General features: G+C 47.9%; 2 protein-coding genes across 3 annotated transcripts; one reads left to right on the top strand and one right to left on the bottom strand.

Annotated features, from left to right (window-relative positions):
* Positions 1-4,966: 4,966 nt before the first annotated feature.
* On the top strand, positions 4,967-28,883 carry MRPL19 (mitochondrial ribosomal protein L19). Its single transcript, XM_069728182.1, has 6 exons — positions 4,967-5,261; positions 9,343-9,451; positions 11,973-12,091; positions 14,054-14,188; positions 16,123-16,301; positions 28,590-28,883. The coding sequence occupies exons 1-6, from the start codon at positions 4,991-4,993 to the stop codon at positions 28,824-28,826; spliced, it is 1,050 nt and encodes a 349-aa protein (XP_069584283.1). The 5' UTR covers positions 4,967-4,990; the 3' UTR covers positions 28,827-28,883.
* An 11,616-nt stretch (positions 28,884-40,499) lies between these two features.
* On the bottom strand, positions 40,500-126,771 carry GCFC2 (GC-rich sequence DNA-binding factor 2). Of its 2 annotated transcripts, XM_069728181.1 has the most exons (18): positions 126,404-126,771; positions 123,505-123,609; positions 120,409-120,537; positions 119,602-119,811; positions 119,250-119,347; positions 110,112-110,230; positions 85,743-85,926; positions 85,529-85,652; positions 85,388-85,460; positions 83,830-83,942; positions 77,629-77,828; positions 76,963-77,113; positions 74,088-74,194; positions 65,822-65,898; positions 52,987-53,053; positions 50,786-50,932; positions 49,204-49,328; positions 40,500-42,460 (listed from the first exon to the last, which is right to left on the bottom strand). In XM_069728181.1, the coding sequence occupies exons 1-18, from the start codon at positions 126,678-126,680 to the stop codon at positions 42,352-42,354; spliced, it is 2,415 nt and encodes an 804-aa protein (XP_069584282.1). In that variant the 5' UTR covers positions 126,681-126,771; the 3' UTR covers positions 40,500-42,351. The 2 variants fall into 2 exon arrangements, 1 of the variants encoding a protein (XP_069584282.1); XR_011312530.1 differs by lacking the exons at positions 40,500-42,460; positions 49,204-49,328; positions 50,786-50,932; positions 52,987-53,053 and adding an exon at positions 64,730-64,823 and having other exon boundaries at positions 64,935-65,898.
* Between the last annotated feature and the right edge of the window lie 17,408 nt (positions 126,772-144,179).

Genomic DNA, 144,179 nt, shown 5'->3' with positions numbered 1-144,179 from the left:
GCTTCGCTGGGATGGTTATTGTAAGAAAACTCAGCCCATGGCAGTAAGTCAGACCAATCATTCTGATGAGAATTGGAGAAATGGCAGAGATAAGTTACCAAGGTCTGATTAGTACGTTCCACCTGGCCATTGGACTGTGGATGGTAGGCCGAAGAAAAATCAAGCGAAATGTTCATAGATCTGCAGAGGGATCTCCAGAAGCGGGCGGTGAATTGAACACCTCGGTCAGAAACAATATGTAAAGGAAGACCATGAAGACGAAAAATATGGTGAACAAAAATCTTTGCCAATTCGGGAGCAGAAGGTAAACCTGGGAGAGCGATGAAATGAGCCATCTTGGAGAAACGGTCCATGACCACGAAGATGACGGTGGAACCAGAAGAATGAGGCAGATCAGTGATGAAATCCATAGATAAATGTTGCCACGGAGAGGAAGGTACTGGCAAAGGATGTAGAAGCCCAGAAGGTAGTTGCCTGGGAATCTTATTCTTGGCACAGGAAGGACAAGAGGCGACAAAACTTTGGACATCCTTAGACAACGTTGGCCACCAGTAAAAACGAGAGATCAAACGAAAGGTTTTTTTGAAACCAACATGTCCAGCCAGTTTGGAGGCGTGACCCCAAAGTAAGACACGTCTCCTGTTCCCTTCAGCGACAAAGGTCTTACCCGGAGGCAACGAAGTAAGAGAGACTGGAGCAACTGTGATGACTCTGGCAAGATCAATGATGTGTGCAGGCTCGTCCTCCAAATCCACCACCTGGAATGACCTAGACAGAGCGTCGGCTTTGGAGTTTTTATTTCCTGGCAAAAAACGAAGTTCGAAGTCAAACCTGGCGAAAAACAAGGCCCACCTGGCCTGCCGAGGATTAAGTCTTTGCGCAGAACGAATATACACCAGATTCTTGTGATCGCTGTAGATTATAAAACGATGTAAAGCCCCTTCTAAGAGGTACCGCCACTCCTCTAATGCCAACTTGATTGCCAACAGTTCTTTATCACCGATGGAATCATTTTTTTCCGAGGAGGAGAAGATCTTTGAGAAAAAACCACAAGGCACAAGACGACCAGAAGAGGATTTCTGCGAGAGCACAGCTCCAGCTCCAATTGCAGAAGCATCTACTTCAAGGATGAAGGGTTTATTGGCCACTGGACGATGAAGAATAGGAGCTGAGGCAAAGGCTTGCTTGATGGACCGGAAAGCCTCTTCGGCCTCAGACGACCACAGATGAGGATTGGCACCCTTCCGAATCATGGAGGAGATTGGAGCTGAAAGAGAGGAAAAGTGAGGTATAAACTGCCGATAGTAGTTAGCAAATCCAAGAAATCGCTGAATTGCTTTCACTCCAAGAGGACGCGGCCAGTTGAGCACGGCAGAAACTTTTCCCGGATCCATACACAAACCAGCGTCGGAAATGATGAAACCCAAGAAGGGTAGAGATGACTGTTCGAAGACACATTTTTCCAGTTTTGCATACAGCCGATTCTCTCTCAAACGCTGAAGTACTTGCCGTACATCTCTTCTGTGAGTAGACAGATCTGGAGAGAACACAAGGATATCGTCCAAGTACACTACAACACAGGTGTAAAGTAGATCCCGAAAAACATCATTTACGAACTCCTGGAAGACTGCGGGTGCATTGCATAAACCGAAGGGCATAACCAAATATTCATAATGACCATCTCTGGTATTAAACGCAGTCTTCCACTCGTCACCAGAACGGATACGGATCAAATTATAAGCTCCTCTGAGATCCAATTTGGTAAAGATTCATACTCCACGCAGACGATCAAAGAGTTCTGGTATGAGAGGAAGTGGGTACTTGTTTTTGATCGTGATGGTGTTGAGACCCCGGTAGTCTATACATGGGCGAAGAGAACCGTCCTTCTTTTTAACGAAGAAGAACCCAGCTCCTGCAGGTGAGGAAGACTTTCGAATGAAGCCTCTGGCCAGATTCTCTTGAATATATTCGGACATGGCTTGCGTCTCGGTAGGAGACAATGGGTAAATACGACCCCTAGGTGGAGTAGAACCAGGAACAAGGTCTATCGGGCAGTCATAAGAACGGTGCGGCGGCAAAATCTCCGCTTCCTTCTTGTTAAAGACGTCCGAGAAAGCGCAATAGGCAGGAGGAATTCCCATGGATTCCGAAGCAGACCAAGAGGAGGACGCAGGCTTGACGGGAAGCAGGCACCTGTTCAGACAAGACTGTCCCCACCGTAGAACATCTCCAGTACGCCAGTCCAGCGTGGGTTCGTGATCTCTCAACCAAGGAAGACCCAAAAGGAAAGAATGAGACAAAGAAGGTAAAACATAAAAGGCCAGTTTCTCACGATGAAGTGCTCCAATCTGAAGTTCGACTTCCTCCGTAACCAAGTTGACGGTCTCCCGCAAAGGCTGACCATCGACAGAAGCTATTTGTCTAGGAGTCTCCAAGGGTCTAACAGGTATCCCAAGCCTGTTTACAACCTCGAGCTGAACAAAGTTCCCAGCCGCTCCTGAATCAACATAAGCCTCCAGAGAAAAGTGATGGGAACCTAAATGAAGAATAACAGACAAAACCAGAGGCGGAGAGGAATCATAACCACCTAGGAAGGCCTCTCTTACCTGTCCTAGGCGGATGCGTTTCCCGACTTCTGAGGACACGCGCGTAAGAGATGAGAGGCACTGCCGCAGTAAAAACAAAGACCTTGTGCGAGTCTCTCTTTGCGGCGTTGCTCAGAAGACTTAAGGCGATCGACCTGCATGGGTTCAGGAGAAGATGAAGAAGCCACCGGGGCTGCTTGAGAAAAGGAAGTCCCTCGAGCAACAGTGGTCTGGCGAAGTGGTCTCCTCTCTCTGGCAAGCTCACGAGTGCGCTCCTGAAAGCGCAGATCAATGCGTATGGCAAAGGAGATAAGATCATCCAAAGAGGTGGGAGTGTCCTGTACCGCCAACTCATCCTTAATCCGTGAAGACAAACCACGCCAAAACGCTCCAACCAAAGCCTCATTATTCCACCCAAGGTCTGAGGACAGAGTCCGGAAACGGATGGCGTACTGGGCTACTGAGAGAGTACCCTGGTAAAGGTTAAAGAGGGACTCAGTGGTAGAGACCAGACGACCAGGTTCATCAAAAACCTTACGGAAGGTATCCAGGAACGGATTGAGTTGGGAGACCAAAGGATCATCACGCTCCCAGAGGGGATTAACCCATGCCAAAGCCTCACCCTCCAAATGGGATACTATAAAAGCAACCTTAGCTCGGTCGGTAGGATAAAGTAGCGGAGACAATTCAAAATGCAACTGGCATTGATTAAGAAAGCCACGGCACGCTTTAGAATCCCCACCATACCGAGGAGGTCTAGCAAGTCGGGGAGAGGGTTGTGGCGCAGAGACAGGAGTGGAACCAGAGGCCACATTCTGGAGGGAGCGAAGCCGATCATTAATGGAGGCCATAAAATTCAAAATATGGGACCGAGTGTCCCGTTGTTGACCTAGCTCCTGCTGAAGGGCAACCAACTGCGGAGCAATACCAGGATCAGAAGGCTGTAAAGCCGCTAGGCGAGACTCCATATTCTTTAAAAATGACATGATCCTAGTCTGGTTTTCACGCAAAAAGAGTAACTCCTTTTGAGTGGCAGAGACTCCAGCGGGGTCCATGGCCTGATGTTACTGTGACGCTGTAAGAATCTGGCTGCACTCGGATGTCACCCGAGTGCAGTCCGATTAGAGCATGTATATTCAAACGGAGAGTGGACCCACTGGACCGTGATGACGAACCCCTCTCGGACGAGCTGACCAGGTGGACCGCCCCCTATACAGGGAGAGTTAGGGGCAGGCCCGTGAGGGACTATCGCCACGGAAGCTGGAGGGTCGACTGAGAACAGATGGGAACACAGCAGGCACAAAGGGAAAGAGGGAACAGAAAGGAAATACTGAGACAAGGGAGAAGATGGGAACGCTACAGAGGTAGGGAGACTGGCAGGACAATATGGAGAGACCGAGGCTGACGGGAGCAAGGAAAAGATATGGGAGCCGGGCAGGTACTGCAGAGGAAAAGGAACTGAAGGAACAAGGCAGGAACACAGGAAACAGGCAGGCACTGCAGAGGGCGGAGGAGACCCAAAGTCAGAGAGCTAGGAACGCTCAGAGACCACAGGTGGCCAGAAGCACTTGTAAACACAAATGAACATCAGGCACAGAGAAGCAGCAGGAAGCAGTTTACATAGCAGCATGGGAGCTACTTCCGGGTTACAGTCCTCCAGGATGACAGAGAGGACAGGAAAGAGCGCCAACAGAGGAATCAGATGTGCGCACGCGCAGAGCTTAATGTGACACGCGCGCGCACCCGGCGAGCTGCAGTGGGAAGAGCCGGCGGCAGCAACGGCATGACACACAGCCCCTCATCATCATCCTCTCTTCTCCGCGCAGCCCCTCATCCTCCCCCCTCTTCCGCACAACCCTTCATCATCCTCCCCTTCTCCGCACAGACCCTCATGATCATCCTCCCCTTCTCCACACAGACCCTCATCATCCTTCCCTTCTCTGCACAGACCCTCAGCATCATCCTCCCCTTCTCCGCACAGACCTTCACCATCATCCTCCCCTTCTCCGCACAGCCCCTCATCATCATCCTCCCCTTCTCTGCACAGCCCCTCATCATTATCCTCCCTTCTCCGCACAGCCCCTCATCATCATCCTCCCTTCTCCACACAGCCCCTCATCATCATCCTCCCCTTCTCTGCACAGCCCCTCATCATCATCCCCCCTTCTCCGCACAGCCCCTCATCATCATCCTCCCTTCTCCACACAGCCCCTCATCATCATCCCCCCTTCTCCGCACAGCCCCTCATCATCATGCATCATTATCACCCCTTTTGTGCACAGCCCCTCATCATCATCCTCCCTTCTCCGCACAGACCCTCATCATCATCCCCCACTTCTGTGCACAGCCCCTCATCATCATCTTCCCTATGCAGCGGCACTCAAGCAACATCAACCCTTTCCAAAATGCATCCACAGAGCCTCACACGGAGTCCTCATTCCCGTGTGGAGCAGGTCCTCTCCTCACAAGGCTCCATTGTTCAGCTCCTCCGTCCTCTCCTCTCCCGCAGCCTCCGCACGGCGCTGCTTCCTGCTATCGTGTCCTCACTAAAGCAGGCCCCGCCCCTTCCGGTGACGACATCAGCCCCTGAAAAAATCCTCTCCGTTCTAGACGCTGCCCATGGGACAAACATGGCGGCGTGCAGGAGGTCACTGCTGTTAGTGCGGTACCGGACAGGTGAGCCTGGGGGCGACATGTGCTGTGTGGTGTCTGCTCACAGGTGTGAACCGTGCACAGAGCTCTGCGTCATGTGATGTGTGAGAAGGGAGACTGCACAGATCTAACAATGCAGCCACAGAAGACATGTACGATCTATATCTGCACAGACGTGTGGATGTGATCACCGACCAACCGGCAACAACACAGCACTTTCTTTGTATTTTTCCGTCACTATGGCCGTGTGAGGGCTTGTTTTCTGAGGGACGAGTTGTTCTTTTGAACATGATTGGTTTTACCGTGTCATGTACTGGAAACCAGGGAAAACATGCGGTGAAATTGAAAAAAAAAAAAGTGCAATCCCACAATTGTTTTTGTTTTTGTTTACCATGTTCACCAAATGCTAAAACTGTCATTATGATTCTCCAGGTCATTACGATTTCACAGACACCAAACATGTCTATATTCTTTTTTTTATTTAAATGGTGAAAAAAAATTTGGAAAAAAAAAAAAGTTTAAAAAAAGTTGCCATTTTCTGAGACCCTTAGCGTCTCCATTTTTCGAGACCTGGGGCTGGAGGAGGGCTTTTCAGGGTGCCAAGCCGACATTTTTATTAACTCAATTTGGGGGTAAATATGATGCTTTTATCACTTGTAATTGTATTTTATCATCCCCCTACCTTTTTCGCACAGCCCCTCATTATCATCATCCCCCCTTCTTCGCACAGCTCCTCATTATCATCATCCCTCCTTCTTCGCACAGCTCCTCATTATCATCATCCCTCCTTCTTCGCACAGCCCCTCATCATCATCATCCCCCCTTCTTCGCACAGCCCCTCATTATCATCATCCCCCCTTCTTCGCACAGCTCCTCATTATCATCATCCCCCCTTCTTTGCACAGCCCCCCATCGTCATCATCCCCCTTCTTCGCACAGCCCCCCATCGTCATCATCCCCCCTTCTTCGCACAGCCCCTCATCATCATCCCCCCTTCTTCGCACAGCCCCTCATTATCATCATCCCCCCTTCTTCGCACAGCCCCTCATCATCATCCCCCCTTCTTCGCACAGCCCCTCATTATCATCATCCCCCCTTCTTCGCACAGCTCCTCATTATCATCATCCCCCCTTCTTCGCACAGCCCCTCATCATCATCCCCCCTTCTTCGCACAGCCCCTCATTATCATCATCCCCCTTCTTCGCACAGCCCCTCATTATCATCATCCCCCCTTCTTCGCACAGCCCCTCATCATCATCCCCCCTTCTTCGCACAGCCCCTCATTATCATCATCCCCCCTTTTTCGCACAGCTCCTCATTATCATCATCCCTTCTTTGCACAGCCCCCCATCGTCATCATCCCCCTTCTTCGCACAGCCCCTCATCATCATCCCTACTTCGCACAGCCCCTCATCATCATCCCACCCTTCTCAATTGCTATGAACACTGACCACAAAGCGGCGCTCACAGCTATCCGGCAATTACAACTACAGGGGATTTCTTCAGATCCCTGGTTGTCATGCTAACCCATCGGTGACCCATGGTCATGTGACACAAGTGCCGATGGCGTGGTTTGTGACGCACTTCCACCGCATGCAAGTTATATGCCGCTGTCAGAGGTTGACATCAACATGTAACATCTTAGCAGCTACAGGTGGATCATGATTCCACATGCGGCTGTTAGGGGCACATGACAGCTGATCAGATCAGATGTGCCGGAAAAGGTGCTGGCTCATCACAGGAGCCTGCACCAAACAGGGGGAGGCACCTTATGATGGACACTGCACATTATTGGGTGTTAGGGGGTTAAGAAGCCCTCCTACTCTGTACTCATTACCTGTACTGATGGCACCTGTTTGATCTTGTTACCTGTATAAAAGTCACCTGTCCTCACACTCCAACCTCTCCACCATGGCCAAGACCAAAGAGTTGTCTAAGGACACCAGGGACAAAATTGTAGACCTGCACAAGGCTGGGATGGGCTACAGGACAATAGGCAAGCAGCTTGGTGAGAAGGCAACAACTGTTGGCGCAATTATTAGAAAATGGAAGAAACACAAGATGACTGTCAATCTTCCTCGGTCTGGGGCTCCATGCAAGATCTCACCTCATGGGGTAAAGATGATTCTGAGAAAGGTCAGGAATCAGCCCAGAACTACACGGGAGGACCTGGTCAATGACCTGAAGAGAGCTGGGACCACAGTCTCAAACATTACCGTTAGTAACACACTACGCCGTCATGGATTAAAATCCGGCAGGGCACATTGGGTTCCCCTGCTGACGCCAGAACAGGCCCGTTTGAAGTTCGCCACTGACCATCTGGATTATCCAGAGAAGTCATGAGAGAAGATCCTTTTTTTTTTCAGACCAATTTTTGGTATCAACGCCACTGACCGTGTTTGGAGGAAAAAGAAGGATGAGTACAACCACGAGAACACCATCCCAACTGTGAAGCATGGTGGAAGAAATGTCATACTTTGGGTTTGCTTTTCCGCAAAGAGAACAGGACAACTGCATCATATTGAAAGGAGGATGGATGGGGTCATGTATCGCAAGATTTTGGCCAACAAATTCTTTCCCTCAGTAAGTGCGTTGAAGATGGGTCATGTATGGGTCTTCCAGCATGAGAATTACCCAAAACACACAGCCAGGGCAACCAAGGACAGGAGTGGCTCCGTAAGAAGTATTTCAAGGTTCTGAAGTGGCCTAGCCAGTCTCCAGACCTGAGCCCAAAAGAAAATCTTTACAGGGAGCTGAAACTCAGTGTTGCCCAGCGACAGCTCCAATGTCACGATTCAGGTTTGGATTTGTGGCAGCTCTGGTACCGTTATAATTTTAATGTAACTTTTTCCTTTCAGGTCAGCAAGGGTTAATGTCTGTTTTCCTGCTGGCGGCTGCTGTGTTTTCTGGTCAGCTGATGTGGGTGGGTGACCACTCCCACCATCCTTTACAAAGTGCTGAAAAGCTCTGCTTATACTCTAGTATATACGGTATTTCTCTTTTGTTCATTTTGTAAAATTATAAAAATAAATTATTACCGCTGCTGTTTTGAGCTCATTCTTACTTTGCATCATTTTTCCACAGCCGTCTAACACTTTTGCACAGTACTGGATGAGTGATGTGAGGTTTTGATTACCTGTAAATGTCTTTTCTGAACAGTATCGTACCGCTAATAGCTTCAAACCACATGGCCACTATGGGGCTAGTTATTAGTTCCTTTCAGGACTGAGCCCTCCACTTTCCAGCTTCTCAATTTCAATGGTATCTGCAGCCTTAGGATGGTGGAGGATGGAGCAGTGCGCTCCCTGTGCCCCCTTTCAGCCTGTGTGTCTGGTGCAATGATGTGCCTAGGATGGTGGAGGACTGAGCAGTGCGCTCCCTGTGCCCCCTTTCAGCCTGTGTGTCTGAAGCATTGATGTGCCTAGGACGGTGGATGGAGCAATGCACTCCCTGTGCCCCCTTTCAGCCTGTGTCTGGTGCAATGATGTGCTTAGGATGGTGGAGGACGGAGCAGTGCGCTCCCTGTGCCCCCTTTCAGTCTGTGTCTGGTGCAATGATGTGCTTAGGATGGTGGAGGACGGAGCAGTGCGCTCCCTGTGCCACCTTTCAGCCTGTGCGTCTGGTGCAGTGATGTGCCTATGATGGTGGAGGACAGAGCAGTGCGCTCCCTGTGCCACCTTTCAGCCTGTGCATCTGGTGCAATGATGTGCATAGGATGGTGGAGGACGGAGCAGTGCGCTCCCTGTGCCCCCTTTCAGCCTGTGCGTCTGGTGCAATGATGTGCCTAGGATGGTGGAGGACGGAGCAGTGCGCTCCCTGTGCCCCTTCAGCCTGTGGATCTGCTATAATGATGTGCATAGGATGGTGAAGGATGGAGCAATGCGCTCCCTGTGCCACCTTTCTGCCTGTACGTCTAGTGCAATGATGTGCCTAGGATGGTGAGGATGGAGCAGTGCGCTCCCTGTGCCACCTTTCAGCCTGCGCCTACTTTGCAAATATTTTTTTCGCTGAGTTAAGGAGGGGTCCCCGACTATGTGGCCCCCGGATTTCTGTATGTCTCTGTTACAGGATGATCCAAAATCAGTTCTTCCCTTCTCTCTTACAGGAACTTTGACCCCTGCCAGACTCCTTAGTGATGGAGAATCTACAACGTTCAAACCTCCGGTGAAGCCAATAATCATAGATAAGAAAGCGTCAGAAGAGTCGCAGAAGAGGTGAGGCTGCGCTTTATAATGTGATTTATAACTGGCAACTTAAGAAACTACGACCCCCATCATTTCCTGGTAATGGCAGATCAATCTGCTGTTGGGTCTCGGTGTTTTGGCTCCAGCGGTGACGTAATGTCTACATCCGTTCAATGGTTGTGCTCAGTGATTGACTGCAGCGGTGACGCGCACTATTGACGTGACATCACTGCTGTAGCCAAAACACCTAAACCAGAGTACCGGAAGGGAACCTACACTGGACCTGGGCAGGTCAACTACCGGCATTGTGTTATGTAGGTATATAAGATTGTTTGGGGTCTATTTTTCTTAACCCTTTCCCCACTGAGCAATGTTTTTGTTTTTACCCTTTTGTCTTTTCCTTTCATTTTTTTCAGAGAGCCACAACTTTATTATTATTATTATTATTATTATTATTATTATTATTATTATTCTGTCGACACAGTGGTATAAGAGGTTGATTTTATTAGCAGGATGAGTTGTAGTTTTGAGTGACCCAATTAATGGAAAAAAACAAACAAAAATAAGTCAGTTCTGCTACTTTTTTTTTTATTTTGGAGTTCAATTTACGACATAAATTATCTGAAGATATGATTTCATAAGGAAAATTCTGCTCATACCAAACTGGTAAAGTTTACTTGTTTATTTAACCAGTGCTAAAAAAAAAGACTAAAGGTACCTTCACACATAACGATATTGTTAACGATATCGTTGCTTTTTGTGACGTAGCAACGATATCGTTAATGAAATTGTTGTGTGACAGCGACCAACGATCAGGCCCCTGCTGGGAGATCGTTGGTCGCTGAATAAAGTCCAGAACTTTATTTCGTCGCTGGACTCCTGCTGACATCGCTGGATCGGCATGTGTGACACCGATCCAGCGATGTCTTCACTGGTAACCAGGGTAAACATCGGGTAACTAAGCGCAGGACCGCGCTTAGTAACCCGATGTTTACCCTGGTTACCATCCTAAAAGTAAAAAAAACAAACACTACATACTTACCTACAGCCGTCTGTCCCCGGCGCTCTGCTTCTCTGCACTCCTCCTGTACTGGCTGTGAGCGTCGGTCAGCCGGAAAGCAGAGCGGTGACGTCACTGCTCTGCTTTCCGGCCGCTGTGCTCACACAGACAGTACAGGAGGAGTGCAGAGCACAGCGCCGGGGACAGACAGCGGTAGGTAAGTATGTACTGTTTGTTTTTTTTACTTTTAGGATGGTAACCAGGGTAAACATCGGGTTACTAAGCGCGGCCCTGCGCTTAGTTACCCGATGTTTACCCTGGTTACCGGGATCGTTGGTCGCTGGAGAGCTGTCTGTGTGACAGCTCTCCAGCGACCAAACAGCGACGCTGCAGCGATCCGGATCGTTGTCGGTATCGCTGCAGCGTCGCTTAATGTGAAGGGGCCTTAAGAAAAGAGGTCACCATTTTACAAGACGTGGACATTTTTCATTTTTGAGTGAATGGAGCTGTGCGAAGGCTTGTTTTGTGTATGACGGGGTGACCTTTTTATTGACATGGTTATGGAGTACACACATTATTTATTTATTTTTATATTGTTCAAAACTTTTTTTTCACCCTTTTTTTTTTGTTTTTTTTTTAAGTCTCCTTAAGGAACTTGGACTTTTGACCCTCTGATCACTTTCACTAGATGCTGCTATTCTACAGTTTCCTATAAACGCCAGGTCAGGAGCACAGTCATGGCAGGCACAGGGGTCTTCAGCAATCCTCAGCTGCCATGCCATTGATAGCACAGCAGGAAGCTGACAGGCGCGGGGAGCGTTGTAACCCCTGCACTGCGCTCCAGGAAAGGCCAACGTCCAAGGTTGACAGTGTTACCAGCAGGGAGTGCAGCTCCGCTCGCTGCTGTTAGGGGCAGGTGCGGGCAGTGTAACACAGCCATCATCTGCTGGGTATAGTGTGGGTTCAGCTGCTGTTAGGGGCAGGTGCGGGCAGTGTAACACAGCCATCATCTGCTGGGTATAGTGTGGGTTCAGCTGCTGTTAGGGGCAGGTGCGGGCAGTGTAACACAGCCATCATCTGCTGGGTAATAGTGTGGGTTCAGCTGCTGTTAGGGGCAGGTGTGGGCAGTGTAACACAGCCATCATCTGCTGGGTATAGTGTGGGTTCAGCTTGTAAACCGACATCATGCATGGGGACCTGACATTGGACGAAATAAAGTCGTAATTGCCGGATCAGCCGAAAACATCGGGAAACCCCGACCTTCACCTGCAGTGATTGTAAAAAAAAAATTGCAGATGAAGGTAGAGGGGAAAAAAAAAATTGGCAAATTAAAAAGAACAGTAGGGTGCAAATGTAAACAGGCGAAAAACACTAAATATTAGAAAGGAAAAAAATTGTGTCCAATATGTACAGAGTAACGCTCATCACATCTGTGACGGAGGCCCCATCACAGCTCGGGGGATCCATTGGCGCCGTGGTTCTTACAATATGTGGAGGAAGCTGTGTCTTATCCTTATTTCTACATTTTAACTTTTTTTTTTTGTTACGCAGGTTTTTGAGCCCAGAATTTATACCCCCTCGAAGCAGGAAAAAACCCCTGAAGTACTATCTGGAAAGACAGGACATGATAGAGCGGAGAAAAGTCATCAACATTCCCGAGTTCTACGTAGGTGCGGGAAACTGTCGCTGCAGTTACATAATACACGTCAGGGGGCATTTATCTATAGTGCCAGGATTTAGATATTAGGATGGGTCATCAATATCAGGATTGAGGGGATCTGGCACTGTGCACCCCAACCAGCTGTTACCAGGTCCCTTTTGAAGCTAATGGGAATTGAGCTGTAGTACCCGAGAATGGCCACTGCACAGTGCATGGCGCTATGACCTCTCAGCTCTGTACACTGAGCTGCGATCAGCTGATCAATGGGGGCGCTGGGTTGGTGCCATAGGGAGGAGATGGGAGCGGTACAGTAGAGGGGACTGTGTGCAATTGGGCGTGCACATTATGGAGGAGCCAGGAGCTGTAGAGAAGAGGGGACTGTCTGCAATTGGGCGTGTGCGTTAGGAAGGAGGCAGGAGCGTTACAGAAGAGGGGACTGTCTGTACTTGGGCGTGTACATTATGGAGGACGCAGGAGCAGTACAGAAGAGGGGACTGTCTGCAATTGGGTGTGTGCGTTAGGAAGGAGGCAGGAGTGGTACAGTAGAGGGGACTGTCTGCAATTGGGCGTGTGCGTTAGGAAGGAGGCAAGAGCGTTACAGAAGAGGGGACTGTCTGTACTTGGGCGTGTACATTATGGAGGACGCAGGAGCAGTACAGAAGAGGGGACTGTCTGCAATTGGGTGTGTGCATTTTGAAAGAGGCAGGAGTGGTACAGTAGAGAGGACTGTCTGCAATTGGGCGTGTATTAGGAAGGAGGCAGGAGCAGTATAGGAAAGGGGACTGTTTGCAGTTGGGCGTGTATTAGGGAGGAGGCAGGAGCAGTATAGGAAAGGGGACTGTTTGCAGTTGGGCGTGTATTAGGGAGGAGGCAGGAGCAGTATAGGAAAGGGGACTGTTTGCAGTTGGGCGTGTATTAGGAAGGAGGCAGGAGCAGTATAGGAAAGGGGACTGTTTGCAGTTGGGCGTGTATTAGGGAGGAGGCAGGAGCAGTATAGGAAAGGGGACTGTTTGCAGTTGGGCGTGTATTAGGAAGGAGGCAGGAGCAGTATAGGAAAGGGGACTGTTTGCAGTTGGGCGTGTATTAGGGAGGAGGCAGGAGCAGTATAGGAAAGGGGACTGTTTGCAGTTGGGCGTGTATTAGGGAGGAGGCAGGAGCAGTATAGGAAAGGGGACCTTTTGCAGTTGGGCGTGTATTAGGGAGGAGGCAGGAGCAGTATAGGAAAGGGGACTGTTTGCAGTTGGGCGTGTATTAGGGAGGAGGCAGGAGTGGTACAGTAGAGGGGACTGTTTGCAATTGGGTGTTTATTAGGGACGAGGCAGCAGCAGTATAGGAGAGGGGACTGTCTGCACTTGGGCGTGTATTAGGGAGGAGGCAGGTGTGGTACAGTAGAGGGGACTGTCTGCAATTGGGTGTGTATTAGGGAGGAGGCAGGAGCAGTATAGGAGAGGGGACTGTCTGCACTTGGGCGTGTATTAGGAAAGAGGCAGGAGCAGTATAGGAAAGGGGACTGTCTGCAGTTGGGCGTGTATTAGGGAGGAGGCAGGAGCAGTACAGTAGAATGGACTGCCTGCAATTAGGCATGCATTAGGAAGGCGACTGGAGCAGTACAGTAGAGGGAACTGTCTGCACTTGGTTGTGTGCGTTAGGAGGAGACGGGAGCGGTACAGTAGAGGGAACTGTCTGCACTTGGTCATGTGCGTTAGGGAGGAGACGGGAGTGGTACAGTAGAGGGAACTGTCTGCACTTGGTTGTGTGCGTTAGGGAGGAGACGGGAGCGGTACAGTAGAGGGAACTGTCTGCAATTGGTCGTGTGCGTTAGGAGGAGACGGGAGCGGTACAGTAGCGGTGCAGTAGCGGTGCAGGGGATGAGAGTATAATGCACATTATCGCAGTGTGAATATGTGCTGATGGTGATGCTTTACAAGTTGACACTAACCCCTTCTTTGTCGGCTCCTCCCTCTGATCACAGGCAGCATTCTCGCCGTCAGTGTGGCTGATCCTCACGCAAGTGGAAAACTCAACAGATTTGTAGGCCTTTGTATAGACCGATCTGGACACGGCCTGGGGGCCACATTTCTTCTGCGAAACATTATTGATGGACAAGGTTGGTACAAATCCCCCTTTTTTTTAAATTATGGTTAGGTCTGTATTTTTACAGCTACTTTCCAATACTTACACAAATGTGCTCTGCTCAGGTTTACAGCTCGTCCACAGGAGTCACTTGTAGCAGTCCAGTCACAGAGCATGTCCACAACACTCCCATGGACGAAAATCAGATCACAGAGCATGTCCACAACACTCCCATGGACGTAAATCAGACCACAGAGCATGTCCACAACACTCCCATGGACGTAAATCAGATCACAGAGCATGTCCACAACACTCTCATGGATGTAAATCAGATCACAGAGCATGCCCACAACACTCTCATGGACGTAAATCAGATCACAGAGCATGTCCACAACACTCCCGTGGATGTAAATCAGATCACAGAGCATGTCCACAACACTCCCATGGTCGTAAATCGGATCACAGAGCATGTCCACAACACTCCCGTGGATGTAAATCAGATCACAGAGCATGTCCACAACACTCCCATGGTCGTAAATCGGATCACAGAGCATGTCCACAACACTCCCATGGTCGTAAATCGGATCACAGAGCATGTCCACAACACTCCCGTGGATGTAAATCATGTCACAGAGCATGTCCACAACATTCTCGTGGATGTAAATACGATCACAGAGCATGTCCACAACACTCTCGTGGATGTAAATCAGATCACAGAGCATGTCCACAACACTCGTGGATGTAAATACGATCACAGAGCATGTCCACAACACTCTTGTGGATGTAAATCAGATCACAGAGCATGTCCACAACACTCCCGTGGATGTAAATCAGATCACAGAGCATGTCCACAACACTCTCGTGGATGTAAATCATGTCACAGAGCATGTCCACAACACTCTCGTGGATGTAAATACGATCACAGAGCATGTCCACAACACTCCCGTGGATGTAAATCAGATCACAGAGCATGTCCACAACACTCCCGTGGATGTAAATCAGATCACAGAGCATGTCCACAGCACTCTTGTGGATGTAAATCAGATCACAGAGCATGTCCACAACACTCCCGTGGATGTAAATCAGATCACAGAGCATGCCCACAACACTCTCGTGGATGTAAATCAGATCACAGAGCATGTCCACAACACTCCCGTGGATGTAAATCAGATCACAGAGCATGCCCACAACACTCTCGTGGATGTAAATCAGATCACAGAGCATGCCCACAACACTCCCGTGGATGTAAATCAGATCACAGAGCATGTCCACAACACTCTCGTTGATGTAAATCATGTCACAGAGCATGTCCACAACACTCTCGTGGATGTAAATACGATCACAGAGCATGTCCACAACACTCTTGTGGATGTAAATCAGATCACAGAGCATGTCCACAACACTCCCGTGGATGTAAATCAGATCACAGAGCATGTCCACAGCACTCTTGTGGATGTAAATCAGATCACAGAGCATGTCCACAACACTCCCGTGGATGTAAATCAGATCACAGAGCATGCCCACAACACTCTCGTGGATGTAAATCAGATCACAGAGCATGCCCACAACACTCCCGTGGATGTAAATCAGATCACAGAACATGTCCACAACACTCCCGTGGATGTAAATCAGATCACAGAGCATGCCCACAACACTCCCGTGGATGTAAATCAGATCACAGAGCATGTCCACAGCACTCTTGTGGATGTAAATCAGATCACAGAGCATGCCCACAACACTCCCATGTAAGTCACTCGGGTCACGGAGCATCCCGAAGGAAAAGAACATAAAACAAAGCCTGTCTAGTCTAGACGTTCCTGTAGTGCATGTGTCTGCTGTATCTCTGTATGCCGCTATCGGAAGCTCGGGCAGGGTGGCCGCCCCATAGTTATGTAACAGACTGAAGTTTGTCTTTGCGTCCTATAGAGCTGCGTATCCCCTCATCCTCTCTGCCCCAATGTCTTGTAGGTGTTGAGATAAGGTACGAGATTTACAACCCCCTTATCCAGGAGATCCAGGTGTTAAAGCTGGAGAAGAGAGTGGATGATGCGCTGTTCTACCTGCGGGACGCCCTCCCGGAGTACAGCACTGTTGACGTCAATATGAAGCCCGTCGTTTGCCTGGAACGAGAGGTCCCTGTGAACCAGGTGAGGAGCATCGGGAGCAGGGGAATGGAGCACGTCTCCTCAGCCAGGGGCAATGTATGGGACGACCTTCTTGTCAGGTTCTTCAGGGAATATGTATATTATATATGGTCTTTAAAGGGCTATTTCCAACCTTTTAAAGGTATAGCCTATCCACAGAGTTGTTGGGGATAACAGCTTTATTTGGATTAACCCCTTCAAGTCGCAGCCCTTTTTCATTTTTGCGTTTTCGTTTTTCACTTCCCTCCTTCCCTGAGCCATAACTTTTTTATTTTTCCGTCAATATGGTCATGTGAGGGCTTATATTTTGCGGGACAAGTTGTACTTTTGAACGACACCATTGGTTTTACCATGTCTTTTACTAGAAAACGGGAAAAAAATTCCAAGTGCGGTGAAATTGCAAAAAAACTGCAATCCCACACTTGTTTTTTGTTTGGCTTTTTTGCTAGACTCACTAAATGCTAAAACTAACCTGCCATTATGATTCTCCAGGTCATTGCGAGTTCCTAGACCTCTAACATGTCTAGGTTATTTTTTACCTAAGTGGTGAAATAAAATTCCAAACTTTGCTTTAAAAAAAAAAAAAAAAAGTGCCATTTTCCGATACCCGTAGCGTCTCCATTTTTCGTGATCTGGGGTCGGGTGAGGGCTTATTTTTTGCGTGCCGAGCTGATGTTTTTAGTGATACCCTTTTGGTGCAGATACGTTCTTTTGATCACCCGTTATTGCATTTTAATGCAATGTCACGGCGACCAAAAAAACGTAATTCTGGCGTTTCGGATTTTTTTCTCGCTACGCCGTTTAGCGATCAGGTTAATGCTTTATTTTAATTGATCGGGTGATTCTGAACGCGGTTATACCAAATATGTGTATGTTTGATTTTTTTTTTTTATTGTTTTATTTAGGATGGGGCGAAAGGGGGGTGATTTAAACTTTTATATTTTTTTCATATTTTTAAAAACATTTTTTTTTTTTACTTGTGCCATGCTTCAATAGCCTCCATGGGAGGCTAAAAGCTGGCATAGCCTGATCAGCTCTGCTACATGGCAGCGATCATCAGATCGCTGCTATGTAGCTGAAATGCAGGTGTGCTGTGAGCGCCGACCACAGGGGGCGCTCACAGCAGGCCGGCATCAGTAACCATAGAGGTCTCAAGGACCTCTATGGTTACCTTCCTGATGCATCGCCGACCCCCGGTCATGTGACAGGGGTCGGCGATGACGTCATTTCCGGCCACCCGGCCGGAAGCACCGGTTAAATGCCGCTGTCTGTGTTTGACAGCGGCATTTAACAGGTTAATAGCGGCGGGTGAATAGCGATTTCACCCGCCGCTATTGCGCGCACATGTCAGCTGTACAAAACAGCTGACATGTCGCGACTTTGATGTGGGCTCACCGCCGGAGCCCACATCAAAGGGAGTGACACGGCATTCGCAGTAATAGTACGGCGCATGTCGTGAAAGGGTTAATTATTTATAATTAATGGATAACGGCTTTATTTGATAAAGAGAGATTTCTACATTACTGAGATAGGAGATGGCAGTTGGTGCTTGGAAGATTCTGTGCTTTACATAGAATCTTATAAGCACCAACTGTTATCTCCTATCTCAGTGATGGGACAATCTGTATTCTCTGAATACAGATTTTACCCATGAATTGAGAATGAATAATCAGTCCAGGATTTTAGAGAAGCAGATTTCTCTGATAAGATTTTAAAGAGTTTCTTATTGTCACTTGTACTATTGAGTTATGAAATAAAAATGGTTACTCTTTGTTACAGGGTTATTCCCAATATCACAATGCAGTGTAGCCTTCTATGTGCACATTTATTCAGTTGTGCCAATGTAACTCATCTTTAAACCTGCCTATATTTGTACGTATCGGCAGTGTGCCTGTGTTATGGTAACTAAGGAGCGATGTACTGCAATATTAGGCTCTGTATGGACGGGACAAGAGGAGCGCTACACTGGACGATGGCACTGTATATGTAAGATGTAAAGGAGAGATCTGGGGGGCGTGGCCTGAACGTCCATGTGAGCGGACGTGTGACAGAGCGCTCCCGCTGCTAACGCACAATTTATCCTTATAAGCCGCAGCTGAGCGGCGATTCAAGGCGCTTACCGGCTGCAGGAAAGTCCCGGGAGTGCGGCGGTGAATAGAGGCGGCCTCGAGGTCAACAAATATGACCAGGAGGAGGCAAAGAGATGCAGGAGCCGGCGAGGCTGGGATCAGCCAAGATGGCGCCGACGCCAGAGAGAAGGCGGAGAAGGACAACGCGGCATGCCAGAAGAGAATGTCGGCGGCGGCAAAGCTCCAGCAGTTTGCTAGAGTGGAGGCCACAGGGAACACAGGAAAAGCAGAGGAGGACGCCGGAGGGGACACAGACACAGAAGGAGAGGAGGAAAGCCCAGCAGAGGAGCAGGAGGTACAACAGGGGAGCAGGGATGGTGACATGGCGGTGGTAGTAGGGGGACCTGAAGATAAGGAGTCAGGAGCAGAGCCCACCCTTAGAGATGTCTTTGCACTGGTATCATCATGCAAACAATCCCTCACCCAGCAGCTACAGGAGGTCAAGGGGGATACAGCCCAGATAAATGCAGCCCTGCAAAAGATTGACAAACGTGTGGGGGCTGTGGAGGAAAGAGTGAGCACTGCAGAAGACCATATAGTGCAGCTGCAGAAAGCGGAGAGGAAGTTTACTCAGGCAATATCGGAGCTGGCTGCAAAAAATGAGGATCTGGAGAATAGGTCCAGAAGAAATAACATTCGTATAGTGGGTGTCCCTGAAAAAATTGAGGGGAGGAATCCCACGGAGTATATTGAAAGCTGGCTCCTTGAGACCTTTGGTGATGCAGCACTGACAAAAGTATTTGCGGTAGAAAGAGCCCACAGGGTCCCACCGAAACCACCTGTCCCTGGAGCAAATCCCCGTACCATGCTTGCCAAAATCCTAAACTACAGAGACAGAGACATTATCCTGAGGAAAGCTAGAGACATGACGGATCTGACAATTGGAGGTCAAAGAGTTGCTATTTACCCTGACTATTCCGCCCTGGTACAGAAACAACGGATGATGTTCACGGGTATCAAGAGACGGCTGAGAGAACTGGGAGTGCAATACTCCATGATGTTTCCGGCACGACTGAGAGTGGTAGCGCTGGATAAGATTCATTTTTTCCAGACGCCGGAGGACGCTACCCAGTGGATAGATCTTAATGCTAAAAAGCTTAAAGGGAAAGGAGATTGAAAATGTGGGGTGGGTTAGTCGGGAGGTATTTTAATTCTTTCAAAAAGGGGAAAAAGAGATGGATTGACAGTACACTGGTAATTGAAATGTGAAGGTTGGAGGGTGGAGCTGGGTATTATTCAGGGAATGTACTGGGTGTGCTGATGCGGCGGAGAAGTACGAGGGAGGAAGGGTGTGCAGCGTACTAAAAGTTTATTTAGTTTCTTGCAGTTGTAATTTAATACAGGTTGAATTATATTGTTCTTCTAAGAATTGCGCCGAATTCTGTTATAAACGGTAGCGGGAGGCGGAAGGAGAAGGTTACGTTAACAAGAGTGTTCGCAATGGGTGATGGTGCCCCACTCTTGATAAGAGGCAGAATGTATAGTATTGGGGGGTGTGGGGGAGGGGGGGTAGGGGTAAGGGTGGGGAGGGAAGTTAGACAGCTCAGAACCGGGAGTATTGACATAACTAAGGATGATGAGTCACATAATAGGGGACCGCTTTAAGATATTGAGCTGGAATGTGAGAGGCCTGGCGGATAAATCTAGGAGAGCTGCGAGCTTGCAGTATGCGAAGGATCAGCGGGCTTCTATGATATGCTTGCTAGAGACGCACTTGATACAGGAGAAAGTGGATGTACTGAATAGACGTTGGATACAGAAAGGGTATCATTCTACCTTTTCGACGTACTCAAGAGGTGTGTCAGTGTTGGTGCCGGTGGGAGTGCAGTATGAAGAGGTGAAAGTATGCGTGGATGCTGAGGGTCAGTATGTGGTGATACAATGTATATTGTATGGAGTGAGATTGTGTGTGGCGGCAATGTATATTCCACCTCCATATTCAAGTAAGAAGATCAGGGAGGTGTTGGAGAGGGTGCAACGATGGGAACCACTACCACTCTTAATTATTGGGGATTTGAACAATATCTGTGATGACTTTTGGGATAAAAATAAGAACACCCAGAACAGGTCGGAGGGGCACACTACAACATTTGGTACCTATGTGCGTGAAATAGGCATGATTGATCTATGGAGAGTTAGACATGTTGGGGAGAGAGGGTACTCGTGCTACTCGCCGGCTCATGCTACGCTATCCAGAATTGATATGGCGCTGGGTAACCGCCTGTTGGACACAATGGTGGGAGAGGTGCGTTATCTGCCGAGGGCCCTTTCGGATCACAGTCCAATTGAGGTGGAGGTTAGGTTGTTGGGGACACGGACCGCAAGTGGGAGAGAATGGAAGATCCATCCTAACTGGTTACAGAGTATTGATTTGGACGGTATAGGGAAGGAGGTGACGGAATTCTTTGCTTTAAATGATGGGAGTACAGATGCTCTAACTGTTTGGGATGCAATGAAAGCGTACCTGAGAGGGTTACTATTTAGAGACATTAGTAGGTGTAAGAGGAAGACGAGGGAAGCGGAGAGAGTGGCGTTGGAGGAGCTGAAAGCCGCAGAGGACGAGATGGTAGTGCTGGGGACTTCTGAGGCAGAGAAAAGGTTGAGAACAGCGCAAAATTGTATGGAAAAGATTCTGCTGGGAAAAGCTGAAAGGAAGCGGGAGTTTCAGAGGGTGGCTTATTTTCAGGAGGGAGAAACAGTGGGACACATGCTATCGGTGGTAGCCGCGGCTCAGCGTGGTACCTCGTATGTACATTCGTTGGTTTCAGATGGGGGGAGCAGGGTATCTGAAACACCTGAAATTATAAAGGTCTTTGCGGACTTTTACGCGGACTTATATTCCTCCAGGGTCAATGAGTCAGCCGGAGATACGGAGACTTTCCTTGAGAGTCTGGGTCTTCCGAAATTGAGTGAGGAGGATGGGGTGAGCCTCGATGCCCCTATCACCGAGGAGGAACTGAGTCGGGCGCTGAAGTCTATGGCTAATGGGAAGGCACCTGGGGTTGATGGGTTACCAGCCGAAATCTATAAAAGTTTGGAGGAAGTGCTGATTCCCAGATTAAAGTTAGTACTGGAGGAGGCTGGATGCCAAGGGTATCTCCCAGCATCTATGAGGGAGGCTATTATAGTGGTTATTCCGAAGGAGGATAAGGATCTGGGGAAGCCTGAGTCGTATCGACCAATCTCTCTGTTAACCATCGATGTCAAACTCTTGGCCAAGGTGTTAGCTACCCGTTTGTCCAGCGTCATTGCTAGCCTTGTACATCCGGATCAGTCTGGTTTTATGCCTGACAGGTCTACAGCGGTTAATCTGCGGAGGCTGCATATGAACCTACAGCTGAAGTCTGACAACTGTGGCCGAAGGGTTATTGCATCCTTGGATGCCCATAAGGCGTTTGACAGTGTGGAGTGGGGATATCTCTGGCGGGTGTTGAAGTGTATGGGTATTGGTCCGCAATTTGTGGCATGGACTCAACTGTTATATTCACTACCAACAGCTAGAATTAGAGTGAATGGGGAACTTTCTCAGCCTATAAAGTTGGCCAGAGGTACGAGGCAGGGTTGCCCACTGTCGCCCCTTCTGTTTGCCTTAGCTGTGGAGCCACTGGCCGCTAAGATCCGACAATCGGATGAGGTTCCTGGGTTCAGATATGGGAGTGTTGAGGAGAAGATCGCGTTATATGCAGATGACATTTTACTGTTCCTGGCGGACCCGGATGAAGCCTTGAATGGGGCTATCGAGATCATTGGGAAATTTGGAGCCTTGTCGGGATTGAGGATAAATTGGGATAAATCGGTCCTCTTCGAGGTGGATGGGGTGGAGGAGAGCAGAAGTGAGCCATTGGGAGAGGGGCGGCTTAAGGTGGCATCCCTTTTCAAATACCTGGGAATATGGATCTCGATGCCAGTTACAGAGTTTTTGTATAGGAATTTGACTCCTCTCATGGGCGCCCTTAAAGCAAAAGTGGATGCGTGGAATAAATTACACCTATCGGTGGTGGGTAGGGTTAATCTCATTAAAATGGTTCTGATGCCCAAATTACTTTACGTCCTACATAATGCGCCAGTTTGGATTCCACGTGGGAAATTCCGGCAGATTAATGCTCTTTTTAGAAGCCTGATATGGGGGAGGCGGTACCCACGTATCCGCCTGGAGACGCTTCAGCGACCCAAGGAAGATGGAGGATTGGCTTTACCCAATCCTGAGTTATATTTTCTTGCAGCCCAGAGCCAGCATTTGAAGGGCTGGGCGCGGGGAGCGTCTACCAGTGCGGTACAACACTTGATGGAGAGGGTGACAAACCGAAGACCGGTGGCGCAGTGTCTGGAGGATGGCTCCTTGGGAGTATTGGGGAAATTATACCCAACTATGTTTTTGATACATAAATTATGGACCAGACTGCGACATATTCGGGGGGTTACGGGGCTGACTAAATTTACACCGATATGGCTTAATAATAATTTGGTTGAGTTTGCGGCTCTTGGAGTGCTGGTGGAGTGGCAGGCCAAAGGAATCCACTTGGTGGCTCAGATAATTCAACAACAAGGATTAAAGTCCTTTTCGCAGCTGCAGGGAGAGTTTGGATTGAGACCGACTGGGGAGTATCAATATGCTCAGATGAAACATGCCTTTAAAGCGCAAAACAAGGGCGGTGGTATTGAGATCCAGGAGGACATAGTTCTGGAATACGTATGTGGGGAAGGGTCCACAAGGGGAGTCATTACCACCCTTTATAAGGACCTTCTACATGCATATTTACTAGACTTCCCTCTAAAAGCGAGAGCGAAATGGGAAAGAGATTTAGGCCCAATGGAGGATGAAACCTGGGAGTCGGTGTTGGAGTGGGTTCCACGAGTGTCACTGAGCGAGCCGTATAGACTATCGCAGCTGTACATCTTGCACAGAGTCTATAAATCACCGGAAGTGTTGCACAGAGCGGGGTTGCGTGCGGACTCTGAATGCCCGAGATGTAAGACTGAGAATGCAGGAATATACCACATGATGTGGACATGTCCAAGACTGGTTGCTTTCTGGTTGGTGGTAATGAGCCGTGTGGAAGGGGCGTATAAATGCAGAGTGCCGAGAGATCCGATAGTGTGTATACTGGGACATGTAGAGGAAATTAGAGTGGATAACACCTGGAAGATAGCAATAGCTAGGCTATTATATATGGCAAGGAAGGTAATAGCAAGGAACTGGATCAAGGATGAGCCGCCTACAAGGGGTGAATTCCTGAAATATGTTAAACATGGTCTCAATTTGGAAAGGGGGGTATACAAAAGACGTGGGAAAATAGAAACGTTTGATAAAATGTGGTCTCCGTGGCTCGAGCTGGGATAGTAGGTATGGGAAATGGGAGGATGAGGGCCTCTGAAAGGAAGAGAGTGCTAAAGAACAAGCGGACATAAGTGATTCAAATGGCTCAAAGAGCCATCAATACTGGTAACAAAGTATAACTGGGTATGAGCTGTCAGGGGAGGGGGAGGTTTGGGTTTTGTTGGGATTGTTGGGGGTTTGGAAAATGTAAAAATTTTGTAATATACTGGAAAATGCATAAATTGTATTGTTCATATTCGCTTTCAATAAAAATCTATTTAATAAAAAAAAAAAGGAGAGATCTACTGCAGGATAGGGCTCTGTATAGAGGGGCTGAGAGGAGTGGTGTAGTTTAGGATGGAGCTCTGTATAGAGGGGCTGAGAGGAGTGGTGTAGTTTAGATGGAGCTCTGTATAGAGGGGCTGAGAGGAGTGGTGTAGTTTAGGATGGAGCTCTGTATAGAGGGGCTGAGAGGAGTGGTGTAGTTTAGATGGAGCTCTGTATAGAGGGGCTGAGAGGAGTGGTGTAGTTTAGGATGGAGCTCTGTAATGAGGGGCTGAGAGGAGTGGTATAGTTTAGGATGAAGCTCTGTATAGAGGGGATAAGAGGAGTGGTATAGCTTAGGATGGAGCACTGTATAGAGGGGCTGAGAGGGGTGGTATAGTTTAGGATGAAGCTCTGTATAGAGGGGATAAGAGGACTGAGGGGCGATCTAATAACCATGTATAAGTATATAAGGGGACAATACAAATATCTCGCTGAGGATCTGTTTATACCAAGGAAGGTGACGGGCACAAGGGGGCATTCTTTGCGTCTGGAGGAGAGAAGGTTTTTCCACCAACATAGAAGAGGATTCTTTACTGTTAGGGCAGTGAGAATCTGGAATTGCTTGCCTGAGGAGGTGGTGATGGCGAACTCAGTCGAGGGGTTCAAGAGAGGCCTGGATGTCTTCCTGGAGCAGAACAATATTGTATCATACAATTATTAGGTTCTGTAGAAGGACGTAGATCTGGGGATTTATTATGATGGAATATAGGCTGAACTGGATGGACAAATGTCTTTTTTCGGCCTTACTAACTATGTTACTATGTTACTATGAGTGGTATAGTTTAGGATGAAGCTCTGTATAGAGGGGATAAGAGGAGTGGTATAGTTTAGGATGGAGCTCTGTATAGAGGGACTTAGAGGAGTGGTATAGTTTAGGATGAAGCTCTGTATAGAGGGGATAAGAGGAGTGGTATAGTTTAGGATGGAGCTCTGTATAGAGGGGCTGAGAGGGGTGGTATAGTTTAGGATGAAGCTCTGTATAGAGGGGATAAAAGGAGTGGTATAGTTTAGGATGGAGTTCTGTATAGAGGGGCTGAGAGGGGTGGTATAGTTTAGGATGAAGCTCTGTATAGAGGGGATAAGAGGAGTGGTATAGTTTAGGATGGAGCTCTGTATAGAGGGGATAAGAGGAGTGGTATAGTTTAGGATGAAGCTCTGTATAGAGGGGATAAGAGGAGTGGTATAGTTTAGGATGAAGCTCTGTATAGAGGGGATAAGAGGAGTGGTATAGTTTAGGATGGAGCTCTGTATAGAGGGGATAAGAGGAGTGGTATAGTTTAGGATGAAGCTCTGTATAGAGGGGATAAGAGGAGTGGTATAGTTTAGGATGGAGCTCTGTATAGAGGGGATAAAAGGAGTGGTATGGTTTAGGATGAAGCTCTATATAGAGGGGATAAGAGGAGTGGTATAGTTTAGGATGGAGCTCTGTATAGAGGGGATAAGAGGAGTGGTATAGTTTAGGCTGATGCTCTATATAGAGGGGATAAGAGGAGTGGTATAGTTTAGGATGAAGCTCTGTAATGAGGGGATAAGAGGAGTGGTATAGTTTAGGATGAAGCTCTGTATAGAGGGGATAAGAGGAGTGGTATAGTTTAGGATGAAGCTCTGTATACAGGGGATAAGAGGAGTGGTATAGTTTAGGATGAAGCTCTTTATAGAGGGGATAAGAGGAGTGGTATAGTTGAGGATGAAGCTCTGTATAGAGGGGATAAGAGGAGTGGTGTAGTTTAGGATGGAGCTCTGTATAGAGGGGATAAGAGGAGTGGTATAGTTTAGGATGGAGCTCTGTATAGAGGGGCTGAGATGAGTGGTATAGTTTAGGATGGAGCTCTGTATAGAGGGGATAAGAGGAGTGGTATAGTTTAGGATGGTGCTCTGTATAGAGGGGATAAGAGGAGTGGTATAGTTTAGGATGAAGCTCTGTATAGAGGGGATAAGAGGAGTGGTATAGTTTAGGATGGAGCTCTGTATAGAGGGGCTGAGAGGGGTGGTATAGTTTAGGATGAAGCTCTGTATAGAGGGGATAAGAGGAGTGGTATAGTTTAGGATGGAGTTCTGTATAGAGGGGCTGAGAGGGGTGGTATAGTTTAGGATGAAGCTCTGTATAGAGGGGATAAGAGGAGTGGTATAGTTTAGGATGGAGCTCTGTATAGAGGGGATAAGAGGAGTGGTATAGTTTAGGATGAAGCTCTGTATAGAGGGAATAAGAGGAGTGGTATAGTTTAGGATGAAGCTCTGTATAGAGGGGATAAGAGGAGTGGTATAGTTTAGGATGGAGCTCTGTATAGAGGGGATAAGAGGAGTGGTATAGTTTAGGATGAAGCTCTGTATAGAGGGGATAAGAGGAGTGGTATAGTTTAGGATGGAGCTCTGTATAGAGGGGATAAAAGGAGTGGTATGGTTTAGGATGAAGCTCTATATAGAGGGGATAAGAGGAGTGGTATAGTTTAGGATGGAGCTCTGTATAGAGGGGATAAGAGGAGTGGTATAGTTTAGGCTGATGCTCTATATAGAGGGGATAAGAGGAGTGGTATAGTTTAGGATGAAGCTCTGTAATGAGGGGATAAGAGGAGTGGTATAGTTTAGGATGAAGCTCTGTATAGAGGGGATAAGAGGAGTGGTATAGTTTAGGATGAAGCTCTGTATACAGGGGATAAGAGGAGTGGTATAGTTTAGGATGAAGCTCTTTATAGAGGGGATAAGAGGAGTGGTATAGTTGAGGATGAAGCTCTGTATAGAGGGGATAAGAGGAGTGGTGTAGTTTAGGATGGAGCTCTGTATAGAGGGGATAAGAGGAGTGGTATAGTTTAGGATGGAGCTCTGTATAGAGGGGCTGAGATGAGTGGTATAGTTTAGGATGGAGCTCTGTATAGAGGGGATAAGAGGAGTGGTATAGTTTAGGATGGTGCTCTGTATAGAGGGGATAAGAGGAGTGGTATAGTTTAGGATGAAGCTCTGTATAGAGGGGATAAGAGGAGTGGTATAGTTTAGGATGGAGCTTTGCATAGACGGGATAAGAGGAGTGGTATAGTTTAGGATGAAGCTCTGTATAGAGGGGATAAGAGGAGTGGTATAGTTTAGGATGAAGCTCTGTATAGAGGGGATAAGAGGAGTGGTATAGTTTAGGATGGGGCTGTGTATGGATGAGCTGATGGATATACTGGGTGATGGGGTTGTACATAGAAGGGCTGAGAGGAGAGATATACTGCAGGATAGGCCTCTAAATAGAAAGATTAAGAGGAAGTGATAGTTTAGGTTGGACTTGTGAGGCTGGAAATAAGACTGTTAAAATCCGCGCTGCCAGTGGTCCAGAGATGAGCAGGAGATGGGAATAGTAGAATTAGTGTTTCTTCCTGACACACAAGGTCATTATGGTTTGTCCTCATTAAGTGTTTCACTTCCAAACGCAATGGCTAACAAACTAGACCACTAGCAGCATGGGTTTTTAACCACTTATTTCCATTAAAATACGTTTCTTCACACCATGGATCTGCAGCAGCATTTTTCTAAGCTTTCATAGGGGTTTTGAATCTCAGAATCCCCTCCCCAGGTGAGCATAAATGGTGTATCGCTCTATTTTCTACTCTGTTAAAATCTTACTGTGTTTGTCTTTCCACTTTTTCCTTTGCTCATCGAATAAGATGGGGCTCTGTATGGAAGGGATGAAAGAAGAGTTATACTGGAGGATGGGCCTTGTATTTCGGCATACTACCACAGGATATGGCTGTATACAGGGGTCTGAGAGGAGAGGTGTACTACAGGATGGGGCTAAGAGAAGAGATCAACTGCAAGATAGGGCTGTATACAGGGACCTGAGACGAGAGATCTACTGCAGGATGGGGCTGTGTATACATGAGCTGAGATTAGTTGAGCTCTGCATGTTGCCGACAGATCAGTTTTGTAAAACTACAAGTGCTGCTCCATTAATGCTGATGGCAGAGGATTATCTTCTGCCATATGCATCAGTAGAGTGGCATTTGCAGTTTCACATTGCTGATCTGTCTACAGTAGGCAACAAGTATATTCACAATTGGATTGCATGCAACAGTTGGTTCAAGGGTTGTCAGTAGAGCGGGGTGCTACACCCCTCACTAATCATAGAAGATCATAGTCCTCTTCAACAGTTGCAAAGTGACTTTAGTAACTTTGTGACGTACAGCACAAAGATATGCCAGTATGTTTCCTTGCCACAATCTGTATCGGACGTTTCGATCCTCTCTTCTTTCTCAGTAATGTTGCTTCAGGTAAGATAACAGAAGGGCACACTATGAGTGTATGTACAAAATATACATCTGAAAAGAAAAGAATACTTGCTCCTATCACCAAAAAAATACCAAATAATAGGGCCTATCCCATTATTCCAGCATGTCAAATAATTTCTCCTGTAGGCACTTCATGGTCAACTTCCGCAAACCAAAACCTCTGTAAATTGCAGTCAAACTCTTGGGAATTTGCTGCTTATTTTTTTTTTAACACTATCTGATGCAGATTTTACCTTTACTGTCTCCTCCCCATAAGATGCAAGTAAGGATGAAGCCGCGACCTTGGTCCAAACGTTGGGAACAGGAAAAACACAACATTAAAGGGATCAATTTTGATTACTACCTTCTGGAGAAGCACAAGGCGCGAGCGAAGAAGTCTGCCAAACCGTGGGAGAAGTTTGACATGCTGAAGATATACGACACCAGCAAAATAGAAAAGGAGATATTAGAGGAAGTCACCCAAAAACTGAGCCAGTCCAAGAGCAGCGCGTGAAGAACAAGGCAGCGCGGAGATTCTTATGTGTCCTGTTAATAAATGCTTTCTACCCTACTATTGGTGTCAGTGACTGGATGCAGACGTCTTATGTTCCTCCATCTTTAACTTGCTGACAATACCTGCTATACATGTGTGCGGGAGCTCGGGAGCAGAGTCCTCTCGGTCATCGCCGGCACAGATCGCTCCTGCCGGAGATTCATTGGTACAGTATTAATTGTGCAAAAAAATTGCCTGGCAAGATCCTTTTGGTCAGTAGTCAGTATGATTGCAGAGATACCAAACATAGGAAAAAAATATATAGCATCTGAAAGAAAAAAAAAAGTAACCAAAAGGAAAAAAAAAATGGTTGTATCGTCATTTTCCAGACTTATTTAATTTCGCCATCTATAGCACTAGGTGAGAGTTTGCTCTTTGCTGTTTTTTATTGTCACCACTTTGGGTACATGCTTTTTGATCACCTTTTATTGCATTTTTTTGTGAGGAAACACAAAAAAGTTTTATCTCTTTTTTTTCCTTCTTTGATATTTACTGTACGTTAACTTTATATTTTCATGGATCAGACTTTTTCAAATGTGGACATACGAAATATTTTTTTTCTTACTGGGGAAAAGAATGGTGGTGCGATATTTTTATTTTTTTCCTGGATGCAATTGTAACAAATTCACAGTAGTGAGATGCACTGACGTCATTCAGCTTCCAGTAATGCTGTATTGGAAAGTAACTCATTATGAACATAAAACAAACCCCATCTTTTACAGAATAGATTTTGTTGTTTTTTTTTTTTTTTTCCCAACCATGGTGTTTTTTTTTTTTTTGTTACCTTTTCATCATGTCACACACTATTGGAAACGTTGGATAATTTCTCAGTGTCTGCCAGTGTGCGTGTACACAATATATATTGGATATTGTCCTCTCTTAGGGTCACAGAGAGGAACAGGACGATAGATCAGGGAAAGAAGCTGCAATTTGTTCTGCAGAAGTGTAGGATACAAAGAGAACAAAAACCATAAGACGCCTCCTGGCTCAGATCCAGTAGGTTTACTAGAGTTGAACAATGTTCTGAGACCGAACCGGACTCGTTATGACCGATAGTCTGTAAATGCTGAACAGCTAAGGCCGGCCTCACACTCGGCGTATAAAAATACGGTCCGTTATTTACGGTCGTAATACGCAGAAAAGTCCCCAAAATAGTGGTCCGTATGTCATCCGTAGGCAGGGTGTGTCAGCGTATTTTGCGCATGGCATCCTCCGTATGGCATCCGTACTGCAAGATTTTCTCGTAGGCTTGCAAAACCGACATACGGACATACAATGCATCCATCGGTTCAAATAATCGTAAAAACAAACAGTCATGGCCAAAAGTATTGACACCCCTGCAATTCTGTCAGATAATACTCAGTTTCTTCCTGAAAATGATTGTAAACACATTATTATTAATTTGTCTTAAATGAAAAAACACAAAAAGAATTGTCCTAAAGCCAAATTGGATATAATTCCACACCAAACATAAAAAAGAGGGTGGACAAAAGTATTGGCACTGTTCGAAAAATCATGTGATGCTTCTCTAATTTGGGTAATTAACCCCTTTCTGACATATGACGTACTATCCCGTCGAGGTGGGGTGGGCCGGTATGACCACCGACGGGATAGTACGTCACAGCGATCGGCCGCGCTCACGGGGGGAGCGCGGTCGATCGCGGCCGGGTGTCGGCTGCCTATCGCAGCTGACATCTGGCACTATGTGCCAGGAGCGGTCACGGACCTCCCCCGGCACATTAACCCCCGACACACCGCAATTAAACATCGCGGTGTGCAAGCGGTATAGGGAAGTATCGCGCAGGGAGGGGGCTCCCTGCGGGCTTCCCTGAGACCCCCGCAGCAACGCGATGTGATCGCGTTACTCTGAGAGTCTCCTACCTCCTTCCTCGCTGCAGGCTCGGATCCAAAATGGCCACGGCATTCAAGTCCTGCAGGGAGGGAGGTGGCTTCACAGAGCCTGCTCAGAGCAGGCGCTTGGTAAGTCTGCAGCGCTGCAAGTCAGATCGCTGATCTGACAGAGTGTTGTGCAAACTGTCAGATCGGCGATGTGATCTAAATAAAAAAAAAAAAACAGTAAAAGTACACATATTTAGTATCGCCGCGTCCGTAACAACCCAACCTATAAAAATGTCCCACTAGTTAACCCCTTTAGTAAACACCGTAAGTAAAAATAAATGAGGCAAAAAACCGCTTTATTATCATACCGCCGAACAAAAAGTGGAATAACACGCGATCAAAAAGACGGATATAAATAACCATGGTACCGCTGAAAACGTCATCTTATCCCGCAAAAACGAGCCGCCATACAGCATCATCAGCAAAAATATAAAAAAGTTATAGTCCTCAGAATAAAGCGATGCAAAAATAATTATTTTTTCTATAAAATAGTTTTTATCGTATAAAAGTGCCAAAACATAAAAAAATGATATAAATGAGGTATCGCTGTAATCGTACTGACCCGAAGAATAAAACTGCTTTATCAATTTTACCAAACGCGGAACGGTATAAACGCCTCCCCCCAAAGAAATTCATGAATAGCTGGTTTTTGGTCATTCTGCCTCACAAAAATCGGAATAAAAAGCGATCAGAAAATGTCACATGCCCGAAAATATTACCAATAAAAACGTCAACTCGTCCCGCAAAAAACAAGACCTCACGTGACTCTGTGAACTCAAATATGGAAAAATTATAGCTCTCAAAATGTGGTAACGCAAAAAATATTTTTTGCAACAAAAAGCGTCTTAGTGTGTGACGGCTGCCAATCATAAAAATCCGCTAAAAAACGCTATAAAAGTAAATCAAACCCCCCTTCATCACCCCCTTAGTTACGGAAAAATAAAAAAAAATGTATTTCCATTTTCGGGTTAGGGTTGGGGCTAGGGTTAAGGCTACAGTTAGGGTTTGGATTACATTTACGGTTGGGAATAGGTTTGGGATTAGGGTTAGGGGTGTGTCGGGGTTAGAGGTGTGGTTAGGGTTACCGTTGGGATTAGGGTTAGGAGTGTGTTTGGATTAGGGTTTCAGTTATAATTGGGGGGTTTCCACTGTTTAGACACATCAGGGGCTCTCCAAACACGACATGGCGACCGATCTCAATTCCAGCCAATTCTGCGTTGAAAAAGTAAAACAGTGCTTCTTCCCTTCCGAGCTCTCCCGTGTGCCCAAACGGGTTTACCCCAACATATGGGGTATCAGCGTACTCAGGACAAATTGGGCAACAACTTTTGGGGTCCAATTTCTCCTGTTACCCTTGGGAAAATACGAAACTGGGGGCTAAAAAATAATTTTTGTGGGAAAAAAAAAGATTTTTTATTTTCACGGCTCTGCGTTATAAACTGAAACACTTGGGGGCTCAAAGTTCTCACAACACATCTAGATAAGTGCATTGGGAGGTCTAGTTTCCAATATGGGGTCACTTGGGGGTTTCTACTGTTTAGGTGCATTAGGGGCTCTGCAAACGCAATGTGACGCCTGCAGACCAATCCATCTAAGTCTGCATTCCAAATGATGCTCCTTCCCTTCCGAGCTCTGCCATGCGCTCAAACAGTGGTTTACCCGCACATATGGGGTATCGGCATACTCCGAACAAATTGTACGACAACTTTTGGGGTCCAATTTCTTCTCTTACCCTTGGGAAAATAAAAAATTGGGGGCGAAAAGATAATTTTTGTGAAAAAATATGATTTTTTTATTTTTACGGTTCTGCATTATAAACTTCTGTGAAGCACTTGGTGGGTCAAAGTGCTCACCACGCCTCTACATAAGTTCCTTAGGGGGTCTACTTTCCAAAATGGTGTCACTTGTGGGGGGTTTCAATGTTTAGGCATATCAGTGGCTCTCCAAACGTAACATGGCGTCCCATCTCAATTCCAGTCAATTTTGCATTGAAAAGTCAAATGGCGCTCCTTCGCTTCCGAGCTCTGTCATGCGCTCAAACAGTGGTTTACCCCCACATATGGGGTATCGGTGTACTCAGGACAAATTGTACAACAACTTTTGGGGTCTATTTTCTCCTGTTATCCTTGGTAAAATAAAACAAATTGGAGCTGAAGTAAATTTTTTGTGAAAAAAATTAAATGTTCATTTTTATTTAAACATTCAAAAAATTCCTGTGAAACACGAAGGGTTAATAAACTTTTTGAATGTGGTTTTTAGCACCTTGAGGGGTGCAGTTTTTAGAATGGTGTCACACTTGGTTATTTTCTATCATATAGACCCCTCAAAATGACTTCAAATGAGATGTGGTCCCTAAAAACATGGTGTTGTAAAAATGAGAAATTGCTGGTCAACTTTTAACCCTTATAACTCCCTAACAAAAAAAAAAAATATTTGTTCCAAAATTGTGCTGATGTAAAGTAGACATGTGGGAAATGTTACTTATTAAGTATTTTGTGTGACATATCCCTGTGATTTAATTGCATAAAAATTCAAAGCTGGAAAATTGCGAAATTTTCAAAATTTTCGCCAAATTTCCGTTTTTTTCACAAATAAAGGCAGGTAATAGCAAATAAATTTTACCACTATCATGAAGTACAATATGTCACGAGAAAACAATGTCAGAATCGCTGGGATCCGTTTAAGCGTTCCAGAGTTATAACCTCATAAAGGGACAGTGGTCAGAATTGTAAAAATTGGCCCGGTCCATAATGTGCAAACCACCCATGGGGGTAAAGGAGTTATCAGCACCTGTAACTTACCTGTGGCACCTAACAGGTGTTGGCAATAACTAAATCACACTTGCAGCCAGTTGACATGGATTAAAGTTGACTCAACCTCTGTCCTGTGTCCTTGTGTGTACCACATTGAGCATGGAGAAAAGAAAAAAGACCAAAGAACTGTCTGAGGACTTGAGAAACCAAATTGTGAGGAAGCATGAGCAATCTCAAGGCTACAAGTCCATCTCCAAACACCTGAATGTTCCTGTGTCTACCATGCGCAGTGTCATCAAGAAGTTTAAAGCCCATGGCACTGTGGCTAACCTCCCTAGATGTGGACAGAAAAGAAAAATTGACAAGAGATTTCAACGCAAGATTGTGCGGATGTTGGATAAAGAACCTGCACTAACATCCAAACAAGTTCAATCTGCCTGCAGTCCGAGGGTACAACAGTGTCAACCCGAACTATCCGTCAGCATTTGAATGAAAAGGGGCTGTATGGTAGGAGACCCAGGAAGACCCCACTTCTTACCCCGAGACATAAAAAAGCCAGGCAGGAGTTTGCCAAAACTTACCTGAAAAAGCCTAAAACGTTTTGGAAGAATGTTCTCTGGTCAGATGAGACAAAAGTAGAGCAGCCCACGCCAATTTTTTCCGCCATTTAACCCTTTAATAGCTAGAGCGCCCACATTTTGCACATACACACTACTAACAGTAGTGTGGAATATGCAAAAAAAAAAGGGATATGAGATGGTTTACTGTATGTAAACCATGTCTCATCATGTCGGGTTTGAGAAGGAGATAGGAAAAGCCGGCAATTTAATTACCGGCTTTTAAGCTATTTAGTGCTGTATGAAATATTTATATATACATATATGTGTCTCACTATATATATATATATATATATATATATATATATATATATATATACACCCCTATACTATGTGTAGACATTTATCTTAGCTATTCTATTCTAACCTGTCAGTGTGATTTTACTGTACACCGCACTGAATTACCGGCTTTTCTATAGACACCGCTGCGTATTTCTCGCAAGTCACACTGCTGGTCCGTGTGTAATCCATATTTTTCTGGCCCCCCATAGACTTTCATTGGCATATTTTTTGTGCAATATGGTGACAAACGCAGCATGCTGCGATTTTCTACGGATGAAGAAGACCGTATAATACGGATCAGTAAAATACGGCTGATAGGAGCAGGGGCCATAGAGAATCATTGTACTGTATGCAATCCGTATTTTCTGCACCTCTCATACGTCCGTAAAACTCGCTAGCGTGAGGCCAGCCTAATACCTCCCATTATTTTCCCCTCCAATCATTCCCAACCTAATATAAATGCCTGAAACCTGGCCTACGTAAAACCCGTGCCCTTGAAGCCCACCCCCCTGCGCCCTATCTCTGGATCACTGGAATGCCAGCTCCATCCGGCAATAAACTCCATGTGATTCATGACCTCTTTACCTCTTGTAGTTTTTCCTTCCTGGGCCTCACCAAACATGGCTGACACTGACACAGCCTCCCCTGCTGCACTGTTACGGCGGCCTCCACTTCACCACACTCCTCGCCCTGGCAACAGACATGGTGGAGGAGTGGGCCTTCTCCTTTCTACTCGCTGTACCTTTAACCCAATCCCACCTCTTCTCTCCCTCCTTTTGAAGTCCACTCTGTCCGCATCTACTCTTACCTGAAACCTCCAAGTGGCTGTGGTATACCGACCTCCAGGCTCAGCCACTGCCTTTATTGACCATTTTTCCACCTGGCTCCTTCACTTTCTACTGACATTCCCATCATCATCATTGGTGACTTAAATATCCCCATTGGCAGTCAGCAGCCTCTAAACTCCTGTAGCTCACTTCATCTTTTGGACTTACTCAGTGGTCCTCCTCAGCCACCCACATGGGTGGACATACATTAGCCCTTGTCTTCACCAGTCTCTGCTCCCTATCTAACTTCTCAACCTCTCCACTATATGACCATCTACTCACGTTCTCATCACTGTCCTTCTCACCTGTCACCCATGTCCAGCAACTAGCGCACCCCTGCAGAAACCTCATATCTAGACACCCACACACTATCAACCACTGTCCTCCATAGCTTCACTCCATGACACAGACACTACTTTCTACAATACCACTCCCGCATTGGCTATGGACTCTGTCCTCCCTCTCATTCAAACAAACGCTCGCATTCAAATCAGCTCTCACATCTGCTAAATAGGCCTACTTTACATCCCTTTTACCTCAGTTATTCATCACTTTCAACTCCCTCCTCCGCCCACCACTGTCCCTTCCGACTTCCCTAATCTTTGCCGAAGGACTTTGCCACACACTTCAAAAATAAGATAGACCAAACAATGCATATCTTTGTCAGACCACCACAACCCCTTTGTATACCAGACCAATGCCCAAACCTCTTAAGTTCCCTCTCCAAAATCACTGGAGAGCTTACTGATCTCCTCTCCAAATCACACCTCACCACTTGTGCACTTGATCACATCCCATATCCTCAACCTCACCACCACATTTACCCCATCCCTAACCCATCTCTTCAACCTATCACTAACTTCTGGTACCTTCCCCTATGCTTTCAAACATGCGACAATCACACCTATCCTCAAAAAGCCATCCCTTGACCAGAGCACTACAGTGAAGGAAATAATTATTTGATCCCTTGCTGATTCTGTAAATTTGCCCACTGACAAAGACATGAACAGTCTATAATTTTAAGGGTAGGTTAAATGTAATATCGAGATAGAATATCACAAATAAAATCCAGAAAATCACATTGTATAAATTATATAAATTTATTTGCATTTTGCAGTGAGAAATAAGTGTTTCATCCCAATGGCAAACAAGACTTAATACATGGTGGCAAAACCCTTCCCTTGTTGGCAAGCACAGCAGTCAGATGGTTTTTGTAGTTGATGATGAGGTTTGCGCACATGTCAGCAGGAATTTTGCTCCACTCCTCTTTGCAGATCATCTCTAGTCATTAAGATTTTGAGGCTGTCGCTTGGCAACTCGGAGGTTCAACTCCATCCATAAGTTTTCTATGGGATTAATGTCTGGAGACTGGCTAGGCCACTCCATGATCTTAATATGCTTCTTTTTGAGCCACTGCTTTGTTGCCTTGGCTGTATGTTTTGGGTCATTGTCTTGCTGGAAGACCCAGCCACAGACCATTTTTAATGTCCTGGCGGAGGGAATGAGGTTGTTACTTAGAATTTTATGGTACATGGCTCCATCTATTCTCCCATAGATGCGGTGAAGTAGTTATATGCCCTTGGCAGAGAAACACCCCAAAACAATGTTTCCACCTCCATGTTTGACACGGGGAAAGTGTTCTTTGGGTCATAAGCAGTATAAACTCCTCTCTCGCACCCACAAAGCTCTCCACAGTTCTGCACCGCCTTATATCTCCTCTCTCATCTCCGTCTATCGCCCTACACGTGCCCTCCATTCTACAAATGACCTAAGACTAGCATCACCCGTAATCCAAACCTCGCACCTCCGTCTCCAAGACCTCTCTCGTGCTGCGCCAGCTCTCTGGAATGCACTTCCCCAGACGATCAGACTGATACCTAGCCCCGACCTATTCAAGCGCGCTTTAAAAACCCATCTCTTCAAACAAGCCTACCACATCAACTACTCAGTAAACTAACTTTGTCCTGTTCCCTCCTTCCAAATATTATCTGCATGTGAATCTGCACCCTACTATTCATCAGTCTCCACACCCTCCAGGCACACGATAACTGCACTTGATACTTGACTATTGCACTTAAACACACAGGCTGATGACCGGATCATGCAGCTTTATATGAAAATCCCTATTTATTATAATTGCCAGACCTGAAATAACAAGCACTTTTCACCTATTGTGTCCCCCCCATTTCCTTGTAGATTGTAAGCTTGCGAGCAGGGACCTCACCCCTAATGTCACTGTTTAAATTGTCTTAACTCGTGTCGAATTTGTTTGTACATGTCCCGCTTATTGTAAAGTGCTGCGGAATATGTTGGTGCTATATAAATAAAAATTATTATTATAAGCGGCATTTCTCTTCCTACAACCACGACAAGTGTAGTTAATGCCAAAGACTTCAATTTTTGTCTCATCTGACGACAAGACCTTCTCCCAATCACTCACAGAATCATCCAGGTGTTCATTGGCAATCTTCAGACGGGCCTGCACATGCGCCCTCTTGATCAGTAGGACCTTGCGGGCACTGCAGGATTTTAAACTTTTACGGCATAATGTGTTACAAATGGTTTTCTTGGTGACTGTGGTCCCAGCTGCCTTGAGATCATTAATAAGTTTCCCCGTGTAGTTTTAGGCTGATCTCTCACCTTCCTCATGATCAAGGATACCCCACGAGGTGAGATTTTGCATGGTGCTCCAGATCGATGTCTATTGAGTCATTTTATATTTCTTCCTCTTGCACCAACAGTTGTCTCCTTCTCACCCAGCGTCTTACTTATGGTTTTGTAGCCCATTACAGTTTTGTGCAGGTCTATGATCTTGTCCCTGACATCCATATAAAGCTCTTTGGTCTTACCATGTTGTAGAGGTTAGAGTCTGACTGATGAATTGAGTCTGTGAACAGGAGTCTTTTATAAAAGTGACATAATCAACAATGTCCATAATGGTATAATAGCCATTGGACAAAAAGTGAAACGGCAACTATATCTTTTCTAGAGACATTCAGTAACATTTTATAAAGGTGACTATGTTAGACAGCTGTCTGTAATGCAGGTAACAAGTTGATTTTGAACGCCTAACTGGTGTGTAGGAGCCGGACCTCTTAATGGTTGGTAGGGGGATCAAACACTTATTTCTCACTGCAAAATGCAAATAAATTTATATTACTTATAAAATGTTATTTTCTGGCTTTTATTTTTGATATTCTATCTCTCAAGGTTAAAATTAACTTACCCTTAAAATTATAGACTGTTCAGGTCTTTGTCAGTGGGCAAACTTACAAAATCAGCAAGAGAGCAAATAATTTTCCTTCACTGTACGTCCAACTGTCACCCCATATCATTGCTCCCAAACTAATTGAGCAGCTCGTTCATGCTGAACTTACTAAAAATTTACATACAGCCAAAGCTAACAGACGATTCTCTACAGTCCTTCTAGATCTTTCCTCTGCCTTCGACACAGTTGACCACTGCCTTTTACTACAGATCCGCTCTTCCTTTGGCATCAAAGACCTCGCCCTGTCCTGGATCTCCTCATCCCTTACCAACTGCACATTTAGCATATCCTACTCCCACACTACCTCCTCATCTCACCCTCTCCCGGTTAGGTGGTCCTCAATGCTCTGTCCTAGGACCCCTACTCTTCTCAATCTATACCCTTGGCCTGGGACAACTCATAAGGTCCTATGACTTCCATTTCCACCTCTATGCGGATGACACTTAGATCTACCTCTCTGGCCCAGATGTCACCTCTCAGCTGTCCAGAAACCCAGAGTCTTCCCTTACTGATCTATCACAATAAATGACATCACACTTTCCCCTGTCCCATAAATCCACTGCCTCGAAGTAACCCTTGACCCTGCCCTTCAAACCACACATCCAAGCTCTCACCACCTCCTGTTGCCTCAGCATAAAAATATTTCCAAAATCTGTCGTTTCCTCAAGCCTCACTCTACCAAAATGCTTGTGCATGCCCTAATCATCTCCTGCCTCAACTACTGCAACATCCTCCTCTGTGGCCTACCTTCTAACACTCTCGCATCTCTCCATTCTGTCCTTAACTTTGTTGACCGACTAATTTTCTCTCTTCGCTACAGTCCTGCCTCCCCCTTTGCAAACCTTTCACTGGCTCCTAATTTCCCAGCGTATCCAGTTCAAACTACCAACACTGACCTACAAAGCCATCCATATCTTTCTCCTTCATATATCTCTGAACTAATCTACCAGTCACTTCTTACGTAATCTCCGTTCTTCCCATGGCCTCCTTCTCTTCTCCATACTTATTCTATCTTCACCCTGTCACCTCCAAGATTTCTCCCAAATATCCCCCATCCGATTAACCACAAGATTTGGATCATTCATTCAAACGGAACCTGAAAACCCATTTCTTAAAAAAAAAAAAAGCTTACAACCTGCAATGACCATGCTGCCACCTCAACCTACTGTCTCCTTCCCCATAATCCTCCTCCCTCTGTACCAGTCCACGTTTGTTAGTATATCTACTGTAAGTGATATTTGTATTTTGATGTAACCCTTTATGTACAGCACCATGGAATCAATGGTGTTATATAAATAAATAAATAATAACCGATTAGATCAGTGATCTGCTTATCCCGGCTGGAGCCCAATACATTTTGCTGCCGTCTCATTCAGGAGCTTACAGGCTATGGGCACATTTTACAAGGGATATTTTTTTTACATGTTAGTGGTTACTTTCAGAAACTTAAAATCGCAATCTTCATTTTCAGACAGCCTGTTATGCAGTTTACAGCTTGATCCAAGATTCAGATTTTTTTCTTGAGGGAGTGTCTTTCTGTGTAATATAGGTTGGATGTGTGTTCTGAGCGTCTCTCCCAGTAATATAGGCTTGATGAAAGGTTTATCTGTCCTCTCACAATAATATATGCTGAACGTAAGGCTTCACTGTTATCTTATTTGGCTCATATCAGCACAGCTTCTATTCTGCATTTATTTCCTCTTCGTGTACTTTCTTCCTTTTCTGAATATTTTTTTTTCTGCCCTGAGACTGGAAATTGTTTCCTAACAACCTCCTCACTACGATCAAGGTGGAATTGAGATGTCCGTATATCAGTGCGAGTTACAGACTAACCTTAGGACTTACTGTGCGTATATTGACCCCCAGCTGAGCAGTCGCAAACACATGAGGCTATAAGGTTGGTGTCAGGAAAAACGCAAGTTTAGAAAACATGGTTTGCACTCAAAAGCACAGGCACTCTGCGAAATAAATGAGGCAGGGTAGGTTCATACAGTTTTTGTAATATAGATTTTGAAGCCGATCGGCTTCAAAAATCCACTTTAATAAGCTATGTGTAAATCTAACGTACAGGAGTTCTCCAGCTGTCAAAATGGGAATACATTTCTAAAGAAGGCTATTTAGAAAGTAGGAAAGAAATTACAAGAAAAAAAAAAAAAGCTCTATATTTCCTGGTGACATCTCAGTAATGTACACAACCATGTTTTGGTTAAATCAATGATGAACTCTCAATTTAGAAAGAAGCATTTATATATAAAATGTATTATTTTACAAATGTAGAATCAAAAGATAAATACCATAATAAATTTCCCTAAATCTGTCTAAAAAATTACCCCTATAATAAATAAATCTCCTGGTGCGCAGTCGCGGGACCACATGGAAAGAAGACTTGAGAGTTGTTATCTACTAGGTCAACCCCTTCCTGATCTCTAGGTTTGGTGCCGATACAATAAAAATCGTATACTCCCCCTACAGTGCCGGCAGAGAGTATAAGCTTTTAAAAAAAAATTGAATGGGGCTAAGCGAGTGGCATGAGAAGGCGGTTGTCCGAGTAGTGGACAACTTCTTTAACAAAACGTACTTAAACTGTGCAATATTCCATATGCTGAGATATGATGTAGGATACAGGTCCAGAGTGGGTGCTGGAGGCCACACGGATGTGGAGAGTGTTGTATTTGCTGAACTGAAGGTCTCCATGCCAAGCCTGCACCCATCACAAATAAGATGTACCCATCCCTAAGCTCAGTCTTCCACCATTGATCCTGTACTTTTATCAGATCTTCTATGTGGACAGAGTGGGAGATCCTGCACTCTTGCATACTGTGCTCTATGGTGCAATTCAATATATGTGAGAGGCCATTTTTTTATTATTGAAAAAACTCAAAAGAAAGCCTGTGAGTCCTGCTGAGCTCCGCCCACACACAGAAAGTCTGAGTCCTGCTGAGCTCCGCCCACACACAGAAAACCTGAGTCCTGCTGAGCTTCACCCACACACAAAGCCTGAGCCCAGCTGAGCTCCACCCACACACACAAAGCCTGAGCCCTGCTGAGCTCCGCCCACACACAAAGCCTGAGCCCTGCTGAGCTCCACCCACACACAAAGCCTGAGTCCTGCTGAGCTCCGCCCACACACAAAGCCTGAGTCCTGCTGAGCTCCGCCCAGACACAAAGCCTGAGCTTTGCCGAGCTCCGTCCACACACAAAGCCTGAGCTTTGCTGAGCTCCGCCCACACACAGCCTGAGTCCTGCTGAGCTCCGCCCACACACAAAGCCTGAGCCCTGCTGAGCTCCGCCCACACACAAAGCCTGAGCCCTGCTGAGCTCCGCCCACACACACAGAGGAAACATGAGAGTCCGCCTCATCCCAAAACACACAGCGAGTCCTGCTTCCTTTAACCATATGGAGTTGTTCTCCTAGTGGCATACTCCATACATGTAGAGATCCCAAGCAGAGTTTAGGGGCGACCTTCACCATGAGGGTAAGTAGCAATAAATTTAGTTTTTTTAATCCAAAAAAGTGTATCAAATCCTATAAGACAGCATTTCCTCCTCTATTCTGCGCTGTGCCCTCATACAGGCGACATGGACAGGACCACTGTCCAGTGATTGCAGCTCAGCATAGACGCTCATAGTGTGAGTCCTTGTGGAAAACTTTCTTCTTACTTTTCAAAACAACAAACCCCAAAATATGGACGGTAATAGGGATGATATTCTTGCCGTGTGACACTGGTGGGGCTGATTACGGCAGAGTGCTTCATCTCGTGTGTGTGGTTGTGATGCCAGGAGACGGATCCCTGAGATACAGACATTGCTGGACGCTCCATTCTTCCAGGACATTGCCGATCACACACTGATGCTACGTCCCTCCATGCCATACTGTGCAATAACGTCCTCTGCGAGATTCTGGGATCTGATCCTCCGCAGCAGAGAGATAACAGCCTCCATGCCTTCCCTGGAAGAGCAGACAACAGGTAAGTAACTCTGTACACGCAGTTTCGCGTTATCAGGAGGAGTTAACCGAGAATCCATCAGTGAGCTTGTAACCGTTATCTGTCTATCTCCTCTGTGCTGATTTAGGACCAAAGACCACATCAAAGTAGAAAACGATCTTTGCTGTTGTCATGAATCACCTGAGAGGAGCTCAGAAAAAGACAGATAAGAGTTACAAACTCACCATCAGAACGAGCTCAGCCAAACTGTCAAATTTTTCATAAGGTCTACCTGCAAAATAGGGATTTTTGTGTGTACTCACCGTAAAATCCTTTTCTCCGAGCCACTCATTGGGGGACACAGGACCATGGGCTATGCTGCTGTCACTAGGAGGCTGACACTAAGCTGAGACAAAAAAAGGTTAGCTCCTCCCCTGCAGTATACACCCTCATACTGGCTTCCAGAGACCCAGTTCAGTGCAAAAGCAGTAGGATAATAACACAATATATCAAGTAACATTAGAGTATAACATGTCAACCAAACAGTCAAAAAACAAAAAAAGGTAACGAGCCGTAAGGCTACCAGGGTGGGTGCTGTGTCCCCCAATGAGTGGCTCGGAAAAAAGGATTTTACGGTGAGTACACACAAAAATCCCTATTTCTCCTTCGCCTCATTGGGGGACACAGGACCATGGGACGTCCCAAAGCAGTCCCTGGGAGGGAAACAATACAACCAAATAACTCCGTGTACCATCTGACTACAAATGCGCAACAGCCGCTTGCAGGATACGCCTGCCAAGGGCCGCGTCCGCAGAGGAGTGAATGTGGACATTGTAATGCTTTGTTAAAGTATGCAGGCTGGACCACGTTGCGGCCTTGCAAACCTGCTCCGCTGTTGCCTGGTGTCGGATGGCCCAGGAAGCACCCATCGACCGAGTGGAGTGTGCTCTAATCCCCGCCGGGATAGGGCTGCCCCTGACCCGATAGGATTCCTGGATAGCAGAACGAATCCATCTGGCTATCGTGGCTTTAGACGCAGCCAAACCCTTTCTGTGACCCTCCGGGAGCACGAAAAGGGCGTCCGATTTTCTGAAATGAGCCGTTCTGGAAATGTACCTCCTGAGGGCCCGTACCACGTCCAGGGTATGGAGAGCCTTCTCAACCCTATGTTTGGGCTGCGGACAAAAGGAGGGAAGAATGATGTCCTCGTTAAGATGAAAGGATGAGACCACCTTCGGAAGAAAAGCCGGGGAAGGACGTAGGACTACTTTATCCTGATGAAAGGCAAGGAAAGGAGCCCGGCAGGATAAAGCGGCCAACTCTGAAACCCTTCTGATGGACGTCACAGCTTACAGGAAGGCAACCTTCCATATGAGAACAGAGAGCGGAACGTCCTGAAGGGGTTCGAACGGGGGTTCCTGAAGAACCCCCAGGACCAAGTTGAGATCCCAGGTCTCTAACGGCATCGTGTAGGGGGGAACCACATGGGAGACTCCCTGAATGAAGGTCTTGACCTGAAGGTTGGCGGCGATCCTGCGCTGGAACAGCACGGATAACGCTGAGATCTGGCCTTTGAGGGAACTCAGTGCCAAGCCGGAGTCCAAACCGGACTGAAGAAAATTCAAGATGCAAGGGATAGAGAAGACGAGCGGAGGGTGACCTCGGAGCCTGCACCATGAGAAGAAAGCTTTCCAGACGCGGTGGTAAATGGAGGCGGAAGACGCTTTGCGAGCACTTAACATGGTGAGAATGACCTGCTGAGAGAAACCGGCTCGAGTTAGAATCCAGGTTTCAACAGCCACGCCGTTAAACGTAGGGCCCCTGAGCTCTGGTGGCAGATCGGTCCTTGGCGAAGCAGGTCTGGACGGTCTGGTAACCGCCAGGGAACGTCGGCTACGAGGTGAACGAGTTCCGCGTACCAGGCGCGGCGTGGCCAGTCTGGGGCGACCAGAATGACCGGAACTCCCTCCGTCTTGATCTTTCGGATCACCTTTGGCAGTAAAGGAAGGGGAGGAAACACGTATGGGAGATGAAACTGATGCCATGGTGAAATCAGTGCGTCTACTCCTATGGCCTGGGGATCCCGAGAACGCGCAATGAAGTTGTGGACCTTGGCGTTCAATCTGGACGCCATCAAATCCACGTCCGGGGTCCCCCAGCGAAGACAGATCTGTCGAAAAACCTCTGGGTGGAGTTCCCACTCCCCCGAGGCAAGGCCCTGGCGGCTCAGAAAGTCCGCCGCCCAGTTCTCAACTCCCGGAATGTGCACCGCAGAAATGGTGGAATGGTTGGTTTCGGCCCAACGAAGGATGTGAGAGACTTCCTGCATCGCCGCCCTGCTGCGGGTACCCCCCTGGTGGTTGATGTTAGCCACCGCCGTGACGTTGTCCGATTGGACTCGTATTGGGTGACCCGCGAGCAGGGGATGAAAGCGACTCAGGGCAAGTCTGATAGCACGAATCTCCAGGATGTTGATGGGGAGTCTCGATTCCCGAACTGTCCAACGGCCCTGGGCAGAGTGGTGAAGGAACACCGCCCCCAGCCGAGGAGACTGGCGTCGGTAGTTACCACTAACCAGCGGATCGGGAGAAAGGACTTCCCCTGAAGAAGAGATGGACTCAGGGTCCACCATAGGAGTGATTGTCTGACCCGCGGGGACAGCGGGCAAAGACGGTCGAGAGATGGGAGACTCCTGTCTCAGTTGTCCAGCAAAGCCTGTTGCAAGGGGCGGAGATGGAGTTGAGCGAAAGGAACCGCTTCGATTGCTGCAACCATCTTTCCCAGGATCTTCATGGCGAACCGAATGGTTCGCGGGCGAGGATGGCAGAGCGTTCGGGCTCCCTGCTGAAGCGCTTGGGCCTTGGACCGAGGAAGCAAGACCAGACCCCTTGAAGTGTCCAGGATCATTCCCAGAAAGGAGATCCGACGGGCAGGAACGGGAGAGGACTTGTCCAAGTTGATCAACCAGCCCAGGCGCGAAAGAGAATCCAGGGTAATGTGGACGCTTGACTCGCAGGCCTGAAAAGACGGACCCTTTATGAGGAGATCGTCTAAGTAAGGTAACATGACGACTCCTCGAGAATGAAGAATGGCCATGACCGCCGCCATGACCTTCGTGAATACCCTGGGCGCCGTGGCAAGACCGAAGGGTAAGGCTGTGAACTGGAAGTGGTCCTCTAGAACGGCAAAGCGGAGGAACCTCTGATGCGGCGGGAATATCGGAATGTGAAGATAGGCATCTTTGATGTCTATCGATGCCAAGAATTCCCCTTTTTCCATCGAAGAGATGACCGACCTGAGCGATTCCATCCTGAAGTGCCGTACTCTTACGCACTTGTTCAGGAGCTTCAGATCCAAAATGGGGCGCACTTTTCCGTCCTTCTTTGGCACGACGAAGAGGTCTGAGTAAAAACCGTTGAACCTCTCGTGTTCCGGAACCGGAACAATGACCCCGCTCTTGCGGAGGGAGTGAATGGCGCAAAGGAGAGCGCGAGACTGAGCTCCCGAACTGGGGAGACGAGAGGGAAAAAACCGAGTTGGAGGAGGAGCGGAGAACTCTATTTTGTAGCCAGACGATACCAGATCCCTGACCCATTCGTCGTGAATGACAGAGAGCCAGGCTTGCTGAAAAAGGAGTAGCCGTCCGCCTACTCTGGTGGTATCGACTGGCGCCGTTCCCGAGTCATTGAGACGGGAATCTGGGGGGTCTAGAACCTCTGGGTCTGGACTGCCTCGGCTTTCCTCGCCAGGACGGATTCGGCTTGAAGGAGGGACGAGCGTCTCTGTCTGTGCGAGCGGATCGGTCCGGTCTTGAAAAACTGGTAGGATTGGACCAGGCTGGGCTGGTACGAAAGGGCCGAAAGCGAAAGTAAGGCTGGCGCTGGAAGGCCGCCTTGGGCCTCTGTTGGGGAAGGAACTTGCTCTTTCCCCCTGTGGCGTCGGAAATAAGCTGGTCAAGCTTTTCACCGAAAAGGCGCCCGCTCTGAAAGGGGAGTGAGATCAGAGATTTTTTAGAGGAGGAATCTGCGCGCCACTCTCTGAGCCAAAGAGCCCTTCTGATAGAGATGGCGTTAGAAGCCGCCGATGCTGCACAATTCGCTGCATCGAGAGATGCGTACATCACGTAATCACTAGCCATGGCTATCTGTTTAGCCAGGTCCGCCATCTCAGACGGGAGATCCTGTTCATGAATGGATTTCGCTAGAGCATCCGCCCAGGAAACCATTGCCTTGGCCACCCAAGCCGCGGCAAAGGAGGGGGATAGGGAAGGACCTGAGGCTTCGTACACTGAGCGAGCTAGAGAGTCTAGCTGGCGTTCAGTGGGACTCTTAATTGAAGCGCCGTCTGGAACGGAAAGGAGCGTTTTAGAAGCAAGGCGCGAGACCGGAGGATCTACTATAGGGGGATCCGTCCAGTCCTTCACGAGATCTGCTGAAAAGGGATACTTCGAAACCAGGTCCTTCTTTCCCGTGAAACGCTTATCCGGACGCTCCCTGTGTCGCCTGACTATATCCAGAAAATCTGGGTGAGAGGCAAAAGTTTTGTGAGAACGCTTGGTTCTGGTAAAAGAGACTGCGTGTTCCGGGGCAGAATTAGAGTCGTCGTCCACCTTAAGGGCGTGATTGACTGCTACAATGAGGGAGTCAACCGTAGCTCTAAACTCCGGAGCCTCCGGGTCGAATGATACTTCAGACTCACGTTCAGAGTTGTGAACGCTGCGAGCCCCCAAAGAGGGTGAGCGAGAGGTGGAGCTGCCAGAGTCTGAGTGGCGAGGTGAGCGCTCAGGAGAGGTGGTGCGGATCCGTTTTCTGGATGACCGTGCCTCTTTATGGAGAGAGCGGCCCCTGCTGGCCGACGATTCCCCTGCTACGGAGGGATCTCTTAGGACCTGCAACAGATTGCCCCATTCCCCGGGAGGGTTTTGAATGGATTTGATGGCGTTGGCTAAAAAAATCCACGGACTGCGAAAGTGAAGCGACCTACGGGGGGGGGGGGGGGGACTAGGTACGCCGGAGTCGGTGGCGGTGGAGGGCTCCTGGGCACATGGAGCATCGCAGGCAGAGCAGAGGGGGGAACTTTGAGGCCGAGGAAGTGGGGCCTGGCAGGTGGTACACGCAGAAAAAAAGGTCGTATGCACCTTAGAGAATTTTTTAGACCTTGACTGGGACATGATGTACCTAATGCAAAAAAATAGACCACAGGGTCTATGAGCTAGGGAAGCAGAGGGCGGCACTGCAGAGGAGAGGCTGACAAAGTCTCCTTACCCAGGTCCTGAGTCCCGCTGTGTCGCCTGAGAAGACGAAGAGAAGGCTGGATAAGAAACGCTGCACGTGGGCGCTGTGTCGCCTAGAAGCTGCGGCAGAGCTGGAGCTGCAGCGTGCAGTGAAGAACCAAGATGGCCGCCGAGATCAGGAGAGAGATCTCGGAGGCGGCGAGAAGCGCCAGGACCGGGGGCGGTGCCACCGAATGACGCGAAAGAATGGGCGGAGCCTATCGGCAGCGTCCTGCAGCTAGGCCAAAGCCGGGGGCTAAATTTGCGGCCTCGGCCCGGCGCGCGGCCGCAAAGTGCCGAAAATAAGGCCCAGAAAAACCGGTGTGCCGCTACTTAGGAGGAGCCCTCCGGACCGCAAAACCGGCGCCCCCCCCCCCCCCCAATCCCTCAGGAGACACTTACCCCGAGGTGAGGAGAGCCTTGGAATGGCAGGGACGGTGCAGGGGTTGGGAAGCCTCCATCCACCAGCCCCAGACAGGGGGGTGGAGAGGAACCGTCCACCACCTGAATCATCTATAGACAGTGGTGATGCAGTGTGGTCTGCACGGACGCCACGGAAATAGTGCCTCTGTACAGCCGAGGGAGAACCTGGTGGACAGGGCAGATGTCCGGCAATAAAAAGGCCTGGCTGCATAAGAGGATACTGGAGGTAAAACACCAGTGCTCGTCTGTGGAAAGTGGGGATATCGGCGCCCGGGAAAGGGACCGTCGCCCAAAAAAAAAAAAAAGGTCAGCTCAGGCAGTGGCTCCCACGTCGCAGGAGAGGATACGGTGAGGTGAAACTCCTGTGCTCGCCTGTTGTTGGTTCGGGGGAGATCGGACCATGAAAGAATCCGTCGCCCCCTTCGTCCGGGTAGAATTAAAAAACAGTGTGCCTCCTACGGACACTAAGCTTGAACTGGGTCTCTGGAAGCCAGTATGAGGGTGTATACTGCAGGGGAGGAGCTAACCTTTTTTTGTCTCAGCTTAGTGTCAGCCTCCTAGTGACAGCAGCATAACCCATGGTCCTGTGTCCCCCAATGAGGCGAAGGAGAAAATAATTTTAAAGGCGTTTTCCGAGCTCAATTTTCTGCAGACACTGTCAGCAATCTGATGTCCGTTTCCGATAAGCACACAGTCAGGATTGTCCTCTATTTCCATGGTGAGGGGGCAGTCACGTGACCGCAGGAATACGATTTCATTTCATCGTCGTCTCTCCCAATGCCATACTTGACATGACACAATGCCATCGGGGAAATCCTGACAGTGTGCACATTGCAAACTGGAATGTTTCGGCAATCAGCAGTTACACAGACTGAATGCAGGGATTTCTCCTGAGCCGGAAAAGAGAAGAGCAGAGGATGTCGGCAGGTAGGAGGTGGTTGGCACGGCTCTTGTTGTGGCCGCTGGCCCAGGCTCCTGCACATGGATTTGCTCATCTCTACTACACAATTGTAAAAAAACAAACAAACAAACAAAAAAATAAAACACACTACACCCTCTTCTGCCACTCACCTGTCATTTAGCTTGTGCAGCGCGTGGACACAGATTACCAAGTGTTTGCTGAAATTTTCCAACCGTGGTAACGTTGTACCGCTGCCAAGATCCTTAAACCAGCTCAGAGGTAAATACTCCACTATCTGTGGAGAAAGAAAACTGAGTGACCCACAATCAGCAGCTTCCACCCCCACGCAGGGCGATGGCACGCCTTCCTCCACCCCACGTATGGCGATGGCCCACCTTCCTCCACCCCACGTATGGCGATGGCCCACCTTCCTCCACCCCACGTATGGCGATGGCCCACCTTCCTCCACCCCCACGTATGCCGATGGCACGCCTTCCTCCACCCCACACAATGGCCTGCCTTACTCCACCCCACGTATGGTGATGGCGCACCTTCCTCCACCCCCACGCATGGCGATGGCCTGCCTTCCATCACTTCACACAATGGCCTGACTTACTCCACCCCACGTATGGCGATGGCCCACCTTCCTCCACCCCACGTATGGCGATGGCGCGCCTTCCTCCACCCTCACGCATGGCGATGGCCCACCTTCCTCCACCCCCACGCATGGCGATGGCACGCCTTCCTCCACCCCCTCGCATGGCGATGGCACGCCTTCATCCACCCCCACGCATGGTGATGGCTTGCATTCCTCCACCCCCACGCATGGCGATGGCCTGCCTTCCTCCACCCCCACAATGGCGATGACGAGCCTTCCTCCACCCCCCACACATGGTGATGGCCCGCCTTCCTCCACCACCACGTATAGTGATGGCCCACCTTCCTCCGCCCCCCGCAATGGCGATGACGCGCCTTCCTCCACCCGCTCTGCAATGGCGATGACTAGCCTTCCTCCACCCCCCAGCAATGGCAATGCCGCGCCTTCCTCCACCCCACGCATGGTGATGGCCTGCCTTCCTCCACGACCACGTATCGTGATGGCCCATCTGCCTTCCTCCATCCCTATGCAATGGCGATGACGCGCCTTCCTCCACCCCCCACAATGGCGATGATGCACCTTCCTCCACTCCCTCCCCCCAGCAATGGTGATGACGCGCCTTCCTCCACCCCCACGCATGGCGATTATACACCTTCCTCCACCCCCACGCATGGCGATGACGCACCCTTCCCCACTCCCACGCATGGCGATGGCACACCTTCCTCCACCCCCAAGCATATAGTTATATTACGGAAGAACTTAATAGGATACAGTCGCAGCAGCTATGGGAAAGGTTATAGTGACTACAGTGTGGTATTAGGGGGCTTATAAAGGGTTATACGATGGGCACACACCAGAAAATTTATCATGGCTGCTGGCTCCGTGACCTGCAGTCTAAAGGCCCCATATTAAAGCCTCTTTCCTGCAAGCTTTTCCAGTGACTCTTCTGATTAGTAGGCCATGGTGGGCCGATGAAGTTGTAATGGACGTACTAATCAGGAAAGAAGCTAAGGAGAAGGTACCCAGGATTCTGGGACTAGCGACCATGGTCCTGCACATCATTTTGCTCAACTCTACTACTCCTTGGACAGGATATGACCCTGAACATAACCTATTAATCATGGCTGCTCAGCGCGCCAGGCACCGCATGTTACCTTGTGACACTTGTTCACCAGCTCCGCGCCCGGCTCTGCGTTGAGAAGCACCAGGAAGAGGTAACGATTCAGCAGCTTGTCCAGGCTGAGCTCTTGCAAGGTTTCTTCCTGAAGGAAACCGTCCCACTGTAGAATATTCCCAAACAGCTAAAAAGAAGAAAGATGGAAGAAATGTACAATAAGCTCATCTGATCCTGGATGACTGGCGGATCTCATCTAGAGAGGACACTAACTCCGCTGCCGACGCAGCACATCCGCAATTGAGCATTTCCGTCCGCTGACACAGAGAACAGCCATTGGCGGGGTGCAGGGTGTCGGACCCTGACCGATCAGACATTGATGATTTATCCTAGGGATAGGTCGTCAATGATAAAGAGGTTGTCCACTACTTTAAGTACTTTCCGATCACCATCTTCTCTGTTCTGACTCAATTCTGAACCATATGACCAATTCAAACTCATTGACTCGCACAGCTATATTCAACTCATAATTTTTTGGGTTTTCAATGCCTGGGGCTTAATTAAGATGTAATTTTTAGCCCTTTTTTTTTAGATAATGTGGGATGGGCAGGGGGATAAAATTAAATAAGTGTTTATCTTTCACTTTTTTTTTTTTCTTATTGTTATGACCACGAAAGTCAGCTAAAAATATATATATAAATCGTGCTCCCCATTCCGTAAAGATTGCTTTTATATATTGGACATATATTTATGTTTCAATGGGGGCGGGGGTAGAAACAGCAATTAAGATTGGCGGTGTCCTATTTTCAGTTTAGTCCCCCCCCCCCCCCCCACCATTTTATTCCTCCTTTTTTATTTCTTTATTTTTCAATTTATTTTACACATTGTGCCCCCATGAAGTCTTAAAGACCTTTGGGAGTGGGGGGGTGGGAGGGATTTTTTAACATATTACATTCTTTTTATTGCGGATTTTCCCTGTAACAAGGACTCTTCCATTTGCCCCATTTACGGGGGAATTTCTGCCTACAGCCTGCATTGCAGAGTGGTCTGGGTCTCTTAGAACCCGGAACTCCTGCTCTCTACCTACAATCAGTGATCACATGACCCTGGGTCCAGAGAAGGAAGCACGGTCAGTGCATCCTAGCACCCTAATTAGTGATGAGTGAGCGTGCTCGGATAAGGTGTTATGCAAGCACGCTCGTGTCCTAATGGAACATTTTTGGCGTACACGAAAAATATGCTCGAGTCACTGCGGCTGGATGTTCGCAGCTGTTAGCAGCAGCACATGCAGGGATTGCTGGGTATAAAAAGATGGAGAATGTAAACATGGTAATAAACCAGATTTATTTTCTCTCTCTGGCTATGTTTCTTTTTTCGTAATATAGAGAGGGGAAGAAAAAAAAAAAAAAAAAAAAAAAAACACACATTACAAAAGTTCACTACTTCTATAATTGTACTGACCATGAGGATCCGGTTTCCAAGTCAATTTTAATGTGCAATAAAAACAAAGCTCAAAAAACAATGGTGGGATTGAAACAAAAGTAGTACAAAAGTATCACCGCTAGAGAGCTACAAGAAATGCAGGATACATTGGTGGTATACAGGTGAGGGGAAAAAAAGCAACATGAAACTTCCCACCACCTACTAAGGACATTATGGGATCATCAGCTCCACCTCAAACCCTAAAACGTGTTTTACCCTGGGCTTTGCCAGCAGACGGGTTCAGGCTATGACTCTCACTAGTAATCGTGTCCTGTCCATCTTTTACGAAGGATACTAAGATACACAGCAGATTAAAGTGTGGAGAGGGGTTAAGCATCTAAGATATCAGGATGGGCAGATCGCACAGGCAGAGGATAAGGAGGAAAGCTCATACAAAGTCAGTTTGCAAAAGGGAGTAAGGAGAAATCTTTCAGGATGTATCAGCATAGAAAGAACGCACAACAGCCGTGACAAACTGTGGAGGAGGAAGAGGAATCACTTTCAGCTTCAGTGTCTCCAACAAGAGAGAAAAAAAAATCCCCCATGAGCTATAGGAAGGATCTCTCCCGTGGTAATACAAAACAGCTAGTGAGGACAGCAGTACCACATTACAGAGCTCACATCCAACCTATATTACTGTAGTTTCATTTCATTTTTCCAGATTGTGGAACAGGCAGCAAACTGCATGTAAGGGGTGTAAAACTGAAATCATAGCTTTCAATGCACACGCTGCATGTAGAAGATAACACAGTAACTTACTTTCACAGCCGACCAGAACTGTCTCTCCTGAAATCTGTAATGTGGAGAATTCTTGTCCTCCAATAACCTGGAATAACAAAAAGCACCAAAACTCATGTCTGTGGTCACAAGCCGAATACTGACAACGGCTAATCTAGGACTAAATCGTCACACATCCAACCAATCACAGGCTGCGATGGAACTTATATGTGATGGGAGCTCGCCTGCCATTGTACATTGAGCACTTATCATGTGGATAGAGGATAAAGGGGTTAATCCTTAAAAAAAAAAAAAAAAAAAGCAACAAAAAGCCCTAATGTTAAAAAGTTCTGGAACGTTTCAATGCACAATTATTACGGTAGTTTGCTGCTGCTTGATGTCAGTGTGGTTTATGTTCAGTGGCTGAAAACCAGTAGATACCCAATACTTGTCACAATCATACCCATCCCCCCATCACTTCTTGTAGATACATTTCTACTTGCACGCAGTTTTAAATTAACTCTGCATTGAGCTTGTTCCAAACATCTTGGAGAACTGACCCCAGATCTTCTGGGGATGTCACTTGCGTATATCCTTCTGTCTCCTCGTGTGATCCCAGACAGACTGCATGATATGAGATCAGGGCTCTGTGGGGACCATAACTTCACTCCCAGGACTCCTAGTTCTTATTTACGATGAAGATGGTACTTTATGACATTGGCTGGATGTTAGAGGTAGTGGCGCTGCTGCAGAATAAATTTTGGGCCAATCGGACGCCTTTCTGATTGTCTTGTATTTCTCAGTATTTAACAGCATTGATGACACCATAAATCACAAATTACTCCCCAACTCCATTTGCTCCACTGTTACTGCAGACCCTCATTATTGTGCTGCTCTCCTGGACTTCAGTGAGCAACCTGCCCTTCTGTTAAGGTACCGTCACATTTAGCGACGCTGCAGTGATATAGACAACGATGCCGATCGCTGCAGCGTCGCTGTTTAGTCGTTGTGTGGTCGTTGGAGAGCTGTCACAGACCGCTCTCCAGCGACCAACGATGCCAAAGTCCCCGGGTAACCATCGGGTTACTAAGCGCAGGGCCGCGCTTAGTAACCCGATGTTTACCCTGGTTACCATTGTAAAAGTAAAAAAAACAAACACTACATACTTACATTCCTGTCGCGTCCGCCAGCGTCAGCTTCCCTGCACTGTGCAAGCGCCGGCCGTAAAGCAGAGCGGTGACGTCACCGCTGTGCTCTGCTTTACGGCCGGCGCTCAGTGCGGGAAGCTGAAGGTGAGGAACGTGACCAGACACCGGAATGTAAGTATGTACTGTTTTTTTTTTTTTTAAATTTACAATGGTAACCAGGGTAAACATCGGGTTACTAAGCGCGACCCTGTGCTTAGTAACCCAATGTTTACCCTGGTTACATAGTTATTAAGGTTGAAGGAAGACTATATGTCCATCTAGTTCAACCCATAGCCTAACCTAACATGCCCTAACATGTTGATCCAGAGGAAGGCAAAAAAACCCCATGTGGCAAAGAGTAAGCTCCACATTGGGGAAAAAAATTCCTTCCCGACTCCACATACGGCAATCAGACTAGTTCCCTGGATCAACGCCCTATCAAGGAATCTAGTGTATATACCCTGTAACATTATACTTTTCCAGAAAGGTATCCAGTCCCCTCTTAAATTTAAGTAATAAATCACTCATTACAACATCATACGGCAGAGAGTTCCATAGTCTCAATGCTCTTACAGTAAAGAATCCGTGTCTGTTATTATGCTTAAACCTTTTTTCCTCCAACCGCAGAGGATGCCCCCTTGTCCCTGTCTCAGGTCTATGATTAAAAAGATCATCAGAAAGGTCTTTGTACTGTCCCCTCATATATTTATACATTAACATAAGATCACCCCTTAGTCTTTGTTTTTCCAAACTAAATAGCCCCAAGTGTAATAACCTATCTTGGTATTGCAGACCCCCCAGTCCTCTAATAACCTTGGTCGCTCTTCTCTGCACCCGCTCCAGTTCAGCTATGTCTTTCTTAAACACCGGAGACCAGAACTGTGCACAGTATTCTAAGTGTGGTCGAACTAGTGACTTGTATAGAGGTAAAATTATATTCTCCTCATGAGCATCTATGCCTCTTTTAATGCATCCCATTATTTTATTTGCCTTTGTAGCCGCTGCCTGACACTGGCCACTGAATTTAAGTTTGTCATCCACCCATACACCCAGGTCTTTTTCATTGACGGTTTTGCCCAGAGTTTTAGAATTAAGCACATAGTTATACATCTTATTACTTCTACCCAAGTGCATGACCTTACATTTATCCCCATTAAAGCTCATTTGCCATTTATCAGCCCAAGCTTCTAGTTTACATAAATCATCCTGTAATATAAAATTGTCCTCCTCTGTATTGATTACCCTGCAGAGTTTAGTGTCATCTGCAAATATTGAAATTCTACTCTGAATGCCCCCTACAAGGTCATTAATAAATATGTTAAAAAGAAGATGTGAAGACATCGCTGAATCGGTGTCACACACGCCGATTCAGTGATGTCAGCGGGAGATCCAGCGACGAAATAAAGTTCTGGACTTTCAGCAACGACCATCGATGTCACAGCGGGATCCAGATCGCTGCTGCGTGTCAAACACAACGATATCGCTATCCAGGACGCTGCAACGTCACGGATCGCTATCGTTATCGCTCTAAAGTCGCTAAATGTAACGGTACCTTTACAGCCAAATATTTCACAATTTTCATTTAACAGTCCAGAGCCCCTGCTGCCATTTTACTACACCCAGATCCTAGGTTTTTGTGCAGTTGAGTCACTTTGCCTTGTTTCCAATTTTTGTAAAAAGGTCCCACTAGTTGCTACCAGTTCTGGGCATCTCCCAATCTGAAGGGAAGATAACAAGATACAGTATGTAAAGCAACTGCTGCAGAAAAGTTTCCTTGGACAACAACTGCGTCATTTAGCGATTTGAAGAGACAGAAGGATTTGCACAAGAGTTCTGGGGACAGTTCTCCAAGAAAGGCTCAGTGTATATACAGTACAGACCAAAAGTTTGCAAACACCTTCTCATTTAAAGATTTTTCTGTATTTTCATGACTATGAAAATTGCACTTTCACACTGAAGGCATCAAAACTATGAATTAACACATGTGGAATTATATACTTAACAAAAAAGTGTGAAACAACTGAAATTATGTCTTATATTCTAGGTTCTTCAAAGTAGCCACCTTTTGCTTTGATGACTGCTTTGCACACTCTTGGCATTCTCTTGATGAGCTTCAAGAGATAGTCACCGGGAATGGTTTTCACTTCACAGGTGTGCCCTGTCAGGTTTAATAAGTGGGATTTCTTGCCTTATAAATGGGGTTGGGACCATCAGTTGTGTTGTGCAGAAGTCTGGTGGATACACAGCTGATAGTCCTACTGAATAGACTGTTAGGCTATGTGCACACGATGTGGATTTTGCTGCGGATCCGCAGCAGTTTCCCATGCGTTTACAGTTCAATGTAAACCTATGGGAAACCAAAAACGCTGTGCACATGCTGCAAAAAAAAACATGCGGAAACGCAGCGGTTTACATTCCACAGCATGTCACTTCTTTCTGCGTTTTCCGCAGCGGTTTTACAACTGCCCTTATGGAAAACTGCAGTTGTAAAACCGTAGTGAAAAAACGCAGAAAAACAGCGATAAATCCGCAGCGGTTTTCCACTGCGGATTTATCAAATCTGCTGCAGAAAAATCCGCAGTGGACCCAGTATACGTGTGCACATACCCCTAGAATTTGTATTATGGCAAGAAAAAAACAGCTAAGTAAAGAAAAACGAGTGGCCATCATTACTTTAACCCCTTTCTGACCTCGGACGGGATAGTACGTCCAAGGTCCTCACATGAGGACCGCCCCAGGAAAGGAAGACCAAGATTCACCTCTGCTTCTGAGGATAAGTTTATCCGAGTCACCAGCCTCAGAAATCGCAGGCTAACAGCAGCTCAGATTAGAGGCCAGGTCAATGCCACACAGAGTTCTAGCAGCAGACACATCTCTACAACAACTGTTAAGAGGAGACTTTGTGCAGCAGGCCTTCATGGTAAAATAGCTGCTAGGAAACTACTGCTAAGGACAGGCAACAAGCAAAAGAGACTTGTTTGAGCTAAATAACACAAGGAATGGACATTAGACCAGTGGAAATCTGTGCTTTGGTCTGAGGAGTCCAAATTTGAGATCTTTGGTTCCAACCACCGTGTCTTTGTGCGACGCAGAAAAGGTGAACTGATGGACTCTACATGACTGGTTCCCACCGTGAAGCATGGAGGAGGAGGTGTGATGGTGTGGGGGTGCTTTGCTGGTGACACTGTTGGGGATTTATTCAAAATTCAAGGCATACTGAACCAGCATGGCTACCACAGCATCTTGCAGCGGCATGCTGTTCCATCCGGTTTGCGTTTAGTTGGACCATCATTTATTTTTCAACAGAACAATGACCCCAAACACCTCCAGGATGTGCAATTTGACCAAGAAGGAGAGTGATGGGGTGCTACGCCAGATGACCTGGCCTCCACAGTCACCAGACCTGAACCCAATCGAGATGGTTTGGGGTGAGCTGCACCGCAGAGTGAAGGCAAAAGAGGGATTTTTGGAACTCACCGTAAAATCTCTTTCTTGGAGCCTTCATTGGGGGACACAGGTAACCGTGGGTGTATGCTGCTGCTGCTGCTAGGAGGCTGACACTATGCAAAAAAGGAAAAGAACAATAGCCCCTCCCCGGCAGTATACACCCACCGACAGGCACTGAGCACCTCAGTTGGTGAAAAAAGCAGTAGGAGAAACAACCATAACTAAGAACACATGAGTACCAACTCAATCAGGACTTGTAGGCCCAAACACGGTACCAAGAACAAATAACCAGGGAGGGTGCTGTGTCCCCCAATGAAGGCTCCAAGAAAGAGATTTTACGGTAACAAAAATCCCTCTTTCTTTATCGCTTCATTGGGGGACACATAACCATGGGACGTCCAAAAGCAGTCCCGGAAAAGGGTGGGTAGAAAGGAAGCGAGTTAAGGGCTCAGGTCGGCCGATGTGCGACCGCCGCCTGCAGTACCTTCCTACCAAAACCTGCATCTGACGAGGTCTGGGTATGAACCTTGTAGAACCTCGTGAACGCACGTAAAGACGACCAGGTGGCAGCCTTGCAAACCTGCAAAGCTGAAGCCTGGTGACGAACAGCCCAGGATGCACCGACAGCTCTGGTGGAGTGGGCCCGTACCCAAGGAGGGGGCTGTGTCTCTTGAGCACGGTAGGATTCTGTTATAGCAGAACGAATCCAGCGAGAAATAGTGGATTTGGACGCTTGAAGGTCTTTCCGGCGACCCTCGGCAATGACAAACAAAGAGTCGGATTTGCGAAAATGGGCAGTTCTAGAAAGATCGCTCCGAACGGCCCTGACAACGTCAAGCTTACTCCAAGGGGTAACATACATAGTAACATAGTTAGTAAGGCCGAAAAAAGACATTTGTCCATCCAGTTCAGCCTATATTCCATCATAATAAATCCCCAGATCTACGTCCTTCTACAGAACCTAATAATTGCATGATGCAATATTGTTCTGCTCCAGGAAGACATCCAGGCCTCTTTTGAACCCCTCGACTGAGTTCGCCATCACCACCTCCTCAGGCAAGCAATTCCAGATTCTCACTGCCCTAACAGTAAAGAATCCTCTTCTATGTTGGTGGAAAAACCTTCTCTCCTCCAGACGCAAAGAATGCCCCCTTGTGCCCGTCACCTTCCTTGGTATAAACAGACCCTCAGCGAGATATTTGTATTGTCCCCTTATATACTTATACATGGTTATTAGATCGCCCCTCATTCGTCTTTTTTCTAGACTAAATAATCCTAATTTCGCTAATCTATCTGGGTATTGTAGATCTCCCATCCCCTTTATTAATTTCGTTGCCCTCCTTTGTACTCTCTCTAGTTCCATTATATCCTTCTTGAGCACCGGTGCCCAAAACTGTACACAGTACTCCATGTGCGGTCTAACTAGGGATTTGTACAGAGGCAGTATAATGCTCTCATCATGTGTATCCAGACCTCTTTTAATGCACCCCATGATCCTGTTTGCCTTGGCAGCTGCTGCCTGGCACTGGCTGCTCCAGGTAAGTTTATCATTAACTAGGATCCCCAAGTCCTTCTCCCTGTCAGATTTACCCAGTGGTTTCCCGTTCAGTGTGTAATGGTGATATTAATTCCTTCTTCCCATGTGTATAACCTTACATTTATCATTGTTAAACCTCATCTGCCACCTTTCAGCCCAAGTTTCCAACTTATCCAGATCCATGTGTAGCAGAATACTATCTTCTCTTGTATTAACTGCTTTACATAGTTTTGTATCATCTGCAAATATCGATATTTTACTGTGTAAACCTTCTACCAGATCATTAATGAATATGTTGAAGAGAACAGGTCCCAATACCGACCCCTGCGGTACCCCACTGGTCACAGCGACCCAGTTAGAGACTATACCAGAACAGGAGAAGGGCAAAAAGAAGGAAGAATGATATCCTCATTGATGTGGAAGGTGGAAACCACCTTGGGAAGAAATTCGAGGACAGGTCTTAGAATGACCTTGTCCTGATGAAGAATCAGGAAAGGGGAGCGGCAGGATAATGCTGCCAACTCGGAAACTCTTCTAATTGAAGTGATGGCAATGAGGAAGGCCACCTTCCAGGAAAGAAAGGAAAAAGAGACGTCCTGAAGCGGTTCAAAAGGAACGGTCTGAAGGGCACTGAGAACCAAATTGAGGTCCAAAGGTTCCAGCGGAGGACGAAAAGGAAAAGCAAGATGAGCAACTCCTTGCAGAAAAATCTTCACTTGAGAGACGGAAGCAAAGTCCCTTTGGAAACGAATGGACAAGGCGGAAACTTGACCCTTTAGGGTACTGAGGGACAAACCCGAGTTGAGACCCGACTGCAGGAAGCCCAGAAAGTCCGGAAGGGAAAAAGTCATCGGAAAGGCGTCGTGTGTCTCGCATCACCGGAAGAAAGCCTTCCAGTACCTGTGGTAAATGCGAGAAGAAGCTGACTTCCTGGCTCTGATCATGGTCTGTATGAAATGATGAGAACAACCAGACTCCCTCAGAACCGCGGCCTCAACAGGCATGCCGTTAAATGCAGGGACTGAGAACTCTGGTGGAAGAGCGAGCCCTGTGAGAGAAGATCTGAGCGGTCTGGGAGTCTCCAAGGGGTATCCGCGAGCATGTTGATCAGCTCCGCATACCAGGGGCACCTTGGCCAGTCTGCAGCTATGAGTATGACCGGAATCCCCTCTAACTTTATCTTTTTTTACTAGCCTTGGGATCAAGGGAAGTGGGGGAAACAGGTAAGGAAACTAACTGCGACCGTGGGATTACCAGGACATCGTGGCTGATGGCCAGAGGGTCCCGGGATCTGGCGACAAACTGAGGAACCTTGTGGTTCATCCGAGACGCCATGAGGTCGACGTCTGGGGTGCCCCACCGAAGAGAAATCTGGTCGAATACTGACGGATGGAGAGACCACTCGCCCGCCGCCAGGCCCTGGCAGCTGAGGAAGTCGGCTGCCCAATTGTCGACGCCTGGAATGTGGACAGCTGAAATGACCGGAACGTGATGTTCTGCCCAATGAAGTATCCTTGCTGCCTCTGCCATTACCTGACTGCTGCGCGTCCCGCGTGGTTTAAGTATGCCATGGCCGTGGCGTTGTCTGCGGACGGGACGACTGGACAGGAGTGATTGCCAGTCGAGTAGGGCAAGGAAGATTGCTCTGATCTCCAGTAAGTTGATAGAAAGAAGAGCCTCCTGGTGGGTCCAGCGACCCTGCGCTGTGAGATGTCGGAAGACCGCTCCCCAACCGAGCATGCTGGCATCTGTGGTGATGACCTGCCACTGAAGCGGAAGGAAAGACCTCCCTCTGAGGAGCGATGAAGACAGGGTCCACCAGGTCAGTGACTGCCGAACCTGCCGAGGCAGACGAACAGGGTGGTCCAGTGAGGTCGTGGATCTGTTCCAAGTGGAGAGAAGAAACAGTTGGAGGGGACGTGTGTGGAATTGGGCAAAGGGAACGGCCTCCATGGAGGCAACCATCTTTCCCAGGACTGTCATGCAGAACCGAAGCGAGCGAGGAGCTGGGTGTTGAGGAGATCGGGCTGCCTTGCAGAGACCGGAGAACTTGTCAAGTGGGAGGAAGACCTGAGCCAAGTTCGTGTCAAATTCCATGCCCAGGAAGGACAGACGCTGGCAGGGAATCAGAGAGGACTTGTCCCGGTTGATGATCCACCAGAGGCGAGTCAGAGTGTCCAGAGAGATCTCGAGGCATCGCGCACAGTCTCGATGAGAAGAACCCCTGACCAAAAGATCGTCCAGGTAGGGGATGATGAGGATCCCCCCGGAACGATGGATGGCCATGACCGCCGCCATGATCTTGGTGAAGACCCTGAGGGCCGACGCCAGGGCGAACGGGAGGGCCGTGAATTGGTAGTGCTCTTCCTGGATGGCAAATCGAAGGTACCTCTGGTGCCGTACACAGATAGTAACATGAAGGTACGCATCCTGAATATCCACCCAACACAGGAACTCCCCGGGCTCCATGGCGGCAATCACAGACCGCAAGGACTCCATCCTGAAGTTGCGGAGTCGAACATGGCAGTTCAAAAACTTGAGATCCAGAATTGGGCGAAGGGAACCGCCCTTTTTGGGGACTACAAAGAGGTTTGAGTAGAACCCTGAAAAACGCTCGTTTGAAGGGACAGGAACGACTACGCCAGCTGTGAATAGGGAAGAGACGGCCTGAAGAAACCCAGGCAGTTGAGACGGTTGCCTTGGTGGACGAGAGAGGAAGAAACGATTTTCCGGAAGGGAAGATAATTCGATCTTGTAACCGGAGGTAACTACCTCTCTGACCCAGGCGTCGCTGACTACAGACAGCCAGGCGTCCCGGAAGGAAAGAAGTCTGCCTCCCACCCTGGAAGTCATTCCAGGTGGTGGCGACCCGTGACTTGGAACAAAATCTACCGGAACGGGAGCCAGAGGACCTGAAAGGTTGGCTCTTCGTTCTCCATCTGGGGGCAGGCTTGTAAGAGGGTCTCATCCACTCTCCTGAAGCAGAAGGTTGCTCCTGCTGGGAAGAGGAGTCAGAGGTTCGAAATTGACGAAAGTGCCTAAAAGGCCTAGGGCCCTTTTTATTGAAGAAACGTTTTGGTCCAGACAGAGAGGGAAGTACTTTTTCCTCCCGTCGCATCAGAAATGATTTGGTCTAAGCGAGAGCCAAAGAGTCTGGAACCCTGAAAGGCTAGGTTGGTGAGAGACTTCTTAGAAGTTGTATCTGAGCTCCATGCTTTGAGCCAAAGAATGCGGCGCATAGCAATGATGTTGCTACTTGCCCTTGCAGAACAGGCCACTGCATCCAAGGAGGCAGCCAAAACGTATTTGCCCGCGTGGACAATCTGGTCCGCCAAATCAGCCAGTTCCTGTGGAGAAGCCGAAGCCAAATTGCTTCGAAGAATTTTGGCCCAGGCGGAAATGGCCTTTGCCACCCAGGTGGAGGCGAAACTGGGGCAGAGGGAAGCTCCTGATGCCTCAAAAGCTGATTTGGCTAGAGTCTCGATCTGTCTGTCCATAGCGTCTTTAAGAGACGCACCGTCAGGTAAGGACAGGACCGTCTTGGATGAAAGACGGGAAACCGGCGGGTCCACCTTTAGAGATTCTGCCCATTTGCCAAGAAGGTCAGCACTAAACGGGTATAATACGTCCAGGTGTTTTCTGCCTGGGAAGCGCTTCTCAGGATGTTCCCAGTGCTTAGACAGGGTAGACAAATTCCTCGTGATTGGGAAAAGAGCAACAAGGACGCTTGACCCGTTTGAAGGAGACAGAAGGATCCTGTGAGGGAATCTCGTCCTGTTTAAGCTTAAGAGTTTGGGAGATAGCTAAGATGAGGCTATCCACAATACCCTGTATGCCAAAAGTCTGGTCTGAGTCAGACCCGGACAGGGAATCTATGTCCGACCCAAGGTCCTCCTCCGAAGAGGGGAATTGGGAAGAGGTGAGCAGCTTGGGAATTGCGGAGGGACCCGGAGAGCTGGAAGAGGAGCCAGACAGGGACCTCTTTCTAGAACGGCCGGCGCGTTCTTCTGAGGGTCGATAACAGGTGCGTGCGACTCACCATGAGAGACAGTCGGGGCACTGGTGGCTGTAGCTAGATGCGGAGTCGTTCAAGCGTCTGGACCAGAGATTGAGATACTTTAGTCAAGTCAGAGACTGACTGAGACATAGCAACTGCCCACTCTGGGGGAGGGGGAGTGCACACATCCCGAGATTCGGAAGCTTCCTGCGGAGCAGACATGGTAGGCGGACTGCAGGATTGGCAGAAGGGTGACGACTGACCTGCTGACCACTTTTTCTTGCAGCGTGAGCAAGCGTAATGAATGATGGTGGGTTTGGAAACAGAAGCCCCAATAGAGTTGAACATATGTAGGCTGTGAGCTTATAGTAAGAAAAAAAAAAAAAAGGGTTGGAAAGCTCTGCCTGTGTAAGTCTAAAGGTACCGTCACACTAGACGATATCGCTAGCGATCCGTGACGTTGCAGCGTCCTCGCTAGCGATATCGTCCAGTGTGACAGGCAGCAGCGATCAGGCCCCTGCTGTGCTGTCGCTGGTCGGGGAAGAAAGTCCAGAACTTTATTTCGTCGCTGGACTCCCCGCAGACATCGCTGAATCGGTGTGTGTGACACCGATTCAGCGATGTCTTCACTGGTAACCAGGGTAAACATCGGGTAACTAAGCGCAGGGCCGCACTTAGTAACCCGATGTTTACCCTGGTTACCATCGTAAAAAAACAAACAGTACATACTTACATTCAGCTGTCTGTCCCTTGCCGTCTGTTTGCTGCACTGACTGCTGGCCGCAAAGTGAAAGTGAAAGCACAGCACAGCGGTGAGTCACACAGCGGTGACTCACCGCTGTGGCTGTGCTCTGCTTTCACTTTGCGGCCAGCAGTCAGTGCAGCAAACAGACGGCAAGGGACAGACAGCTGAATGTAAGTATGTACTGTTTGTTTTTTTACGATGGTAACCAGGGTAAACATCGGGTTACTAAGCGCGGCCCTGCGCTTAGTTACCCGATGTTTACCCTGGTTACCGGGGACCTCGGGATCGTTGGTCGCTGGAGAGCGGTCTGTGTGACAGCTCTCCAGCGACCAAACAGCGACGCTGCAGCGATCCGGATCGTTGTCGGTATCGCTGCAGCGTCGCTAAGTGTGACGGTACCTTTAAACTACTGCAGCGCTGCCTCCGGAGTATGATATACTGCAGGGGGGAAGGGGGGGGGTTGCTAGGGTACGGATGAAAGCCTACCGTACAGGGGAAGGGAAGAGCTGCAGCTGAGCCGGTATCTGTGCTCCCCCCCCCCCCCCCGAGTGGAGTAGCATCCGGCTAGGAAGCAGAATCCAAGATGGAGGAGGAAAAGAGGCCTCGTGTGGAAGGGGGTGGGGAGTGGTTAAGCACACAGCAAATGAGCGGTGTTAAAATATTGCTGGGCGCCAGAAAGCGCGGGCGATTAGGAGGTGTGGCCGATCGGCCCGAACTGAGGTAAAGTGAAAGTAAAAAAGGGAAGCCGCGGTGCTGAATGAACAGTGCATGGAATAGACGGCAGGGCAGCGCTGACAGGTCCAGGGGAGGGAAGGGAGCCAGCATGAAATACAAACAACAATCCCCTTCCCCCGATATATCTTCATTACCTTGATCTTCAGCGCTGTATGAGGGTCGTCCAGGGGCCCAAGGGAAGGCAGGGACGCTGGAGAGAAGAACCCTCTTCCAGGAGACGGCATCAACCCCCTTAGGGAAAAAAAGGGGGAAGTCACCGCTGGTGACTACAGTCTCCCTCTCAGCCCTCGCCGAGGAGAGGGGTGAGGAGGAAATTCGGCAAGGACCGGCCACCAAACTCACCCTGAGGCACCAATGAAGGCACAGTGGAGAAATGTTCTGCCAGCAGGCCTGAGTGTTGCGCTGTGGGTGACACCACACTGCTCGCTCAGCCGCTAATAATGGGAAGGCAGAGTGAATTAACACCCTGATTCCCTAAATGTTGAATCTGAAAAACAAAATAAATAATTAGTAAAATGCAACAAACCTGCGAAAGCAAAAAATGATTAGCTGCGGATATGGGAGATCCAGGTCCGCCTCCTACAGACACCAAGCACAAACTGAGGTGCTCCGTGCCTGTCGGGGGTGTATACTGCCAGGGAGGGGCTATTGTTCTTTTCCTTTTTTGCATAGTGTCAGCCTCCTAGCAGCAGCATCCACCCACGGTTATCTGTGTCCCCCAATGAAGCGATAAAGAAAGGGCCAACAAGTGCTAAGCATCTCAAGATTGTTGGAAGACCATTCCCGGTGACTACCTCTTGAAGCTCATCAAGAGAATGCCAAGAGTGCGCAAAGCAGTCATCAAGGCAAAAAGTGGCTACTTTGAAGAACCTAGAATACAAAGACATATTTTCAGTTGTTTCACACTTTTTTGTTAAGTATATAATTCCACATGTGTTAATTCATAGTTTTGATGCCTTCAGTGTGAATGTACAATTTTCATAGTCATGAAAATACAGAATGATAATGATAACGGCCCAGCTCTGCACTTCTGCTCGCACCGGATATTACCACTCAGCCCCAGTCACATGATTAGACATTAGAAGCAGACGGAGCCGTAATAACAGGTACACCCTCGACCAGATGTGGATCAGCCCCCACTGACGTAATAAGGATAGGCCATCAATATTGTATCCCAGGAAGACCCTCGTATGGAAGCTTCCATAGATCTAGAAGTCATCTGCTCCTACCTCTTCGGGTAGAAGGGAATAAACACATCGTCTTCTATAACTTTCTTTATTCTTGAAACCAGACAACCGACAAGCTCCTAAAAAAAAAAAAAAAAAGTGAGAACTCCAATGATACAACACACATAAAAAATTATATGTATCACCAATCCACATATACATAGCATCTTCAAACATGATTTATGCAGGACTTCCCACCAAGGAGCAGAACTAATAAAAGCCCCGTTCACATGACCGGGCTGCACACCAGCACTGACCGATACTACAGGTTCTCGTCCTGCACAGCTCTCCCGTTGTTGTGTGCTCCCCCATCAGCAGCCATTGTGAGGACAAGACAGCTGTGATGAAGGAAGGGGAGAACGTGGAAAATAGGGATTTTTGTGTACTCACCGTAAAATCCTTTTCTCCGAGCCATTCATTGGGGGACACAGCTCCCTCCCTACTATTAGTTTGTGCTTGTTTTTATCATTTGATATGTTATACTCCCATATATAATGTGACATGCTATACGCTTATATGTTGTTATTGATCTCCTACTGCATTTGCACCGAACTGGTTAGCTGGGAGCCAGCAGGAGGGTGTATACTGCAGGGGAGGAGCTAACTTTCTTTGTATCACTTAGTGTCAGCCTCCTGGTGGCAGCAGCATACACCCTATGGTCTGTGTCCCCCAATGAATGGCTCGGATAAAAGGATTTTACGGTGAGTACACAAAAATCCCTATTTCTCCTTCGCCTCATTGGGGGACACAGACCATGGGACGTCCCAAAGCAGTCCCTGGGTGGGGACAACATAAGATCAGGCCGTGTAGCCGCTACTTACAAGTGCGCCACTGCGGCCTGCAAAGTCCGCCTGCCAAGACTCACATCTGTGGAAGTGTGTGAATTATAGTGCTTCAAGAATGCATGCGGACTGGAGGAATTCGCAAGCTTGCGGTCGTGCTTGCCGACGTCTGGTGCCTAGAGCCCTCAGACAGGGAGATAGGCTGACATCTAGCACGGAAGGACTCCTGGATGGAGAAAAGAATCCACCAGGCTAACATGGCCAATGAAACGGCTAAACCCTTCCTGTGACCGTCAGGAAGCCTACTTACCATCGAGAAGCCCAAGTAAAGTGTCCAACCTTCGGAAGGACGCTGTCCTCGATACGTACCCACTCGGAGCACTCACTTCATCCAGATTATGGAGAACCCATTCCGTTTTGTGAACTGGAGCCGAAAGAGATGAGAGGACGATGCCCCTGCAACAGTGGGAATACACTACCCCCTTGGCAACGAGGGAAGGGGATGGCTTGAGGGCAACCTTGCCTTGATGGTAATAAGGAAAAAAGTCTGAAAGAACAGAGCGGCGAGCTCTGAAGACTCATTAGGATGACAAGAACGCAGAGAAAAAAGGGGAGTGACCTTCCCTGATAGTAAAGTCTGTCCGGATCAAAAAAGGAGTCTACTGTAAGATCCCCAGGACCATTAAGGTCCAACAGATCTAACGGTACGCAGTAGGGAAGAACTACAGGTGAAGGGTCCCTGCGAGAAAGTCCATATTTCGAGTTTTGTCGCAATAAGACGGAAAAATACTAGTACCGCAAGTGAGAAAACCTGACATGGTCAGTGCGGGTCTCCCGGGATCACTGGGGCCCTTCCTGCTTCCAAAAAGTTCTCAGACGTAGTGGAAGAGTTATGGGAATTGGTACCATGGAAGAACAGAGCATGCACTGCGATGGTCTTGGATCTCGAGGCCAAACCATGAACTGGAGTACATTGGCGTTCAGCTTGGATGCCATCCGACCTACATCTGGAGTACTCCAGTGAAGGCAGATCTGATGGAAGACTTCCAAGTGAAGTTCCCACTCACTTGAGGAGAAAGCCTGATGGCTGAATATGCCAGCCGCCCAGTGTTCTACTCCACGGATATGTACTGTTGAGATCACCGAATGATAGATCTCGGCCCATCAGAGTGCGAGGTACCTCGGCCATGGCGCTTGACTGTGGGTACTTGCTAGATCAGGGGTGGGCAATTAATTTTGCCATGGGGCCGCATGAGAAATTGGGATGGTTTTAGAGGGCCGGACTAATATAATTAACTCATTTTCACCCATACTGTAGTATACATATGCTATCTTTTCATAAACAAACAGACAGGGATGGCTCTGTTTTTGGAGTAATGCAGCCATGTTTTCCTAATCTTGGACAACCCCTTTAAGACTGTACTAAAACAGCAAATCCACCCACTGTAACATAAAAGCACTATGGATTTTCCAGTTGGGGTCTGATCACTGCTTAAAAAAGGGAAACCTACCCCCAGTGACTGGATGACAAGGTAAAATGCTTAAAGGGGCCCGTCAGCGCATCTTTACAGCTGGCAGTAGGAATATTGCTGTGGAGGAGCTTTTTGTCCCCAATAACAATACACCTTTTGTATAGCAATCCAACGGACCAATATTGAGAAATCTAGTATAGACGTCACATGCAAATCAGGCTGGACGTGCACTGGGGGCGTGTCACTGCAGCAGTATTGTCTTTTAAGTGCATTGACATTCCACAGTGCACTTTTTGCATGATTTGCATATGGTTTCTATGCAAGATTTCTCAAGATTAGCACATTGGATCATTACAAAAAAAGTCTCATTTTTTATGGGGGGACAAGCACTGACACATTTACACCACTGCTTCCGTATTTAAAAGAAAAAACATCCAGGAAGTTCCCTTTTAAAGGGGTTGGCCCGTGAAGAGCAATTATGACCCCTCTACAGGAAAAGAGCTGTCTGTCTGATCACAGGAGGGATCGTCTGCTCACAAGATCCTGCGCCCAAGTGGTGGAACACATACTGTATGTGCAATGGCTATGGGGCTGACAGGAGCCCCAAGTGCTGAGGTATCTGTAACAGCCTCATAGTGTCCTGGGGGACCACCCAAACACTGAAATGGGGTCTCCGCACCCCCCGAGATCACACGCAGCACTAGATGTACAGAGTTTGTATCTGTTATATAGAACACACAATGCATGATACAAAGCAGGAGCTTTCTATACAGGTGCACAGGCATGGAGCCCTCCTATCCCCCCACACAGAGACAGCAACTGCCCCCCAGTCACCCCTGCTGGCAGGCTGCCCCGAGCCTTGCATGCACCCCTCCTCTCCCACCTGCAGCCCCCATGACCGGCCCAGGACTCCCCTCTTCTGCAGCTCTTACTTGCTCTTGTGTGCAGACTCGACATGTTGACTTCTGGGATGCGGGGGGAGGGCAGAAGATTGAGAAGGAAACAGGAACCTGGCGGCGCTGCTGCTGCATCCTCCTGCACAAGGGAACATGGCTTCTCATCACCCGCAGCTCTGCTCACACAGCACAGGGGAACATGGCTCCTCATCACCCTCAGCTCTGCAAGCGCAGTTCCGACAGCGTGTCGCCTTCACTCCAGCCGCCAGTGGTCTTCAGAAGCGGCTGGCCGAGCGGTGCCGGGGGCGGCTGTCAGAAGTGACAGCTAGCTGGCGGGCCGTTTAAAATCATCAGGCGGGCCGGATGCGGCCCGCGGGCCGCATCTTGCCCAGGTCTGTGCTAGATGGTTGACGTATGGCACAGCCGTGGCATTATCCAATTGAAGACGGATGGTTGACCCGCGTAAAGGCAGTGGACCTGCTGTAGGATTAGCCGTACCGTTCGGATCCCCAGAGCAATGATCGGGAGAAGAAGACTGGCACTGGTATTCCCTAATAACCATTGGACCAGGAGAAGGCTCTGGATGAGGAAGGAGCTCAGAGACTACCCTTTGAAAGCCTGATTGGCTTCCTGAAAATGAGCGGAGCGAAAGAAACTGCTTCCATTGACGACTTTTTCTTCAGGACCCTCCTAGCGAATTGAATGAACCGAGGGAATGAGTGATCAAGTGCACGAGCTCCCTGTCGAAGGGCCACGACCTTGACTCGAGAGAGAATTACCATCCTTCTTGTGCAGATCATCCTCAAAAAAGGATCTGCTGGGCTGGGAATGAGGAAAAAACTTGTCTAAGTTTAGCTGCTAGCCCAAGTGAGAGGGTATTGCAAGTGATATAGACGACTCAGCGTAGTCCTTGAAGAGCGGCTAGAAAAATCGACCAAATAGGGCAGGACGACCATGATTCTAGGGTGCAAGAAGCACATGACAACCGCCATGACCCTTGCGACCACTCTGGTGCGGTAGCCAGGCCGAAGGGCAAGGTCGTGACTTGAGAATGCTGTTCGCGAATGGAAAGGCGAAGAGATTATTGTAGAGGGGAAAAATAGGAATGTGAGGTCTGTTGAAGTAATGGCTGAGCGGAGGAACTCCATCTGAAAAAGGAGGACCTTGTCAAAGGTTGTTAGAGGTTTGAGGTCCAGGAATGGTCTTACTTTTCATACCCTCCTTTTTGGAACCAAGATCCATTAGATCTAGACTGTTCTGGACAACGCTTCCACTGCTGGTTGGGTCTCTAGAAAAGATACGATCCCTTGTTAGTCTCCCGCTCAGAAGACTTGATTGGCCAGCTATACTGTCTTTGGGGAAAGGCTACTTGTGTGAATCGAAGTAGTTAAGGTCTCTGACCAGGAGACTATTGGTCAAGCAACCCATGTGGCGGCTAAGGAAGGGTAGGGCGCTGAACCCGAAACCACAAGACGGGAACGAACCAGATTTGCTATCCGACCGTCTGTGGTATTTTAATTGATGATACATCGGGCAGGGATACTGGTAGGTATACCACAAGAAATTCTACCCGGTTAGTCTGCCAAGTGGCAGAATGCGGGGCTGCAACCAGCAGGTCTCTTGCCATCGTCGTGCAGAGAAGAAAATTAGGAACCCTCGATCCACCATCCTCTTAACAGGGACGTGGAGAGGAATCGTCCGCTTTCTTGCATCATCCGCTAAATAGTGGTGATACAAAGGGGGGTGCTCGGACGCCAAAAATGTGTGCCTCTGTACATCCCCAGAGTTGAGGTCCCCGGGTGGACAGGGCAGGTTGTCTGGCGTTAGGCCTGGATGCAGAAGAGGATACATGGAGGCGACACTGCATGTGCTCGTCTGTTGAAGGTGTGGGGGGGAAAATCGGTGCCCTTTAAGGGACCCGTCGCCCATAAAAATCAGACCAGGTATGGCATCCCACTTAGAGGCTTCTGTCCAGTGAATCGCTCGTCAATTTGTTGAGGGTATAAATAGGAGAGTCCCTCTTTTTCTGAAGCTCTGGCAATCCAAGGCACTAGCCGATCCATATTCAGCGTTGTTCTCAACAAATCATAGGGGAGAGATCAGGAAATGAAAACTTCCGTTTTCTAGACGCCTGTACGTTTTTCTAGAGTACTTGCGGCCCCTGCTAGCCGACGGCTCCCATGTAGTAGAGGGACCATGTATATCGGTCCTGCGAGCACTCCGAGCCACAGAGGGTTCACAGAGGGATTCAATCTCTTTGTCAGAGAAACCATGGGTTGCGGTTAGTGACAAAGTCCACTGAGGGGGACTAGGTACTCTGAGATAAACTGAGATCAGCGGCGGAAGGCTCCAGAGCTCAGTTAGGGTGACCAGCTACGGATTGATGATGTGCTCTTAAGACCAGTAAATAATGGTCATGCGCCTTTAAGACTAGGGAATACTGGTCGTGTGCCTTTAGGAGGAGGGCATACTGTTCATGTGCCTTTAAAAGCTGGGCATACTGGTCATGCGCCTTTAAGACCAGGGCATACTGGTCATGCGCCTTTAAGACCAGGGCATACTGGTCATGTGCCTTTAAGACCAGGGCATACTGGTCATGTGCCTTTAAGACCAGGACATACTGGCCATGTGCGTAAGACCAGGGCCTACTGGTCACGTACCTTTAAGACCAGGGCATACTGATCATGTGCCTTTAAGACCAGGTAAAACTGGTCATGTGCCCTTACGACCAGGGAATACTGGTCATGCGCCTTTAAGACCAGGGCATACTGATCATGTGCCTTTAAGACCAGGAATACAGGTCATGTGCCTTTAAGACCAGGAATACTGGTCATGTGCCTTTAAGACCAGGGCATACTGGTCATGTGCCTTTAAGACCAGGAATACAGGTCATGTGCCTTTAAGACCAGGAATACTGGTCATGTGCCTTTAAGACCAGGGCATACTGATCATGTGCCTTTAAGACCAGGAATACAGGTCATGTGCCTTTAAGACCGGGGCATTTTTCAAGGATTACGCCAGAGGTGAAGCCCCTTGAGGGGAACTAGGTACTCTGGGAAGAGCCGGGATCGGCGGCAGCGGAGGCTCCTGAGCTCATTTGTGAAGTACTCTGGGAAAGGTGACCGGCTTCTGGCAGAGCAGAGAATACTGGTAATGTGCCCCTTTTAAACTAGGGAACCTTTAAGACCAGGGAATGCTGGTCATGTGTTTTAACAAAGTCAGGGAAAGCTGGGTGCGTGCGGGGGAGGGGCGCGGAGGGAGGATTCTCCTTACCAAGATTCTGAGTCCCTCGTCTGGAATAGCGCTGTCTTCAGCGCTGAATACCGCCGATGCGATGCAGCAGCCACTTCCGGATGAGCTCATGTCTGGAGATGGCAGGAGGATGAAGGTGGCCGCCGAGAATAGAGTTCTCGTCCTGAATGAGAGGCGCCTGAATGGGGGGGGGCAGAGCTTGAAGCGTGGCCTAGCATGGGCAGAGTTCCGGGTTGCGGCCTACATAAACCCGAAGCCTGGGGCTAAATTATTGAAGCCAGCCGGCACCGAAGGGAAAAAGCCGCTGGATGCGCAGAGCCCTCCAACCGCTCGAGTCCCGGCACTTACCCCAGTATGCAGCTTTGTTCAACAGGTCAGAAAGGTAGAGAAATGATCCTGTGCTGTTGCTGCTGTTTGGACGGTGCAGGGATAAGAAAAGTCCTCAATCCATCGTCCCTTTGGAGGTGGAGAGGAACCGTCCGCCTCCCTGTACCATCCGCTCTTAATAGTGGTGATGCAGTGGGCGCTGCTCGGACGCCATGCTGGAAGGTGCCTCTGTACAGCCGAGGGTAAAACCTGGTGGGCAGGGCTGAATGTCCGGCAATAGGCCTGGCTGCAGAAGAGGATACTGGAGGTGACACTCCAGTGCTCGTCTGATAAGGGAGGGGGGAGATCGGTGCCCTTGAAGGGGCCAGTCGCCCCTAGAATCAGCTCAGGCAGTGGCTTCCCACGTCACAGGAGAGGATACGGAGAGGTAACACTCCTGTGCTCGCCTGTTGTTGGTTCGGGGAGATCGGAACATGAAAGAATCCGTCGCCCCATTCGTCCGTGTAAAAAGGTAAAAAAAAAAAAAGGTAAAAAAAGAGTTCTTTGGGTCTGAATAGCAGACCCATCCGAGTGCCTCCTACGGACACTAAGCAAGAACTGGTTAGCTGGGGGCCAGCAGGAGGGTGCACACTGCAGGGGAGGAGATCACTTTCTTTGTATTACTTAGTGTCAGCCTCCTGGTGGCAGCAGCATACACCCATGGTCTGTGTCCCCCAATGAGGCGACGGAGAAACATACATATCAGTAAGTGCCCCAAAATCAGGTCCTCGACACATCTGAGGTGGTCAACGCCTTCAGGTGCATTACCAGAGGGTGATTCTAGGAGCGTGCAGGACGGCATCGGTGTGGACGACCTTCTATATTGACTGTATCAGTGATGATGCAGAGGGGGGCTGCACGGATGCCATATATATCATGTCCGGCTATGCACCTGGCTCCAGGAGAGGTAGATAGAGGGCTACTCCATGTGGTCGCTTGCTATGGAGGGGGGAGATCGGAACGCGAAGGAACCGTCGCCCGTAAGGTGAGCTCAGGGCTGACATCCAACGTTGCAGGAAAGGATACGGGAGGGACGCTCCACGTACTTGCCTGTTGATGGTTCAGGGGAGATCGGAACCTAGAAAGGATCCGTCGCCCCCATTCGCTCCGTTAAAGAAAAATAGAATAAAAAGTAAAAAGCTAAAATAAAAAACGGTGGGGTCTGAAAGCAGACACAAGTGCCTCCTTCAGACACTAAGCAAGAACTGGTTCACTGATAGCCAGTCAGGAGGGTGTATACTGCAGGGGAGAAGCTATTCTTTCTGTTTACTTAGTGTCCTCCTAGTGGCAGCAGCATAACACCCATGGCCCTGTGTCCCCCAATGAGGCGTTGGAGAAATCAGGTCCTCGACACATTTGAGGTGGCCAACGCCTTCAGGTGCATTACCAGAGGGTGATTCTAGGAGCGTGCAGGACGGCTTCGATGCGGACGACCTTCTATATTGATTGTTGCTTCCCACTCCACATTGCAGGGATTACACGACTATTCCCTTCACCTCACCTGCACAGATTTGCTTTTCTCATCTCCCAGGACATGTGTTTTGCAGAAATGCACCAGCCTCTCAGTCTGAGTAGATGACATCGGATCCCACACATGAGCTACAAGACCTGAAAAACATCAATTACACAAAGCCTGAATATATCACATATGCATATAGCACCAATCTCAGCGCTCACATCCGTCACTGTTCCCAGAGGTGATCCAATTCCTCCAGGTTAGGTACATACACGACACAATAGGGCGAACGCTAATTACTGATCCCAAGTTACATCTCGTATTATACCGCAGAGCTGCACTCACTATTCTGCTGGTGCAGTCATTGTGTACATACAGTCATGGCCAGAAGTTTTGAGAATGACACCAAAATTATATTTTCACATGATCTGCTGCCCTCTGGTTTTTATTAGTATTTGTCTGATGTTTATACCACATACAGAAATATAATTGCAATTATATTATGAGTACCAATAGGTTATATTGACAGTTAGAATGAGTTAATGCAGCAAGTCAATATTTGCAGTGTTGACCCTTCTTCTTCAAGACCTCTGCAATTCTCCCTGGCATGCTCTCAATCAACTTCTGGACCAAATCCTGACTGATAGCAGTCCATTCTTGCATAATCAATGCTTGCATTTTGCCAGAATTTGTTGGTTTTTGTTTGTCCACCCGTCTCTTGATGATTGACCACAAGTTCTCAATGGGATTAAGATCTGGGGAGTTTCCAGGCCATGGACCCAAAATCTCTATGTTTTGTTCCATGAGCCATTTAGTTATCACCTTTGCTTTATGGCAAGGTGCTCCATCATGCTGGAAAAGGCATTGTTGGGCGCCAAACTGCTCTTGGACGGTTGGGAGAAGTTGCTCTTGGAGGACATTCTGGTACCAGTCTTTATTCATGGCTGTGTTTTTAGGCAAGACTGTGAGTGAGCCGATTCCCTTGGCTGAGAAGCAACCCCACACATGAATGGTTTCAGGATGCTTTACAGTTGGCATGAGACAAGACTGGTGGTAGCGCTCACCTCTTCTTCTCCGAATAGGCTGTTTTCCAAATGTCCCAAACAAGCGAAAAGGGGATTCATCAGAGAAACTGACTTTGCCCCAGTCCTCAGCAGTCCACTCCCTGTACCATTTGCAGAATATCAGTCGGTCCCTGATGTTTTTTCTGGAGTGAAGTGGCTTCTTTGCTGCCCTCCTTGAAACCAGGCCTTGCTCAAAGAGTCTCCGCCTCACAGTGCGTGCAGAAGCACTCACACCAGCCTGCTGCCATTCCTAAGCAAGCTCGGCACTGCTGGGAGTCCGATCCCACAGCTGAAACAGTTTTAAGATACGGTCCTGGCGCTTGCTGGTCTTTCTTGGGCGCCCTGGAGCCTTTTTGACAACAATGGAAGCTCTCTCCTTGAAGTTCTTGATGATGCGATAGATTGTTGACTGAGGTGCAATCTTTGTAGCTGCGATACTCTTCCCTGTTAGGCCATTTTTGTGCAGTGCAATGATGGCTGCACGTGTTTCTTTAGAGATAACCATGGTTAACTGAAGAGAAACAGTGATACCAAGCACCAGCCTCCTTTTAAAGTGTCCAGTGATGTCATTCTTACTTAATCATGACTGATTGATCGCCAGCCCTGTCCTCATCAACACCCACACCTGTGTTAATGGATCAATCACTAAAACGATGTTAGCTGCTCCTTTTAAGGCAGGACTGCAATGATGTTGAAATGTGTTTTGGGGGTTAAAGTTCATTTTCTGGGCAAATATTGACTTTGCAAGTACAGTAATTGCTGTTAAGCTGATCACTCTGATATTCAGGAGTATATGCAAATTGCCATTAGAAAAAATGAAGCAGTAGACTTTGGAAAAATTAATTTTTGTCTCATTCTCAAAACTTTTGGCCATGACTGTACATTACATTACTGATCCTGAGATACATCCTGTATTATACCCCAGAGCTGCAATCACTATTCTGCTGGTGCAGTCACTGTGTACATACATTACTGATCCTGAGTTACATCCCGTATTATACCCCAGAGCTGCACTCACTATTCTGCTGGTGCCGTCACTGTGTACATACATTACTGATCCTGAGATACATCCTGTATTATACCCCAGAGCTGCACTCACTATTCTGCTGGTGCAGTCACTGTGTACATACATTACATTACTGATCCTGTACTGATCCTGTACTATACCCCAGAGCTGTGCTCACTCTTCTACTGGTGCAGTCACTGTGTGCATACATTACTGATCCTGAGTTACATCCTGTATTATACCCCAGAGCTGCACTCACTATTCTGCTGGTGCAGTCACTGTGTACATACATTACTGATCGTGTACTGATCCTGAGTTACATCATGTATTATACTCCAGAGCTGCACTCACTATTCTGCTGCTGCAGTCACTCTGTACATGCATTACACTACTGATCCTGAGTTACATCCTGTATTATCCTCCAGAGCTGCACTCACTATTCTGCTGGTGCAGTCACTGTGTACATACATTACATTACTGATCCTGAGATACATCCTGTATTATACCCCAGAGCTGCACTCACTATTCTGCTGGTGCAGTCACTGTGCACATACATTACTGATCCTGAGTTACATCCTGTATTATACCCCAGAGCTGCACTCACTATTCTGCTGGTGCAGTCACTGTGCACATACATTACATTACTGATCCTGAGTTACATGCTGTATTATACTCCAGAGCTGCGCTCACTATTCTGCTGGTGCAGTCGCTTTGCACATACATTACATTACTGCTCCTGAGTTACATCCTGTATTATACCCCAGAGCTGCACTCACTATTCTGCTGGTTGTTATTGCGCTGAAACACTGAAGCTGCAGAATTCTGATTACAGCCCCGAGTATATTCTCACCTGAAACTTTGGGAATCACAGTCTTCTCTATGACAGCGGTCAGCACTTTGTGATCCGGGTCATCTTCTATATTATTTTCATGCTCATATTTGCCGAAGCAGAAATCATCGGTGTCACGATACCATGACATTTGCTCCAGCTGTGTGATGTCCTAGACCAAGGAATACAAAGATGTCAACCCCAAAAGGTCATAGACATTGTGGTAACTAGAGAGTTAATCGATAATGCAAATGAGGTTGTGATCGAGCACTTCCCGAGCCTCCGCACTAGGATTAGCCTCACTTAGCTTGATTGAGGTCTCACTGTGTGACATCATCAGGCGAGACACAAGGAAATCAAGACCGTGGCCTATCAATCAAGCTAGAGACTGCTCCTGGGTGGGTGCTGGGGATGTGCTCGGTCACAACCAGAACACTCAAAACTGTATCTGCATGTGAATTAAAGATCTAATCACCGGGGAATGCAGCAACAGATAAAAGATATATGGTTTGATATTTACAGATTTCTTTTAAAGGATCCCTCCACTCACACACTTTATTATGCCTGGTGCAGGGGTGGAGCTTGGCAATATATGTGTTCTTTCTATTTCTGTGTAGTGCTCCTTCCCCTGAGACCCAGCAAGCGGCACAACACACACAGACGTCTTCCTACATACAGCTTCGCTACCTGCAGAGGGTTCCAGCCTATTAACTCCGTCCGTACCACAGGGCTCAGCAGCTTGGGAATACACAGACTGATGTAAGCGTCGTAATACGTCTCAGGGAACCGCTCCCTCCACTCATTAAATTTCGACAGGATGTTTTTGATATGGCAGAAATCCTCATGGACATCATCAAAGATGGGTTTACACAGGAGGAGGACGTCCTCTGCAGAAGGAAGACATTAACGTTACATAGACTTATTCCTAATTTTATTAAAAGGCAAAATGTACACCTGACATTCATAATTCACACTGGACAGGAACTTTAAAGGGCTATTCTCATCACCAAGATCTTATCCTATTATGCAGTAGGTTTAATAATATCAGCAAATACTTCAAATAGCAAATGTAGCACAGTTCTTCTGATTAGCTGTGTTGCTTACTCCATCTCCAGTGCATTGGAGCAACTAGACCACTAACAGACAAGTCACTAGACAAGAAACCTGTGAAACCCATAAAGGCAACAGGTTTCTGCTAATAACCAAGAAAAATTATCTTTCACAATTGGTGCAGAATCCAACCAGAGGAGCAGCACTTTTAGACCTAATACTATCTAATAGACCTGACAGAATAACAAATCTGCAGGTGGTCGGGCATCTAGGAAATAGCGACCACAATATTGTACAGTTTCACCTGTCTTTCACTAGGGGGACTTGTCAGGGAGTCACAAAAACACTGAACTTTAGGAAGGCAAAGTTTGACCAGCTTAGAGATGCCCTTAATCTGGTAGACTGGGACAATATCCTCAGAAATGAGAATACAGATAATAAATGGGAAATGTTTAAGAACATCCTAAATAGGCAGTGTAAGCGGTTTATACCTTGTGGGAATAAAAGGACTAGAAATAGGAAAAACCCAATGTGGCTAAACAAAGAAGTAAGACAGGCAATTAACAGTAAAAAGAAAGCATTTGCACTACTAAAGCAGGATGGCACCATTGAAGCTCTAAAAAACTATAGGGAGAAAAATACTTTATCTAAAAAACTAATTAAAGCTGCCAAAAAGGAAACAGAGAAGCACATTGCTAAGGAGAGTAAAACTAATCCCAAACTGTTTTTCAACTATATCAATAGTAAAAGAATAAAAACTGAAAATGTAGGCCCCTTAAAAAATAGTGAGGAAAGAATGGTTGTAGATGACGAGGAAAAAGCTAACATATTAAACACCTTCTTCTCCACGGTATTCACGGTGGAAAATGAAATGCTAGGTGAAATCCCAAGAAACAATGAAAACCCTATATTAAGGGTCACCAATCTAACCCAAGAAGAGGTGCGAAACCGGCTAAATAAGATTAAAATAGATAAATCTCCGGGTCCGGATGGCATACACCCACGAGTACTAAGAGAACTAAGTAATGTAATAGATAAACCATTATTTCTTATTTTTAGGGACTCTATAGCGACAGGGTCTGTTCCGCAGGACTGGCGCATAGCAAATGTGGTGCCAATATTCAAAAAGGGCTCTAAAAGTGAACCTGGAAATTATAGGCCAGTAAGTCTAACCTCTATTGTTGGTAAAATATTTGAAGGGTTTCTGAGGGATGTTATTCTGGATTATCTCAATGAGAATAACTGTTTAACTCCATATCAGCATGGGTTTATGAGAAATCGCTCCTGTCAAACCAATCTAATCAGTTTTTATGAAGAGGTAAGCTATAGGCTGGACCACGGTGAGTCATTGGACGTGGTATATCTCGATTTTTCCAAAGCGTTTGATACCGTGCCGCACAAGAGGTTGGTACACAAAATGAGAATGCTTGGCCTGGGGGAAAATGTGTGTAAATGGGTTAGTAACTGGCTTAGTGATAGAAAGCAGAGGGTGGTTATAAATGGTATAGCCTCTAACTGGGTCGCTGTGACCAGTGGGGTACCGCAGGGGTCAGTATTGGGACCTGTTCTCTTCAACATATTCATTAATGATCTGGTAGAAGGTTTACACAGTAAAATATCGATATTTGCAGATGATACAAAACTATGTAAAGCAGTTAATACAAGAGAAGATAGTATTCTGCTACAGATGGATCTGGATAAGTTGGAAACTTGGGCTGAAAGGTGGCAGATGAGGTTTAACAATGATAAATGTAAGGTTATACACATGGGAAGAGGGAATCAATATCACCATTACACACTGAACGGGAAACCACTGGGTAAATCTGACAGGGAGAAGGACTTGGGGATCCTAGTTAATGATAAACTTACCTGGAGCAGCCAGTGCCAGGCAGCAGCTGCCAAGGCAAACAGGATCATGGGGTGCATTAAAAGAGGTCTGGATACACATGATGAGAGCATTATACTGCCTCTGTACAAATCCCTAGTTAGACCGCACATGGAGTACTGTGTCCAGTTTTGGGCACCGGTGCTCAGGAAGGATATAATGGAACTAGAGAGAGTACAAAGGAGGGCAACAAAATTAATAAAGGGGATGGGAGAACTACAATACCCAGATAGATTAGCGAAATTAGGATTATTTAGTCTAGAAAAAAGACGACTGAGGGGCGATCTAATAACCATGTATAAGTATATAAGGGGACCTTACAAATATCTCGCTGAGGATCTGTTTATACCAAGGAAGGTGACGGGCACAAGGGGGCATTCTTTGCGTCTGGAGGAGAGAAGGTTTTTCCACCAACATAGAAGAGGATTCTTTACTGTTAGGGCAGTGAGAATCTGGAATTGCTTGCCTGAGGAGGTGGTGATGGCGAACTCAGTCGAGGGGTTCAAGAGAGGCCTGGATGTCTTCCTGGAGCAGAACAATATTGTATCATACAATTATTAGGTTCTGTAGAAGGACGTAGATCTGGGGATTTATTATGATGGAATATAGGCTGAACTGGATGGACAAATGTCTTTTTTCGGCCTTACTAACTATGTTACTATGTTACTATGAGTTGTCGTAACCATGGATGCCTAAGCCACTGAATTGCCCTGCAGATGGGGTAAGCAACACCGCTAATCAGAAGAACTATACTACATTTGCAAATGAAAGTATTTTCTAATATTATACCTACTACATATTGGGATAGGATCTTGGACATGGGAATACTCCTTTAACTTCTTCCATTCGCAGTCGATTTTCTTTTCTGTGCTTATTTCCTCCTCTTTTTCTAATGATACTTTTGATTACCCATGAACATAGGCCGTACGAGGGCTTACTGTATGCAAGACACCATTTATTATATCATTATGTAGTGAAAAATGAGAAACAATCCAAGTGCAGTGAAATGGTAGAAGGAAAAAAAAAAAAAAGAATAGGAATTGCGCCAACCTTTATTGCGTTTCTTCTTTTAAGACATTACCTGGTAACAGTATTCTTTTTGCCAGTAGATTTTGTTTTTTTTTTTTTTTTTTAAAGAGGATATGTGGAATTTTTTTTTCTTTAGCAATGTATCTAAGAACTAGCAGGAAAGTGCCCAGCGCCGATCTCTGCCAGGACTGAGCAGTCAATGACCGCTCTTGTTGATGATTCAGCGACTTCCACCGGTGTTGACAGAGCAGCGGTTTTCCTTCCGCTCTCTTTTGTCAATCTGTCATAACTTCTGACTTCATGCTGCTCGACAGCCAACACCCTGATGCCTAACTGCGGGAAGCCGGCTGTCAATCAGCATGACGTCGGAAGTTATGACCAATCGACAGAGCAGAGCTGAAAAGGATCTGCTCTGCTGGCAATGAGCCGCCGAATCACCGGAAGGAGCGGTCAATGACCGACCTGAGCCGGCGACGGGTAGTTACCTCTGGTAGCAACTATCTGCTTGTCAGGGATTTGTAGTCTGTTTGTTTTTTTAACTTTTGGTTTAAGTACCAAGTCTGGGAAAATCTCTTTAACCCCTTCATGACCGGGGGATTTTTCGTTTTTCCGTGTTCGTTTTTCGCTCCCCTCCTTCCCAGAGCCATAACTTTTTTATTTTTCCGTCAATTTGGCCATGCGAGGGCTTATTTTTTGCGGGACGAGTTGTACTTTTGAACGACATCATTGGTTTTAGCATGTCGTGTACTAGAAAACGGGAAAAAAAATTCCAAGTGCGGTGAAATTGCAAAAAAAGTGCAATCCCACATTGGTTTTTTGTTTGGCTTTTTTGCTAGGTTCACTAAATGCTAAAACTGACCTGCCATTATGATTCTCCAGGTCATTACGAGTTCATAGACACCAAACATGACTAGGTAATTTTTTATCTAAGTGGTGAAAAAAAATTCCAAACTTTGCTAAAAAAAAAAAAAAAAAAAAAATTGCGCCATTTTCCGATACTCGTAGCGTCTCCATTTTTCGTCATCTGGGGTCGGTTGAGGGCTTATTTTTTGTGGGCCGAGATGACGTTTTTAATGATAGCATTTCGGTGCAGATACGTTCTTTTGATCGCCCGTTATTGCATTTTAATGCAATGTCGCGGCGACCAAAAAAACGTAATTCTGGCGTTTCAAATTTTTTTCCCGCTACGCTGTTTAGCGATCAGGTTAATACTTTTTTTTAATTGATAGATCGGGTGATTCTGAGCGCAGCGATACCAAATATGTGTAGATTTGATATTTTTTTTATTGATTTATTTTGATTGGGGCGAAAGGGGGGTGATTTAAACTTTTATATTTTTTTTATTTTTTTCACATTTTTTTAAACTTTTTTTTTTAACTTTTGCCATGCTTCAATAGCCTCCATGGGAGGCTAGAAGCAGGCATAGCACGATCGGCTCTGCTACATAGCAGCGATCTGTTGATCGCTGCTATGTAGCAGAATTGCACGTGTGCTGTGAGCGCCGACCACAGGGTGGCGCTCACAGCGACGGGCAATCAGTAACCATAGAGGTCTCAAGGACCTCTATGGTTACCATTCACAAGCATCGCCGACTCCCGATCATGTGACGGGGTCGGCGATGACGTCATTTCCGGCCGCCCGGCCGGAAGCGGTGGTTAAATGCCGCTGTCTGCGTTTGACAGCGGCATTTAACTAGTTAATAGGTGCGGGCAGATCGCGATTCTGCCCGCGCCTATTACGGGCACATGTCAGCTGTTCAAAACAGCTGACATGTCCCGGCTTTGGTGCGGGCTCACCGCGGAGCTCTGCATCAAAGCAGGGGAGCCGGCATCGGACGGTATAGTACGTCCGATGCCGGTAAGGGGTTAAAAATGGTGAAAAAATAAAAATAAGTGAACTTTGTAAAAAAAAAAATATATATATATATTATTTTTTATTTTATTTTTTTTACAAAGTTCACTTATTTATTTTTATTTTTTCACCATTTTTAAAGAGATTTTCCCAGACTTGGTACTTAAACCAAAAGTTTAAGTTGAATAGTTTAAGTTGAAAAAAAGCAGCATTTTATGTAAATATATATATATATATTTATATATATTACATAAAATGCTGCTTTTTTTCACCAACTGCAACCATGTGAGTGACATTATTTCACATTTTGACATTACAGATTTTTGCCGGACTGGTGTTGCTGAATGTACTCATTTTCTTAATTTCTTAAATCTTGTATTGGAAAAAGAGGTGTGTGAGGGGCAACGCAAACGTCTTATTTTTTTAAAATTGTTAATTTCTATTCTATCTGTTGTGATTGGGGTATAGCACCACCCATAGGCAGGTTTCTCGCTTGCATGCAAAGTTCATTACAACTGGCCACTATGTCGGGCGTTTCCATTCTTCTTGCTGTCAGTGAATGGAGTCTTTCTTGTTTACATCCAGTGGCTGAAATCAGCCCCTAAACACCTGGGACCTGCACAGGTCAATGTAATGGTTGTGGTGGATGCAGGAGATTTGGTGCAGAGTTTTCTACAATGGCCTTACTTTTCTGGATGGCATTGTAGAAATCTCTGAGCTGCCACCACAACAACCCGGATTAAAGGAACTGATGGACATTTCTACAATAAACCTGGCGTGGACATCCCCTTTGAGACACCTGAATAGACATGGGCTCCAATGTAGAGATGCGGCAGAGTGGAGCTTGTCAGTGAGGCAGAGGCCGGACAGACGTCTGTCTGAGATGGTGTAGTGAGTCCTGCATTGAGCGGGGGGTTGGACACCATGACCCTGGAGGTCCCGTCCAACTCTTACATTAGGATTCTAAAAGGATCTGGATTTTGCAGCAGTCACTGCGATGGCCTGCTGTGCAGTTTATGGCTTTCTCGCGAGCGTGCACATACGCAGTGATGCGCCGTCCCCACCCCGATTACCCTGATTTTGCTTGTATTCTCGTTCTTGGTCGGGCAGCAGCTCGTCGTCACTTGACGTTCCTTCGCTGTGGTGTTTCTGACCAGAATCCTCACGTTTCTGCCTTCTTCTAGTTCTGCACAAGATAGAATAGATCGGATTTAGGTTTGTGAGCTGGAGAATCCCTGCAGGATATAACGGGAAATCTACTGAGATCGTACCCAAGGCACAGACCATAGATGTGACTGATTATGTTCTAGATTTGGAGTTTCGTGGTTGGCTGCACCAAGTTCAGAGCCACTTTAGGACATATACCGACCTCACAGGTTTTATGCCGCACATTGTTATGTTTGGGTCCTGGAGGTGAGGCCTGCATCTACTTCCAGAACAGGGGGGCTCCCTGACCCCAGTCCCATCTAGAATCCAGGTGGAGAATGAATAGAAAGGTGGACACGCATGTACGCAGACTTAGAGGGGTGTTGTTACCCATAAGTCAGAGGTATCAGAATAGAGTGGGGTGTCCATGCTTGACCACCGCTCCATTCATCGTCTATGACAATGTGGAGGAGGGTGGAAGCCAAGTTTGGTATTCCACTTTTTCAGGCAATCCCATAGAAAACAAATGGAGCAATGGGCGAGCATGTGCACCGCTGCATTCAGACAGGCCTGTTCTCGTGATCCCAAACCTCATTCCTGGGATCGTTTGATAGTGCGCACCGTTTGATTGTGGAAATACCTCTTTAAGAGGGAACCTGTCACGTCAGATATCACCATTTACCTGCAGATATAGAATTAGTCTACAGGTTAACAGCGTTCCAATGTTGCCCGACTGCTGCCGCAGGAGAAACCAAGTTCATTTTATCCCAGGAGCCTTGCACTCAATACGGCACCTTTGTAATGTTGTATACCTGCAGATTAACCCTATATTTAAAGAAAAATCGCTTTATCTGATATGACCCATTCCTTTAAGAAAACAGCCTAACATGCAGCAGGCCTACTTAATCCCAGAAAAGTCTGACATGGCTTCCAGGGAAATAACAGCCATGTTTTTCTAATCCTGAAAAGCCCCTTTAAAGGTTACACTGGGACTAAACTACAAGCAGTAAGAAAAACGTAAGCTTCCATCGATAGTATTGCTGTGCACAATAATGGGGCGGTGTGGCCGGCTGTCCTACATTCTCTGTAGTGTGGGGGAGATGGTGTAACCAATTTCTGTTCCCCCTTATAATTTTGGAAAAAGGAGAACTAGTAAAGTAATGTTTGCCCTGGCGCCCACTTGTGAGGAGCGAGCATGCTCCGATATGGAGCACGATCGGGTGCTATCCGAGTGTCTTGGGCGTGCTTGTATATTATGTTCGAGTCCCCGCGGCTGCATGATATGCGGTTGTTGGACAGACACCACAAGCAGTGATTGCCTGATTGTTAGGGAATCCCCACATGTGTTGAGGCTGTCTAACAACCGCGAGTCATGCAGCCGCAGGGACGAGAACATAATATATGCGCACTCTTGGATAACACATTATCTGAGCATGTCCGCTCATCACTAGTGCCCACCAATGTAATGTGGCTCTGGTACGTCACCTTCTCAGCTCCATGTCCTGCAGGCGCCTCGTCACCTCCTCATCTGCTGCCGCCTCAGCTACAATACCAGACCCTGAAAGTAAGAGACAGCGTCAGTGAAAAGCATCTGTGATGTGACGAGCCACGTATTTACCCACCCACCGGCCAATTTCTGGACTGCAGCACATTCTGCTCGGAGGTCGTCCTGCCTGCGCTTCAGCAAAGTGCCGCTGTGACCTTCCAGGATCTGGGACATCTCCGACTCCAGCTGCGAAATCTCTTGTATCTAATGAAGACGTGTCGCATTGTACAAGCGTCAGAATAATAAAGGAGCCAAGTCTTAGACTATGGCAGCAGTCGCGGTGGACAGCCTTACTTTTTCATTGAGGCAATCCACAAAGTTCTCCACGTAAACCTTCATCTCCTTGAAGAACTTGTAGCTTTTTTCACTCGATGATGTCTCCAGCTTCTGAAGCGTGTTCTTGGCGGTTTCAAGATCACGGGTGTACTTTTCGCTGTCTAAGACGTGAGCTCTGTGCACCTCTTCAATGGAGGCCATTCTGGATACAAGGGAGGATGGGAAGACGTTTGGTTCAGGAACAAAGAACAAGAGGAGACTTGCAGGTTTATAATGGACGTTGCCTAACCCCTTGGAGACAGGGCCATGTTTCGAGGATTTGGTACTTTTATGTTACACTGGGGGATATAGCATTTAAGAAGGGTCTCACCAAGTAGTGGAGAATCCAAAAAGAATGAACTCGGATCCCAGCGGTTCCCCTCAGGGGTCAGATGTATGACACGAGAAGCAAGTGAGAGGCCCCAGTAGATAACAGTCTACGTGAGCATCTCATTAATTTAACTGGTGAGTCCGGAACATAAGAACAAAAGATTTTTAAACCTGCATTTAACAGGATTGTCCATTACTGGAGAACCACCCTCTTAGTACCCAGGAGTAGGGTTGAGCGAAACGGGTCGTTCATTTTCAAAAGTCGCCGACTTTTGGCAAAGTCGGGTTTCATGAAACTCGATCCGACCCCTGTGCGGGGTCGGCCATGCGGTACGCGACTTTCGCGCCAAAGTCGCGTTTCAATGACGCGAAAAGCGTCATTTCTCAGCCAATGAAGGTAAACGCAGAGTGTGGGCAGCGTGATGACATAGGTCCTGGTCCCCACCATCTTAGAGAAGGGCATTGCAGTGATTGGCTTGCTGTCTGCGGCGTCACAGGGGCTATAAAGGGACGTTCCCGCCGACCGCCATCTTACTGCTGCTGATCTGAGCTTAGGGAGAGGTTGCTGCCGCTTCGTCAGAAGCAGGGATAGCGTTAGGCAGGGTCCATTAACCACCAAACCGCTTGTGCTGTAGCGATTTCCACTGCCCAACACCACCTTCGGTGTGCAGGGACAGTGGAAGCTACATTTTTTTTTTTTCCCTCAGCGCTGTAGCTCATTGGGCTGCCCTAGAAGGCTCCCTGATAGCTGCATTGCTGTGTGTACGCCGCTGTGCAAACCAACTGCTTTTTTCAAAGCACAAATCCTCTTGTTCCTTCCTTTCTGCACAGCTATCTTTTTGGTTTGTACACACTTTTTATTTAATTTGTGCATCAGTCCACTCCTTATTGCTGCCTGCCATACCTGGCTGAGATTACTGCAGGGAGATAGTAATTGAAGGACACTCCCTGTTTTTTTTTTTTTTTTTGTGGGAGATTAAGATTGACATTTCTGCTAGAGTGCCATCCCTGTCTGTGTCATCACTCACTCAGTGGGCCATAGAAAGCCTATTTATTTTTTTGCTTGATTTGGGTTATAAAATCTACCTGAAAAAATCACTACATCAATCAGTGGGAGAAAAATATTGGCCTCAGGGCTTGTGTGCCACTCCTGACTCCTGTGTGCATCATCACTCACTCAGTGGGCCATAGAAAGCCCATTTTTTTTTTTTTTTTTGCTTTATTTGGGTTCTAAATTCTACCTGAAAAAAATCAATAAATCAATCAGTGGGAGATTAATATTGGCCTTTGGGCTTGTGTGCCAGTCCTAAGCGTGCCATCTCTCTCTGTCTCTCAGATAGTGGGCCATAGAAAGCCTATTTATTATTTTTTTTATTGGGTTTATAAATTTTCCCTGGAACAAAAAAAAAAAAAGTGGGAGATAAATATTGGCCTCTGGGCTTGTGTGCCAGTCCTGACTCCTGTGTGCGTCATCTCTCACTCAGTGGGCCATAGAAAGCCTTTTTTTGTTTTATTTGTTTTCTAAATTCTCCCTGAAAAAATCATTTTATTTTCTTTGGTTTCTAAATTCTTCCTGAAAAAATCATTTTATTCTATTTTTTTTTTTCCTAAAGTCTCCCTGAAAAAAAAAAAAAAAATCAAATCAGTGGGAGATTAATATTTACATTTGTGCTTCAGTGACAGTCCTGCGTGTGTGGCATCTCTCTCATTTGTTGCCACCAACAACAGAGTGTGTAACATTGTGCCTGATTTTCGTTGTGGTCTCACTCACCTGTAAAGGGGTAGCTAAATCATACTGAAGTTATAGCTCACCGTGTAATTTGTGTGACAGCAACAAATACCGTTAGTTTGTTTACGTTTTTAAAACAATGAGAAAGTATGGTGGAAGAGGTCGTGGCCGGGGGCGTTCATTGTCAGCTGGTAATGAGGGTAGTGGTAGTGGTGGAGCATCAGCTGGTCGTGGGAAAAAAAATATTGCACCTAAGTCTGGAGCTGTGGAGCCAGGTTCGTCGTCTGGCTACACAAGGCCTCGAACGCTCCCTTTTCTGGGAGTAGGAAAACCGCTTTTAAAGCCGGAGCAGCAAGAGCAAGTTTTGGCTTATCTTGCTGACTCAGCCTCTAGCTCTTTTGCCTCCTCTCGTGAAACTGGTAAATGTCAAAGCAGCGCGTCGTTAGTGGATGTTCACGGTCAGGGACAAGTCGCTTCCTTGTCCTCTTCAGCAAAAACAACAGAGAAGAATGCAGCAGGCGACACAACGGGTTACTCCATGGAGCTCTTTACACATACCGTCCCTGGCTTAGAAAGTGAAGCAGTTAACAGTCCATGCCCATTACAAGTTGAATCTGACATGGAGTGCACTGATGCACAGCCACAGCCAGACTACTATGCTGGTCCTTTGACTCAGACCACAACATTGCCCTCGCAGGGTGCTGATCAAGAATCAGACCCTGATGAGACTATGTTGCCCCATCACGAACGCTATACCACCGACCGACACGGTGACACAGACGAAGTTGCACACGAGCTACAAGAAGAGGTAATAGATGACTCAGTTCTTGACCCCGATTGGCAGCCATTGGGGGAACAGGGTGCAGGCGGCAGCAGTTCTGAAGCAGAGGAGGAGGGGCCGCAGCAGGCATCAACATCGCAACAGGTTCCATCTGCCGGGCCCGTATCTTGCCCAAAACGCGTGGCAAAGCTAAAACCTGTTGGAGGACAGCGTGGCCATCCGGTTAAAGCTCAGTCTGCAATGCCTGAAAAGGTATCCGATGCTAGAAAGAGTGCAGTCTGGCATTTTTTTTAAACAACATCCAATTGATCAGCGCAAAGTCATCTGTCAAAAATGTTCAACTACCTTAAGCAGAGGACAGAATCTGAAAAGTCTCAATACAAGTTGCATGCATAGACATTTAACCACCATGCATTTGCAAGCCTGGACTAACTACCAAACGTCCCTTAAGGTTGTAGCACCCTCGGCCAATGAAGCTAGTCAGCAACGCAACATCCCTTCCGGCAGTGTAGGGCCACCATTTTCCGCACCACCTGCAGTATCTGTGCAGGTTTCTTTGCCAGGCCAAAGCCGTCAGGGTCAGGGAATCACCAGTTTCGTAGTAGGAAACACTGCATCTAGGGCACCGGTGGCAACAATACCATCTCCCACCGTCTCTCAGTCTGCCATGTCCACCGGCACCCCCGCTAGTTCCACGATCTCCAGCTCTCCAGTCCAGCTCACCCTACATGAGACTATGGTTAGAAAAAGGAAGTACTTAGCCTCGCATCCGCGTACACAGGGTTTGAACGCACACATAGCTAGACTAATCTCGTTAGAGATGATGCCCTACCGGTTAGTTGAAAGCGAAGCTTTCAAAGCCCTGATGGACTACGCTGTACCACGCTACGAGCTACCCAGTCGACACTTTTTTTCCAGAAAAGCCATCCCAGCCCTCCACCAGCATGTTAAAGAGCGCATCGTCCATGCACTCAGGCAATCTGTGAGCACAAAGGTGCACCTGACAACAGATGCATGGACCAGTAGGCATGGCCAGGGACGTTACGTGTCCATCACGGCACACTGGGTAAATGTGGTGGATGCAGGGTCCACAGGGGACAGCAAGTTTGGGACAGTTCTGCCTAGCCCACGGTCTAGGAAACAATTGGCTATAGCCGTTCGCACCCCCTCCTCCTCCTCTTCGTCCTCCTGCAGAAGCGAGAGCTCGTCCACAGACCGCAGTCGCACAACCACTCCATCCGCAGCTGCCACTGTTGCACACCAGGTCTCCCATTATGGGGCAGCTACTGGCAAACGTCAGCAGGCTGTATTGGCTATGAAGTGTTTGGGCGACAACAGACACACCGCGGAAGTTCTGTCCGAGTTCTTGCAGAAAGAAACGCAGTCGTGGCTGGGCACTGTAGATCTTGAAGCAGGCAAGGTAGTGAGTGATAACGGAAGGAATTTCATGGCTGCCATCTCCCTTTCCCAACTGAAACATTCCTTGCCTGGCTCACACCTTAAACCTGGTGGTGCAGTGCTTCCTGAAAAGTTATCCGGGGTTATCCGACCTGCTCCTCAAAGTGCGTGGACTTTGCTCACATATCCGCCGTTCGCCCGTACACTCCAGCCGTATGCAGACCTATCAGCGTTCTTTGAACCTTCCCCAGCATCGCCTAATCATAGACGTTGCAACAAGGTGGAACTCAACACTGCACATGCTTCAGAGACTGTGTGAACAGAGGCGGGCTGTTATGTTTTTGTGGGAGGATACACATACACGGGCAGGCAGTAGGATGGCAGACATGGAGTTGTCAGGTGTGCAGTGGTCGAAGATTCAAGACATGTGTCAAGTCCTTCAGTGTTTTGAGGAATGCACACGGCTGGTTAGTGCAGACAACGCCATAATAAGCATGAGCATCCCCCTAATGCGTCTGCTGATGCAAAGTTTGACGCACATAAAGGATCAGGCGTCTGCAGCTGAGGAAGAGGAAAGCCTTGATGACAGTCAGCCATTGTCTGGCCAGGGCAGTGTACAGGACGAGGTAGCGGGCGAAGAGGAGGAGGAGGACGAGGAGGATGATGGGGATGATTATATTTTTAATGAGGAAGCTTTTCCGGGGCCACTGGAAATTGGTGGCGCGGCAAGGCCGGGTTCTGGTTTTTGGAGGGACACAAGTGACGTTGATTTGCCTGAAACTGCCCCTCAACCAAGCACAACCGCAGATTTGAGAACTGGAACTTTGGCCCACATGGCGGATTATGCCTTACGTATCCTCAAAAGGGACACACGCATTACTAAAATGATGAACAATGACGATTACTGGTTGGCCTGCCTCCTTGATCCTCGCTATAAAGGCAAATTGCAAAATATAATGCCACATGAGAACTTGGAACTAATATTAGCAACCAAACAATCAACTCTTGTTGACCGTTTGCTTCTGGCATTCCCTGCACACAGCGCCCGTGATCGTTCTCACACGAACTGCAGGGGCCAGCAGACCAGAGGAGTTAGAGGGGCAGAAATCAGAAGTGGCGTTGGCCAGAGGGGTTTTCTGACCAGGTTGTGATTTTGCTATGACCGCAGACAGGACAGGTACTGCAGCATCAATTCAAAGTGACAGGAGACAACATTTGTCCAGTATGGTTACAAACTATTTTTCAACCCTTATCGATGTTCTCCCTCAACCGTCATTCCCATTTGATTACTGGGCATCAAAATTAGACACCTGGCCAGAATTGGCAGAATATGCATTGCAGGAGCTTGCTTGCCCGGCAGCTAGTGTCCTATCAGAAAGAGTATTCAGTGCTGCAGGTTCAATACTAACAGAAAAAAGGACTCGTCTGGCTACCCAAAATGTAGATGATCTAACCTTCATTAAAATGAACCACAACTGGATTTCGAAATCTTTTGCCCCACCTTGCCCGGCTGACACCTAGCTTTCCTATGAAAAGGTCTTGCCTGTGGACTATTCTGAATGCCTTTTCCAATCTCGTAATTTTCTGCACCTGATTGTCCAGCATACGACATGTTTACACCTCACTAAATGGCCAAACTCCCCACACGGGGCCGTGGTATCGACACTTGGCGACAGCACCCGTGAGAGTGCAGTTTGTCTGAAGAGGTGGGTGAGCCCGCTTTTGGTCGACGCCACTGCCACTGGGTCCCTCCTAGTACAATAAAGTGTCTCTGGCGGTGGTGGTGCGCACCCAACGTCAGACACACCGTTGTAATATGAGGGGCCCTGGGCCTGTACCGCCGGCCACAAGACAGTTTCCCCCCACCCCAGCTCAAACAGTGCTCTACCACTTGCAAAATTATCTCACAGCTCCACCAATGTTTAGTCTATGCGCTGACATCCTTCAATGCCTGCCACTGACAATACCATTGTATTGACATTTTTGTTATGTTAGGCCTTCGATGCCTGTCTGTGGTCACTCCTTCCACTAGGCCTCCACTGACCACAGCACTGCTGCCCGTGTACCCCTGGAACCAATTTAAAATTGCCTACAGCCATGTGTTATTATTTTAGGCCTTCGATGCCTGTCTGCGGTCACTCCTTCCACTAGGCCTCCACTGACCACACCACTGCTGCCCGTGTACCCCTGTAACCAATTTAGAATTGCCTACAGCCATGTGTTATTATTTTAGGCCTTCGATGCCTGTCTGCGGTCACTCCTTCCACTAGGCCTCCACTGACCACACCACTGCTGCCCGTGTACCCCTGGAACCAATTTAAAATTGCCTACAGCCAGCCCAATTTTTTTATTTTAGGCCTTCGATGCCTGTCTGCGGTCCATTCTTTCAACTACTACTACACTGACCAGGGCACTGCTGCCCGTGTACCCCTGGAACCAATTTAAAATTGCCTACAGCCATGTGTTATTATTTTAGGCCTTCAATGCCTGTCTGTGGTCACTCCTTCCACTAGGCCTCCACTGACCACACCACTGCTGCCCGTGTACCCCTGGAACCAATTTAAAATTGCCTACAGCCATGTGTTATTATTTTAGGCCTTTGATGCCTGTCTGCGGTCACTCCTTCCACTAGGCTTCCACTGATCACACCACTGCTGCCCGTGTACCCCTGGAACCAATTTAAAATTGCCTACAGCCATGTGTTATTATTTTAGGCCTTCGATGCCTGTCTGCGGTCACTCCTTCCACTAGGCCTCCACTGACCACACCACTGCTGCCCGTGTACCCCTGGAACCAATTTAAAATTGCCTACAGCCATGTGTTATTATTTTAGGCCTTCGATGCCTGTCTGCGGTCACTCCTTCCACTAGGCCTCCACTGACCACACCACTGCTGCCCGTGTACCCCTGGAACCAACATCAGAAAATATAAAAATAAGTATTTTGCTTATAAAAAAGAAAATACTGGAGAGATAGCAAATGCAGACATTTTAACATTAAAAACAAACACATACAACAAAAATCTGGTACAGTACTAAAAATGGCCACCAGCTACAATAACTTTCTCCTGCAAGTGGTTAACTGAAAGGTTTTTTCAATTTTAAACACAGATATGGCATCCACCGAGTGTTGTCCTGTCGCGTCTTCTTTATATTATTGCCAAGAAGATGCAAAACAATGAAAATAATAAAATCATTATTTACCAAAAAAATAGAGTAAGTCAAAACCACATTGCAAATAAACATTCATTACAAATAAAGAAGCAGGGCGCGTCCGAGGGTGAGTATATACCTAATAAGAATATAATCACCCTCGGACGCGCCCTGCTTCTTTCCGACAGCCTTCCTTCCTAAGAATCAGCCCTTCCGTGGTGTAGAGAGAGGGTTTGTTACACTCCAAGGTGTTCCCCAGGTTGCCTTTCCTGAGCTTCGATCTTCCGGCTCTCGTTTAGTAGTTGTTGGAAACTACGCTGCATTGGGCCTACAAATTGGGTATGGGGTGTAGAGAGATGGTGTGTTCCACTCCAAGGTGTTCACCAGGTTTCCTCTCCATTGCTTCGATCTTCCGGCTCTCGTTTAGTAGTTGTTGGAAACTACGCTGCATTAGGCCTACAAATTGGGTATGGGGTGTAGAGAGATGGTGTGTTACACTCCAAGGTGTTCCCCAGGTTTCCTCTCCATTGCTTCGATCTTCCGGCTCTCGTTTAGTAGTTGTTGGAAACTACGCTGCATTAGGCCTACAAATTGGGTATGGGGTGTAGAGAGATGGTGTGTTACACTCCAAGGTGTTCCCCAGGTTGCCTTTCCTGAGCTTTGATCTTCCGGCTCTCGTTTAGTAGTTGTTGGAAACTACGCTGCATTGGGCCTACAAATTGGGTATGGGGTGTAGAGAGATGGTGTGTTCCACTCCAAGGTGTTCTCCAGGTTGCCTTTCCTGAGCTTCGATCTTCCGGCTCTCGTTTAGTAGTTGTTGGAAACTACGCTGCATTAGGCCTACAAATTGGGTATGGGGTGTAGAGAGATGGTGTGTTACACTCCAAGGTGTTCCCCAGGTTTCCTCTCCATTGCTTCGATCTTCCGGCTCTCGTTTAGTAGTTGTTGGAAACTACGCTGCATTAGGCCTACAAATTGGGTATGGGGTGTAGAGAGATGGTGTGTTCCACTGTAGAGAGATGGTGTGTTCCACTCCAAGGTGTTCCCCAGGTTTCCTCGCCAATGCTTCGATCATCATGCTCTCGTTTAGTAGTTGTTGGAAACTACGCTGCATTAGACCTACAAATTGGGTATGGGGTGTAGAGAGATGGTGTGTTCCACTCCAAGGTGTTCTCCAGGTTGCCTTTCCTGAACTTCTATCTTCAGGCTCTCATTAAATTGTGGTTAAACGGAACAACTGCATTTGGCGTACTAGTTGGTTTGGGGCCTACTATCGGTGTCTGCCGCTCCTTGCTGTTCTCCTGGTTTCCTGTCCTGAAATTCCGTTTTCAGGCGCTCGTTAAGTAGTTGTTAATGTTAGACTGCATTTGGCCTACTAGTTGGGTTGGGGCCTACTATCGGTGTCTGCCACTCCTTGCTGTTCTCCTCCACTGAACAAAGCTGTGCCGCCTGTTTACTACTGTTGCCAATTTTGAACTGCATTTCGACTACTTACTGATTTGGGCCTACTCTCTGTGTCAGCCTCTCATTCCAGTTGTCCTCCACTGCAATGCCCCCTGATTAGTCCTGTGTTACCAATTTTGAACTGCATTTAGCCCACTTTATTCTTTGGGCCTATATCTGTGTTTCCTCCTCATCCTGCCCATTGCCCAGCCAGTGATAGATGAGTCTGCTGGTACACTGACCCATAACGCAACATTTCCCGTGCACGCTACACTGCAAGATTGTGACCCTGCTGAAAGTCAGGTCCCCCTTCCCGCATACCATACCACCTTACACGGGGACAAACAGGAAGGTGCAGATGAAAGTGCAGGTTCCTTCATCAGGTGGGGGGAGGAATACTAGTTGGCGACGTCACTGGCACAGGGCCTCTCATGGTACGCAAAAGTGTTGCTGCCGGTGGGAGGCGCCCCCGCCGTGCAAACACACCGCTGTACTTTGAGGGGCCCTGTGCCAGTGCCAATGCCAACGAGTGGGCCCCCCCTGCTTGCTCAGGTTCACAGCACTTGCAAAGTTGAAATACTTACCTCTCCCTGCTCCACTGCCGTGACGTGGTCCAGATTTCGTGGGCCCACTAATTACTTGAACCAGCCCTACCCACCACAACTTTAGCCAAATGACCCCCAATTTCAAATGCCTTCCAATTATTATAAGGTAAATTACGCTTGACAAGCTTCATTAAGAAGAATGGATGGTTTTGACATTAAAATGGGCACTCTAGGTGTTTTCCTGGCCCCCACTCACTGCCGACTATGCTGCCCCATTGACTTGCATTGGGTTTCGTGTTTCGGTCGATCCCGACTTTACGTCATAATCGGCCGATTTCACTCGACCCGACTTTTGAGATAGTCGGGTTTCGCGAAACCCGGCTCGACTCTAAAAAGGTCAAGGTCGCTCAACTCTACCCAGGAGGGATGCATGAAATAAAGACTTGATATCCACCTCCTACACCGGCGACATTCCTCCGAGGTCAGCGCCAGTCGCATGAAATAATGTCACATGCGATGGTTGCAGCAGTCAGACTTGGTCTTGCGCTAAACTGTGAGGTCGGCAGCCATCACAGGGTTATGTCATATGGCCGCCAGGGGACCCGATGCTGACACTGAAGGTACGATGTCAGTCAGAGAACTAAGTACTGATTTTTTATATATTTGACACTGCAGCCCAGGGATATTAACCCCTTCAAGACGCAGCCCTTTTTCGATTTTGCGTTTTTCGCTCTCCTTCCCAGAGACATAACTTTTTTATTATTCCGTCAATATGGTCATGTTAGGGCTTATTTTTAGCGGGACGAGTTGTGCTTTTGAACGGCACCATTGGTTTTACCATGTCTTGTACTAGAGAACGAGAAAAAAAAAATTTTTGTTTGGCTTTTTTGCTAAGTTCACTAAATGCTAAAACTGACCTGCCAATATGATTCTCCAGGTCATTATGAGTTCATAGACACCAAACATGCCTAGGTTATTTTTTATGTCAGAGGTGAAAAAAAAAATTCCAAACTTTGCTAAAAATAAATAAATAAAAAAATTGCGCAATTTTCCGATACCTGTAGCGTTTCCATTTTTCGTGATCTGGGGTTGGGTGAGGGCTTATTTTTTGCGTGCCGAGCTGACATTTTTAATGATATCACTTTTGTGCAGATACGTTCTTTTGATGCAATGTCGCGGCGACCAAAAAAGCGTAATTCCAGAAAATAGTGAAAAACGTGTGTGAAGCATCCAGTAATGACGGATGCGTCGTTTGTGTTCTTGCTACAATGTGAATGGGGAAATTTCCGGGATTCAAATGGGAAAAAAATGTGGTAATTTGTAAGAAAGCATTAAGCTACTTACTGGTAGCGGCATTTCTCGGAGGCCCATGACAGCACGACGAGAGAGGGGATCCGCCCATTAGGAACAGGAAACCTACAGATACAAAAGGGCGGTACCTCTCCCTTGCCTCAGTTGTATTTCAGAGTCTTGAGAGGACTACCGCGGTTAGTGGCACAAAAAATACACTATATACAGATTATATACAAAATTTCAGCCATATATTTGGAACTGGGTATCAATGTGAGATATATACAACTATAGGAAGTGCAACCCCCACGTGAATAGGGAGGGAACTAAGGGTGCTGTCATGGGCCTCCGAGAAATGCCGCTACTAGGGTTGAGCGACCTTGACTTTTTTAGGGTCGAGCCGGGTTTTGCGAAACCCGACTATCTCAAAAGTCGAGTCGAGTGAAATCGGCAGATTATGGCGAAAAGTCGAGGATCTCTCTCTCTCTCCCTCCCTGAACTGAAAAGCTGGTGTTACACAGTGCAAATCGCTACAGCGCACAAGCGACAACATGACGATAGGCGTCCACGCCCCTAAGACCTCTGTCATCACTCTGCCCACGCTCCTTCATTGGCTGAAAAAAATGGCGCCGAGCGCGTCATACGAAACGCGACTTTGGCGCGAAAGTCGCGTACCGCATGGCCGACCCCACACAGGGATCGGGTCGGGTTTCATGAAACCTGACTTTGCCAAAAGTCGGCGACTTTTGAAAATGAACGATCTGTTTCGCTCAACCCTAGCCGCTACCAGTAAGTAGCTTAATGCTTTACTCGGACTCCCATGACAGCACGACGAGAGAATTACAGAGATGTAAGGTACCTTAGGGAGGGACTATGGCTTGTAGCACCCTTAACCCGAATGTGAGATCAGAGGAAGCCCCCAAATCCAACCTATAGTGTTTAAAGAAGGTGGACGGGGATGACCATGTGGCCGCCTTACATATCTGGTCGATTGATACTCCAGACTTTTCCGCCCAGGATGTAGCCATGGTCCTGGTGGAATGCGCCCTCAGATTCTGCGGAGCCGGACCCCCACCTGCAGTATAAGCCAAAGAGATAGCCTCCCTAATCCACTTTGCTAGCATGTATTTTGATACCCTGAGTCCCTTTCTAGGATTTTGGAAAGATAAAAATAATGCATCATCTTTCTTCCATGTGTCAGTAACAGAGATGTATTCTAGCAGGCATCCCCTAACGTCTAATGTATGGAGTAGTTCTTCCTTAGGGTTAGCAGGATTGGGGAGGAAGGATGGTAAAATTATCTCTTGTGACCTGTGAAACCGTGATGACACTTTTGGTAAATAGGCTGGGTCAGGTCTGAGGATTACTCTGTCTGGTAGAAACTCTGTATAAGGGGAAACCCTGGAGAGAGCTTGTATGTCTCCTACTCTACGGGCAGATGTAATTGCTACCAGAAATGCTGTCTTAAGGGATAAGGCCTTAATTGAAGCTGATTGTAAAGGTTCAAACGGCTCTTTAGTCAATGCTGATAGGACTAAGTTGAGATCCCAGGGCATAGATCTATCTTTATGTATGGGTCTAGACCTACTAGATGCTTTAATGAACCTTGAGATCCAGTAATTATTGGCGATGTTACAGGAGAATAGAGCCCCTAGGGCCGAGACCTGTACCTTTAGAGTACTAGTGGATAGACCTAACTCTAAGCCTTTTTGCAGGAATTCTAATATTTGTTTTATAGGTATTCCTTCTTCTAATTTGAAATCAGAAGAGGCCAGAAACTTCCGCCAGGTCCTAGCGTAGATTGTTGTGGTTATTTGCTTCCTACTTTTCATAAGGGTTTCAATTAAACTCAGGGAGAACCCTTTGTTTTTTTAGTAACGCCCTTTCAAAATCCATGCCGTTAAATGAAGGTTCTTTACTTGCGGATGACTGATCGGACCCTGGAAGAGCAAATCCGGAATCTCCGGAAGTACCCAGGGATCCTCCACTGACATGATCCTGAGCCAAGTGAACCAGGCCCTTCTGGGCCAGAATGGGGCAATCAATATAACTCTGGCTCGATCTTCTCTTATCTTCCTGACTACTAAGGGTAACAGGCCTAGTGGAGGAAATGCATACGCCAGCTGAAAATCCCAATTGATCAGAAAAGCGTCTACCGCTAGAGGATTCTCCCTGGGATTCAGGGAACAGAATTTTGTTGTCTTCCGGTTGTCCCTGGTAGCAAATAAATCCACTTCTGGATGTTCCCATTTGTGGACAATCTGATCGAACACGTAATTGTTTAGGGACCACTCCCCTTGCCTCAAGGTGTTGCGGCTTAGAAAGTCCGCTTTGACGTTTTCTTTTCCTCTTATGTGTAGAGCGGTTAGGGATAAGAAGTGATTTTCCGCTGTCTGGAATAGACGATCCGCCACTCTCATCAGTGACTCGGAATGAGTTCCACCCTGATGATTTATGTATGCGACCGCCACCTGGTTGTCCGATAGGATCTTGACATGATGACCCTGCAGACATATGAGGAATTTATTCACTGAAAGCTCTACTGCCATTAACTCTTTATGATTGGAGGAGGCTGATGTTAGGGGAGGGGGCCATAGACCCTGAACCATCATGTCATCCATGTGTGCTCCCCAACCCGAAGGGCTAGCATCTGTTGTTATAACACGTGTTACCTGAGACACCCAGGGAACTCCCGCCGATAAGTTTTTACTGACTAGCCACCACCTAAGAGATGTGAGTGCTCTTGGACCTAAGGTAATCTGACTCTGCAGGGACCCCTGTAAGATTATATCATTAGCCAGCACCTCGGATTGTAACGGTCTGGTGTGGAATTGGGCCCAACGGACAGCGGGAATGCAAGAGGTTAAGGAACCCAATAGTGACATAGCCTGTCTAAGGGTCATGGATGGTTTGTCAATTGCCTTAGACACCTGTTGCTGGATATGTAATAATTTGTCAGGTGGAAGACAACACTGTTGGGATTCTGAGTTTAGTAACAGACCTAAGAATTTTTGTATTTTTTGAGGCTGTAAACGAGATTTCTCATAATTTATGATCCACCCCAGCCGCTCAAGCTTGGAGGTGGCTGTTTCTAGCTGGGACAGGCAATGGTCTGCAGAGCTCCCTACTATAAGGAAATCATCCAAGTAGGGAATGATCAAGATGTCGGACTCTCGTAAGTGCGCCATGACCTCAGCCACCAGTTCTGTAAATACCCTAGGAGCCGCTGATAAGCCAAAGGGAAGAGCTCTGAACTGGAAATGGCGAATGCAACCCCCCCCTGACACAGCTACTCTCAGGAACCTCTGGAAATCTTCATGTATCGGAACATGATAGTATGCATCTTTAAAGGGAACCTGTCACCCCCGTTTTTTGAGATTGAGATATAAATACTGTTAAATAGGGCCTGTGCTGTGCGTTACTATGATGTATGTAGTGTACCCTGATTCCCCATGTATGCCGAGAAATACATTACCAAAGTCGGCGTTTTCGCCTGTCAATCAGGCTGGTCTGGTCAGGTGGGCGTGTTCACAGCGTTCTTTTCTTCCCCAGGTTTCCGTTGGTGGCGTAGTGGTGTGCGCATGTCCAAGGTCCGGATTCCCTGTGCCCACGTGAAGACACAGCGCGCGATCTGCGCTGTCATTCCTTTCATCGGTGCGGGCGGCCATCTTCCTGGGGCCGCGCGTGCGCAGATGTAGTGCTCTGCTGCACGGGGCTTCAGGAAAATGGCCGCGGGATGCCGCGCGTGCGCAGACGAGATCGCGGCGGCCATTTTCCCAAAGCCGAGATGCAAACTCGGCTTTGGGAAAATGGCCGCCGCGATCTCTTCTGCGCACGCGCGGCATCCCGCGGCCATTTTCCTGAAGCCCCGTGCAGCAGAGCACTACATCTGCGCACGCGCGGCCCCAGGAAGATGGCCGCCCGCACCGATGAAAGGAATGACAGCGCAGATCGCGCGCTGTGTCTTCACGTGGGCACAGGGAATCCGGACCTTGGACATGCGCACACCACTACGCCACCAACGGAAACCTGGGGAAGAAAAGAACGCTGTGAACACGCCCACCTGACCAGACCAGCCTGATTGACAGGCGAAAACGCCGACTTTGGTAATGTATTTCTCGGCATACATGGGGAATCAGGGTACACTACATACACTATAGTAACGCACAGCGCAGGCCCTATTTAACAGTATTTATATCTCAATCTCAAAAAACGGGGTGACAGGTTCCCTTTAAGATCTACAACTACCATGAAACAGTGAATAAACAACATTTTTATTGCTGAATTAATTGTTTCCATTTTGAAGGATTCATTAACCAGGAATTCATTAAGACATCTTAGATTTATGATCGTTCTGAAAGATCCATCTGGCTTTTTTATCAGAAAAAGAGGAGAATAAAATCCCCTTCCTCTTTCTGAATCTGGGATTTCCACCAATACATTTTTAGAGCATAAGTTCATGACCTCTGCTTCTAGAGCTGCTTGCTCCAGGGGGGAGGAACGTAAAGGGGTTAATTTAAATTTTTCTCGAGGCCAATGATTAAAGTCCAGCTTTAGACCTTTAGTAACAATGCCTCTGACCCCTTTACTGTTCGTAATGTCAAGCCACGCTGAGGAGAATGCCGACAGTCTACCCCCCACAGGGATCGCTAGTCATTGGTCCGTTTTTTTCTGATCCTTAGAGGAACGGCGAAACATGTAGCCCGTACCTCTACCGCGTCTGTCTACCCATCTGAAACTTTCTCTAGTGGGAGAGGACCCGCGTTTCTTCCCGCGACCAAACCTTCTTCGATTAAGGGGTCGGCGGTAGGATGCCGAGTACAGACTGGGAAACTTCTTTTTGTCATCGCCTGCCTTCTCCAGTAACTCATCCAGCGTTGGACCAAAGAGATATTGTCCCTCGCACGGAATGGCGCATAGCTTAGTTCTGGACTGAATGTCACCTGACCAGCACTTTAACCATAGGGCTCTGCGAGCTGCGTTAGATAGTCCTGCCGCTGTAGCCGCCATTCTGACAGAGTCCACAGATGCGTCCGATAGAAAGGCCGCAGCATTCTGGATTGTTGGTAGCGCTTTCAGAATAGAATCTCTGGATGCACCGTCCTTAAGCTGAGATTCTAATTGATCTAGCCAGACCATTAATGACCTGGCTGTGCATGTTGCAGCCACGGCTGGTCTGAGGGATCCTGCCGCCATCTCCCAGGTACCTTTTAGGAAGATATCTGCCTTCCTGTCTAGAGGATCTTTGAGGGACCTCATATCCTCAAAGGGTAATGAGGCTTTCTTTGACGCTTTTGCTACTGCCGCGTCCAACTTCGGGGCTTTATCCCACGTATCCACAACCGGATCATCAAAGGGATACCTGCGTTTTAAAGCTGGCGGTAAGGCCCCCTTTTTTTCCGTTTTTTTCCATTCTTGGAGGATCAATTCTTGGATCTTCTCATTTACCGGAAAAGATCTATGTTTTTTACGATCTAATCCACTAAACATCAACTCCTGTTTTGAGGGCTGTGATTTGGGTTCCTCTATACCCATCGTGCCTCTAACTGATTTGACCACCTTGTCAATTTTATCCAGGAGTAGACAAAATCTTCCAGACTCCTCATCTGATGAAGAGGAGAGAGGACTAGAGAGATAGGTACTTTCCTCTCTTTCCTCTTCTGAAGAATTAAAGTCCAGAGAGGACTTATGCTTCGAGCTTTCTGCCTGGGATAGGGACCTTAGTGATTCTCTCACTTCCATCCGGATCATTTCCCTTAGGCCTGCCGGATTCATGGACTCTTCTGCTACCTAAGGAAGGACAATATAGGTGATAACTAGGGTTGAGCGACCTTGACTTTTTTAGGGTCGAGCGGGGTTTCGCGAAACCCGACTATCTCAAAAGTCCAGTCGAGTGAAATCGGCCGATTATGGCGAAAAGTCGAGGATCAACCGAAACACGAAACCCAATGCAAAGCCAATGGGAATTTTTTTTTTTTTTTTTCCTCTCTCTCTCTCTCTCTCTCTCTCCATGGCGATAGGCGTCCACGCCCCTAAGACCTATGTCATCACTCTGCCCACGCCCCTTCATTGGCTGAAAAAAATTGCGCCAAGCGCGTCATACGAAACGCGACTTTGGCGCGAAAGTCGCGTACTGCATGGCCGACCCCACACAGGGATCGGGTCGGGTTTCATGAAACCCGACTTTGCCAAAAGTCGGCGACTTTTGAAAAAGAACGATCCGTTTCGCTCAACCCTAGTGATAACTACTATCTGACCTAAAGTCACTTCCACCCAACCACTCCTGTAGACCTCACCGTCTGTTGTATACAGGGGGCACATAACTTTTTAGGACAAGAGTCAGGTAAGGGGACTCCACAGAGGGCACACTCCTTATGTTTTGATTTCCCCGTACTCTTCTTCCCCTGGAAAAATAAAGTATAAGGGGCTGCGTCACAGAGTGAACTTTCACGTAGATCACTTACCCGTGCGCCAAAGTAAAGTACCGGAATCCGAGGGGGTTCTTTGCTAGTCGAAGCTCTAGATCCCTGTTCGGATGAGCTTTTGCGACTGGGCTGGTCGCCTCTATCCTTCTTGGGCTTCTGACGCACCTCGTCTGACAGCTGCTGCTGCTCACCACCACTCTCCATGACGAATTGCGACCAAAAGCAGGGTTCTGACATTGCTAACTGCTTAAATCCCCCTTGGATCCGGTCAGCAGATGGGCCAGCGCTATCCCTATTGGCTCCGGACACAGCAGGGAGGGCAGGAGGGCTGTTGGACGAACCGGCGTCCAGATGCGACGGGCGCCGCCATCTTGGATCGACTGCGCATGCGCAGACGTCCGGCGACCCGGAAGCGGCTACCAAACTCCGCCCCCCACGTCACCGCACCCGGAAACGCTCCAGCACACGCTGAGAGCGGCGCAGGACGCCGGGGACGGATCGGCAGCGCTCCGGAGCTCACTCCACATATCTGAGCCCGGCACCCGCAGCCATGCCGCACCACTGCGCCACCAATGGGAAATACTTACCTGCGCCAACGCTGATGGATGCAGGAAAATCCTCCGGGCTCCGCTCCCTGCTGCGAACGCCACCGACGTGCAATCCAGCAAGGACCACCGTGGCGTCTCCAGGGATCTCCGAACCGGCCGAGGTAGGAGACCCCCCCGCTACCGTAATCGGCCGGCCTGGGCTCCTTCTGTAGGCACCCGTCCCCTCAGGAACAGGAAACCAACTGAGGCAAGGGAGAGGTACCGCCCTTTTGTATCTGTAGGTTTCCTGTTCCTAATGGGCGGATCCCCTCTCTCGTCGTGCTGTCATGGGAGTCCGAGTAAAAATACATTTTTCTTGTCGCCATATTCTGAGACCCCAATTTTTTGTGATCTCGTGATGGCTTATTTTTTGCGTCCTGAGCTTACGTTCATATGGATATCATTTTGGGGAAGATAGAATGTTGTGATAGCCTCTCTCGTTACACCATTTACTTATCAGATTAATTTATTTTGTACTTTGATAGATTGGACGTTTACATACACCACAATACCAAATGTGCGTATTTTTTATGGTTTTATTTTTAATGGGGCAAACACAGGATTTTTGGTTGCTTACCGTAAAATCTGTTTCTTGAAGCCTCCATTGGGGGACACAGGAACCATGGGTGTATGCTGCTGCCACTAGGAGGCTGACACTATGCAAATAAAAAAGTTAGCTCCTCCTCTGCAGTGTACACCCCACCGACTGGCATTATACTCTTCAGTTAGTGAGAAAGCAGTAGGAGATAAGTAGCGAGGTTGAAAACCATAACCACAAACTTGAGAACTGTAAACGTGAGAACAGTCATAGAACAGATAACAGAAACATTGGGAGGGAGCTGTGTCCCCCAATGGAGGCTTCAAGAAACAGATTTTACGGTAAGCAACCAAAAATCCTGTTTTCTTTACCGCCTCTCATTGGGGGACACAGGAACCATGGGACGTCCCAAAGCAGTCCCTAGGGCGGGAAAAACAGACTTCCATCAGGTCAGAGGACTCACCACTGCCGCCTGCAAGATCCTTCTGCCTAGGCTGGCATCCGCCGAAGTGTAGGTATGGACCTTGTAAAATTTGGCGAACGTGTGGATGGAAGACAAAGTTGCCGCTTTGCAAAGCTGTAGGGCGGAAGCCCTGTGGTGCACCGCCCAGGAGGCGCCGACTGCCCGGGTAGAGTGAGCCTTAATCCCAGGAGGAGGCACTCTGTTCTAGACCCGGTAAGCCTCCAAAAATTGCCATTCTGATCCAGCGAGCAATAGTCGCTTTAGAAGTCGGCTGGCCTCTGCGCGTGCCATCAGGAATGACGAAAAAGGAATCCGTCTTCCGGAAAGTGGACGTTCTATCCCGGTAGATCCTCACTGCCCTGACGAGGTCCAGCCTGTTCAACGATCACTCCAGGGGATGAGCCGGAGCTGGACAAAAGGAAGATAGAACGATGTCCTCGTTGAGGTGGAAAACCACCTTAGGAAGGCAGGAAGGCGGAGGCCTGAGGACCGCCTTGTCCTGGTAAATGTCCAAGTACGGAGGTCGGCAGGACAGGGCCGCCAACTCGGAAAAGCGGCAGATAAAGGTGATGGCCACAAGAAAGGCCACCCTCAAAGATAGAACCGACAGGGGAATCTCCTTGAGAGGCTCAAAGGGGGAAACCCTCAGAACGTCCAGAACCAGGTTTAAATCCCATGAATCCACGGGGGCCCTGTAGGGAGGGACAGCGTGGGCTAACCTGTGGCCGAGAAGCTAAAGTCTTCTGAAAGAGGATGGAAAGCGCAGAGACCTGGCCCTTCAGGGAACTAAGAGCCAGGCCCGAATCCAGTCCTGCCTGAAGGAAGGCCAAAATGGAAGGCAGGGAAAAGGACATAGGTGAAACGCAGTTGGACTAGCACCAACGAAAGTAAGCCTTTCAGGTACGATAGTAGATCCTGGAAGATGAGGGCTTCCGAGCCTGAATCACGGTGTGAATCACCCGGTCCGAAAGGCCGGACGCTTAGAACTGTGGTCTCAACAGCCACGCCGTTAAACTGAGCGACCGAGAATTCGGGTGGCAGATCGGACCCTGAGACAGCAGATCGGGCCTGTCTGGAAGGCGCCAGGGAGCGTCCGCAAGAAGATTGACGAGCTCCGCAAACCAAGCTCTCCTGGGCCAAAGTAGGATCTTGGATACCTCAGCAAGGGCCAAGGAGCTCAGAGTCCCCCCCTTGATGGTTGACATGCCACAGTGGTGGCGTTGTCAGTCTGGATCCGGATTGGCAGACCCCTGAGAATCCTTTCCCAGTGGCGGAGGGACAGAAAAGGTGGCCCGAATCTCGAGGACATTGATCGGCAGAGACTACTCCTGCGCCGACCAACGGCCCTGAACCGTGAGGTGGCGAAAAACCGCACCCCAGCTGAGGAGGCTGGCGTCCGTCGTCACCACTTACCAGAGAACTGGAAAGAAGGACCTGCCCTGGGAGATGAGAGGTGACATCAGCCACCAGTTGAGAGACCGTTTGACCCGAGAAAAGAGTCGGATCGGACGAACCAGGGAGAAGACAGACCTGTCACACTGAGACAGAATGGCTTGCTGAAGGGGTCGCGATGAAATTGGCGAAGGGAATCGCTTCCAATGTTGATACCATCCTCCCCAGAACCTTCATGGCCGATCGGAGGGAGGGAGGCCGAGGACCCTGGAGCAATCGTATGTCCCGACAAAGAGAGGATCTCTTGTCTTTGGGAAGGAAGACTTTGGTCTGACAAGTGTCGAAGAGCATGCCCAGAAAGATGATGCGCTGAGAAGGAATAAGGCAGGACTTCTTCTGGTTGACCAGCCACCCGAGACGGCTAGGGTATTGAGAACGACGGACAGACTTTCGTGAGCCTGAGAAAAGGACGGAGCCTTGATGAGGATGTCGTCGAGGAATGGAAATAGGACCAGGCCTCTGACTCTCAAGATGGCCAACAGCGCTGCCATGATCTTCGTGAATACCCTTGGAGCGGTTGTGAGACCGAACGGCAGGGCGACGGATTGAAAGTGTTCCTGGATCACCGCCAAGCGCAGGAATCGGTGACATCCAGGAAATATCGGGACATGGAGGTAGGCGTCCTGAATATCTATGGAACACAGAAATTCTTGAGCCTCCATGGGAGCAATTACTGAACGAAGGGATTCCATCCTGAAGTGTCTCAGACGAACTCTCCTGTTCAGCAATCTGAGGTCCAGAATGGGGCGAACCTTGCCGTCTTTTTTCGGTACCACAAAAAGGTTCGAGTAGAAACCTGTGAACCGTTCTTTTTCTGGGACGGGAACGATTTCCCCGGCTTTGAGAAGAGAAGCGATGGCTGCGAAGAAACCCGGAACTAGAGCGGGATCTCTGGGAGGTCGGGATTCGAAGAAACGATCCCGGGGTCGTGAAAACGAACTCTATCTTGTATCCCGAGGATACAACTTCCCTGACCCATGCATCCTCTACTGCGGAGGTGCAGACGTCCCTGAAAAAGAGAAGACAGCCACCCAACATGGGAGGTGGGTTGTGGTCTTGTCAGAGTCATGCTGAGGTGGATCTTCCAGTCCTGGCCTGGAGGATCTACCCGGAGAGTAGCGAGGACGCCAGGACGGAGTGGGCCTAAAGGGCACCGCTTTCTTCTCTTGACGTGCCTGTGGACTCTGGTGCTGTTGAGAAAAGGAGGTTGGTGCCGTGAGACGATCAAAAAGGCCGAAAGGACCGAAACTGCCGTCTAGGAGGAGGGCGACGAGGATTAACCTGGAGGAGAGGAGACTTGTACCCCCGGTGGCGTCCTTAATGATTTGGTCCAGCTTGGAACCAAAGAGACGTGAGCCCTGAAAGGGGAGACTGGTGCGGGACTTTTTGGAACATAAGTCCGCCCCCCAGGTCTTGAGCCAAACGGTCCGGCGGATGGTAACGGCATTGCTGGATGCCTGAGCCGCACAAGACGCGGAATCTAGAGAGACGGAGACCAGGTATTCACTCGCGTGGGAAATCTGGATGGCAAGCTCCGCCAGTTGCACAGGAGGCGCTCTTTCCAGGATATCTCGACGGAGTTCTTTGGCCCATTTGGAAAGGGGTTTCGAAACCCAGGTGGAAGCGAAAACTGGGCATTTGAAGCGGCTGCAGCTGCCTCAAAGGCTGACTTCACAAAGGATTCTATAACTATCGTTAGAGTCCTTCAGAGATGCTCCGCCGGACAGTGGAAGCACAGTGTTGGTGGAGAGCCTGGAAACGGGGATCCACCAAGGGGGAGTCCGTCCAATTGGCAGTAAGTTCTGGAGAAAAATTTAGAAGGTGGTATAGCCCGTATAAACGAAACCGCCTGATCTGCGGGTTCCGTAGAGGGATCCATAATGCCACAGGTTTGGTTTATAGCTCCAATGAGATTCTGAACCATATCCCTCATGGTGGCGATTTGGTTAGAATCCAGCTCCGAAATGTCCTCCGAGGGCGCATCAGATAACGCCTCGCCTGATTCAGGGGAGAAGGATCGGGAGGACGCCGACCGCAGAGGAGGACCGTGTGGCGAGATGGAGCGAGAAGAGGACTCAGACAGACGTTCCTGTCTGGACCTTTTGCAGCTTATCAAGGAGGGCTCGGGCGGAGGCTCCTGCAACCCGCTGGCCACTGTGGGGGGCTGCGGAGGTAATCGGTCCAGCACGGATACCAGAAATTTTGAGACACCCGCGTTAGATCGGCCACCGATTGAGACAGAGAGAAAACCCAGCCTGGGATGGGGGTATCACTCTCGGGCGGACCGGCCGGAGGATGCTGGGCGGTGGGAACAATCGGGTTGCTGCTGGCCTGACAGAGCGGAGAGGCAGAAGAGGATGAAGTAGGAGGACGAGAGCGGCCCCCTTTAGAGTTAGACATTTTAGAGAGGTCCGTGAGGAAAATGCCAGAGGGTTAGGGGACAGAGGGCAGAGGGGAGTGTCAGACTGCAATTGCAGAGCTACTCACGGCAGACGGATTGCGGGGTGAAGCTGACCAGCTTGATGCATGGACCTCTGGCGAGAAGTGGTCCCTTAGGCAGGAGGGTGGAATGGCCTCCTGGCGCAATTTGGACCGATCTGCGGCTGTCTTGTATCCTGTGTGGAGGAGAGGGCTCATGGCTCGGGAGTCCCAAGATGGCGCCGGTGGGCAGGGAAAAGAGGCGGTGCCTCAGTGCAATTGTCGGGTGGGAGAAAAGCCCCTTCGATGAAAGAGGGAAGGGGGCGGAGCCCGCCACCGGAAGTAGGCCCGGGCAGAAGCCGGGGCCTAAATTAGGAATAGGAGACCGGCGGAGTAGGGCCGCGGCGTAGGCACAGAGCGCCACATGGAGGAAGCGATGAGGTAGGTGAGCGACTGCAAACAGCGGCCGCATGCCCAAACGGTGTGGCGACCTGGCAGGCCGCCACGCTGAGAGAGAAGGAATGGCCGCTTACCGTGGCCGGATTGTAGTGGTGGGAAAATGCGGCGGCTGCAAAGCCCCCGCGCTGATGAAAAAGAACGGCCACTGTAGGAGCAGGGAGAACGCCGGGGGCCAAAGCGATGTGGCGGCTGGCAAAGCCGCCGCGCTCAGAGGAAAGGAACGGACCCGTACAGCGCCGGAGCAGGGAAGCCGCAGGGGCCCGAAGCGGTGTGGCACGGCCGCGCTTTTAAGGAGGCCGATGAGAGCACAGCGCAGTGACAGATAGGAAGCGGCGCGGTAGTCCGAAAAGGCAGCACCGCCGGAACAGGAGAGGGGGCGGCTGCAGCCGAATAGGCGCGGCGGCTGGGAAGAAATGCGACCCACATAATGAACCCCTTAACAGGCACCCCCTTTTTTTGAGGATCCAGGGAAGCCGCAGAAAAAAATAATAAATAAAAAATACTCACCTTAGACATCCCACGCCGTTACTAACCTGGAAAAAAATGAGACGTCCAGGGAGCTGATGGACGTCCTCGTCTCCGCAACCGACAGGCTCTGGTGGGCGAGTGGGTGGGGGACGGAGCCAGGACCGGACTTCTAAGCACGCTTGTGTGCTAGGCTCTTGGTCCTGGAGAGGGATCTATGAGGATACGGGGTGGCAGTACACGCCGTACTCCTAGTCCGTATTGTGGGACTACAGGTGTGACTGTTCACCTTGTATCCCGCCGGAAAAACCTGAAAAGAAACGACGCACATTGAGGTAGATAAGGGTCTAATGAAAGACCCGTGTCCACCTCCTACTGACACTAAGCTAAACTGAAGAGTATAATGCCAGTCGGAGGGGTGTACACTGCAGAGGAGGAGCTAACTTTTTTATTTGCATAGTGTCAGCCTCCTAGTGGCAGCAGCATACACCCATGGTTCCTGTGTCCCCCAATGAGAGGCGATAAAGAAAGAGTGTGATTTGAATTTGTGATTTTTTTTTGTTTTACTTTATTTAATAGTCCCCCTCAGGGGACCTGAAGTTGCGATCATGTAATTGCTTATGCTAAACACATCAGTGCATCAGCACTGCTGTGTGGAGAGAAAATCACAATCGCCTATTAATGGGCTTTCAGAGGATCGTTAAATCAGGCACAATGGTCTTCAGCAATCACTTTATTATTTTTTTTTTTGATTCACACACGCAACTTTGAAAGATTCCCTTGGGTCCCCGTTATTTTGCAGGGTCCCAAATGTATGTTCAATGGGATACAGTTTAATGCTTCTTGTACCGTTCAGGTGAACCTGTGCTACTACCTTGCTGCCAGCCTTTTCCTGACATCTTCCATGGTCACCAGTGGTGTAGAAAACTTGGGTTCAACATGTTTCTTCACACGAGGGGGACTCTGTCCATGCAACAAATCGCTGCTCAAAGTCTAAAGCAAAAATATATAAATTATATACAAACACTTACACATTTATATTCATTATCTGAGTACATTTCTTGTCCCTTTAACATCCGGCACATAGATAATAAAACATCACGTAACTCTGGTTGGATTAGGGGCCATTAATGGTCGCCCATATGGCAAGTAACTGGATACATTCGTTAATCAAAAATCCACCAAGCGCAAACAATTCATATTAATGAAATCGATAAAGGACAGTGTGATGACCTATCTGATCATTACAGCAACTCCATGGAATAACATATTAACCCTTTAGTGACTGCCAATACGTCTTTTTACAGACCTGAGATATAAAGGAATAGCCTCCCCGTACAGGTGACAATCCAGCAGCTGTCGGCTCTACACTACTGCTGACAACTTGCTGTATCAGCCACGATCAGTGTTGGCACCGTCCATATCTGTTTAACCCCTTAAATGCTGCTGTCCATAGTGACTACATCATATAAATGGTTAACAGTGTGGGGGCTTCCTCTTTAACCCCATTGGCACCCTGAGATCATGATTGTGTGGTCCTGATGTTTGGCAATTCACGGCCTTAGGGTCTGCCGGCTATAGAGGCCTGTTCAGAAGTTAGCGACATTCAGATGGTAAACATACACTTTTATTATATGTTGCATTGTGAACATTTGCCCAAGATATATTTGATTATTAACATGCTCTTGCAGAACATTGGTTTCATATTGGCCGCTTTCATTTTGTATCTTTGCATGTTGTATTCCATCACTTGTATTAGACATAATTGATTATTAAGATGATTCTACCAAATACTATGTTATAAGGGAGTTATATAGTCCTTTTTCACTGTGCATGTTTGCACTTTATGTGGATGTCAGCCCTGCTCCATATTGTCACCATCTTTTACAATTGTCTGTCTGCACTTTAAAATATCTAATATATAAAGCTGAATGTGTGTGTGTGTGTGTGTGTGTGTGTGTGTGTGTGTGTGTGTGTGTGTGTATGTCCGGGATTGGCATCTGCACCGTCGCAGCTACAGCCACAAAATTTTGCACAGTCACACGTCTGGACCCCGAGAGCGTCATAGGCTATGTTGTGAGGTGAAATTTTAACCCCGCGCTTTCCAATTCACCAAACAATTTTGCCCCTATCTACATAATGGGAAAAAATGAAAGGAAAAGTGTAGGAGGCAAATTGACAGCTGCTAGATGTGAACAAGGGGGACTTAAAGAGTGAGAGCGATGGCGCCAAAGAGTATATACCGGACAGTTGCTAAGGTGGGGCCTCGACATGGGATACTCACCACACATGGGGATATGAACACACACACAAAATGCGCCACACACTACCACGTGCTTGAACACATATACCACCCTCAGCACACATTTCACCACAAATACACCAACCTCGCCACATAAAAGTCGAAACACAAAAGTCGCCACTCAAAACTCACCACGCGCAGAACTCGCCACATGCAAAAACTAGGCTCTTGCAAAACTCGCCACAAGTGCAAAACTCACCTCATGGAAAACTCGCCACACGCAAAACTTGCACACGCGGAAAAATTGCCACATGCACAAAAGTTGCAACACATGCAAAAGTTGCCTCACACAAAACTTGCACATACTCAAAAGGCACCACACAAAACTCACCACACGCAAAACTCGCCATGCGCAAAACTTGCTGCACACAACTTGCTACACTAACCTGTCACATGCAACTCGACACACAAAAAGGTGCTACACGCATGTTGCCACACAAAACTCATCTCACAAAAGTCGCTACATGCATGTCGCCACACGCAACTCAACACACACAACTTGACAAACGAAACTCGCCCTAAAACACACACAAGTCTGGTATTATCCTTCAAAAATAAAAATCTGATTAATAAGGAGACAAACTACGAGAGCAACAAATGTACCATATAGGAAATACGGCAGCTGTCAGTCACATGACCTGTCTATTATGTGTATGTGTGAGCTAATATATACTGCCAGGGGGAGGGCTTCCTGTTGGCTGGGGATTTATCAGGCTGCCAATTTAGCTTACAAATACTGAGGTAAAAATACTGAGCAAATAACGTGTGAACGAGGTCTAATACAGGAGATCACACAGGTATATACTATATACAGGGGAGATGACACACAGATATATACTATATACAGGAGAGATGACACACAGGTATATACTATATAAAGGAGGAGATGACATACAGGTACATACTATATACAGGAGGAGATGACATACAGGTATATACTATATACAGGAGGAGATGACACACAGGTATATACTATATACAGGAGAGATGACACACAGATATATACTATATACAGGAGAGATGACACATGTATATACTATATAGAGGAGGAGATGACATACAGGTACACATTATATATATATATATATATATATATATATATATATATATATATATATATATATATATATATCTATATCTATATCTATAATATAACGCTGGGAGCGTCACTCTGTCCGAAGCCTCTATAGACTGCGCAAGCGCCGGCGCAGTCTGGGCCTCACAGAGCGACGCTCCCGGGAGATCGCGGTATGCGTAAGCACTGAACGCATACCGCGATCTCCACCGGAGAGTCAGGGACCGCCAGGAGGGAGGGTAAGTATACTCACCTTTCCCGGTTCCAGCGCTGCTTGCGGCTCCGTCTCCCGGCTCCTCTGCTCCCGGCTCCGGAGGGCGCGGACTGCGCAGGCGCCGATTCCTGCTGCCAGAACCGGCGCCTGCGCAGTCCGCGCTTTCCGGCGCCATTTTCTTGAAGACACACTCCGGCTCCACTGCAGGTGTGTCTTCAAGAAAATGGCGCCGGAAAGCGCGGACTGCGCAGGCGCCGATTCCTGCTGCCGGAATCGGCGCCTGCGCAGTCCCCGCTTTCCGGCGCCATTTTCTTGAAGACATACCTGCAGTGGAGCCGGACGATAGGTGAGTATGGTATTTTTTTTTTTTTTATATGGCAGCAGCATTCGGGGGCATACACACTGGAGCGGGGGGCATATAATACAATGGTGGCGCAGGATGGGAGCAGCACATGACAGAACGGGCGCAGGATGGCAGCAGCACATGACAGAACGGGCGCAGGATGGCCGCAGCACATGACAGAACGGGCGCAGGATGGCCGCAGCACATGACAGAACGGGCGCAGGATGGCCGCAGCACATGACAGAACGGGCGCAGGATGGCCGCAGCACATGACAGAACGGGCGCAGGATGGCAGCAGCACATGACAGAACGGGCGCAGGATGGCAGCAGCACGACAGAACGGGCGCAGGATGGCCGCAGCACATGACAGAACGGGCGCAGGATGGCAGCAGCACATGACAGAACGGGCGAAGGATGGCAGCAGCACATGACAGAACGGGCGAAGGATGGCAGCAGCACATGACAGAACGGGCGCAGGATGGCAGCAGCACATGACAGAACGGGCGCAGGATGGCAGCAGCACATGACAGAACGGGCGCAGGATGGCAGCAGCACATGACAGAACGGGCGCAGGATGGCAGCAGCACATGACAGAACGGGCGCAGGATGGCAGCAGCACATGACAGAACGGGCGCAGGATGGCAGCAGCACATGACAGAACGGGCGCAGGATGGCAGCAGCAAATGACAGAACGGGGACGCAGGATGGGAGCAGCAAATGACAGAACGGGTGCAGGATGGCCGCAGCACATGACAGAACGGGCGCAGGATGGCAGCAGCACATGACAGAACGGGCGCAGGATGGCAGCAGCACATGACAGAACGGGCGCAGGATGGCCGCAGCACATGACAGAACGGGCGCAGGATGGCAGCAGCACATGACAGAACGGGCGAAGGATGGCAGCAGCACATGACAGAACGGGCGAAGGATGGCAGCAGCACATGACAGAACGGGCGCAGGATGGCAGCAGCACATGACAGAACGGGCGCAGGATGGCAGCAGCACATGACAGAACGGGCGCAGGATGGCAGCAGCACATGACAGAACGGGCGCAGGATGGGAGCAGCACATGACAGAACGGGCGCAGGATGGCAGCAGCACATGACAGAACGGGCGCAGGATGGCAGCAGCACATGACAGAACGGGCGCAGGATGGCAGCAGCAAATGACAGAACGGGGACGCAGGATGGGAGCAGCAAATGACAGAACGGGTGCAGGATGGGAGCAGCAAATGACAGGATGGGAGCAGCAAATGACAGAATGGAGGCGCAGGATGGGAGCAGCACATGACAGAACGGGTGCAGGATGGGAGCAGCAAATGACAGGATGGGAGCAGCAAATGACAGAATGGAGGCGCAGGATGGGAGCAGCACATGACAGAACGGGGGCGCAGGATGGGAGCAGCACATGACAGGATGGGGGCGCAGGATGGAGCAGCACATACCAGGATGGAGACCATATACCAATATAAATGCTCGCCACCCGGACGTAGAACGGGTTCAATAGCTAGTGTGTATATATATATATATATATATATATATATGAGAAAAGAAAAAAAAAGTTGAATTCCAGCTCCTTAAAACATGACGTTTATTGTATCCAAATAAAAAATCCAAATGTCCATGGTGTGCAACCTCCCACCGGTAAGTGCCTGGGATGACAGAGATAAACGGCTACGCGTTTCGATCGGAGTGATCTTTATCAAAGCCATACCTGGATCAGGCAGCTTCTCCTACTTATAAGGAGGCTCACCCAACCAGATCATTCATTTGAGTCACATGGCAATTTGACAGGTCCTTTCATCTAAAATCATTGTTCTATATGTAACAACATAACAAAAATAAAGGATTAAAATCACATTCAGCAATAATGTAACATAACTTCATGTCTTTTATTCAATCCTGTTGGGACACAGGTGTTCAATTGGAAAATCCAATATGCTTCTCGTGTGAGAAGCCGGCGTCTAATGTCACCACCCCGACTAGGGGTATTAACCCGTTCTATGCCCTGAACCTGAAGAGTGACAGTGCTGCGTGCATGGTGCCTAACAAAATGTTTGGATGCTGCTGATATATTCCTGTCATTATTCTGAGTGTTACCTATGTCATATAAGTGTTCCCTAATGCGTGTTTTCAATTTTCTGGACGTACAGCCCACATACGACAGGTTACATTGCTGGATAGTGACCGGGTGCATGTTTCCAAGAATTTTACTACAAAAAATCCCTACTATTATCCAATCCAGGCCAGATCTGAGTGTATGGACAAATTTCAAGAAAACATAGAAAGGGAACTCAGACAATTAAACAAGGAAATAAAAACTAATAATAAATACAACCCTAAGAATATATCTATAAAAAAACGTAACGCTATAAGAGAGCTACAAAATATGCCAGATCTTACAATTAAAATGTCAGATAAGGGAGGGGTGGTAGTGGTATTGGACACAGTGGACTATCAGAAAAAAATGCTGGAACTATTATCTGATCAAATCACGTATAAGAAACTAACAAATAATCCCTCACAAGAAATTATTAAAAAGAGAGATGTCATTATCAAGGAGGGATTCGATCTGGGGGTATTAACTAAAACACAAATGGAATATCTAATAGTTGAATGTCCAGTCACTCCTATAATATATGGGGTCCCTAAAATACATAAAAAAGAGGGGATTCCCCCAATGCGACCCATAGTATCTGGAATCGGGTCCTGCAATGAAAGACTCTGTCAATGGGTAGACTCTCTCCTCCAGCCACTTGTAAAACGTTCCCCTGGATATATAAAAGACTCTAAGGAGGTATTACGTATTTTTGATGGTAAGATATGGCAAAAAAATTATTCCTGGCTCTGCTGCGACGTTATATCTTTATATACATGCATCCCGCACGATCTAGCAATAAGAGCGATCCAATATCACCTTGTCAAATTCAGTCAGTATTCTGAGGATTTGATTGAATATCTGCTGATGGTAATACATTTTTTGCTCACTAGTAATTTTTTTGCATTTGATAATCAATTTTATATGCAGCAAGCTGGAGTGGCCATGGGTGCGAAATACTCTCCCTCCCTTGCTAATTTGGTTATGTCCTTCTGGGAGATGGAGTGCGTTTTTTCCGTGAACAATCCGTATTTGGAATATGTGGCGTGGTATGGCAGATACATTGATGATACGCTCATAATATGGGAGGGTGATGTGTCTGCCATACCGCGCTTCATGGAGTACCTGAATCAGAATGAGTACAATATTAGATTCACGCATAGGGCAGATAGCAAAAGTATATCATTTCTAGATCTGGAGCTCACGGGGCAAATAGATTCAAATATCGTCACCAGAACACATCACAAGCCAGTGAGGGGTAACACAATACTGCATGCCAAAAGCAGCCATAGCAGGCATACAATTAAATCAATTCCGGTGGGTGAGTTCACCAGGATTAAAAGGAATTGCAGTTCAGAAAAAGATCTCAAGGGTGAAATCGAGCAAATAGCAAATAAATTAACATATCGACAATACCCTCAATGGACAATTAATCGGGCCAAAAAAATAGTAGCAGGAAAAGATCGTAAAGAACTAGTTACAGCACAAAAGCATAGAAATTTACAAATGGAACAAAAGCCATACATATGCTTTCAATATAGCCCGCAGTTCGCTAGAATTAGAGATATTGTCAACAGATATTTACCTATTTTATATGAAGATCCGCAGCTGTATAACATACTAAATTCTGGCATTAATGTGGTGTCGAGAAGAGCCCCGACCATTGGTAATAAAATAGCCCCTAGCTTGTTCTGCTCCAAAAATAAATCCATCAGAACCTGGTTAAATTATCCAGGATTTTTCAGGTGTGGCACACGAAATTGTAGCACATGTAAATTCGCCAGTATTGAAAAGACATTTTATAATGCGGATGAAACTATCAAATTTGATATAAAGCAGTACATCAATTGTAATTCTTGCAATGTGGTATACAAAATCAAATGTATAGAGTGTAACCTGTCGTATGTGGGCTGTACGTCCAGAAAATTGAAAACACGCATTAGGGAACACTTATATGACATAGGTAACACTCAGAATAATGACAGGAATATATCAGCAGCATCCAAACATTTTGTTAGGCACCATGCACGCAGCACTGTCACTCTTCAGGTTCAGGGCATAGAACGGGTTAATACCCCTAGTCGGGGTGGTGACATTAGACGCCGGCTTCTCACACGAGAAGCATATTGGATTTTCCAATTGAACACCTGTGTCCCAACAGGATTGAATAAAAGACATGAAGTTATGTTACATTATTGCTGAATGTGATTTTAATCCTTTATTTTTGTTATGTTGTTACATATAGAACAATGATTTTAGATGAAAGGACCTGTCAAATTGCCATGTGACTCAAATGAATGATCTGGTTGGGTGAGCCTCCTTATAAGTAGGAGAAGCTGCCTGATCCAGGTATGGCTTTGATAAAGATCACTCCGATCGAAACGCGTAGCCGTTTATCTCTGTCATCCCAGGCACTTACCGGTGGGAGGTTGCACACCATGGACATTTGGATTTTTTATTTGGATACAATAAACGTCATGTTTTAAGGAGCTGGAATTCAACTTTTTTTTTCTTTTCTCTGATGATTGGATCGTCTTCCTGCAGCGGAGTTCCGTGCACCTGCGGTGATTTACCGGTGAGCTGGCTACAAACTCTTTTTCTCTTTGTTACTATATATATATATACCTGTATGTCATCTCCTCCTCTATATAGTATATACTTGTAGGTCATCTGCTCCTGTATATGGTATATACCTGTATGTCATCTCCCCCTGTGTGTGTATATATATATATATATATATATATATATATATATATATATATATATATATATATATATATATATATATATATATATATATAATACCCCTATATACACACACAGGAGGAGATGACATACAGGTATATACTATATACAGGAGGAGATGACACACAGGTATATACTATATACAGGAGCAGATGACCTACAAGTATATACTATATACAGGAGGAGATGACATACAGGTATATGCTATATATAGAAGATGACATGCAGGTATATAGTATATACAGGAGGAGATGACACACAGATATATACTATATACAGGGGAAATGACACAGGTATATACTATATATAGAAGGAGATGACATTCAGGTATATACTATATATAGAAGATGACATGCAGGTATATACTATATACAGGAGGAGATGACACACAGGTATATACTATATACAGGAGTAGATGACACACAGGTATATACTATATACAGGAGGAGATGACATTCAGGTATATACTATATATAGGGGAGATGACACATAGCAGGTATATACTATATACAGGGGAGATGACATACAGGTATATACTATATACAGGAGATGACATACAGATGTATACTATATATAAGGGAGATGACAAACATGTATATACTGAGGTGATGAGGTGAAAATGAGAGGTGTGAGATCAAAAAGGAAAAGGTGTGAGTGCAAAATGAGAGGAGTGAGGAAAAATAGTGGAGTGATCAGAAAATGACAGATGTGAGGTTGAAATGACAAGTGTTAGGGGGGAATGAGAGGTGTGAGGGAGAAAATGAGAGGTGTGAGGGAGAAAATGAGAGAGGTGAGGTGCTATAACTAACCACAGATATTTACTATGCCCAGGCAACGCCGGGCTCTTCAGCTAGTCTTTAGTAAAGTCTGTTACACTGTCAAGTATTTTTCTCCAGTATTTAACTGGATACCTCATCTACGAGGTCCCATCTGACCCCCTACTGCAAACAGCACGTTCATTACTGCTGCAGATTCTGCACAGAGAAGTGGACGTTCAGGAAATCCAATAGATCCGTGGCTGAATGTAATCACCTTTCCCTGCAGCAGCCAGAATTACACAGGTAACCAACATTGCACTAAGTTCTCCGGAGAGCCGAGCTCCGACTTATAGGGGGGACGGATTCTGAACAGGGGGATCCTTTTTGCCATTTATATGCTCTAATAACGTTCTAGTACAGGGGTTACACCAAGGGAACGGCATCTCCTTTACCAGACATCATCATAGAGTATACAGACCTGTGGACGCCTGATGGCTTTTCTAATCTGTTGCTCTTCCCACTTGGCTTGAATGTCATCCTCTTCTTCATCGTCGCTATCTGACTCGCTCCCGGAGGCTAGAAACGAAACAAGAAAGGGGACGATGGGTTCTCAGATTATGAAAACTAAGCAATATGAGCTCGATAGCGAGATGGGAACTATCTGATCTGTTGCTGACATTTTTCCAGTCGTTTTGGAAGTTCCAGTGGAAAGAGAGGCCAGACCTTCACTGTGCTGCGCTAGTATAGAAAGCCCATAAAATGTCACATATTTTTTATACTTTTCTTTAAACGGAAGTGTAAATGTATTTAACAATATAGAAGAATCTTACACGCTTCCTCAGCCATCTGCTCTTTCAGGGTTTTCACCCCTGGGGCAAACTGAATCCTCTTCTCGTGATCGTCGAGCTCACTGTCACCTTCTGATCGGCTGGAGTCTGACCGTTCACGAGAGACATCGAGCGCCATGTAATCTCCCCGAGCTCGGGCCAGTCTTCTCCGTGTGCGAGCTGCTCGGATCTTCGCAGCATCTGGGATTTCATCTGTGCTGAACAAAATGTCAATAACGCCTGGTCAAGAAATTGTATTTTATTCTCACTTATTAATAATGTCCATATAATAATAGCTGTCACGGGACAGTTCTCCGGTTTTTCCTGCTGGGCATCAGTACAGTCGACCATTTTCCTTTATACCTGGACACCTAATACTTCTCACTTATGAGATTTTAAGAAAATTCAATACAGTCTACACCCCCCCCACACACACAAATACATCGGCGGATTTGAAGTGTAGAGATGTTCGGCTTTACAAAGAAAGTTCTTGCTGACTGTATTTTGTAGCAGCGGTCACAAGCTTCTGCCTCCACCACTAGGATGGGACAAGGTATACACTGGTGAATAATACTCCTGCTGACCGGAATAGTAGATGTATATAGATCCCCGACCAGTGGTGTCAGACAGTAGCGTGTGCGAGGGGCAGCATTGCTCTGTACTGATAATACAGAACCAAGTATTATCTTACCAGTCGTTAATGGGTCATCAGACAGTGGAAATGTCAGGACAGATACTGCTAACCTTGTATAACAAAATAGAAGAACGTGTGAAATAGATTTGTATAGAATGGTAACTGTCCTGACTGACCTGTGGCCAATGTGTGATGTGCAGGCGAGGACGCCGGGCTGCTGCCGGCAGGGCTGGAATATTCTTCCATCTCTGAAAGATCCACGTTTTCTTTGTCACTTTGTTCTGACTCTGAACTGCCGTTCGCTCCTAAAAAGTCAATGATTATATTTAGTTAGTTTACTGATTGACGGGATGTCGATGTGAGGTCTACAGCAAATCCGGAGTATTCCACTTCTGATAAACAGAACTGCAAAGATGACGCCATGCTGGGAGATCAAAAGGTGCCATCAAGTAACAGGCAAATGTCAGGGCTCCCTGAATACTGACGTGGCAGCTGGACTGGGGCAAACCCATCCTCTAATGAACAGATCATATGTTCTCTGCACATCTCATGGAAAGTGCCGGATTATTCAGAATGTAAGAAGCACTTTCCCCCCTCCAACTTGGGAGGAGAATAGGGGTGCGTCTTACAGTCCGAATGTAGCTTACTGGGATGGCGGCGGCGTAGAGGGATCATAGGAGGTAGGAGCTGGGTCGCCGCTGTAGGCAGTCGGCGGTGGCTGGAGTGGTGCGATGCTCGGGGCTCAGAGGAGGTGGTGTCCCGGCGGTGCGAGGCAGGAGCGGAGCTGCCGCTGTGCACATTGACCTCGTGGGGGGCTTCAGGAAAGTGGCGACTGTTGTTGGTGCATGCACAGATCTCAGCTCAGTGATGATCAAAGATCTCAATCTGTGCATGTGCCACCTCTGGTGCCATTTTACTGAAGACTGCCGGGAGATGTAAGTGCGCGGCAGAGACTCTGCTCCTGCCTCGAGCCGCCAGGACACCCCCTCCCAGCCCAGGGCCTGCAGCATCGCCTGACTCCTGAAGTCAAAAGACGTAAATGTGAATGTGACACCATTACAGAACAGAACAGCCAACTTCAGCCACCCGGTTAGCTACATTCGGACTGTAAGACGTACTGGTGACCCCTGACATGCCTGATCCTGATGAAAGGTTAATTTATTCTTTTTATTATTCTATTTTGTTCCTCTAAACATATTGTCACGACTCTGTTGTGGGGTGTCCCGAAACCAAGGGCTCCTTCCCTGTCCCAAACGCAAGGGGCGCTCTAGCTCGCCCTGTTCCCCAGATTACTTCTGATGGTGAAGACGCCGAGGTCAGGTACCTAGCCTTAGCTCTGGAATCTGCTGTCAGTCTGTACCCTTAAATACACAGCCAGAAGAAAATCCTTTATTTGAAAAAAATGACACAGACTCCTTTAATATTCTAAATTAAACCATACTTCCGACCTCGCCTAATTCCACCGAAGCCCTCGATCTCCTGTAATTATAAAATCAAAACAATATACCATACCTGTCCGTCATTCTGTCCCACGCTGTAATCCATGTCTGAGGGCTAAATGGTTTCCAACCTGGATGGTGCCAAGATGCGACCGTCCAGGCTGAGAACCACTGGTGAATGAGCAGCATCATTCACCAGCGGTGACATCATTGAGGCCGGGCTGAACTGCGGTGACATGAGGACCGTGGGAAAATGCCAGTGATGATACTCAGCACCTCATTCACCAGTGGTTTCAGCCGAGAGTCGCATCTTGGCACCGTACAGGTTGAAAACTATTTAGACCCCAGACATGGATTATGGTGTAGGACAGAACAACGGACAGGTATGGTATATTGTTCGTTGTTTTTTTTTTTTTTTTTCGGAGATCGAGTCCTTCGATGGAATTAGGAGAGGTCGTAAGTATGGTTTAATTTATAATATTAAAGGAGTCTGTGTTATTTTTTTCAAATAAAGGATTTTATTCTAGCTGTCTTTATTTAACATATAACTATAGGATTAGTAATGGATATGTGTCTTATAGACGCCTCTCCATTACTAAGCCGTGGGCTTGATGTCACCTGACAACACAAAGGTGACATCAACCCCACAAATATGAACCCCACTTGCCACTGCTACAGGACAAGTGGGAAGAACCGGAGAAAGCGCCAGAATTGGATGTGCCTTTTTTGGGCAGCTGCGGTTTTTTAAGGCTGGGGGGACCTATATCAATGGCCCCTTACCAGCCTGAGAATACCAGCTCCCAGCTGGGAGCTTTAGCAAGGCTGGTTGTCAAAAATTGGAGGGACCCCATGATGTTTTTTTAAATTATTTATTCTTGATAACCAACCTTGCTAAAGCTAATAGCTGTGAGTTTTGCCTGGTTGGTTCAAGAAAATAAGGGGGAACCCACATCAGGTTTTTCATTCATTAATTTTTTTATATTGCAGGCAGCGACTGAGGAATAATCTGATCATCTGCTCCTGCTGTCACTGTTATTAGCGGCAGCAGGATTAGGATGATGGGAGTTAGGGTATGTGCACACGTATCCTGGAGGACTGCGGGTTTTCCGCGGCGGATTTTGAAAAACAGCAGTTCAAAACCGCTGCGGTTTTTACTGCGGATTTATCGCGGTTTCTACTGCGGGTTTACACCTTCAGTTTTCGATTGGAGCAGGTGTAAACCCACAGCGGAATCCACACAAAGAATTGACATGCTGCACAATGTAAACCGCTGCGTTTCCGCGCTTTTTTTCTGCAGCATGTGCACTGCGGTTTTCATTTCTCATAGGTTTACATTATACTGTAAACTCATGGGACACAGCAAAATCCGCAGCGTGTGCACATGGCCTAAGAGTCCCAAAAGCCCCCACCTGCTGTCATTGTTTGGACATCATTCTCCTCTGCTCGCACTGATCGCTGGCAGAGCCGGAGAGAATAATGCGAGCCGTGTTCAGTACGCCGCACCGGTGAACAGCGCTTACTGTAGCGCTGCTTCCCGGCGGCTGTCCATGTGGTACTGATGCGGCACACGGTTGCCACATGTGTGGCGCCAGTGGTACATTCAAAATAAACGGACATGGATATCTCCAGTACCGTTTTTTCTGGTACTGGAAATAAACGGATGTGTGAAACCTGCCTAAACCCGTGACACATGGGGTGCGTTTTATGGTTCGGTGCATCTCATGGTCAGAAAAATACAGTAAATATACTGTATTTTTCTAAAAATTTCTATTCCATCACTACCGTCCGTTTTCAGGATGCATTATTTTTATTTTCCGTTCAGCAGTTACCCACCTCTTTCCTGAGGATCGCTTCTGTGCTCGGCATCTGCCTTTTTCTGCACTCTGAATATGACGGAATTAACTGTGGGCTTCTTGATCTTAAAGGAAACATCTTCACCTTTAATTAATAAGAAAAAAGAGATAACAATCTAAGTAGTCCAGAATGTGGGTCCGTACAGTGGTCCTGTGCAGGGAGATAGCAGTGCCACAGATTCACTCTCGTGCACTTTTTTGTGCTCACACCATTTGAAATCTACACACATCCTTATCACTGGGCCAATAATAAAATGTGACATATACACACCGCCCCGTATACGGCCCACGCTCCCTTATATACACACCGCCCCATATACGGCCCACGCTCCCTTATATACACACCGCCCCGTATACGACACACGCTCCCTTATATACACACCGCCCCGTATACGGCCCACGCTCCCTTATATACACACAGCCCCGTATACGGCTCACGCTCCCTTATATACACACCGCCCCGTATACGGCCCACGCTCCCTTATATACACACCGCCCCGTATACGACCCACGCTCCCTTATATACACACCGCCCCGTATACGGCCCACGCTCCCTTATATACACACAGCCCCGTATACGGCTCACGCTCCCTTATATACACACCGCCCCGTATACGGCTCACGCTCCCTTATATACACACTGCCCCGTATACGGCCCACGCTCCCTTATATACACACAGCCCCGTATACGGCTCACGCTCCCTTATATACACACCGCCCTGTATACGGCACACGCTCCCTTATATACACACCGCCCCATATACGGCCCACGCTCCCTTATATACACACCGCCCCGTATACGGCTCACGCTCCCTTATATACACACCGCCCCGTATACGACCCACGCTCCCTTATATACACACCGCCCCGTATACGGCTCACGCTCCCTTATATACACACCGCCCCGTATACGGCCCACGCTCCCTTATATACACACCGCCCCGTATACGGCTCACGCTCCCTTATATACACACCGCCCCGTATACGGCTCACGCTCCCTTATATACACACCGCCCCGTATACGGCTCACGCTCCCTTATATACACACCGCCCCGTATACGGCTCACGCTCCCTTATATACACACCGCCCCGTATACGGCTCACGCTCCCTTATATACACACCGCCCCGTATACGGCCCACGCTCCCTTATATACACACCGCCCCGTATACGGCCCACGCTCCCTTATATACACACCGCCCCGTATACGGCTCACGCTCCCTTATATACACACCGCCCCGTATACGGCCCACGCTCCCTTATATACACACCGCCCCGTATACGGCTCACGCTCCCTTATATACACACCGCCCCGTATACGACACACGCTCCCTTATATACACACCGCCCCGTATACGGCCCACGCTCCCTTATATACACACCGCCCCGTATACGACACACGCTCCCTTATATACACACCGCCCCGTATACGGCTCACGCTCCCTTATATACACACCGCCCCGTATACGACACACGCTCCCTTATATACACACCGCCCCGTATACGGCCCACGCTCCCTTATATACACACCGCCCCGTATACGACACACGCTCCCTTATATACACACCGCCCCGTATACGGCCCACGCTCCCTTATATACACACCGCCCCGTATACGGCTCACGCTCCCTTATATACACACCGCCCCGTATACGGCCCACGCTCCCTTATATACACACCGCCCCGTATACGGCTCACGCTCCCTTATATACACACCACCCCGTATACGACACACGCTCCCTTATATACACACTGCCCTGTATACGGCACACGCTCCCTTATATACACACAGCCCCGTATACGGCTCACGCTCCCTTATATACACACCGCCCCGTATACGGCTCACGCTCCCTTATATACACACCACCCCGTATACGACACACGCTCCCTTATATACACACCGCCCCGTATACGACACACGCTCCCTTATATACACACCACCCCGTATACGGCACACGCTCCCTTATATACACACCGCCCCGTATACGGCCCACGCTCCCTTATATACACACCGCCCCGTATACGGCCCACGCTCCCTTATATACACACCGCCCCGTATACGACACACGCTCCCTTATATACACACCGCCCCGTATACGGCTCACGCTCCCTTATATACACACCGCCCCGTATACGACACACGCTCCCTTATATACACACCGCCCCGTATACGGCCCACGCTCCCTTATATACACACCGCCCCGTATACGACACACGCTCCCTTATATACACACCGCCCCGTATACGGCTCACGCTCCCTTATATACACACCGCCCCGTATACGACACACGCTCCCTTATATACACACCGCCCCGTATACGGCCCACGCTCCCTTATATACACACCGCCCCGTATACGACACACGCTCCCTTATATACACACCGCCCCGTATACGGCCCACGCTCCCTTATATACACACCGCCCCGTATACGGCTCACGCTCCCTTATATACACACCGCCCCGTATACGGCCCACGCTCCCTTATATACACACCGCCCCGTATACGGCTCACGCTCCCTTATATACACACCACCCCGTATACGACACACGCTCCCTTATATACACACCGCCCCGTATACGACACACGCTCCCTTATATACACACCACCCCGTATACGGCACACGCTCCCTTATATACACACCGCCCCGTATACGACACACGCTCCCTTATATACACACCACCCCGTATACGACACACGCTCCCTTATATACACACTGCCCTGTATACGGCACACGCTCCCTTATATACACACTGCCCCGTATACGGTCTTATACACACCACCCTATACTTACTGACACACCTTACTGCCCTCATTAGAGGTCTCCAGTGTTCTATCCCTTTAAGGTTGCTATAGATACGGCAGGGCACTGCACATCCTCACCTTCCTTCTCCTCGCTGAAGCTGAGGGCGCTGTGAGGGCCGGCAGTGCGGGAGGAGAGCGGCTCAGGCTCCGGAGCTGCAGGGACAGTGTCGTCCTCCCCCGGTGACCGCTGCCCGTCACTGTCCGGCTCCTCCGCCGCCTTCTGCCTCCTCTTAGTCCCGCAGGTCAGTCCTCTCCCGCCGGCTCTCTTCGGCCGCTCCACTTTCTCGTGCTCCTCCTCTTCCTCGCTGGACGCCGCTCTCCGGGCCCGCAGATTACGATTCGGTTTCCTAAACATATTGCATACCGTCACCGTGAGCAGTCGCCCGATAACTACGTCACTGCCATGCGCCGACGGCAGCGACTACAACCGAGGGGGATTTTTTTTTTTTGAGGGACATGATGTCACCGGAAGGGGCGGGGCTTCATTCAGTCAGGCTCCTGTCACGGTGCAGACAGGACGTGATAGCTGGAAGTAGCGCGGTGTTTAGGGTGCTGGAGAGAAGGGAAATGAGGGGCTGCACCATGGAGCTATGAGAGAAGGGAAATGAGGGGCTGCACCATGGAGCCCTGTGAGGAGGGAAATGAGGGGCTGCACCATGGAGCTATGAGAGAAGGGAAATGAGGGGCTGCACCATGGAGCCCTGTGAGGAGGGAAATGAGGGGCTGCACCATGGAGCCCTGTGAGGAGGGAAATGAGGGGCTGCACCATGGAGCCCTGTGAGGAGGGAAATGAGGGGCTGCATCATGGAGCTATGAGAGAAGGGAAATTAGGGGCTGCACCATGGAGCTATGAGAGGAGGGAAATGAGGGGCTGCACCATGGAGCTATGAGAGGAGGGAAATGAGGGGCTGCACCATGGAGCTATGAGAGAAGGGAAATGAGGGGCTGCACCATGGAGCTATGAGAGGAGGGAAATGAGGGGCTGCACCATGGAGCTATGAGAGAAGGGAAATGAGGGGCTGCACCATGGAGCCCTGTGAGGAGGGAAATGAGGGGCTGCACCATGGAGCTATGAGAGGAGGGAAATTAGGGGCTGCACCATGGAGCCCTGTGAGGAGGGAAATGAGGGGCTGCACCATGGAGCCCTGTGAGGAGGGAAATGAGGGGCTGCACCATGGAGCTATGAGAGAAGGGAAATGAGGGGCTGCACCATGGAGCTATGAGAGAAGGGAAATGAGGGGCTGCACCATGGAGCCCTGTGAGGAGGGAAATGAGGGGCTGCACCATGGAGCTATGAGAGGAGGGAAATGAGGAGCTGCACCATGGAGCTATGAGAGAAGGGAAATGAGGGGCTGCACCATGGAGCCCTGTGAGGAGGGAAATGAGGGGCTGCACCATGGAGCTATGAGAGGAGGGAAATGAGGGGCTGCACCATGGAGCCATGAGAGGAGGGAAATGAGGGGCTGCACCATAGAGCTATGAGAGGAGGGAAATGAGGGGCTGCACCATGGAGCCATGAGAGAAGGGAAATGAGGGGCTGCACCATAGAGCTATGAGAGGAGGGAAATGAGGGGCTGCACCATGGAGCCATGAGAGAAGGGAAATTAGGGGCTGCACCATGGAGCCCTGTGAGGAGGGAAATGAGGGGCTGCACCATGGAGCCCTGTGAGGAGGGAAATGAGGGGCTGCACCATGGAGCTATGAGAGGAGGGAAATGAGGGGCTGCACCATGGAGCCCTGTGCGGAGAGAAATGAGGGGCTGCACCATGGAGCTATGAGAGGAGGGAAATGAGGGACTGCACCATGGAGCTATGAGAGAAGGGAAATTAGGGGCTGCACCATGGAGCTATGAGAGGAGGGAAATGAGGGGCTGCACCATGGAGCTATGAGAGAAGGGAAATGAGGGGCTGCACCATGGAGCTATGAGAGGAGGGAAATGAGGGGCTGCACCATGGAGCTATGAGAGAAGGGAAATTAGGGGCTGCACCATGGAGCTATGAGAGGAGGGAAATGAGGGGCTGTGTAATGGAGCCCTGTGAGGAGGGAAATGAGGGGCAGAATCATGGAGCCCTGTGAGGAGGGAAATGAGGGGCAGAATCATGGAGCCCTGTGAGGAGGGAAATGAGGGGCAGAATCATGGAGCTGTGTGAGGAGGGAAATGAGGGCTGCACCATGGAGCTATGAGAGGAGGGAAATGAGGGGCTGAATAATTGAGCCCTGTGAGGAGGGAAATGAGGGGCAGAATCATGGAGCTGTGTGAGGAGGGAAATGAGGGGCTGCACCATGGAGCCATGAGAGGAGGGAAATGAGGGGCTGTATCATGGAGCCATGAGAGGAGGGAAATGAGGGGCTGTATCATGGAGCCATGAGAGGAGGGAAATGAGGGGCTGTATAATGGAGCCGTGTGAGGAGAGAAATGAGGAGCTGTATAATGGAGCCGTGTGAGGAGGGAAATGAGGGGCTGTATAATGGAGCCGTGTGAGGAGAGATGAGGGGCTGCACCATGGAGCCATGAGAGGAGTGAAATGAGGGGCTGTATAATGGAGCCGTGTGAGGAGGGAAATGAGGGGCTGCACCATGGAGCCATGAGAGGAGGGAAATGAGGGGCTGTATAATGGAGCCGTGTGAGGAGGGAAATTAGGGGCTGTGTAATGGAGCCGTGTGAGGAGAGAAATGAGGGGCTGTATAATGGAGCCGTGTGAGGAGGGAAATGAGGGGCTGCACCATGGAGCCATGAGAGGAGGGAAATGAGGGGCTGTATAATGGAGCCGTGTGAGGAGGGAAATGAGGGGCTGCACTATGGAGCCCTGTGAGGAGGGAAATGAGGGGCTGCACCATGGAGCCAGGAGAGGAGAGAAATGAGGGGCAGTATCATGGAGCCATGAGAGGAGGGAAATGAGGGGCTGCACCATGGAGCCATGAGAGGAGAGAAATGAGGGGCTGTATAATGGAGCCGTGTGAGGAGAGAAATGAGGGGCTACATCATGGAGCCCTGTGAGGAGGGAAATGAGGGGCTGTATAATGGAGCCGTGTGAGGAGGGAAATGAGGGGCTGCACCATGGAGCCATGAGAGGAGGGAAATGAGGGGCTGTATAATGGAGCCGTGTGAGGAGGGGCTGCACCATGGAGCCCTGTGAGGAGGGAAATGAGGGGCTGCTGTTGTGAATTCTGTGGTCGAGCTCCCTCCTGTGGTCACGAGTGGTACTTCGGCTGTTTCTGTCTATGGGCTTCCCTTGGTGGATATTAGTGGTACTGCGGCTTCTGCGTTTCCTTCCTCAGGTGATGAGGTTAAGTCGTTAGGTGCTGCTCTATTTAACTCCACCTAGTGCTTTGATCCTGGCCTCCAGTCAATGTTCTAGTATTGGTCTTGCTTCCTCCTGGATCGTTCCTGTGGCCTGTCTATCCTGCATAAGCTAAGTTCTGCTTGTGTTACTTTTGTTTGCTATTTTTTCTGTCCAGCTTGCTTTATTGGTTTTTCTTGCTTGTTGGAAGCTCTGAGACGCAGAGGGAGCACCTCCGTACCGTTAGTCGGTGCGGAGGGTCTTTTTTTCCCCTCTGCGTGGTTGTTTGTAGGGTTTTGTGTTGACCGCAAAGCTATCTTTCCTATCCTCGCTCTATTCAGTAAGTCGGGCCTCACTTTGCTAAATCTATTTCATCTCTGCGTTTGTATTTTCATCTTTACTCACAGTCATTATATCTGGGGGGCTGCCTTTTCCTTTGGGGTATTTCTCTGAGGCAAGGTAGGCTTATTTTTCTATCTTAGGGCTAGCTAGTTTCTCAGGCTGTGCCGAGTTGCATAGGGAGCGTTAGGCGCAATCCACGGCTGCCTCTAGTGTGGTTGGATAGGATTAGGGATTGCGGTCAGCAGAGTTTCCACGTCTCAGAGCTCGTCCTATGTTTTTTGGTTATTGTCAGGTCACTTTGTGTGCTCTGAACTTCAAGGTCCATTGTGGTTCTGAATTACCTATTCATAACAGGCTACACTATGGAGCCAGGAGAGGAGAGAAATGAGGGGCAGTATCATGGAGCCATGAGAGGAGGGAAATGAGGGGCTGCCCCATGGAGCCATGAGAGGAGGGAAATGAGGGGCTGTATAATGGAGCCGTGTGACGAGAGAAACGAGGGGCTGTATAATGGTGCCGTGTAAGGAGAGAAATGAGGGGCTGTATAATGGAGCCGTGTGAGGAGAGAAATGAGGGGCTACATCATGGAGCCCTGTGAGGAGGGAAATGAGGGGCTGTATAATGGAGCCGTGTGAGGAGGGACATGAGGGGCTGCACCATGGAGCCATGAGAGGAGGGAAATGAGGGGCTGTATAATGGAGCAGTGTGAGGAGGGAAATGAGGGGCTGCACCATGGAGCCCTGTGAGGAGGGAAATGAGGGGCTACATCATGGAGCCCTGTGAGGAGAGAAATGAGGCGCTACATCATGGAGCCCTGTGAGGAGGGAAATGAGGGGCTGCACCATGGAGCCCTGTGAGGAGGGAAATGAGGGGCTGCATCATGGAGCCCTGCGAGGAGGGAAATGAGGGGCTGCATCATGGAGCCCTGTGAGGAGGGAAATGAGGGGCTGCATCATGGAGCCCTGTGAGGAGGGAAATGAGGGGCTGCATCATGGAGCCCTGTGAGGAGGGAAATGAGGGGCTGCATCATGGAGCCCTGTGAGGAGGGAAATGAGGGGCTGCATCATGGAGCCCTGTGAGGAGGGAAATGAGGGGCTGCATCATGGAGCCCTGTGAGGAGAAGAGGGAAATGAAGGGCTGCAACATGGAGCTGTGTGAGGAGAGGAGGGAAATGAGGGGCTGCAACATGGAGCTGTGAGGAGAGGAGGGAAATGAAGGGCTATCATGGAGCCCTGTGAGAGGAGGGAAATGAAGGGCTGTATCATGGAGCCATGTGAGGAGAGGAGGGAAATGAAGGGCTGTATCATGGAGCCCTGTGAGGAGAGGAGGGAAATAAAGGGCTGTATCATGGAGCCGTGTGAGGAGAGGAGGGAAATGAGGGGCTGTATCATGGAGCCGTGTGAGGAAAGGAGGGAAATGAGGGGCTGCATCATGGAGCTGTGTGAGGAGAGGAGAAAAATGAGGGGCTGCCCCATGGAGAGGAGGGAAATAAAGGGCTGTATCCTGGAGCCGTGTGAGGAGAGGAGGGAAATGAAGGGCTGCATCATGGAGCCCTGTGAGGAGAAGAGGGAAATGAAGGGCTGCAACATGGAGCTGTGTGAGGAGAGGAGGGAAATGAAGGGCTGCACCATGGAGCCCTGTCAGGAGGGAAATGAGGGGCTGCACCATGGAGCCATGTGAGGAGGGAAATGAGGGTCTGTACCATGGAGCCCTGTGAGGAGGAAAATGAGGGGCTGTATCATGGAGCCGTGTGAGGAGGGAAATGAGGGGCTGTATCATGGAGCCCTGTGAGGAGGAAAATGAGGGGCTGCATCATGGAGCCCTGTGAGGAGGGAAATGAGGGGCTGTATCATGGAGCCCTATGAGGAGGGAAATGAGGGGCTGTATCATGGAGCCGTGTGAGGAAGGAAATGAAAGGCTGCATCATGGAACCGTGTGAGGAGGGAAATGAGGGGCTGCATCATGGAGCTGTGTAAGGAGAGAAATGAGGGGCTGTATCATGGAGCCGTTTGAGGAGGGAAATGAGGGGCTGTACCATGGAGCCGTGTGAGGAGGGAAATGAGGGGCTGCATCATGGAACCGTGTGAGGAGAGGAGGGAAATGGGGGCTGTATCATGGAGCCATGAGAGGAGAGGATGGAAATGAGGGGCTGCATCATGGAGCCAGGAGAGGAGGGAAATGAGGGGCTGCATCATGGAGCTGTGTGAGGAGAGGAGGGAAATGAGGGGCTGCATCATGGAGCCGTGTGAGGAGAGGAGAAAAATGAGGGGCTGCATCATGGAGCTGTGTGAGGAGAGGAGAAAAATGAGGGGCTGCCCCATGGAGAGGAGGGAAATAAAGGGCTGTATCCTGGAGCCGTGTGAGGAGAGGAGGGAAATGAAGGGCTGCATCATGGAGCCCTGTGAGGAGAAGAGGGAAATGAAGGGCTATCATGGAGCCCTGTGAGAGGAGGGAAATAAAGGGCTGTATCATGGAGCCGTGAGAGGAGGGAAATGAGGGGCTGTATCATGGAGCCGTGTGAGGAGAGGAGGGAAATGAGGAGCTGCATCATGGAGCTGTGTGAGGAGAGGAGAAAAATGAGGGGCTGCCCCATGGAGAGGAGGGAAATAAAGGGCTGTATCATGGAGCCGTGTGAGGAGAGGAGGGAAATGAGGGGCTGCATCATGGAGCTGTGTGAGGAGAGGAGAAAAATGAGGGGCAGCCCCATGGAGCCATGTGAGGAGAAGAGGAGGGAAATGAGGGGCTGCACTATGGAGCCATGAGAGGAGAGAAATGAGGGGCTTCATCATGGAGCCTTGAGAGGAAATGAGGGGCTGCATCATGGAGCCGTGTGGGGAGAGAAGGGAAATGAAGGGCTGCATCATGGATACACAGCTTAGCAGACTAACACTGAGGATAGGATTAGATACATGGCCCAGCACACAGTAACACAGGATAGGACTAGATACATGGCTCAGCACAGTAACACTGGATAGGATTAGATTCACGGCTCAGCAGACAGTAACACACAGGATAGGATTAGGTACACAGCTCGGCAGACCTTATCACACAGGATAGGATTAGATACACAGCTCAGCCGACAGTAACACATAAGAATAGGATTAGATGCACAGCTCACCAGACGTTATCACACAGGATAGAATTAGATACACAGCTCAACAACAGAATGTGCTAAAGGAGAGGACCTTTTCATTCCACTAATTCCATCTGATTTGCCGTTTGATTTTAAACACCTCCATTTTCCACTTTGACTGGCATTGGCAATGTCCATTAACAAGGCTCAGGGACAGTCCTTGAAAGTAATAGGGATCGATTTGCAATCGCCATGCTTTTCTCATGGTGAACTTTACGTGGCCTGTTCAAGAGTTGGAACTGCCAAAAATCTGTTCATCTTTGCCCCGAAAGGAAAAACCAAAAATGTTGTTTATCCAAAAGGCTCTTGAATGAGTTGAAAATAAAATACTATCAATACTTAGGAAATCGTTTAGTTAATTTGTGTTCCAAATCTGTAGTGTTGAGTATATGATGTGAAATGTTTTTATGTGCAATATAATATTTGTAATTTGTTATAACTAACCACAGTTAGTTACTATGCCTGGGCAACGCCGGGCTCTTCAGCTAGTGATATATAAACATGATAAATGCCAAAGTGGCTGCATATGGTATACATCACAAGTGATCCGCTGGCAGGCACGTGCGCTATAGACAGTAGCGGCACAGATGGCTAGGGAAATAAAAGCCAGGAATTTAGTGGACATAGTACCTGGATGCTCTGGAAGAGGGAGCCCCAGCATGGGGAGGGCATGGTCCTTGTATAAAGCTCTGCATGAACAAAAGACATGTGCAAAATGTGCACATAAGAGCAAATATGTAGGTATGTTTTAGCAGGGCAAAGAAAAAAATGTGTGAGAAGTGAAAATAATAAAATAAAATACAAGAATGCAAGAAGGGGTGGGGGGAAAAATGAAGTGCAGAAGGATTTATATAAAAGAAAGGAGCTGAATGAGTTGCAATGTATGAAAGATAAGAGAGGCCACATGATAAGCTGCAAAAAGACCATATGTGGACAAGGGCCAATAAGGCATACCAATGTATGCAAAGGCATACCGAGGCAAGAGAGCCTAATACAGTATAAAAAGTATTTGGGGAATCAAGGGCACAGCAGCTTGAAAAGACAAGTCACGTGCCCATAATTAAAGACAATAAAAAGAAAATAGTTTTAAATGGAGAAAATAATGAAAATATTTTTAATTGATACATGCCTTAATAGTATGCCAGACAGAAGGAAAGCCAGGTCACGAGGAGGTTGACAACTTGTAGTAATGGGAGCTCACATGGCAAAACGAAATGGTGGAGTAACTAACAATGATGATCCTTTCCCACAAGGAAAGTGGCTTGCTAGTTGTTTAACCACTGATGCCATAACGGTGGGGCCGGGATAGTGGCGAGGAAGTGCTATACCAGAAATCCTGTGAAGAGTTCTTTGTTAAGGCCAGAAGGAGATACTGAGCGTAAGAGAAAAATCCATCTTGATTCAGTCTGCAGGAGTAGTCTGTACCGGTCGCCGCCCCTTTCATTGCCCATGACCTTTTGTAAGCCAAAAAAAGGACATTAGTGGGTCTGTCTCCATGTGCCGCAAGAAAATGGGCTTCAACCTTTGTCAGTGTCTTACCCTTCTTGGAATCCAAAGCCGCCAAATTAATGATAGATGTTTTTGCGCTCGTTTCCTTAGCTCTTGTGAGGTTTGTCCCACGTAGACCCTGTGACAGGGACAGACAATGGCATATATAACATTCCGTGTTTTGCAGTTGATGTAACAATTCAATGGGTGATGTTTAGCGTCTAGGGGGTTGGTAAACAAAATCCCTGGTTGGCTGCATGAAGGGGCACACATTACAGTCACCACAGTGGAATGAGCCTTTAAGGTGAATGCCATAATTAAGCCTGACCAGAGGCCGGGTGAAATGGCTTCTGGTAAGGATACCACATAGGTTGGATGCCCGTCTAGCGGTCAGCAAGGGTCGTGGACTGACACAAGCTGATGTTTGGGCATCAGTTGTGAGGATGTCCCAATGGTTTACTAAGATATTCCTCACCTGATGCCAGCGTGTGTTATATTTGGTGAAAAACCTCAATGCAGAATCCTACTGGCAAGACTGCGGGGTGAGCAGGGCTTCCTGACTTGATGTCCTGGCCCGTTGAAATGCGGTAGATATAAACCTGGGGTATCCACACTGTCAAAATTTAGGTTGTCCAAAAATTGTAGGCTATCCGCTTCAGTTCCTACCCAAAGAACACATCATCTATATACTGATGCCAATTCCGGACGTGACTGGGGAATCAACAGTCACCTCTCCACCATCTTAGAAAAATGTTTCCGTAGGCAGGCATGCGGCTCGCCCCCATGGCCACACCTGAGACTTGTCGTTAATATGATCTATCAAAGAGAAAGTAATTGTGGTGAAGGACAAAACTAAGCAGGCCCAGCAAAAATTAATCATGCATTCGATCAGTGTTGTCCAACTGATTCAGGAAAAAAGCCAGTGCCTGGATACCATCACCATGGTTGATGTTAGAATAAAGGCATTCCACATCTCGGGTCACAAGTAGCGCATGATCAGGCAGCTTAATGCCAGGACAGATCTGGATAAAATCAGAGCAGTCTCTGATATAGGATGACAGTGCTGATATTATTGGCTGCTGAAAAAAATCAATGTAGATGCACACCCTTAAACGCATGCTTTTTCCTAGACCTGTAGGGTCTTCATTTTTCGTGATCTGGAGCTAGGTGAGGGCTTATTTTTTGCGCACCGAGCTGATATTTCTATTGATGCAATTTTGGTGGTGTAGATAGTGTTTTGATCTCCCGTTATTGCATTTTATAGCGTAATTCTGGTGTTTTGAATTTTTTCCTTGTTACGCCGTTTACCGATCGGGTTAATAATTTTTTTATATTACCTATGCGATTCTGAACGCGGTACTACCAAATATGTTTATATTTGTTGTTTTTTTTTTATTTGAATAGGGTGAAAAGGGGGTAGCTGCAGTACTTTGATCGCTTCTGCTATATATATTGGCGATGATCAGATTGACTGTGTGTGGCAGAAATACTAAGTTGATCTGAGCACCGACGATGGGCAATGATAACCACAGAGGTCTGCTGCAGATCTCTGGTTGAGATGCCGACCAATGAGTGATCAGAGATCTTTTGACGTGGTAACCGATGGGCAGGATTAGTGACGTGCTTCCTGTAAGTGTGAGTTAAATGCCACTGTCAGAGATTGACAGCAGCACTTAACTAGTTAATAGCCGCTGGTGGATCGTGATTCCACCCGCGGCTGTTGTTGACACGTCAGTTGTATAGATCAGCTGTCATGTGCCCGGAAAGGTGCTAGTTCGGCACATGTCGTAAAGGGGTTAGACTGAAGAAAATTAGACAGATAATTGTGACTAATTCTCAACATCTTACAGTGAATGCAGCTGTTGTCTTCACGTAGAGATGTATCATTTACAGCCATAATAATTTATTATGATTTTTCACTGGGTCCATAAAAATGTATTTTGCCTGTTTGATTTTTTCAATAAGTTGTCCAGAAAAAAATAAAAAGTCAAGTTGCCAGCCATACCGGTGTCCCAATATACAGTATAGTGGAGGAGGCATCCCTAGTGGCGTCCCAGTATATAGTGCAGGAGGCAACCCTGCCAGCGTCACCGTATATAGTGGAGGAGGCAACCATCATAACGACGCATGCGGAGGCATCAGCATACATTCGCATGGCCTGCGTACCCAATGTTAAAGATAGGTACACAGGACGCATGCTGACGTAGGCAGAGCTGAATGGAAGAGGGGCGGCAGTGGGCAGGGCTTAACGGAGGAACTCCGCAGCTCTGCCCAACACAAATGTGAAACCAGCCTTACAGTGTCAAAAAATAGTCATGTCTGAATTGTGATGTTTGCTGCATTAAAACCTTGAGCAATTCCTTAAAAAATGCATTAAATAAACATTAAAAACCCAGATGAGAGGACTAAAATGAAGTTAGCACGAGGATCCTGGAACCAGCTCCATTCTAGTCGTTTCAGTGCTGAACTGTCTACATCGGAGGAGATTGTTTTGAGGTACTCGCTCGACCGACTCTAATCTACGACGGAGTTGTTAAAATGAGGTCCTCAAAAAATCCCCTCTTATGTAGTTAGCTCTGCACTGAAGCATCTATACCGGAGTGGCTATAGTGAAATCCTCAAAAAATCAACTCCTATCTAGACGCAACTATGCGCCGATATCAGCCGTTACCATTGACCAATCACAATGCTCTAACAATTTTTTTAAATTAAACCACAGCTGCTGGTATGTGGAGTCAGGGTCTCATGCTGCTGTAATGCAGGTAGGTGCAGGCTTCACTAGATAGCAGTAGAAAGGAACAGGTCTGCACCTAAACAGAGTTAACCTGCTTTGCAACAATGAGGCTACCACAGGTGGCAGCAGAATAGTCAAAACAAGCTGGGTCATATCCTAGACTTGCGCAGTACCAAAGGAATAAGCAAACTCGCGGTCAGAGACAAGCCAGTGGGTCAGTAGCGGTCAGGAACAGATAAGACAAAGGACAGAAACAGGTTAGGATACACGCCATGTCAAACCAGGGAGTCTGCACACTAAAGGGAAACACTGAGTCAAGACGGGAACGGGGACACAGACACGGGTTCAGACAGCAAATGCAGCAGGACAAATCGGAGCAAGCAGTCAGCTACAGCAGCACTAGGAGAAACTATAACTCACATTATCTACAAGACACAACAGGGCTAAATAGCAAACCTGAGGCCAGACTGAGGCTGAGAAAAGTTAACCCCTGACATGATCAGACCGGGAAAATCTGAGACAGGACTCAAAACCCGGTCTGGATCATGACACAGGGTTTACACACATAGCTCTGTCTATATATTTAGTCTGTAGTTTAGACTGACTGATATTCTGGATTTCTCACGTATTAAATGACCCCAATGTCTGGCCTAAGTGAAACCTTTAAAAGGCCTATTTTGACTGTCAAGTCCACCTCTCCAGCTGAGCCTGTAACATTTAGGATGTGTTACGGCTCCCGGGTAATACTGCTGTGGGGAGAGCTGCCCACAGCAGCAAGGGAGCTGAGCAAAACGCCAGGTTACTAACCAGGTACAACCAGGACCTGACCCATGTGACAGAGTGGGAGGAGGTCGGGGACAAAGCCAGATGCCGGGGTACAGAGATGAGATAAACACAAGAGAGTAGTTAAACTGTGAAGGAACAAGTTAAGACGGATTCTCCATTTTGTGCTTTTCGACTCCATTTTGTTGTTTTGATATAAATTTTGTTACTAGGCTAAAGTTTACAGCTGTTATGAGACCTTGATGAGACCTTGATTGTTGCAATCTGCACAGGACATGAGACTGATGGTGTATTGTTCTACGAGACTTTGACGTACAGACTGCTCCTGTATTCTTATAGGTTAAGAACTGTGAGCGTGTTCTTATGCTGATTGGTTGAAGTATAATTTCTATGACTATGAAAAGTCATACACAATAAACGGGGGCCAGAGATCTGCTTGATCCCCCCCAAACAGAGACATACGTGTTATGATGCGGTGGTCTAGGAGCAACATGGAACGAGCTCTGAGGGAAGTGGTAACTGTACTGACCGCAGACCCTAAGCTAAACACAACACTAGAAGCAGCCGTGGAATGCTCCTAACTCTCCCTAGGCATCTCGTAACAGCCTAAGAGCTAACTACCCCTGAAGACAGAAGCAGGAAAACTATCTTGCCTCAGAGAAAATCCCCAAAGGATAGATTAGCCCCCCACAAATAATGACTGTGAGTGGAGAGGAAAAAGACATACACAGAATGAAACCAGGATGAGCACAGGAGGCCAGTCTAGCTTGATAGATAGGACAGGATGGAACACTGTGCGGTCAGTATAAAACACTACAAAAATCCACGCAGAGTAAACAAAAAATCTCCAAACCTGACTAACGGTGTGGAGGGTCACTCTGCTTCCCAGAGCTTCCAGCAAGACAGAAAATAATTCAAACTGATAATGCTGGACAAACAAAGAAAGCACAGAATGGATAAGTCCACAAACTATGGACAGAAAAAGTAAGCAAACACTTATCTTTGCTGAACGGGACAAGATAACAGGGAACTCCAAAGAGATGTGAATCCAACCAGGAACCATATACAAGTAGCACTAGCTGAAGGAACAGCCAGGCTTAAATAGGCGAGAGAGGAGATGATAAGTGGAGGCAGCTGACAACAGCTAACTCCAAGGAGCAGCCATACCACTTGAAACCACAAGAGGGAGCCCAAGAGCAGAACTCACAAAAGTGCCACTTACAACCACCGGAGGGAGCCCAAGAGCAGAATTCACAACAGTACCCCCACCTAGAGGAGGGGTCACCGAACCCTCACCAGAGCCCCCAGGCCGATCAGGACGAGCCAAATGAAAAGCACGAACCAAATCGGCGGCATGGACATCGGAGGCAACAACCTAAGAATTATCCTCCTGGCCATACCCCTTCCACTTGACAAGATACTGAAGCCTCCGCCTCGAAAAACGAGAATCCAAAATCTTCTCAACCTCATATTCCAACTCCCCCTCAACCAACACCGGCAGGAGGGTCAACCGAGGGAACAACGGGCACCACATATCTCCGTAACAAAGATCTATGGAAAACATTATGAATGGCAAAAGAGTCTGGAAGAGCCAAACGAAAAGACACCGGATTAATAATTTCAGAAATTTTATAAGGACCAATAAACCGAGGCTTAAACTTAGGGGAGGAAACCTTCATAGGAACATGACGAGAAGACAACCAAACCAAATCCCCCACACGAAGCCGGGGACCAACACACCGACGGCGGTTAGCAAAACATTGAGCCCTCTCCTGAGACAACGTCAAATTGTCCACCACATGAGTCCAAATCTGCTGCAGCCTGTCCACCACAGAATCAACACCAGGACAATCAGAAGGCTCAACCTGCCCAGAAGAAAAACGAGGATGAAAACCAAAATTACAAAAGAAAGGTGAAATCAAAGTGGCCGAACTAGCCCGATTATTAAGGGCAAACTCGGCCAACGGCAAGAAAGCCTGATCAGCAGACACAAAGCATCTCAAATAGGTCTCCAAGGTCTGATTAGTTTGCTCAGTTTGGCCATTAGTCTGAGGATGAAACGCCGAAGAAAAAGACAAATCAATGCCCATCCTAGCACAAAAGGCCCGCCAAAATCTAGAGACAAACTGAGAACCTCTGTCAGAGACAATATTCTCCGGAATGCCATGCAAACGAACCACATGCTGAAAAAATAATGGAACCAGATCCGAGGAGGAAGGCAACTTAGGCAAAGGTACCAGATGGACCATTTTAGAGAACCGGTCACAAACAACCCAGATAACAGACATCTTCTGGGAAACAGGAAGATCCAAAATAAAATCCATGGAAATATGCGTCCAGGGCCTCTCAGGGACCGGCAAAGGCAAAAGCAACCCACTAGCGCGGGAACAGCAAGGCTTGGCCCGGGCGCAAGTCCCACAGGACTGCACAAAAGCACGCACCAAAAGAACCTAGCAACCAAATCTCTGGTACCAAAAATCCCAGGATGACCAGCCAACACTGAACAATGAACCTCAGAAATAACCTTACGTGTCCATCTATCAGGAACGAACAGCTTCCCCACTGGACAGCGGTCAGGCCTATCAGCCTGAAATTCCCGAAGCACCCGCCGCAAATCAGGGGAGATAGCAGAAAGAATCACCCCCTCCTTAAGAATGCCAACCGGCTCAAGGACTCCAGGAGAATCAGGCGAAAAACTCCTAGAGAGGGCATCAGCCTTAACATTCTTAGATCCCGGAAGATACGAGACCACAAAATCAAAACGGGAGAAAAACAGGGACCATCGAGCCTGTCTAGGATTCAGCCGCTTGACCGACTCGAGGTAAATCAGATTCTTATGATCGGTCAGGACCACAACGCGGTGTTTAGCACCCTCAAGCCAATGTCGCCACTCCTCAAACGCCTACTTCATAGCCAACAACTCCCGATTGCCGACATCATAATTGCGTTCCGCAGGCAAAAACTTTCTGGAAAAAAAAGCACACGGTTTCAACAAAGAACCATCAGATTCCCTCTGAGACAAAACAGCCCCTGCCCCAATCTCAGAAGCGTCGACCTCAACCTGAAAAGGAAGAGAAACATCCGGCTGACGCAACACAGGGCCAGACGTAAATCGGCGTTTAAGCTCCTGAAAGGCCTCAACAGCCTCTGAGGACCAATTCTTTACATCAGCGCCTTTCTTCGTCAAATCAGTAAGGGGCTTAACCACACTGGAAAAATTGGCAATGAAACGGCGATAGAAATTAGCAAAGCCCAAAAATTTTTGAAGGCCCTTCACAGATGTGGGTTTGATCCAGTCATGAATAGTTTGGACCTTAACTGGATCCATTTCTATAGACGAGGGAGAAAAAATAAAACCCAAAAAAGAGACCTTCTGAACTCCGAATAGGCACTTAGACCCCTTCACAAATAAAGCATTATCATGAAGGATCTGGAACACCATCCTGACCTGCTTCACATGAGACTCCCAATCATTGGAAAAAATCAAAATATCATCCAAATATACGACCATGAATTTATCAAGATAATTGCGGAAAATATCATGCATGAAAGACTGGAACACAGATGGAGCATTAGAAAGCCCAAATGGCATCACAAGATATTCAAAATGGCCTTCGGGCGTATTAAATGCAGTTTTCCATTCGTCGCCCTGTTTAATACGAACAAGATTATATGCCCCTCGGAGGTCAATCTTAGTAAACCAACTAGCCCCCTTAATCTGAGCAAACAAATCCGTAAGTAAGGGCAAGGGGTATTGGAATTTGACCGTGATTTTATTAAGAAGACGATAATCAATACAGGGTCTCTAGGAGCCATCCTTCTTAGCAACAAAAAAGAAACCTGCTCCCAAAGGTGACGAAGAGGGCCGAATATGCCCTTTCTCCAAAGATTCCTTAACATAACTCTGCATGGCGGCATGCTCTGGCACAGACAGATTGAAAAGTCGGCCCTTAGGGAACTTGCAACCAGGAATCAAGTTAATAGCACAATCACAGTCCCTGTGTGGAGGAAGGGAACTGGACTTGGGCTCATCAAATACATCCAGGAAATCTGACTAAAACTCAGGAACCTCAGGAAAGGGGGAAGAGGAAATTGACATCAAAGGAACGTCACTATGTACCCCTTGACAACCCCAACTAGTCACCGACATAGTTTTTCCAATCCAGCACCGGATTATGTTCCTGTAACCATGGGAAACCTAGTACAACAACATCATGCATGTTATGCAACACCAGAAAATGGCAATCTTCCTGATGTGCTGGAGCCATGTACATAGTCATCTGTGTCCAGTACTGAGGTTTATTCTTGGCCAGGGGTGTAGCATCAATACCCCTCAAAGGAATAGGGCTTTGCAAAGGCTGTAAGGAAAAACCACAGCGCCTGGCGAATTCTAAGTCCATTAAGTTCAGGGCAGCGCCTGAATCCACAAATGCCATGACAGAAAAGGACGACAATGAGCAAATCAGGGTTACAGATAAGAGAAATTCAGGCTGTATAGTACTAATGGTAACACACCTAGCGACTCTCTTAGTACGCTTAGGGCAATCAGAGATAACATGAGCAGAATCACCACAGTAGAAACACAGCCTATTCTGACGTCTGAATTCCTGCCGTTCTATTCTAGTCAAAATCCTATCACATTGCATAGGTTCAGGACTTTGCTCAGAGGATACTGCCATATGGTGCACAGCTTTGCGCTCGCGCATACGCCGATCAATCTGAATGGCTAGAGACATAGATTCGTTCAAACCGGCAGGCGTAGGAAAGCCCACCATAACATCTTTAAGGGCTTCAGAAAGACCCTTTCTGAAAATAGCAGCCAGAGCCTCTTCATTCCATTTAGTGAGCACAGACCATTTTCTAAATTTCTGGCAGTATAACTCTGCCTCTTCCTGACCTTAACATAGTAACATAGTAACATAGTTATTAAGGCCGAAAAAAGACATTTGTCCATCCAGTTCAGCCTATATTCCATCATAATAAATCCCCGGATCTACGTCCTTCTACAGAACCTAATAATTGTATGATACAATATTCTTCTGCTCCAGGAAGACATCCAGGCCTCTCTTGAACCCCTCGACTGAGTTCGCCATCACCACCTCCTCAGGCAAGCAATTCCAGATTCTCACTGCCCTAACAGTAAAGAATCCTCTTCTATGTTGGTGGAAAAACCTTCTCTCCTCCAGACGCAAAGAATGCCCCCTTGTGCCCGTCACCTTCCTTGGTATAAACAGATCCTCAGCGAGATATTTGTATTGTCCCCTTACATACTTATACATGGTTATTAGATCGCCCCTCAGTCGTCTTTTTTCTAGACTAAATAATCCTAATTTCGCTAATCTATCTGGGTATTGTAGTTCTCCCATCCCCTTTATTAATTTTGTTGCCCTCCTTTGTACTCTCTCTAGTTCCATTATATCCTTCCTGAGCACCGGTGCCCAAAACGACACAGTACTCCATGTGCGGTCTAACTAGGGATTTGTACAGAGGCAGTATAATGCTCTCATCATGTGTATCCAGACCTCTTTTAATGCACCCCATGATCCTGTTTGCCTTGGCAGCTGCTGCCTGGCACTGGCTGCTCCAGGTAAGTTTATTATTAACTAGGATCCCCAAGTCCTTCTCCCTGTCAGATTTACCCAGTGGTTTCACGTTCAGTGTGTAATGGTGATATTGATTCCTTCTTCCCATGTGTATAACCTTACATTTATCATTGTTAAACCTCATCTGCCACCTTTCAGCCCAAGTTTCCAACTTATCCAGACCCATCAGTAGCAGAATACTATCTTCTCTTGTATTAACTGCTTTACATAGTTTTGTATCATCTGCAAATATCGATATTTTACTGTGTAAACCTTCTACCAGATCATTAATGAATATGTTGAAGAGAACAGGTCCCAATACTGACCCCTGCGGTACCCCACTGGTCACAGCGACCCAGTTAGACCTTGACACAGGGCTAACAGGGTTTTTTCTGCATGATCCACAGAATTAGGTTCGTCATACAATAGTCCGAGCGCTTGAAAAAATGCATCAACATTCAATAATGCCGGATTCCCTGCTTCAAGAGAAAAAGCCCAGTCTTGAGGGTCA

This window comes from Ranitomeya imitator, chromosome 5, assembly GCF_032444005.1.
Source record: "Ranitomeya imitator isolate aRanImi1 chromosome 5, aRanImi1.pri, whole genome shotgun sequence".
NCBI classification, from domain to species: domain Eukaryota; kingdom Metazoa; phylum Chordata; class Amphibia; order Anura; family Dendrobatidae; genus Ranitomeya; species Ranitomeya imitator.
Note: the sequence above shows the minus strand (reverse complement) of the source record. Positions and strands in the feature narration are given on the sequence as shown.

Excerpts from the sequence above, each read along its gene's own strand:
- MRPL19 (XM_069728182.1), top strand. The coding sequence starts at position 4,991 with ATGCATCCACAGAGCCTCACACGGAGTCCTCATTCCCGTGTGGAGCAG. Across the intron at positions 14,189-16,122 it reads AAACATTATTGATGGACAAG|GTGTTGAGATAAGGTACGAG; the intron begins GTTGGTACAAAT and ends AATGTCTTGTAG. Across the intron at positions 16,302-28,589 it reads GAGAGGTCCCTGTGAACCAG|ATGCAAGTAAGGATGAAGCC; the intron begins GTGAGGAGCATC and ends CCTCCCCATAAG.
- GCFC2 (XM_069728181.1), bottom strand. The coding sequence starts at position 126,680 with ATGTTTAGGAAACCGAATCGTAATCTGCGGGCCCGGAGAGCGGCGTCC. Across the intron at positions 120,538-123,504 it reads AAGCGATCCTCAGGAAAGAG|GAGCGAACGGCAGTTCAGAG; the intron begins GTGGGTAACTGC and ends TTGACTTTTTAG. Across the intron at positions 85,653-85,742 it reads TGGATTGCCTCAATGAAAAA|ATACAAGAGATTTCGCAGCT; the intron begins GTAAGGCTGTCC and ends CGTCTTCATTAG.